The 140,777-nt window shown below is 36.5% G+C and overlaps 1 protein-coding gene across 2 annotated transcripts; it reads right to left on the minus strand.

Moving 5' to 3' along the window:
• Positions 1–16,888: 16,888 nt before the first annotated feature.
• Positions 16,889–94,574, minus strand: GABRG2 (gamma-aminobutyric acid type A receptor subunit gamma2). Of its 2 annotated transcripts, XM_068697752.1 has the most exons (10): positions 93,930–94,569; positions 64,914–65,062; positions 63,218–63,285; positions 62,003–62,223; positions 56,409–56,491; positions 55,599–55,736; positions 24,396–24,548; positions 22,169–22,374; positions 20,366–20,389; positions 16,889–18,889 (listed from the first exon to the last, which is right to left on the minus strand). In XM_068697752.1, the coding sequence occupies exons 1-10, from the start codon at positions 94,034–94,036 to the stop codon at positions 18,614–18,616; spliced, it is 1,425 nt and encodes a 474-aa protein (XP_068553853.1). In that variant the 5' UTR covers positions 94,037–94,569; the 3' UTR covers positions 16,889–18,613. The 2 variants fall into 2 exon arrangements, with proteins under 2 accessions (XP_068553853.1, XP_068553854.1); XM_068697753.1 differs by lacking the exon at positions 20,366–20,389 and having other exon boundaries at positions 93,930–94,574.
• Positions 94,575–140,777: the final 46,203 nt, after the last annotated feature.

Here is a 140,777-nt window from a genome sequence, read left to right on the forward strand (position 1 = left end):
ACATAATGTTGGTAGCTTGGAGAGAAAAAGGATAAATCAATTAAGTGAATTATCACTGTCTTTGTATATAGGTGTTCCATTCGTATCACCATCATGGAGTTTTCCTTGGGGACTTGTATGTTTAAATTACTGAATTGTTTCAGACTCCTAATGGCTACCACAGTTGGAGACTCAAAAAGGAGAAGCAGATAAAGAACAAACCACTAATCCTGCAAGCTGAGAGGTTAAAAAGATCCGCAGATTTCCATTTTCCAAAGAATAGAGCAGATTGCAGACTATGACAAGAACTTAGAAATTTATATGGTCTTTTAGTGTGACTCAAATAATCCCATTATAAACTTGAGATATCCAAGATAAAACTTCAGACTATTAGAAACTGCTGTGTGTGGAGGGTGAAGATTCAGGATACTACTCCAGCCAGAGACCTTGGGGTAGAAAGATATGTAGAGTCGAATCAAACTGTATTTAGCACTGTTAAATTACAATAGTGTGGAACAAATGTTATGACCTGCTGCTGATATTTTGTTCAACAGAAAAATGAAAACAAATGTCTGCTATGTTATAAAAGGATACCAAAACCTCAGGGAACAGCAGAATTATAAGAAAGATATGAAATGGCAAAAATACAGTATCAAAATGGGTTCAAAATGCTGCTTCATATTTCAGCAAGAAGAAACTGGCTGAAATAGTGGTGGGTGTTGTTAGGTTCTCCCAGTTGCTGGAGGTTGTCACCCCAAAAGGATAACTGCCACAGTGTAACATCTTGAGACAACTGTTTATGCTGTGTTGCTGCACTACACAACAGGGAATATTCTGCTGCATCTTCCAAGCTTCAAGATGGTTTTAAGTGGATAACAGATCAGGAATTTGGGCTGGTGAATACAAGACACAATGTGATCTGTTTACTATTAGCGAGACTTAATGACTCCATTCTGAGTCATGGGCTCAGTGGTAGATGTGAGGTTGGCATGCACCATCAGCAGGGCTGTTAAGAGGATAACTTGTGGTAGGAGTACAAACTTGTGGGGTTTCAGCCATTCTGGCAGTCTGCTGTTACAGTCCAACCTGTGTGGGAGCTCCTCATAGTTCAGTTGAGGTAAAAGCTATGTGTTGCATTGCATTTAAAATGCTTTCTCTACAAATTTGCTGGTTCAGACATTGGGTATTCTAGCACACATAGGTTCATAAAGTTTTGTTTACCCTTCCTCCCCCTCCCATGAGCTTTATTAAAGCTCTGCGTGAGTCTAATGTACCAAGAAAATGGAAATAAGCTTACACTGCCTAATTGATGTAATTGTGAATAGTTTTAGGACTGGCTTACTGTCTGTCTTCACCCCATGAGTAGTCCCAGGGGAAATCACAAAGGCTACAGTATCTATTAAAAACTGCTTGTTTATTCAGGAGAATATGCAGAAAATATTAAATATTCCTCTGTAAAGGATAACAAGATTTCTCACATTTTTAATTAAACTGAAAACTTGTGTTTGAACAATAGACTAGTTTACTTGCTTGGATGCATGCTCTTTTTAGTTATTTCTACTTATGCAAGAACCCTTTTCACACCTTCTATTTGCTCTCTCTAAGCAGTTTATTTTCAGTTTGATCATCACTGACAGTTTCTTTGCTGTGTTTTCTGTGCACAAAGAGTAAAACATACATTTCATACTCAATGACTTTCATTTTAGATTAGGAAAACTAAAATACAAAGTGAGAACAAATATAAAATCTTTATGAGAGAGAAATGAGCAATCTGTAAGATCTGCAGTTTAAAAACCTCTATAACACCTTTCATCTTTCATCTTCTTACAATGCTGTCACTGGGTGACAGTCAAGTGGAGAGATTTTTCATTTTGTGGCAAAGAAAGGACAGATTTGTGATTAAGGCATAGACTGAGTCTCAAAAGATTCTAGTTCAGTTTACATCTTCTGGTACAAGCTTTGCATATGTGTCAGTTTAGACTTCACCTTGCCTGTATCTTTTTTCTCTTTTCCTCTCCTCTGTAATATGCGGATCATAGCGTTTCTCAGTCGTCTTAGATGTTGTAATCTAAAAAATGCTCAGTTGCAATGGGACTTTGGGAACTTTGCTATGATCTGAAATTTAGGCCTGATAAGTGTTACACAATAACTTCAGTCAGGGATGCAGTTGTGCCTGGGCCTACTCCCTTTGGGATAGGTGGCTAAGATCATACTCAGTGTATGTTTCTATACTCTCACCTGAACTGTGGCTAAAGTTGGAAAACAAAGCATTTTTTTGAGATGAATTAAATGTGCCAAATATTTCTATTAGCAATATGAATTCTGCACAGCACAAAGAAAATGTTAAGCAAGTTTCAGTGATGTGAGAAGGATGAGGGTATGTTTATATTTGAGTGTGTTGTTATCTCTGATCTGTAAGCATAAAGGAATATTCATCTCTTTGGTGCTGCGCAGACAGCACTGGGTATTTCCAGTCCAATGTCAGCAACGTTTGAAATGCAGGTCAACACTGTGAAACACTCTCATTGGAAGCTCATGTTGTCTTACATAAAGACAACTTATTTTGATGCTGTTCACATTTAGTTGATGTTGTTTTATATCTTATCTGAATTTTACATTGTTAAACTCACAATGAAACCATGTTTCTTTTCAGTTAGGAGTAACATGCCTTTTTTAATTTTAACATTTTTTTGTTTGTTTATTATTTCTATGTTGGAAGTATACAAATAACAAAAAATTGTACACCAGGAAACAATGCAAGCACTCTCATTCAGCCTTTTAGACTTATAATATCAGTGAAGTGAAGATTTCTGTGCTAGTAAAAGAGTGAATTAATGATGGTTCTACAAAGAAAACTTTTTTTTTCCAAATGATGAAACTAGGAAGTTTTTTTTTTTTCCACATTAAGTGGAAATGGCTCGTTGAAAGCCTTCTGATATTACCTGCTGACAGTTTTAATATCTGTAGGAAAGGAGAGCTGTCTCAAGATGACTTTTTGCTTCACCCAGACTCTGCAAAATAGGCTCAAGAGAAAAGGAATTCACCAAGTGAATGGAGAAAAGGATTAAAAAAAGACTTGAACAAATGCCCATTGCATTTACCACTGGCCCCATGAGTAGTACCACCAGACATTATCTTGATAGGGAGAATTGCTTGGCAGGGTGAACCAATATACCTGCTTTTTACTTGCAGATCATGAAGTCTGTACAGTAAGAAAGCTCTGCACAGTTGTCCAAAAGTGCTGCAATTGCTGTCTGCTTGATTCTTTTGTCATTCTGTCCTAGAAAGTGTAGGAAATAAATCATTCTCCTACATTTTCAGGTGGGCTCCCTTTCACTTCTTTCTTCTCCTGTGAAAAATAGCTTTCAGAAATACATTTTCTGTTCATCATTGACTCCAAATGGGCATCTCAGTCTTAAAATGAGCCAGCCCAGGGGATGAGTAAAAACTTGCAGATCATCTATAAAGTATGCATCTCTGGTTTGTGGAGTAGAAAAAAGAATTTATCTGAAGAAAGCCTGTACAATGTAAATCAAGACACAATTTGTATTGCTAGCTGAGTGTGATTGCTTGAAGGAGGATTCATGTCTTAGCTATTGTTTCTTGAAACAGAAAATCTCTTTTTAGATTGAAAATAGAAGGAATAGTGTAGTCTGCATTTATAAATTACCTCCTAATCTGAAAAAATAAAAAAAAATAACAGACAAAATTAAGGCTGCTTCTCCAAATGATGGCATTTTCTATGTTTCTCTCCTTAATGGTGTTAGGCAGTTTGCTAGACAGTTTGAAAATGCAAAAGAATGCTTCACCTGCTCTCAGAACATAACCAGGCAGCATGATATCTCACAAAGAATGTTTAGATAATGTTTAAGAATCTCATAAAACAGATTAATTTATTGTTTACAATATTTGCTACAAAATATTTAGTACAATAAAACTGAAGGTATCTTAATAAGGTCATATACCCAAATGGATTTTTTTATTTTAAGTGGTAAAATAAACATATTGTTGCCTTTTAAAGCTTATTATTTAACTTTATATAAAAAAGTATGGCAAAAAGAAGATTGTATCGCTGAACTGATAATTGTCTAAATTCTGCATGTACCTGTCCAACAATCTGGGAAGAGGGAAAAATACTTATTAGTTTATAAGCAAGGATCTCATCGATATAAGATAGTTTGTGAGCAAGAAGCTCATTGATAAGATCAAAAGGAAGAGGAAGGTTTATGAAATGTGGAAAAAGGGCCTGTCCTTGTGGGAAGAGTATAAAGGTGTTGTCAGGGCCTGCAGGGACGTGACAAGGAAGGCCCACCTAGAGATGAGGCTTGCAAAAGAGATAAAAGATAATCCAATTTATTTATTTTTTTTTAAGTAAACAGTAAAAGGAAGACTAGGGATAATGGAGGTCCCTTGCTGAATGAGGGGAGTATCTGGGTAATGGGAGACACTGAGAAGACGGAGATACTGAATGCTTTCTTTGCTTCAGTCTTTGCTTCAAGGACTCCCCCCGGGACTCCTCAACCCTGGAGGGAGGAGAAAGAGTCTGGAAAGTGGAGATCTCCCCCCTTGTTGACAAGGGAGTGGTTCGGGAGCATCTGTGTGGGCTCAACACACAAAAATCCATGGGTCCTGATGGGATGCATCCACGTGTGCTAAGGGAGTTGGCTGAGGTGATTGCCAAACTGTTTTCTATCGTCTTTGAAAGGTCCTGGAGAACAGGAGAGGTGCCTGAAGACTGGAGAATAGCCAATGTCACTCCAGTCTTCAAGAAGGGCAAGGAGGAGGATCCGGAAAACTACAGGCCAGTCAGTCTCACCTCTGGCCCTGGAAAGGTGTTGGAACAGCTTGTTCTGGATGCCATCTCCAATTGGAAGAGAAGAAGGTTATGAGGAGTAGTCAGCATGGATTCACCAAGGGGAAGTCATGCTCAACCAACCTCGTTGCCTTCTATGATGGCATCACCAGCTGGGTAGATGAGGGAAGAGCAGTGGATGTCATCTACCTTGACTTTAGCAAGGCTTTCCATACTGTCTCTCATGACATCCTGCTAGCAAAGCTGAGAAAGTGTGGGATAGAGACAGTAAGGTGGGCTGAGAACTGGCTGACTGGCCGAGCTCAGAGGGTGGTGATCGGCAGCACAGAGTCTGTCTGGAGACCTGTGACTAGCGGTGCTCCCCAGGGGTCGGTGCTGGGTCCAGTCATGTTCAACATTTTCATTGACAACCTTGATGAGGGAATAGTGTCTGCCCTCAGCAAGTATGCTGATGACACAAAGCTGGGAGGAGTGGCTGACATTCCAGAAGGCTGTGCTAACATTCAGTGAGACCTGGACAGGCTGGAGAGATGGGCAGGAAGAAACCAAATGAGGTTTAACAAGAGCAAATGTAGAGTCCTGCACCTGGGAAGGAACAACCACACGTATCAGTACAGGCTGGGGGACAACCTGCTGGAGAGGAGCTCTGAGGAGAAGGACCTGGGGGTCCTGGTGGACGACAGCTTGACCATGAGCCAGCAGTGTGCCCTGGAGGCCAAGAGGGCCAATGGGATCCTGACATGCATTAAAAGGAGCGTGGCCAGCAGGTCAAGGGAGGTGATCCTCCCCCTCTAATCTGCCCTGGTCAGGCCTCACCTGGAGTACTGTGCCCAGTTCTGGGCTCCCCGGTGCAAAAAAGACAGGGATCTCCTGGAAAGAGTCCAGTGGAGGGCCACAAAGATGATACGGGGCCTAGAGCATCTTTCTTATGAGGAAAGTCTGAGAGACCAGGCTATTCAGCCTGGAGAAAAGAAGACTGAGAGGGGATCTCATCAATGTGTACAAATACCCGAGGTGCAGGAGAGGGATTTGGCCAACCTCTTTTCAGTGGTTTGCAGGGACAGGACAAGGGGTAATGGCCACAAGATAGAGCACAGGAAGTTCCGTACCAACGTGCAAAAGAATTTATTCATGATGAGGGTGACGGACCACTGGAGCAGGTTGCCCAGGGAGGCTGTGGAGTCTTCTTCTCTGGAGATATTCAAGGCCTGTCTGGACGCCTACTTGCGCAGCCTGCTCTGAGGAACCTGCTTTGGCAGGGGGTTGGACCCGATGATCTTTCGAGGTCCCTTCCAACCCCTTCAATTCTGTGATTCTATGATTATAAAAAAACCTTGTAATTCTATCTTGCATATCCCTTTTTATGCTAAGCTCTGCTTCCAACTACATACCTCCGTGAATTTTGGGATAGTCAATAAGATCCTTGACAAAATTCAGCAAGTCAAATCACAAAAGATGTTCCCATATCTCTAGGCTAAGACTGGTCACAATATTCTCTTGTGTACTTGTGTGCTAGACCTCAGTGAGGATTTCTCTGGTACACCCAAGATGGGCATGTAGGATATAGAGATAATTATAAAATGTTACTAGGTACTTTATTAAAGAACATTTCTTTTTCTGTTTTCCAATGTACAAGAAGTAAATATTCTTACTGTGTTAATGTTGTCTTGATAATGAATAACTTATATTTTTTATGTTTTGTAGAGATTTTTTTTTTCATAAAAATTAGTTGTTATAAACACATGTATACTTTTCTACACACCTGCCTGAAAGCTTCTGTTGAGATCTCCAGCATCCAAAATGTGTTAGAGCCATCCTGCTATTCATGGAAGGAGCTGGGAAGAGGTAGTAGATCTGTTACACGAGAAAGGACATGCCATAGCAGTGTAGGGTAGTAACCATGCTAAACAGTCTGCCCCTCAGAGTTTGACAGCTTCAGTGCTTTCTCTATAAGATTTCAAGAGGAAATGTGAAAATATGGATTCTGAAGTCCAGATAGATGACTAAGTCCTATGTTTTAAAGCATTCTGAGTTACCTGGTGTTTTCTCTTCATATGTTTTTTAAACATACTTTAATTAACAGATAAAATTAGATTCATTAAAAAAAAAATAGATTCATTAGATTCGTTAAAAAAAAAAAAAAGATATTTAAGGGAAGCTTCAGAAAGAGGATTGATAATCGTTTCTGAACAAGATAAAACTAAATTATAGATAGAGCAAAACACAGGTGCTTTGCTCTAAAACATTCAGGATGGGGATATATTTATTGATTATTTTAAGTGTTGGGCAACACTCCAATGTTTCAGATTTTTGAATAGCAATGTATTTCAAATTAAGGGAAAAGAAGAATGTAAACTTTGAAGGGTGCTAAATCTTAAAAAAAAAAAAAAAAAAAAAGTATCTAATGAGTTTTTAAACTTCTGGTTTGCATTACTTTGCTGTATTTTCAGATATATACTTCCTTTGTCTGGTTTCTTTTTATTTTCATTTCCTATTTAATTATTTTCATTCTTAACAGTAATAAATAGAGGAATTTATTTTAATTTTTAAACGCATATTATTCCTTCAAACTGATAGTAATTATTGAACATCTTTAAAGACTGGTTGTTGAGACTGTTAAGAATAAAATGCATTCTTCTACTATAATTTGTATGTTTTCTTTTTTTATTAGTATTTTGAATGATATTTTGCCTGTTACCTATGAATTAAACAGAATTAAATAAATTAATAAGACTTTTGTTACTAAAATTGAAAACTGGTACTCTCCCTTTCTGTTTAAAAATGTTCATTGTACTGATGTTCCAGGTAATATCAGAATGTCAATCCACTTACTGGAACTGTGACAAGTTATTTAGGCAGGATAAGATTATTTAATTGTACAATACTTGAGCTGACATAGGAACTAGCGTACTTCTCATAGGATTGGTCATAATGCTCTTAGTGTACTGAGATTTCTTTCCTGAATTACTAATTTCTTAATCTGCTGAAATTTTAATGAGGACAAATAACAGGAATTAGGCTTCCAATGCATTTTTCTTTCCTTACCTGGAAATGTTAATTGAGAGTTATTTTTATTTCATTTCATTTCATTTCATTTCATTGTTCATTTTTTTTTTTTTTTTGCATATTTACAAGTGTGCCCAAATAGCACTTCTCAGTTCTGTGGCTTTTTTTTTTTTTTTTTTTTTCTCCTAAAAATGGGGTGAAATAAGGGCCTTTATTGAAAAGGAGAATCTTCTTGCACTGTACTCTTCCTTCGCAGCACATATGAAAGGAGAAATCCTCCATGAGTTCAAGTCTACAGAGAGCTAGCACTTCCTGTGCCAAGGGGCCAGGCAGTGTGAGAGGGAAGATGGAAGGGGCAATAACATAATACTTAGTGTTTATTTGGCAAAATTCTCAAAAGAGTTTTTACAGTTATCTCAAATGTGCATGTGTTGTGAACTTCCACCTATTTACATAATCAACACCCATGTGTCTGCATTAATTGCTCATCTCTACAGAAGCATTATTGTTGCTTCTCCTTGTACAGATAGGAAAAACAAATTCTAGAGGGTAAATTATATGCTTGCACAATTAACTTGTTTCCAGCTTAACCCCTAGGAAATTTTACCATAACATATATCTTATTTCAGGCTTGGGATGAACTTCTGGACTTCTCAGAGAGGTCAGTGTTTTGTCCTTAAATTCCCTATAAAGGACAGAATCACAGACACACAAGTGTATTAACTGATTCTCAAATTCCAGAGCTCTGGAGCAGACCTATCCTGTTAATTATTGCTGGATGGGCTTCCTGTATTTCTGTTTACTTCAAAAGAGCTCTAAAATATGCAGTTACAGAAATATGCTTCCAGAAAGCTGCAGGATATTTAATGAGATTCTGAAATCTAAATTCCTTCATGTGTAGGGAAGAAGGCGCTGTGAAAGATTTTGGAAGGAAGTTGTTTTTGATTAAAACAATCTCCTAAACTGGGAGTTCTACACTGTTATTTGGGGCTTCAATTTGTTTCTTTGCACGCAAATGGTAGGATATGAGGTCAGCCAGAGCTGGAAGGGGGAATTACCCTACCTTTTCTTGAAAGTGAATGCTCTAAAGGACAGAAATCCCTAAAATGTTAATTTAATAATAAAAAAAAAAAAAACAGACTAATGTACTCAAACAAGATGACTCTTCAAATAGTCGAAGTTCTGGTTTAACTTCTTATTGCATATTAGGAGTTTTCAAGGTGGTTTCTTTCACACATTTTTACTTTCTACTCTAGAGATTTTGGATGGATCTGTAATTTGAGCTAATGCATTTTGCAATGTACCATTCTTATAGGGAAGCTGTCTGTCTATCCAAATGTTCTGTGTGACCTAGAGGAAAAACAGTCACTAATGCTCACTCAACTTCATAGCAAATTTTTACTTAGGATATCAGTACAGCAAATTTGGAAGTAAATTATTCTAACAAATCAAAACTAGAGCCATACTCGATATTCTGTGTATTTATTTACTATTTTTTTTTAATACAGATGATTTTTTGCTGTAGTATTTTCATAAAATAATTTATAGAAATAATGGGGGAGAAACACTTTAATAGCTCATTGGCCATTTCTTAAGGTGCTTTTTCAGTGTCATTCTGTTGAGTGCTTTTGTTCTGTAATGCTACTATTTCTTCCATATCCCAAGTGTTTAATCTGAACAACAAATATTTTGTCAATTCAGACATTATAAATTCAGGATTTAGTGAACTAACTTCTCTCAGTTGTCAAGGTCTTCTATCAAGGGGAGCTCACACTTAGGCAGTATCTGTGATTTCTTGACATTGAGAGTCCCCTGAGAGCCATGCAGAGTATGCTCAGCAAGTGTATATCATTCCAAAAGAGTTGCTGAAGACTCCTGAGAAGCCACCAAAGCTATTGGATACAGGGAAGGCAGCCAAAAAACGCTCCTGAATTGTTACTCAGGTTTTGAAGGAGTTCATGAAAGTTGTGGCTGCATAACCATTATTTTTGTTTGACAGAAATATTTGAGGAGCTAGGGCATCTGTAGAAGGCACCTTTGTGTACTTGACACCAGCAGGACTGCTGCTATACAGGAAGGGTACAGCTGTGGGGAGACTTAGGCTACAACTACATGTCACCAAGGTTTGCAGGCTGTGCAAAGAAGGGTGCTCTCCAGGGTACTAAAATTCAGCGTTGAGAGACTGGGTCTTATTGAGAGCTGGCATTGATTTGGCAAAACCAGGTAAAGTAAAGGCAAGCTTGAACTCAGCAGTTTGTCTGTCTTACCTCTTACTAGCTTCCTAGTTTTCAGTCCATTAGCTATACAGGTTCACTTGAAGTTTCTTTAAAATTTTTCAATTTACAGTAATTTTTCAGAATTAATCCAGAATCACAGAAATCTGGGTGAAACTGTGAGTACAGTGATTTGTGGGACAGAAGCATTATGCGCACAAGAAAGAGGAAGTGCTGCTAGACAAAGCAGGAAAGTTATCAAATTCATGTGGAAATTCAGAGAGTACAAAGGAATTGGAAAGAGCAAAAGGAAAATTCCTTTTTCTGTAAGAGATCTCACTGTAGTAGCATGTTAGGAAGCCCTGATATAAGTATGACAACTATCTCAGAAGCAGAATAACATATGAATCTGAATAGATGTGAAATTATAGAAGGGGAAATGCTATCTGTAATTGATGAAATTGTTGTTCTAGTCTTTTGCTCCTAGTTTGAAGGGAAACACTGAATTAAATTTTTAGAATCTATGAATGTGCATTGTCTTTTAAATACAAGCACACATATTTATTTAGCAAAAACATGAGATTTTTTTTTCTTTAATCCAACAGTCTTCAGATAGGCTACATTCCCTTTAGCATGTCTATTTAACTTTCAAACAATTTGTAACACAAGCTACAATTTTTATAGATATCATATAAAAATATTAACTGGAAAGGTGTCTCTGTGCTTGTGTCTCACTTTAGGAATTAAATGAGAAGTTTTTGTATGTGTGTGTTTTGGGTAAATTAAAGTTAAGGTTCTCAAAGCAAAATGATTGAACCCGTAGCTAGGCTTATAGCACATCAGAAAATTCTAAAGAAAAATAGTGATGTCAAAAAAAAGAAAACTTCTATCTCATCAGATAGAGATTTCAATACGCTAGTATCACAAAGCATGTGTCTGGGAAGATCAATATATCTAATGATTTTCATAATGTTTGAATTAAAGTTATATTAATGCTTCTTCATTTCTTATTTCCCCTTTTCTCATTTTGATGAAGGATATGAATTTTATGTAAGTTGAAATGAGAAAATCTTATCCATCTTATCATACCGTCCTTTTTATTTTTCCTATGACAGAAGTAAACTTTTTTAATATCTGTTTTTTCTGAACTAATTTACCATTCTGAAATGAATTGTTCAAGGGGGTTTGCTGGTGTGTAAGCAAAGCTTTTAGTTCATGTCTGTTATTCAACATCTTTTAAAGGTCATGAACTTTCTTTTACATATTCAACAGATATACTTTCCATTGTAAATCTTGAATTTAAAAGAAAAACATGCTAATGTGGAAGTAGCAAGTACAAATCTTCTAAAAAAGGAAGAAAGGCACATTGGCTTTTAATTTTTATAAATGAAACGATATATCTCTCATGGATATAATAAGCTGATTTACCTGTGAAGTTTTTCATAAGATTTAATTGAGTTCTGTTTACATAGCAATTGAATTTTTTTATGAAAGACAACACTTGCATTTAAAAATGCCACTTTTTCCCCTGGTTTTTAATTACGTTTCATCTAGACGGTTCCTTTATTTTTACATTTTCTTCCATGTATTCCTTAGTTTATAACAGGCTTTCTTCTTCCAGCTGCAGAAGCCTATGATCAGGCTTCACTCTTTACCTAATTCTTATCTTGGACATCCCTATTCATCTGTAAATAACATTAACCTTCTCTCATAGTATCACCAAATTCTGGTTCTTTATCCATGTAGATGAAACCTGACCCCTAAACATGCTCTAGTTGGTTCAGAGAACTGCAGCCTTCATTATTCTGGCTCTCACAATCACTCTGTCATTCTGTGGGTTGTATTGCCTCCTACCTTCTCTTCTTGGCTTGTTGCTTTGAGCAGCCCCTTTAGTCCCTTGGTGTACCTAATTCAGTAAATTATTTCTGTTGCTTCTCTAATTCAGTCCTCAGCTGCAGGCTTGATAGCTTAATATTAGCTCAATAACATTAGCTCAATATCAACCTTAGCTTTTGTGTCATATCATGCCTTAATTTCATTCCTCAACTACCATCTTCTCCCACAATGACTGCATTAGTTGGTTCTGCCTTTCCTCTGTTGCATGAGAAACACTCCAGCAAACTTGGAATTCTTTGTTTATCCTCTTTCAAATCCCACTTTACAGCTCTTCTTCATGATCCTACAAACCCCAGCTTTTGTGGTAAAACAGTTCTGTTTTTCCTCATTCTTTTAGTGGTTCCATGTACAATGATGCCAGCTACTAAAATCTGTGCAGTTAACAGAGCTTTCTTGTTCCATTACTTGTGTTATACATTTGCTGGAGTTTTTTGTAACTATTTTTTCTTTTTTCCTTTTTCTATGTTTTTAGACTGAAGGGCTTTGGGGCATAGTGCAAAGGAGGTCCAAATATTTGTACGTTCAGTGTATGCCAAATATTTGCTGCTATGGATGTGTCATTGTAACTGTTACACACAGAATATTTGACCAGTTCATTCAAGTTACATAGATTTATGTGGCTGTGGAAAAATGTGATAGAAATAAAATACTCATACATGGGGCAGGCAAGTGGATTGAAAAAGGAAACAAAACCACCTTGTGTGTGTGTTTGTATATCATGAGCTGGGAACAGTGCCTTGAGGAGGCGTTAGCACTTTGTACTGTACAGAATCAAAATTCTTTGATATTGACTAGTTAGAATATCATCTGTCATTTGTGGTTGCCACATTTTGATGACAGAACTGTTGCTGAGTTATGTTCTCTCTGAATATCAGCTTTTTATGTAGAATCATAGAATATCCTGAGTTGGAAGGGACCCTTAAGGATCATCAAGTCCAACTCTTGACACCGCACAGGTCTACCCAAAAGTTTAGACCATGTGACTAAGTGCACAGTCCAATCTCTTCTTAAATTCAGACAGGCTCGGTGCAGTGACCACTTCCCTGGGGAGCCTGTTCCAGTGTGCAACCACCCTCTCTGTGAAGAACCCCCTCCTGATGTCAAGCCTAAATTTCCCCTGCCTCAGCTTAACCCCGTTCCCACGGGTCCTGTCGCTGGTGTTAATGGAGAAAAGGTCTCCTGCCTCTCGACACCCCCTTACGAGGAAGTTGTAGACTGCGATGAGGTCTCCCCTCAGCCTCCTCTTCTCCAGGCTGAACAGGCCCAGTGCCCTCAGCCGTTCCTCGTACGTCTTCCCCTCCAGGCCTTTTACCATCTTCGTAGCCCTCCTCTGGACACTCTCCAACAGTTTCATGTCCTTTTTATACTGTGGTGCCCAGAACTGCACACAGTACTCGAGGTGGGGCTGCACCAGTGCAGAGTAGAGCGGGACAATCACCTCCCTTGACCTACTAGCGATGCCGTGCTTGATGCACCCCAGGACACGGTTGGCCCTCCTGGCTGCCAGGGCACACTGCTGGCTCATATTCAACTTGCTGTCTACCACAACCCCCAGATCCCTCTCTTCTAGGCTGCTCTCCAGCGTCTCGTCGCCCAGTCTGTACGTGCAGCCAGGGTTTCCCCGTCCCAGGTGCAGGACCCGGCACTTGCTCTTATTGAACTTCATGCGGTTGGTGATCGCCCAGCTCTCCACCCTATCCAGATCCCTCTGCAAGGCCTTTCCACCCTCAACAGAGTCCACAACTCCTCCAAGTTTGGTGTCATCAGCAAACTTGCTCAAAATACCTTCTATTCCTACATCCAGATCGTTTATAAAAATATTGAAAAGTACCGGCCCTAAAATGGAGCCTTGAGGGACCCCACTGGTGACCGCCCGCCAGCCTGACGCAGCCCCATTTACCATAACCCTTTGGGCCCTGCCCGTTAGCCAATTGCTCACGCATCGTATGATGTTTTTATTTAGCTGTATGGTGGACATTTTGTCCAGTAGGATCCTATGGGAAACCGTGTCAAAAGCCTTGCTGAAGTCCAAAAAAATCACATCATCTGGTTTCAATTGGTCCACCATACGGGTGATCTTATCATAAAAGGAAATCAGGTTAGTTAGGCAGGACCTACCCTTCACAAACCCATGCTGGCTGGGACCAATGACTGCTTTGTCCCCCAGGTGCGCCTCAATAAGTTCGAGAACCATCTTCTCCATGATTTTACCAGGCACTGACGTGAGACTGACAGGCCTGTAATTGCTAGGGTCTTCTTTCTGACCCTTCTTGAAAATCGGCACAACATTTGCCAGCTTCCAGTCTACCGGGACCTCTCCAGATTCCCAGGATCGTTGAAAAATAATTGAGAGAGGTTCCACGATGACATCCGCCAGCTCTTTCAGCACCCGGGGATGAATCCCATCCGGACCCATGGACTTGTAGGGATCCAGGTGGAGTAGCAAATCCCGCGCACGTTCAGGGTCGGTTGGGAGTTTGTCATCCCCACCGTCCCGGTCCTCCAGCTCAGGGCACCCTGGGTCCCGAAGCCCATCATCGGCATTGAAAACAGAGGCAAAGAAGGCGTTAAGCGTCTCTGCTTTGCCTATGTCATTGTCTGTGAGGAGACCTTCCCTATCAAGGAGCGGCCCTATGTGTTCTTTAGTTCTTCTTTTTCCATTCACATATCTAAAAAAACCCTTTTTATTTTCTCTCACAGACACAGCCAGCTTCAACTCTAGGTGTGCTTTAGCCACACGAATTTTCTCCCTACAAACACGAACAGCATCCCTGTATTCTTTCCATGACACCCAGCCCTCCTTCCAGTAGCGAAACACTCTCTGTTTCCGCCTAATCTCCATCAGAATGTTCCTGGTCAGCCACGCCGGCCTCCTTGCCCTGCCTGCCTGACTTGCGATATTTAGGAATTGCCTGATCTTGTGCTTCTAGGAGGCATCGCTTAAAGAATGACCAGCACTGGTGGACATCGAGGCCTTCAAGAGCAGCTTCCCAGGGGACCTTGCTGACTAGTTCCCTGAGCAGCCTGAAGTCCGCTTTCCCCATATCTAGGGATGAGGTTTTGGTGGCACTTTTCCTTCTGTCACCGTAAATTTTGAACTCAACCACTTCATGATCGCTATGACCGAGGCGGCCACCAATCACCACATCTCCCACCAGACCCTCTCTGTTTTCTAGCAACAGGTCTAGGAGGGCACCTTTCCTAGTTGGCTCCGTTAGCACCTGCACCAAGAAGTTATCATCTAGGTGCTTCATGAACCTCTTGGACTTGCTCGTGTCAGCCGTGTGGCACTCCCAGTTAACGTCTGGCAGGTTGAAGTCCCCCATAAGGACAAGGGGAGTTAATCTCGAGGCCAAGAAAACTTAGAAACTTAGGACTATATGTTTTTGAAGATTTATAAAAACTTTCAGGGTGTTCTCTGTTGATTTGTTATGTCATTATGTCATATATGATATAATCACTGGGATATGAATGCCCTGTCTTGGTTGGGACATCTACATACTCTTGGAACACAAATTATTTTGCCATTAGTGTATGCTTGACAAAACTCTTAATGACCATCTGAATATCCACAGACATATCCCAGAGCTGTAGTAGAAGTCTGCAGTGTGATGAACACATTTTAACAATTCTGCTGAGTGAGGACTTTCTTCCCTAGAATGCAGCTGGAATGGGTTAATGTGTATAATATATGAGTGCACATATATATATAAATATGTGTGAATGTCTTTATAGTTCAGTTTCTGAGCAGTTTTATCCTGAATAATAACCCTTATGGTATTTTATATAACCCAAATAGTATTTTTTATGTAACCCAAGTGGTATTTTTGCTTGCTGTTTAGTTGCTTTGAAGGCAGTCTAACTTTACAATACAAGGGTCATCTTTTGGTTCTGTGCTGAATAGCTAATGCAGTCTCTGTTCATAACACAAAACTTTTTGCTCAGAGAACATTGCATTGTGCTTTGGTGTCACATCCTTGCTGGTAATGACATGTTTCTCCATGAAATGTCTTTTTGAGTCTCATGTATCTGCCCCAAGAAGAAATTACAAATCACCTAAATCAAAGTGGTAGAAGCCACTGTGTTGGGTCATGAATGAGGAAGGGCTTATGTGCTCTACTTTGTCTAGTGATAGATGGTGATAAACGGTCACTCAAATTCTTAACTACAGGGGTGGCATTACTTTTCTGTAATTTTTAACTCATCTCCTTCCTTTCTGGAAGGAGGAGGCCACATTGATTGCTCTTTCCTCAGTACTACGCGCAATTCTGCCATGCCTCAGGCCTTCTACAGGCACATGCAGTCTGCTGGCTGAACTAGTGTAAAGAATTTTGAGTGACCGAATCCTTAGTTTCACTGGTCTTGACAGAAAAAAAAAATCTAAAAATGTTAACTGAAATACACTTGACCTCAGCAAATTAAAGGCCTGATTTAGGCTGATACTCATAGTGATCTGTATAAAAGCTATTTGATAACAAGAAAAAGATACAGGTAAAAATTGAATTCTTACATATTTAACATCAGCCACACTCATTAAATGTAAGGAACTAACAGAAAGCTGTTATGTCAATGACCACTGGAAAAAAATAATTATTTGTTGAACAGTCTGGCAGCAGCTGAAATGCACTTCCATGTGAAAGATGATTGAAACTTATTCAAGGAATAAGTGGAGAAGGAAAAAAGTTCTCTTTTTTTTTTTTTTTCTTGGGATGATTCCAACTCTTTTTATTTATTTATTTATTTATTTATTTATTTATTTTTAAGAATAAGATAATCTTAAAAATGCTTTCAAAGATTTAATCTCCAACCATGAAAGTTACATGAGTGAGCCATTTGACTACAAAATAAGACAACACGGAGGGTTATGAGGATTATAATCCTCATAATATAAGGATTATATTTAGGCAACTGATGAATCCAGCATCTTCAACATGTCTACTCCTTCAAGTATGATTTTAACAAACCAACTACAAGAAAACTGTGGAGTTGAGTGCAGCAGTTTTATTGGAAAAAGTCCACAGGTGTGTGCAATTCCTTTATTAAAAGGTTTTCAGATATATTGGACAAGGAGCAATTGATGTTCAGGTTATTCCTTTTTTATACATTTTTATTTCAAAACTATACAAACATTGGAAAACTTCCTTTTTTTTTTTCTTTCTTTTTTTTTTTTTTTCTCCATTTTAGCTATTAGTAATTCTGTAATGATAATTGAATATCTCCCATTTCAATTTGCAAACTCACATTTCTGGAGGTGACATTTTACATCTTTGACAATAATTAAAAAAGAAGTCAGTCATATTTACATGTGCTTAAGGTTGCATAATTGAGCATCATAGAGGTTCTGAAAACCAGTGGGTAAGTGGGTTTCAAGATTCAGCCAGGTGGGCTGAATTTTTTTAAATACACATAAACTGCGTAACTATGATTTAGTAGCCAAGACACTCTTTGTTCTCTTATTTTCAAGGCTATCTATAAACTGTGTGCTAGCTATGGTGTTAGGGTTTGTTTAGTAAAGGTACTCACAGAGTGAAAAGCATCACTAGCAACAACTATTGCTGATCAATGACATGAATGGGCAGAGAGTTGTATGCATATACATAATACAAAACCTAGTATTTCAAAATGAACTTGAAGTCCTTATGTAAAAATGTCTACAATAAAAGCTATTTCCTGACTGGATTGAAGAGGGGAAAAAAACAACCTTGTGTGAGGAAAATAGAGTTCAGAGAGTTCAACATGGGAAAAAACAATGGAAACACATGGATTAAATTTAGAAGCTGATCTTGCGATGTATAATTACTGGAAATTCAGTTGAAATATAGAAACATTATAAATGGAAAATGAAGGCTAAAACTGCAGAAGACGTATACTATGAGCTATTATATTGGCCATACAGATTTGTCTACATGTTATTTATTTGAATCCTTAAGGCTTCTCTAATGTCTTACATGAAAGTGCTGTCTGCTTGGGTCTTCCATGCATGAGGGAAAGGGGAAATTTTTCAAGGAAAAATGTTTTTAATCCACATTTAAATTACAATAGCACAGCCAGAGACACAAAATAAAAGACAATACTTTATGGTACCTTTGTTTCATTTATTTTGGCCCCCAGAAGATGCATGCACTAGACTTTATGTACTACAAGGTATTGAAATATTTACAGCATTGTACATGTGCTCTTAAAGGGATGGCAAAGGGAAAGGTCTATTTTTATTTTGGTGGGAGTAGAAGTTACTTTCCTAGCTTAATAATACCTATTCAAAGTGAGAGATGACTCTTCCAAAAAGAAAAGCCCACAGAGAATAAAGCTATAGCATAATTATAGCCAATGTTAACAAACTGTACAGTACTTTACCTGGGAATTCTCTCTGTCACTTCTGTTTGAAATGGCAGTGCCAACTTAAGTGATGTTGCCATGCTCCCCTTGCCCTGTCTGCTCTGTTTCTCTATTCCATCAGGTATAGCTGTATATTACCTATTTATAAGATTTTTATTTCAAATTATTTCAACATGTTGAACGGACATTTAATTCACAACAACCTGATGGTAATTTTTGGACAGATGATATGACTGATATTTACTGGGTAATGGTACTAAAGAATTCAGACCACTATAAAGCGCGTCATAAATACTTCAAGTGGACTTAGGAAACCATCTCTCTAAGAAATTCAGTGAGTAAGGCTCATATCACTGATTTCCTTTTGCATTTAAAGGTAAAGATATGATACCCAATACACCAGGTTAAACAAACAGAAGGCAGTTGGGAAGAAGATGCGGGCATAGGAGTCCATTTTGGCAATGCGGATATGTATTCTTCCGTGCCTCCATGCTCCTGTTCGACAATCCTCAAAGCAGCAAAAAAAACTAGCACAGTCCTTGCCATCAAGACACTCATACCCATATTCTTCATCCCTTTCTTGGAGGTGTGTAGCATTGTTCATTTGAATAGTAGCTGATCGAGGTCGGATGTCAATTGTAGGTGCCTAAGGTGAAGTGGCAAAAAAGAAAAAGATGGCAGGAGGGAGACACTCTGTTATTATCACCAGACCAACAGGGAGACAGACTAATGGGCAACATGTGAATGATGGTTCTGTGTGGGATACATGGCAAATTGCTAAGTTCTAATGGTAATATTACCTTGAACTTGTTAAAATCAGTTGTGTCATACATTTTAATTTTACAGGAAAGCAGCACAAATCAATATCAAGTTAACAGTTGTGGACGATTAACTTTAATGCCGAAGTACACAATAGAGGTTGAAGTAAACATTCAGGAACGTAATTGATGGTATTTTGAATGGATTTTGTTTTAGACTTTACATAGTTGCTTGGTACATGAAGGCAATTTGGGTGTTGCATGTGGACAGCACTGAAATAATCAATTGGAAATGCAGGATTATTTTTAATATAGGGCTGGTTCATGTTTAGACATGGGCAAATATATATATGGAAAAAAAAGGCAAAAAGTGAGTCTTTTGAATCAGGTTAGGAGAATCTTGAAAAGACTCTACAACAGTTTGAATACATGCAGTTCACCATCTACTAATGTTCACCAACTAGAAGATTCAGTGTGTTCCAGATATTATGTGGTAAGTATACATATACATATATTTGGAATGAATTGAGCAAATTAAACATTTAAAGTATGATTAAGCAGTTGGTGAACATTAGTATGAAAAGTCTTATAATTTCTTGGTGATAGATACTAGGGTAAAATTACAATAATTTGATTCCATGAGTATGTAAATTTCTTGGCTTTCATTTGATATGTTGGGTTGTGTTTTTTTTTTTTTTTTTTTTTTTTTAAGAAAATCTCTGCATTTCTGAATGAAGATAAGATTTAGATGTAGAACATAGATATATTTGCTTATTTGCTGAGAATGTGTTGATCCAGTGACAGCATTAATAAACATATGCATCTTAAACCCTTTCAAAACTCTGACTTTTAAAAAATTATTTATTTATTTATTTATTTTCTTAAGAAACAGCATTTGATGATGACAACGAATTTTGTTCAGGTCAATATCAGACCAGATTTGGTTCTATAATTTGAAGCTAAATAGCAAAGGTTAAACAGAATGATCAGAGCTGAGTTCTAAAAGGGTGTAGTGCAGGTTTCTGGTGTAGCTGGTGGCATTGGATCCCATGGGCAATTGAGTAAGAGACGAGCAGAAATGTTTTCAACACATTAAACTCTCTTAATTCATGCGATCCAATAATGTTGGTCACTCTTGAACTTAGGGTAAGTTCAAAACTATAGTGAATCAGTATTTGGGCTGCTGAATCAACTCTACATATTATTTAGAAATACGTAATCATTCTACTTAATTAGGAAGTTGCCTTGGGTAGAATGGATGTCTAATTAAAAACAAACAAACAAACAATAGCACTCTCATGTAAGCTCTAATAGTTAAATTCAGCAGTTGCATGCAGTGAATTTCCATTCCAAAAACTTTATACCTTGAAGGAAAACATCCGAAGAAGCTTTCATTTTGTAGACAGAAAAGAGAATCAGAGGATTTTGTTTTAAATTAAAGAAAGAAAGAAAAGAAAGAAAGAGAAAGAAATAATATAAATTAAGAATATGTTTCTAAAACATAGTCAAAAAGAACTAAATTTATAGAAAGGTTGGGGTAATAGCCATTTCAACAGGTATCTATGATATAAAACCACATATTTTTGTCTTGTAACTGGGTTGTAGCTACATCTGGGCCAAAGACAGAACATCAAACTTCATTTGATCTTTTCATATTCCTGGTAGATTTCATTCTTTTATGTTGAACTGTTTTAAAAGAGGAAACTGATCACAACTTATGAAAAAAATCTCTTTACCTGCAGACTGGGTGCTGAAGACTGTACTCTTAAGATTTCTAGACTCTGGGTTTAGGATTTGGGCATCCGTTATATTTCTGTTTGTCCCTGGATGGTCACTGATAAGTAAGGTAAAGAACAATCTCTAACTCAACTCATTTTGAGTCAATCTTTGCTCTTTTGCATATGGAAAACATAGGTGCACACAAAGAACCTGAGCCAGGCCAGAACGTGTCACCCTCCAGAAGTGTTTATTTCTTTTGACCAAAAGAGAGCCTATGATGAAATCCAAATTGAAAGTAAGGTGAAAATTCTTCCATTATGGATGCTTTGCTGGCTGTTTACTCACTACAGTGTACATCTGCTATTCTTTTTTTTTTAGTGACTTTCTCAAAAAACTTCTGATGGTGAAATTATAAAAATAATGTTTAATAAAAGGGACTTTAATACATTTTGTTGTATTTGTTTATATTTGCTATATATTAGAACTAAGAGAGAATATCTTAAGAAGTCCTTGAAGATTTTAGCAGAGCAATTTTTTTTCCTAGATGTCTGAAATGGATTTGAAAATATTCTTAATTAATATAAAACTATTGTGTCCTTCACGTTTTACAGAGGCATATTTGGCTTTTTTGAAGAAGATTGGGTTACTTTTTTCCATCTAGTATTTTACGCTAATTCTTTTCACCTCACAGGTTCTAGACAACACACTTTTTTGCCTTTTGCAGTGGGTTGAAGTTTGTCCTGGCCAAGACAAGCACATATTTCTACCTATCTGGGAAAGATACCAGACCTCTACTGAGAGCATTTCCAGGATTTTTTTTTTTTCACCGTGGCTATTGTATGGGTGCATGCTACACAATAATAATTAAAAACAAAACAAAACAAAAAAGTATAAGTAACATTGCAAACTGTTGCCAAGTCACCTTCAAAGAGAGAGAAATAGATGAAGGGAGAAAATACAAGAAAAAGAAGATAAGGAAACAATTAAAAGGAAACAGATGCTTAAGGGGGAATTAGAAAAAAAGCACAGTCCAAAGGTTGAATATAAAGGATTACATGTGGTCCTGATACTAATAAAAACAGAATCACATCAATAATACAGACATAAGTTAATGGCAGAGAGTATTACTAAAGTTAAAACAGAGAAACTGACAGTTCTTGCATAAAGGTCACAGCAAGAGCTCTTTCTATAACATGAATAAGGGTTTTGGTGGTAGTTGTGATTTGCAGAACAATTTGGCTAAAAGGGCCCTTATTCTAAGAAATTAGTTTCTCTGGCATCCATACAACTAATATATAAGCTTTTCATTATCAAGGTGAATGTTTTTATTCCTAGTAGTACAAAAGAAGAGTATATATGTAATAGAAAACTCTCAAATGAAAGTACAGGTTTGAGGAGGGATGTAAACCTAGTTGAATATTATACCTTGCTGGTAAAAAGATACATACTGGATTTTTCTTCTTTTTGTCTTTATCCTTGCTTGGCTTTCTGTTGCTGACAAAGTAGTGCAAAGTTCCATATTCCACCAGTGCAGAGAAAACAAAAATAAAGCAGACTGATACAAAGAGATCCATTGCTGTCACATAGGATACTTTTGGAAGAGATTTACGAGCAATTGTACTTAAGGTGGTCATTGTCAGGACAGTAGTAATGCCTGGCAAATAGACAAAATACAACAGAAATGTTATTACTTCCTGTAACAAAACAACTTTTCCAGTTGTCTCTGACTGTTTCTGAAGGATGGCTGGAGTTCTGACATACAGCAAAAATGTCAAACAGCACATCCCAAGCAGTGAAATGTGGATACAAGTGAAAGCTTCAAGGATTAACAGGGAGTGCAAATCATTTTTGCATAGTCACTGAGAGTGTTGCCCTGCAAAATATGTTCATCATTCTGGTTTTAAGAATTTCATTTATTTATTTATGTAGTTTAGGTTTTAGGCATCCTTAGTTTATTTTTAACTGAGAAATTGAGTTTTAGGGTTTGTGTACTTGTCTACTTAAACAGGGAGACGAGAACTTCTATCAGAGTGAGAAGTCATAGCAGAGAATAGAAATAGGTCTATTGCTTCAGTTTATTCTTCATTGTATTCTCAAGGCCCATCTAAAACTTTCCACGCTGTTAGGTTAAGTTTCATTTATTGAATTGATATGGGTAATGGTAACAGTGCCAGTAAGAAACACATTTACAGACATTATACGAGAGAGAAATTCATGAAAATTCTTAAGAAAGCTTGTAATGAAGATAAAAATTTAGGAGAGGTTGTGTATATATCTCCATGTGTGCCACATAAAGAAAGAAGACTCTTTCCTTTCTCCTCATTCAAATGCATTCTAAATGTACGCAAAAGATGCTAGCCCCAAATTCCCACACACATTCTTTGCTGCTGGTTATTTAAGTGATTTGTAAATAAAGCTGGATGGGAGAGTCTCTCAGGACTCTTTGTGGGGGCCATGCTGTGAGGTCAAATTTCTCACAGTGCCAGAGTGTTTCTTCTGGCCTTTGTAAGCAATTGTAGTCTATAACTGAGAGCTACTATGACATGCCTCACCTTCCTTTCTCCTTTCAGAACATTATTCCCTGTACTGCCATGTGAAGAACATTAAAAATACATTAGAACATTTAAAATCCATCACATTTTTTTAGGGCAAATTTCATAACCACTGACTTCACCCCCTCAGAGGTATGGATAGACTAGTTCTTAACAGTGGCCAATCTGTATTGTACATCTAAACAAACAAACAAAAAGAGCTGAATGCATTTATTAATTATCTACTTTTTTTAAAACCTGATTTTATGACCTTGTTTTAGTGTGAAAAGGCAATAAAACATTTAAAACATTTTTGTTATGGGGCCCACTGCTTCTCTACTCCTCAAGGAATATTCTTTCAAGGGAGCTCTTAAGCAAAATGCTGTCCTTTATTTTGTAATCCAGTGCTCTTTGCTGCATTTTTATGAAGAAATATAACTGCAAAATGAAAAACTAATGTTTTTTATTTGTGTGGCTTTAATTGAGAAGTAAAAAATTGAGTGTTTCTACCTGCCTCCACAATCAGGTTTCCACGTTATTAATTCTTACAGATCCAACTGATTTGTACAAGCAAGTGAATTTGGTATCTCTTAGTTTATTTGTGCAACAGCATGCTAACTGTGTAGAAATTGCTAATTTGGATTAATTACATGTCACATTTACATGCATAGGATTTTAGATGCCACCAAATTCAGTAGATTTTGTGGTCTGAAGGCTAGATTTGACTTTTGGTCCTTGAAGGTATTACACTCCTCCTTTTAACTGTCACACAGAGAGATTGTTTCATTCTTGGCATTTATTTCATTTGTATTGCTGACCACTATCATTTAGAAGTAGAACAAATAAAACTAATGCATTGTTGTGCCTAATCCAGAAGTGTTTTGGCGTTTATAAAATACTACTGTTATCAGAAAAGGGGCAAAAGCTTTTATTAGAGGCAATCTACAATACTCCTAGTCTGCCATAGTAAAATGGAAGAGAGAGAAATATGCTTTAAGTTGCTGTTCCTTGGAAATGATTACATCTTTCTAAATGATGAGAACTTGTGAAAAAATGTCTTTTCTCTTATATTTAGAAACCTCTATAGAGGTATTAACTGAACATCATAATGCTTGAACAAAAGCGGGAAGGTAAAACAACTCACCCAGTGATGTTCTGGCTGGAACTGCATCCTTGTTAATCCAGAAAGAGACCCAGGACAGCACAACAATAAGTGTGCAGGGAATGTAGGTCTGAATAGTGAAATAACCCATTCTCCTACTCAGGTTAAAGTAAACAGACATGACTACATAGTCTCCTGTAAAATAAAAACATATCGAGATAGGACAATATGTTTAAAAACAGGTCATAGAATTTCTAGGTGCTACTTAGGGCTTTCCTATTCTTTGTCTGAAGTTATGTAAGTCATACATGTAACTTCAATTTCAGATTGCAAAGGTAATCTTCCTTGCGTACATAGCACAGCAGGCTTCTTCCTTACCATGTCACTCATCATAACGTGGAGATGCCTGCATGGTCCTCTTGCAGCAACTGACTGACTGATGGTGGTCTGGCACACCTCCAGTCACCACCCCGTCCCTGTTAGCATACTCTCAGCTCTGCTCTCAAATAATGCATGCTTTCAGATGTACTTTCTAAATTATTCAAGTCTCAACTATTTTTCAGGGCAAGGTTGTCTCAGTAATTAATTTTCAATTAGCCTGCAGATCTTCTTGTATTATCTCCTCTAAGAGGATTGGAACCCATGTTTACCCAAAATGTACCCAAAAAAAGACTAGGCTATGTATTACTCTGGTATGCATACAACATAATTTGCATTCAAACATTCAATAGTTTTGTGATTCTATTCTCAGTTTCTTTTTCCCTGTAAAACTATTAAATAAGTTACATCTGGATTCAGGAATAAAGCAATGCTTCAGGGTTTTTATGTATTTCTTCTAAACTAAAAAACAGACAAGCAAAAAACAACAACAACAACAACAACAACAAAAAAAACAACTCTTAGATCTCATCTTTTCTTCAGATTACAGCACTCCTGGGAAATCTTCATTGCAAAAGAATTGCAAAACCCCAGGCTGCAAAAAAAAACTTCATTGCAATTCTGCGAAAAACAGTCCAGAGAGAAGTCTTGAAGTGAAACAGAATAGGATTTGCAAATCCAGAATAAGATACTTTTCCACAGATATCAAAGAGACTCTGTGGGTAATGTGTATTCTGCTTAGATCAGTACCATTACTTAACAGTGAGTTTTCTGTTTTCAGGCATAATTAAAATTTTAATTTCCCCAGAATAATCCCTTTAAATCTAGTCACAGAAGAAACTTCAGAGATTGTTTTCAGCTCGTGCTTTTTTTTTTTTTTTTTTTTCCCCAGAGTGAATGTCCCTGTCCCAGGGATTAACTGGTTTATAATTTGTCATTATTATAAGAAAATCAGAAACTTAAACAAGAAAATGGTGTATGTGTGATTTACAAGGCAGTCTGGTTGAATATAAGAAACCAGCTTTAACAATTAGGTGTTGCCTGATTATCCCCTTAATTCACAGATAATCTTGTGTTTGTCCTTCATGTACAATAAGCTTCAGCCATAAAACCAAAGCCAGACTCATTCTTCATCTCTGTAGATCATCTGTTAATTTCATAGAAAGTGAATATTTCATCAATTTGGGGAATTAAATTTTATTCATTCACCTTCATTTATGCAATTTTAATAATTGGTATTTCAAATTTGTATGGTATTATTTCTTCCAGGTATTTTATGGTAGAGAAAACTTAAAGCAGTAGTTGTATTACTTCAAAGCAAAGTTGAAAAAAAAAGGCTGTTTTCATGTGCAGTGTTGTTATATTACATTAATGAGACAAAGAAGTACCAGAAGAAAAATGTGAAATATAAACCCAAATATATATGAGAATGTAAAAAGTTACAAAAGATAAGATCAGCATTGAAATAAAATTTGGCTGCTTTCTCTCTGCTTTTACTTCTTTTTCTCAAGTTGTAAATGCTATAGACCATCTTGTGGAGTAGCTGAGCAGATATATTGGATCCTAGCTAACTACTTCTTTCCTATATTTTGTCCAGTTTTTTTTTGTCTTGTACTTGGACAGGTCTTTTTGTTGATTTTACCACTCTTGTAGGATCTTTTGCTCAAAAGAATAGAAAATATCAGGATCTATTACAGAAGCCAAAGCTGTCATGTTAGAGCCACATCCAAAACTCAGCTGAAACCTGTGCTGAAAAATTCAGCAGATAAATGCAGCTAACATAGACCAGGGTGTTCTGCCAAGGCTTATGTAGAGCCTCCGTGTTCAGTAACACTGTATGCAACTCCAGTCAAATGCTGCTGTGAATAACATACAAATACGCGTATGTATACAGAGAGAGAGAGTAGCTTCAGTCCTTCCATTTTATAGACCATTTTCACAAACTGTTTTACCGTGTTTTCTCTAGAAAACCTTATGCAGATTATCTTGGATCCATGGAGATTTTTTTTTGCATTTTTCCCTTAATAAAAGTAGTGTTTTTGCATAGTTAAGTTATCACAGTTATATTTTACAACTTTTTATATATTATTTAAAATATATATATATATATATCAAAATATAACAAGAACTTTAAAATATTAACTAACTTGTAAAGGCCTTGGTCCATTCTGCAGCAGTGAGACAATACTTTGAATTCTCTATTAGGTCAATGACATGCTTCCAATCCCTAATATTCTGTGATTCTGTGAGGACAATCTGTTTACACAGAGCAACAGCAGTATCCTGACAGAGCATTTGCTACTCAGATTGGAGACAGTCCAGGTGGAAGTGTTTTGCACATAAATGAACACAATTCCCACTGCTTTTTTATTTTTACTTTTTGTTTGTTTGGTTTTTAAACACTGGACTTCTTAACCAATTATGTTTAAAAATAGTATATCTCTATTAATATGTTCCAAAAGTTAAAAGTAATGCAATTGTTCTAGATTTTGTTCATTTCTCACTAATGTCATCGCAGTTACTTTTATGGAAGGTCTTTGTTTCCTAATGGATGCAAATATAAAACAAACAACAATAAGTACCCACCACCACAAAAAAACAAACAAACAAACAAAAGCAAACAAACAAACAAACAAAAACATCATCAAACCACTTCAGAATGATATCCACAGGAAATGTTTTTTATCAGCTCCTGGAAATTGCAGAGAAAGCCCACAGAATTATTCTTACAGACCTTATTTCTTATACCTTGTAGAATCTGGAACATTTTACTGAAAACTCAAGGAATCAAAAGAGTTCGTAAGTACTCTAATAGGCTTTAATATGTCTATGAATGGAGAAGTAAAATCAAAGGAACTCAGAACCTCAGTGTCCAGTATAACTTGCCAGGCAGTGTGGAGGTGACCAGTCTGAAGAAGCATTTAAGGATATGTAAATTCTTTTAAATTAAGTCTTGCTTTTTAATCTGAAAGCCTGCTGGAGCTGCAAACATTGTGTTGTGGAGTAAATTCTGATATTTCAGAGAATCTTACTAAAGAAAGGAATAATGTTAATACCACAGAGGAATTTTATTTATTCCTTTCCTTGCTTGGTTAGGATTTTGGGAAGTTGGATGTGCTGATGATTTTTCTCAATAATGAGCATGTGACAGGAAATGCCATGATGAGGCAATGCAATAATTCTTTAATGTACTGAATATCTCTTCTAGCCTTTAACTAATATTAAACTAATTGTAAATAAAGCAATAAGGAATACAGGAGTAAGTGGTGGGATGCTCCAGAGAATCATGGTGCTAGGTGTTGCCTAGTTTATACAGGTGATGTAATGGTATAACAGCAGGCCTTCTAGATGCTACACGGTTTTGAATAAGACAATTATTCTGGCAATAATAAAATATTTAACACTATAGAAGCACACAAATTAATTCAAGACCAAAGACATGCAGTTTATCACCTAATACCAGTTGTCATAGAACACACGGTAAAGTGTATTGAGTCCTCTGTGGAACATGGACTTGGCAGTACATTGCTTTAATCCCACTTGTCATGAGATAAAACCATTATCTCTTATAATGGAATCTTTCCCCAGCCCTGTTTTTATCCACCTTTTTTCTTTTCTGACTTTATTCATGGTCTTCTCTGCTCTTCACCTCCGACCAGTTTAAATGCTTGTTGTTATTTTCAGGTTATCTCTGTGCCTGAGGTCATTTTCACTCCTGGTGTGGTGCCTACATGAAGCTGTCAAGCTAAGACTCAATTTTAGTCAAAAATAACCAGAGTTGATACTTAGCACAGTATTTGCCACTAGCCCTCATTTGGTAAATTGATATATTTTTTTCATTATTACTTCATCCTCTTTCCCTGAGCTGTAGCTCTTGTTTATGCGTTGTTTTTTTTTTGTTTGTTTGTTTTGTTTTGTTTTGTTTTGTTTTTTCCACAGCAAGGGAGGTTCTCAGACTGTCAGATTGCTATTTGGAGGACTTATAAACTTTTGGACTTCTCTAGAAATGACTGATAATGCAACCTGACTGTATCTTGGTAACACAGCATAACCAAGATAACCAAGTACTCAAGTACTTAACATTTGGCACCATAATTAGAAAATTTTGGATTTAGATTTAGCCTTTCACTAGAGATCTTATCATCCTGCCCATTTCATGATGTATAGGCATCATTTTATAGGTCTAGAAAATAGCTAGTTTTTTGTTTGTTTTTTTGTTTTTGAGAAATACTCTATTGCCCTTGGAAAAAATAATCTTATGTTGAAGAGCATAACAAGTCATCCTTCATATATTTAGACATAGTTCCCCTACTCTGTACATGAATATGCATATATCCTCTATTCGTCTGTGTGAGTATATATATATAGATAGACATAGTCTGAAGGTATGATAATCAGTTGAGCAATTTCTTCAGTAACTTGTATTTGAATTTTTAAACCAGAATGCAGTCCCTTGGGAAGATGCTATTCAGATCATACTTATATGCATGTATAAATACTCATCAGATTTTCTACTAAATACATATTCCTGCTGATTATGTTCAGATCAGGAGATGCAGGGCAGGATTCTGACTTGAGGCACAGCCTCCTCATGCTGCTGTTCTGAATGGGAAGCTGAAGATTTCTCTTGGCAATAATCCTTGTTACATGTAGAGAAAGTGCATGGACCTTAAATCATATCTAGAGCAGGATATGGTTTGAAAGGGAGATGCATAACATTAGTATCCAGTGATTACGACATTAGTAAGCCCTTAAAAAAGGTTGTATTTCAAAGGGCCTTGTGCCATTCTAATTTATTTCTAATTTATGCAGTCTCAAAGCAGTCTGAGAACTTTAAGCTCTTCCATATACTTGTGCGATACAGTAATTTGAATACTTGATTCAGGCTCTGTTAGACATTAGGGGAAGTGAATTCATGATTTGAGGAACCATCTGTGCATATGTCCTGGCCTAAGTCCCAAAGGTTCAATAGAAGGGATTAGTCGTGCCAGGAAGCGTAGCTGGGGGGGTGTACGCTGCACTTGGCTGATTTAATCAGCACAGTGGGTGTGATCCTTCACTGCATCCTGGTTGTGGAATTGCTTACACCTGCGCAAAGCAAATGGGAAATTATACCTATTAGTACTCTCTTTATGCCTGTTTAAGTGACTGTGCAAAGTGTGAGGTACTGGGGAAACAACTCTCTAATTTGTGCTCACAAGTGATTTGGAAGCTAGTACAAATGGTAGAGAAGAGAACAGCTTTCTAATATCCCAGGAAATTGGTGCCTTAATTATAGTTCAGGTAGCAACACTTACAGCCCAGATCATCTCACCCTTACTATTATAAGATTCTGTTTTCTCTTGTTTAAAACACCACTAGTTTTATATTATACAAAAAAAAAATGCAGAAAAGCTTCAGAAGTTTTATATGTGTCAGTTCATTCTCATAGTCAGTTTTGGAGTGGAAAAAATTGAATTTCATATCTGTTAAACACATGGAGTTTGTAACAGAGAAATTCAATTAGGCAAAGTGCTGGGCTTTTATATGTTGGCATTTCTGTGAAAATGCTTCATGGCTAAGTTAACAGTTTGGAAAACAACAAATGTGTTCACAGACATAGGAAGTTCTTTGAGAAGTTATAACACTTAGTTTTGTCTAGCCCCATGCTACCTCTGTTTCATACCAGGCTACATGCTACCTTGAAGAGCACAACAAAAAAAGATGCATGCTCACACAATGAAGTGTCTCTTTCCTTCTTAAACCTTATTTGTTCCTTTAGACAGTCTAATACCTGAAATCTCCAGAAATTCTCTGAGTGCTGAAAGCATATAGAGCATGAGGTCCTTGCCTCATGCTGAATCTGCAGTAGAAGAGCTCTTCTCCCACAAAAACTGGAGGTATTCTATCCCAGGGTCTGAAAATGAGTTTCCTGGAGTATTTGACTACATTGAATATTTTTGCCTGCATATAATTTTATGAAAATATAACTGTGTTTTAGTAATTCTAATAATACTTGTAATTTAGCACATTTCATCCTTGCTTGAAATGTAAAAATCTGCGGAGAAAAAATGCTACCAAGTATAATGTCTCTTAAAAATTTGAACTCTTCCTCTTCTAGGTGCATTTTGAAACCATTTTTTTTTTTTAATAAAAAAAAGACAGAAAAGGCAGTGGTATTATGAGCCAAAATTTCTCATAATTTTTCATATAGACCATAATTTGTTCTTTAAGGTCTGATCAAATTACTGGCAACTGGGACTTAACATAAGTCACTGTTTATGTAGTAAGTAACAGGCACAATTTTGTTTGTGCAGCCAATAGCAGCCACATGGTGCATACAGACCCAGACTTCTACCAGCTGTCCAGATTCCTTTTTTTTTTTTTTTCTCTTATTAATTTAAATAGAAACCAAATAGAAAAGAGCAAGAACCTGTAAAAAAAAAAAAAAATTGTTTGGGAAACCATATGAAAATATAGATAGAAATGCAACCTTTTCTCAGTTAACTTATATAAATAAGTACATAAATACATGACTTGTTATATATGGAAAACCCTTTTTAGTTCATCTTTCTGGATGGACTGTATATAGGAAAAATGCAAACAAAAAAAATCGTGCCACAGGAGGGCACTGTCACCTCAGAATGGAAATGAGCAACGATTGTAAGTCTGCCAGTGGAAAACTGAATCTTAAAATTTTCTGATTATTCCTCTTATTGATTTATGTGGCCACTCGAATGGCCTGACTTCTATGGCTATATTAATACGGGAGCACTTACAAGAATATAACTAATTCTTGTATGATAGAAATATTAGCTAAGTAATATCACCTTTGTGCTACACATAATGAGTTTAAACTGCATAAATTGTTAATGAAGAACAACCATGGCAGCAGAATTTATTTTGTTTTGCTCATAAATAACTAATAGAAACATCACTGTTCTCTCTCTCTCTCTCTGTTAACATGGTCAAAGGTCTCATTTTCTGTTTGGTGGAGCTAACAGCTAACACTGTTTTTGTTTGATTTTGTTTGTTTAAGAAAGAACAGATAAAACATAGTTTAATGGAAAATACATGTTTTCTTGTTTATAGTCATGGTACATGGAAATATCATTTAAAAAGTAACAGTTCTATATATACCTCCTTTAAGCTAGGAGCTGTAGTTATAAACTTGTTGCCAGCAGCCTTCCAGGTAAGACCAATCTCAGTAAAAAAAAAAAAAAAAAAAAAAAAAAAAAACAAGGAGGGAAGGTCACTCATATTGTATTTGAAAGATCAATATTCAAACCCATGACAGACTGTGGGCTGTACAGAGCTCTAATCTTGGATGAAAAATCATGTAAATAGTTTAAGATTGGTGTACGCATTCTGATGCAAATTCACTGGGCTTTTGTCCTCATCTCCTTTCTTGCCTCCACAGAGCCTGTGTTTGGAATACTTTCTGGCATTTTTGTTTTGGTTGAGGGTAGCAAGTCAGCCTGAAACTGCAGTTCAATTATACGTCTTGCACTGTTACTGTGATATAAGGAAAACATAATATTCCTTTCTGAATACATAATTTTCTATGAGTATTCAGATTTAACCTACACAAATGACTCTCTTGTATAACATCTAAAATGATACATTTTGATGGTTTTTTTTTTTTCTTTCAACTGGATCAGGATGTTCTAAGGTCTGCCTAGTTCAGTACTAATGAAATAGAACTTCTAAAATTGGTCATTTGTCACATGAGGAGATGCTGACATTAGTTTCTCCTTGAGGTATGTTTTTACATATGTCATAGTAAAATCATTTGGTCAAAGTCTTTGATCACAGTGTCGCATAAGTGAATTTTCATTAAGATAAGACACATTTAATCACAGTGCTGACTGTAAGCTGATATTTATAAGTTTTATCAGTGTCCACAGCCAGAAAGAAGAGACTCTGGGGAAAAGGCACAATCAGATACTGTACCCTAGATACCTGACCATAACACCTTCTCATTATCTCATCCTTTGCCAGGTACCTTTTTCATTGTTACTTTAATTCAGTTTTTGTCCTTTCATTGACTCATTTTTGGACTGCATAAATGCATACGCTTCAGAAAATAATTAAGTCTCTTTTCAAAACTTTCTCTTTCCCTCTGAGGTTTAATAGTGAAATGCCAGTATTGTGTCATAGGAAGTCATGATGTGAAATAAAATACAGTGAATATTTAGCCTTTGGGGCAAAGAAAGAAAGAAAGAAAATCTGTCATGGCATTGTGTCTATTTGCTTGCAGTAGTCTTGAACTCAGAAGCAGTCTCATTCTCTACCTGACTGCTGGTGCTTGCTCTGCCTGGGTGTTATGTAAAGGACAAGGCAATTCATGGTCATCACTGATCCAACACGGCAGCTGTACTAAGTGACTTCCATCCCAATTCTAAATATCCATTTCTAAGCTACGATTATAGCTTGATTATGTAATGGGGTAAAACAACATTAAGACTTTCACAAAGCTTGTACTGTAGTCCATTTATATAAGATTATCTCTGGGATTCAGATAGCTGCAAGCCTGGTTTTCAATTTATATTCCAAAGGATAGATCCTAACTACATTGAACAGTAGGATGGAGGACAGGAGATCTACTTTTTTTTCTCTGTTTTTAAAGAGTAACTTGTATGTCTGTGAATGCATCTGACATCAAACACCTTGATTTCCTCTAGGACCAGGGGGAAAGGGAGCTGAAATTAGTTTGCATTTGTGCGAAATGGCAACCCCAGCTGATGAAACTCCTGTAAAATGAGATGAATCATTATAGCTATCAAAGCAAATGAAATTTCTTTGTGTATGACATGACTTTCTGCCCAGTAGTTCTGATTTTTTTTTGGTCCTTGGCCACTCATTCCACTTGAAGTGCTGTTTTCTCAGTTTATTTGACAGAATGTGTTCCACTTCTCATTAGTTTCTAATTATAGGAGGAAAGAATGTAATGATGCTAGACAGTAATTAAAATCTTTTATTGTTGTTCCTACCTTCCCTTTGAATTCACAGAGATAAGCCTCACCCTAAGATATTTTTATAGCTGAAAAATATCAATATGTGGAAATGTCTTGAGGGACTGAAGGTAAACTTAAGTGTATATGTTTCTAAGGCTCTCTCTGTGAATAGTTCAAATCTGAAAGAAAAATGAACTAAGCCTATTTTTATTTTTTTTCCTAGTTGACGTAATTACAAAAAAACGATCCTTTTTGTTTGTCTTTGAAGACAGCTAAACTACTACACTGACATTATCAAACACAGGAAGATTTTTAGTGTGCAGGATTAGTGTTTAGATGTGGCAGCAGCATGATGTAATAGGTTGCAGCTGCTGTGAAGGAGACATTATGCTCCAGTGTGTAAATAATCTGCAAATTAAAGAACTTTCTGCTCCTTTTCCTGCTCCCTTCTTCCCTAGGAAGCATCATCCCAGCAACCCATCTCTCAGCAGTTAGAAGTAGTTAGGTTTCTAAATAACTTATTTGATTTATTGTGGTACAAAACAGGATCAGATAGATGAGGAAATGTGAGGCTCACAGAAATCTCAGGGAAAATGAAAAAGCAAAGAGCGAGAATTTCCAGGTACCACAACCAGTTGGGATTCTGTTCTGTGCTGGCATCCTGTGTCCCTGGATCTTTTGAATGTCTGTTTTTTTTCTGAACAGCCAAGTAAAGGCTGTCCCCTTCAAAAAAACAAAACCAATAATAGAGGAGATATCTAGTTTGTTTCCATTCTTCTACGCATGAAGTACACCACAGACCTGGTATTCAGATCAGTCACACTATCAGGATTATGAAACTGCTTGAAATAAGAATTGTCAAAGTTATGTACATTTAATGTTAAAAGTTTCAGCAGTTTTTATCAAGGAAAAAAGTACAGGATGCTTTTTTGTTGTTGTTGTTGTTTTTTAACATTGGTGGTAATGCACAATATATACTCTGCCATGGGTCTATATTGGGACTTTCTAGACAACTGTGTGAAGGATTTGTGTGAAAATGGAGTGTGGGAAACTCCAGTGATGATAAGAATCATGTCAGATGTTTAAAAAAAAAAAAAGTAGAAATGAAGTTCAAGAAAATGGAGCTTTGATGCCTAGATTATTTAGGCTTTAACAATTGCTAACATTAAGTACCTGTGAGAACAAAGTTAGAAGTGAATGGTCAGTCAAGAGAGACAGAGAGATTCCAAAGGGAGTCAGATCTTAGGTGAGCTAATTCCTGTCATAGTGACGTCTCAGCTCAGCTGACGTTAGACTTTGGAGATCTGTTGTGGTCAAAGGATGAATCTATGGACAGAACCACTCCAGTTTCAACAGAAAGACCTACGTGCCATCATGCCACTTATGTGCCTACTGCAGACTTCCTGAAAGTCTTTTAGAAGTGGTTGAAAATTAGATATAATACATTCAATGAACTCCACAATAGAAGAAGAAAAATGATTTATTATGTCTAGTCTAAATAACATACTTACAGATGAGTTAGCAAACTCCCTGAAATTATCAGTATTTCACAAGCTTTGTGCATGTCCTGGTTGCTGAAGTGACTGCACAGGACTAATGCAGCTCATATAACAACGCTGCTTGGATTTGCTTTTACATCTTTCTAAATTGTCTTGTGGGGCAAAGGTCATCGTGGAATTCCTCTGAAGGCCTTTTGTTCTGAGAGAATACAAGAGGAATTTGAGGATACTGTACATTTAATCTTTGGTCTTAATGTTTCCAGTTATTTTCAGAGCCAAGAGACAGTATTACATAACCCGAGGCTGCAATAAAACTTGATGTTTTCTTCTACTTCCTCTCCAGAGGAGAAAAGGCATGACTGCATGGAGGCAAAGTTCAGCAGGAAAGCTATGGTTTTCACAGATTCGTTCTGTCTTAACCCCCCCTCAGTGAAAGAAATATTTATAAAAGAAAGTGCCACTTGAAAACCAGCATCCTGCTTCCACTGAATGCACAGGCAGATCACTAGAAAGACAGTACGATAAACAAAGAGCCCAAGGGATGCTGGGAGGAAAACAACATGCTTTACTGCTCAACTTTCAGCACTGTATTTATTTTAGGATCTTAATTTCATTTATTTTTGGCTTTCTTTAAATATTTTAGAAGGTTCCATCAGCACATATTTAGTTTTAACCCCCCAGGAAACAACTCTACGTAACCAAGAAAAGACTAAAATTCACCCGGGTGTGAGATACCGCAAGGCACAACATCAAGGAGCAAAAGTAGCCCAGATCAAAAGCAACTTTCTTCAGAGCTCAGTGTGATCAGCTACCAAATGTCAGGGGCTTCAGAGAGCTAGGGTAGCTCAGTAATAAAAGACTTTGAGCACAAGAAGCCAACACCGATACATATTAGAAAATAAATTGTCTTATTGAAAGACAACATAGCCCAAAAATATCTCAAGGAAGCAGGGTGGATTATTGGTTAGGACACTGAAGCATTAGGCAAGATATCTTAGGTCTAGTCTCAAGTCTTTCCATGAACAGCTGTAGGGCTGTAGGACAACTATTTATCTTCTCCCAGCTCATCTTTCCTGTCAAGGAGGTTTTGGAACATTTGTGCACTATGTACTTCAACATCTGACAGATTCTGCTCTGAACTTAAGTGAAAATATTTAATGGGAGTGGCTGAGGGAGAAAAATTATTATTTGATGTCATTGCATGATATATTATTTATATTTTTTGTCTATTTATGCCTATTATGTGATAATTTTTCTGTGCTTTTATACCCCAAATAAATTATTAATATATATATATATACATATTATTCTTGTCTTTCTGGTGACAATAAAGGTATCGGTATGCATAGGGTCATGCAAAGACACAAAATGAAATAAAATCAGAAATTCTGGCATTTAAAATACAAGCCAGTCAATTAATATTATTAGGATAGGTCTGATACTTTCTTCATTTCCCCGTTTGTTTTTTTTTTTTTATCATAGAAAGAAAAAATCAAACTTTTCAGTTTTGCCATGTTCATTTCAGAGCTGCCAAAAAGATCAAGTTGAAATGTTTTAAAAAAGGTATTTGTACAACATGAAAGCAAGGTAGCATCTACAGATGATAATGAAAATTCATGTAACAGAATTTTGGAAAAGAATATAGACCCTCATATACTAGTTCTTGCAAGAAATAAGAATATTAAAGATGATGCATGATAATTAAATTATTGCATTGTCATCTAGGACTCAATCCCTGAACCTTGTCTTGCCCATATTCAAGGTCTGAGTAACCACTAAATAATGTGACATCTGCAATGACTATGGTAATTCTGAACTTCCTGAAATTTCTGATTCTTACGCAGTACTCCTATAGGTGAATGGTAACCAAATCATACATTTGGAGGTTAATTAAAATTTAAGTAATTAAAATTTTGTATTAGAATTTCTCACTTTAAACTTCTATTTTTTTCCTCTGTTGAATATTGACATAATATATATATGTATATAGCAAAAAGATAACTATATTGCTTACAAACGTGTGGTTTTATCTTAGAGATTCAATGTTGAAAAACTTGCAGCGTTCTGCATGTAGTCCTCTCCATCAGCTTCCACTTCTACTTGTTGGCATATTAAATTCCTCAGTAACTGTTATTTACCCTCATATTCCAATAAAGGCAGGAAGAGAGGATGTTCACAGACCTTGTTATACTGTGTTCTAATGCTAACTTATTGTTGAAGATTTTCTAGTATGAGTGTGTAGGAATTCCAGTGCATATCTTAGTATTCATTTGCTTTAACAAGAAGTAGCTGAATCTGTTTCCTTGTTATATAAAAACAAAACAAAAACAAAACCAACCAAACAAACAAAAACAAAACAAAACAAACAAAAAAAAAAAAAAAAAGAAAAGTAAATTGTCAATCCTAGCATAGGCTTTTTAGCATTAGCCACGTATGAACAGTATGCTTTATGCAGACTGATCATCAGCAGAAAGTTAGCCCAAGCTCCCCCTGTTCAAAGGTTTGTCCAGTTTATCCTGGGCATGCCTGTGTATGTAAGGGGAATGGAAGAAGTGAGAATGAGTTTGTGGGTTTTGGTAGCTAGTTTTGAAATCAACTCATCAATGTTTTAAGAATTATAATAATGGTGTGCTATGGTATAATATTGCTCTTACTGCCCATATGCAGTAGTGTATGGTCTATTTGCATTCCAGGAAAGCAAACTTTGAGCTCTTACTGCTTATGCTGCATGACATCTTTCTCAGTCTGCAGCCAAATGTGATTATTGTCAGGGTTCCCAGTATTGGTACTACTCACTTGTGGGCTAGGTAATTTTTCTTTCATGTTTCTTTCCAGTGCCACGTTATTGTCTGTGAAAAGAATTACTATATTTTTGAGACGTGGACACTGGTAGAATGACCCTCAGAAACAGGTGACTGTAAGAAACACATTTCTTAGACTGTCCAGTACAAGGAAGCTTCCCAGCTATGTGTACAACCTACAGAGCTACTTCAGTTTTGAGTCACTCCCTCAGTGATGGTAGTGATAGGTTCCATATAGATTATTTTTGAGTCTTTTTTAAAGTCGCACAGAAGTGTATTTGGCTTTCTTCCTCCAAGGAAGCTAAGTTACATTTAACTCTTACAAGTAAATTGAGTTTGGTTGCATTTAACTTGTACAAATAAAATTAGAAATTAAAATTGGCCAATGGTTAGTCTATACTCTGAGAGTGGTCATTCTGAAGAGAATATATAATATATGCCAATATAGGCATATCTGCATATATGTATTTCAGCTTGCTTCAGAGCTCCCATCCAGAATATGGCTCATAAGACTTCATAACAAAGTAAACACTGGATTGGTTAGAGAGCACCTTCTGACTGAGAGAACAGGTGAGACTTGAAAGAAATCCATTACCTAAGCTGAAGCATAGGAATCATGAAAAATATGCTTCCTTTGGCTACTACAGAGATATACATTGCTCGGAAAATCAATACATTCTTCTTTATCTTGCATGGTCTGGGAATGGGAAAATGGGAATAATAGCGCACTCTGTCTCAGGGAATATAGACCTGTTGCCTATCTACTTTCTGAGTACATGCTGTCTCACACAAGTAGGTTCTCTCCCACAAGCTGTAATTTTGTGCATCCTTATATGCAAATGTGCTATACTGGGGCAGGTTACTCCCCCTAATGTACATGTTTCAGGAAGGTATGCAACTGTCTCAAAATATTTGGTGACTACTTGGATTTAGAACTCTAGACTTATTAAGTTCTGTTCATTACAAATTAGAAAATATTGTTTATTTCTGTTATATCCTTGATTTCTTAAAATCCTACTCAGATTCACAATGATTTTTATGAGAAGAATATGGATCTTTATTTAGGTTTACTTGTTAGGTTATTTAGGTTTACTTGTTGTTTGAGAGTAACTTTTTTATTGTGAACTTTTTGTAAACATCTTAACTTCCTTATAGCATCACTTAGAGCATCCAAGTAAACCATTTACCCCTGAAAACCATTTTTTCCAGTGAGAAATGCGGAAGAATTTGAGATGTTTTATTTCATATTCTTAAGTATATAAATCCATTATATTGCTGCAAGAGATTACTCCAAGTAATTTGGCTATTTGTTACTTCAGAGTTATATAACTATTAAAATAAGACATTCTGAATTGCATTTTTTATAACTACTTAGAACAATTCTTAAGTAAAAATATCACAAATACCCTTGTGTTCCTATTTGAGACAATCCTCTAGAAAATGCGATTGGGGACTAATGTTTGAGAGGTAAACAGAAGCATTGTCATTCTCCTGCTATCAATTTGCCTGAGCACAATGCCTGTTCTGCAAGCAGATTCCAAATTGTTTCTAGTTTCTTGAGTGTTTTGTCTCACAGAAACTGAGTGCAAACCTTCAGCAATGTGGAAATTAATCTTGTTCACAATCACAGCTAATGTCACAGCAGAAACATACACTGACAAAATGAGGTGTTGCAAATTAGTCCAAGGTGTGATTGGTGGGGACATGGAATAGAAACAACTAGCTCTAACAGAACAGTTATTTATATGCTAAGAAAGGCTATGGCAAATGTGTTTGGGTGTATTTTTAACTTATTGAGCTTTTTAGGGGGAAATTATTGGCATTAAGCAGAAAGCAAAATCTTTGGAGGAAAAAAAAAAAAACACAAAAAAACAAACAAACAAAAAAAAACCCTGTCAAACCCAGAATCTCTCCAGCTATCAGAACGAAAAAAAAAAAAAAAAAAAAAAGTATTTTAAAATCAGAGAAAAAGAAATGAAGGCACTGAAGCAGAAGGAACTAGGTTATGGTTAAAATAGTAAATAAGTGTAGAGTTTTAAAAAGTTAGTGTTAGAGATAGAGACAAACTATGAAAAAAGGGAAATGGTAAGATGATCTAAAATTACCCTTAATACCAAGTGCAAGAGTAAGGCCATAGATCTGCATGCAACAGGCCTGAAGAGAATAGGGATGAAGAGAATGTTTAGTTTGAAGATCATGCCTCAGAAAAAATAGCTATGAAACATGAATAATTTATAACTAGTATTGCCATTTGAAGTCAAACAGATCAAGCTTAGAATGTAAAAAAATAAAAATAAAAAAATCTTTAGAGACTACAGATACCATCTTGAAATTTCAGTTACCAGCTTTGCAGGAATAAAGGCAGAGCTTCTAGGTGTGTGTAATCACCCTAGTCCAAATCCTACAAGGTATTTAAATGACTCACCCTTTTCAAGAGGAAACCTTTGAGGATCCATTTATTTCTCAAATAGATATATTCAGGATAGTGTTCACAGCTACTACAAAACAGGTTCCTCTGGGATTCCATTCCACATCACAGTGTGAATACCATTATGTTGTATGTTTTCAGGCCATGAAGTGCAACCTCTTAATCTTTTTCAAAAATGTGGGGTTATAACACTGTGAATCCCATGAGTTATGTCTTTTTCAAACGTTGAAAGAGGGAAGTTTTAAAATGTTATGTCCCGCAAAGCTTTAAAAAATGACCTGGCAATATTGGATCTAAAACACTGTGTGGCATACAAAGAACGATGCATTTGGAGTGCCCCAGGACTGAGGTGTGGGAACTAGGGACTGAGAGTTGTCCTGTAGCCTGGACCATACCCTATGCATAAGTGATGAAGGTGCTGGAAACTAGCTTTCTGTAAGGTCTCCTAGACTGGTTTTTAGAGGAACAGAAAGAGCAGTCAGGCATTGGAATGGGTTGCCCAGTGAAGTGATGGCATCATCGCCCCTGGGGGTGTTCAAGGAAAGGTTGGACCTGGTGCTTAGGGACATGGTTTAATGGGTGATTTTGGTGGTAGGGTGATGGTTGGATGATCTTGAAGGTCTTTTCCAACCTTAATGATTCTATGATTCTATTCTATGATTCTATAAACATCTGCTGTGTTTGTAGCTCCATACAAACAAAGCAACGGCCGTGACAGGAGCTAGGCACCAAAAAAAATTAATATGGCCAAAATAACTACCTAATGGTTTTTGCATTTATCTTTCTATGAAGGCTGCTATCATAAAAGATAAAGAGTTGAGATGTGAGGCTGGATGCAGAATTGATACACTGGTTGTTGATATCTCTCATTATAGAGATTCTCCATGAGGCAAAGTTGATCATCAAATTACTTCAGATGCCTCAGATTCCACAAGAACAAAATAATGCAATTGCAAACAGTAACTCCTTACACTCAAGAAAATATTTGTTTTGAAAAGAGTTTGTTTCCTGGAAAGTGGGGCTGGCAGTGGTGGGGGACTGGAAATGGAAATGCCACCTAGTTTATCTCGAGAAGCTAACGTTCCCACCCGGCAAATACAGCACTTCTCTTCCCCAGTGCTGTATGCAGCAGTGGGGCTCCCTGTGTGTTCAGCTCTGCCTGCCCCATTCGCCAGCAACTTTGCCATTCATATCTGCATACAGCAGGTGGGAGAGAAAGAATAGCTGGTGCCAACAGAGCATTTAAAATACTTCAGTACAGTGACAATATATATATATACATATTAATGACTAGTTTTACCATGGAAATGACAGCAGTGTTGTTCCCAAACTACAAGTCAAAGGGTTCCCAGCCAGATTAATCTTAAACATTTTATTATTTCTAGTAGTAGTAGTTCAAAAGAAGATGACTGATGGTAGTTTTTGCAACCTGGTATATGAGGTAAGTTCCTTCCTGTTTCTTGATCCTAACATCAATATGTGAATAACTTTTTAGGCAAAGCAAAGTGAATGTTTGAAAATATGAACACAGCTGTAAACTAAGTTCTCAAAGCAGCTCTTGGTGTGGTAAAATTTGTTGTTTAGTTGTATTACCATGAGGTAGCAACACTGATTTTGGACTCCAATTTTACTATAAGAGAATTTATATCAAGAAGAAACAAAGCTTGTATCCCCCAAGTTTATTTTCCCAAGAATTACAGACCTGCCATATTAAAAATTATTAGCCCTCATTGCCCTTTTCTAAAAGGCTAATACTTCATTTCAATTTATTTTTATAGAGTGTCTTTTAAGTTTTGTGCTTGGGTGGTACCTGTGACACTCCATTCAGATAGGAAAATTAATTATTATCCTATATTTATCTTTGTTTTTGGCTAGTGAAGTTGGAATTTATTTGCCTTACTTAGTGAAGTGTAGACTCTCTACATGAAAAATCTTTAGCTTGTGCTGAATTTCCTCCTCTTAAGAGGTGCTAGAGTCAAATATTATTTTGAGAACTTTTGCTATGCATTATTTTTGTTCCCCCCTCAGGTGTACTAGAGGATCTTCATACACTTGTTCAGTGACTATTAGAAAATTACTATTTCTTTAATTCACACACCAAAGACAAATTGTTTATCTGAACTATACATAAGATGATTTCCATTTAAAAATATTAGGCTGAAAACTCGGTTTTCCAAAAGCCTCCCAGTAGTTTCCCGATTTCAGTTTAATTTCTAATGTTCTCATTGCAGTATTTTTGCTCATAGACCTTGAGTCCCATCTGGGGCCTGAAATTGCAATGGCTTGTGAAATTTAATTAAAAATGAAACAAATAACAAGTAGGGCTTTTTTTAGAGCTTCAAATCTGGTACTGATTAAGCTTTTGGTGAAATTTAGAGATGCATATTGCCTTTTATCTTGTTCCTGTAAGAGAAATCAAGGCTATATTATCTCAGAACCTCATTGTTTATAATTCTGAATGCACTGATCAATTGTAACTATCAAGACAGAAGTTGAAAAGTGTCAAAAAGACATGTAGAGGGATCAGAAAGACTGTCTTATAATGCCACAATGCTGTTTTCTGCAGCTGCTCCATACATTTCTCCTGCCAAGAAAGGGTAAGACAAGAATTTGGTCTTGTTAGACTCTAGAGAAACTGAGAGAGCACCTGTGAGGAATGCTTCAGCTGCTTAAAAAGCTTAAATTGGGATTTGCATGTCCATTAGGCAGTAGGGAATTCTGCCATGAGATACTAATCTGCAAGAAATTAGCCTCCTGCTCACAGAACTGTTCATTTTTCCTTTTTAATTCTTCCTAGACAAAATCTCCTATCACACTGTGAAACAAAAATCCATTTTAAACTTTTAAGAAGGTGACCATAAGAAAGAGTAGGGCCAGAAAGAAAAAAAGAAATTGAGATTTTTTTCTTCCCAGTTTATCAGCCTCATCAGCAAAGCATTATTTCCAAGGGGTATGGTTTATCCTGGAGCCACCTACTGAGGAAGGGGTGGACATTAAAGCTGGCAAACTCTGCAGGGGAATGTCTGCTTGTGGTCGCTTTTGTACTGAATTGTTTCAGAACTTAACCTCCAGGAGATGTGGTAACTAAATCATGAGGATACAATGATTCATCCCCCTGCACAGAACAGGCACTACCACCTCAAATGATGCACTGACCAGGCGATCTTAGATCAGCCAGCTGGTAGGAAGCTCAGGGACAGTCTTAGTCATTACCAAGCTCTGAAATAAGGCTACCATGACTGCTGAGACTATGTCCACACAGAAATTGCCCTGTTCTCTGGGGGATGGGAGGTTACCACCATGCCTTTTCTCTCTGGAGCGCTGGTGGGATTTGCTCTCCACATACAACATTCCACAAGTTGACAGAAATTTACTGTTTCTGTATTCCAGTATCCAGCATGTTGATGTTTTCCTTTTGCACTTTTCTTCATACTTATTTTTCTTCTCTGACTTAGTTTTCACTATTTGCTAGTAATACATTCTCCCCGGAAAGTTCTCTGCTTTTCTTATCAACAGGGATGCATGCTGTCTGCGAATTGACAGATATTGCAGATATCCTATACCCATACTTGAAAGACTTTTTTTCTGCATTATTGCTAAACCTACTGCTACTGTTTTCAACAATTCTGAGTTAAAAAAAAAAAAAAAAAGGCAAAAGAAAAATTTTTGCTTTTCTTCAAATTCAATAAATTTTTTTTTGTTTTTTTTTTGTTTGTTTGTTTGTTTGTTTGTTTTTTCCAGAAAGAAAACAAATGGTAACAGTTTTACAAGAACTCATTTCATAGAACAGATCCCTAGATACATAGCTGAAGTGTGACATTGTGTTCTCATAAATTACCCAAGTTATTTATGTTATTTTTTTAAGAAATTCAGTTCCAAGATGTTGGTGTTTTCAGTTACGATTTTTTTTACCTTTTTTTGATGATTTCTAGTAGCAGAACAGTAGTTTGCTGCAGTGATATACAAAAGGGCATTTTAGTAAAATACAAGAATGGTAGGAAGGATGTGGATTTATTTTGTTTTAATGAAAGTTACTAGATAACAGTAGAAAATAATCTAGGAAGTTGTTACTAATTATTTATTGACTATATGTTTTTGTCTTTTGATTACCTAGAGAAGGGACATTAAGAAAGGTCAAATAGTTACTTCTATGTGTAATTTGAATGGGCAAAGTGTAAACTCGTTAGGATTTTCTGAGCACTACAAAGTACAAGACTTTGTTGTTGATGTTTGTTTTTTTTTTTTGATATTTTTTTCTTGACCCATACAGTCACAGAAGATAAGCAACCCTATATGACTGTTACTAATAAAATACAACTCTTTAATTCCTTTTTATGCTCATATTCTCAAGGTTAAAAGAGAAGTGATGAGATTGAACCAACAAGAACACATTATTTGTAATAGTCAATTTTTTTGATCATTCCATCAATTCTTAGAACTATATACAAGAACAAACAGTAATTTGACAACTCGTTTCATGATCATTCCTGATAATTAACACTGAGACACACAAAAGGTTTATGCATAATGTCTTGAAAAATATTTAAGATTTTCCTATGTAGAGCATGATACAAGAAAGAATTATTACATAAATTTTATCCTGCAGCTCTTTGGCTTTAATTATGCAGTCTGAGAAAGTAGCAAAGAGCTTACTTAATAAACTGTATCGCTTGTAGAGATAAGTGTCATATTTATAGCTTCTGTAACGTGCATCAAAATGAGGACAATTATGTCTTGCTTAAAAAAAGGCAATACTGAAGCACACTATTTACAAGTAAGAATTTATTTTAACAATACAAATGAGGGGGTTAATGTTTATTAAACAAAATGATAATGACAAATATACGAACATTACAACCATCCTTAGTGCTATGCTACAATGTTCCTCTGTGAGAATGTGCTGTCAACATTATAAAATTGTTCTATGGAATTGCAGACCACATGTATCTAAAAATATAAGTAGAACACTTACGATCATAAAGTCCTGTGGAGAGTGTTATTTATTTCTACTTACTGCACATTTAACGCCGTGGTTTATTTTCTTTTTGTTTCTCCTCTTTTATTTAACATACCAAATTACAAATTGAAGCTTACTAGTATTGTCTTTAAACTTAGTGGTGTTATATTCGTTTCATTTGCTTTTTAAGTCAGATATTTGGCTGGATTTGAGAATTATTAGCTCCCATTACTGACATCTGACTCTGATAGTCCTGTTTCACTGTCTTGTGTATCCTTCTTCCAATCAGACTTACAACTTTATCTATTCAAATACAGTGATAACCTCCCTCAACAAAACAGCAATTTCGATAAATAGGTTGCTGAAAATGTAATGTAATGCTATGAGATTGAGAAGCTAGAAAGTGCGCTTGCAAACTGAAGGGATTTAGCTGCACAAGAACAGTCTTTGAAGCATATGTTTATTATTTAGGACATGCATGTGCCCCAGGCAAATCCAAACTTTTTTCAAATGAGCTATTCCTACACTCTACAAATTATGAACATTAAACTGTTATCACCTTCAAACATCCTTCCTGAATTTGTTTTTCTTCCCTGAGAGAACAGGAAGGTAATAAGGAAAGTGAGACTAAAGGAAAAAAAAATGAAAGAAATTATCTGAAAATCATTGTACTACAAACATATTTTCTGATCATAAAAAGGGTCTGGAAGTGAAGTACTGGTGAAAAAATCAAGCATCAGTGCTATGCTGACCAATTTACAGGTTACAAAGATTACTTCCTGACTTTATAGCTGAAAGGCTGAAGTGCTTGGGAAACCTCCAATTTATTACAGGATTGCTTAAAGTTTAATTATTCAAATAACACAATAAAATGTTTGTTTAAATCTATAATTGAAACATACCTATTCACTATGAAGAAAACTACTAAAAATGCTTAATAGTAATTTATTGTGATGCTAAAATAATTGTACATATATGTTTTTGACTGCTAAGCTATACAGTGATTTGTTATAATTAGATCTGGCATCAGTTGCAAAGAGTGGCATTACAGTGATTTTCTCTTGAGATATTGCAACAGTTTCTGTGAAAGTTAACCAGTGGATGAGGTATGATGATTTTATTACCAAACAATAATTAAAAAAGAGACCTTGGGTGTTAATATTATTTGTGTCTCAGAGTAATCAGTACCTATGTAAATATATTCACAGATATACTAGTGACATCACAGAAATTTGTGTACTAAGTTGCTTGTAGGAGATGCTTTAAGAACAAGGATTACTCTATTTACTGATTTTGTCATAAAATAAAATAAAATTAATAAAGTTTAAATAACATTAACAAAAAATTGATGTAATATTAGCAAAATAAAAATTAAATAATATTAATAACAAATATTAATAACTACACATTGTTTTTAGTTAATTTACTTTTTCCTAAAATATCAAATTATTTTCTTTCTCTCAAATAAACAAATATTTTTCTTAAATGTACTGTTGTATTATATCCCCTCAATTTTGTTCCTTAGAACAAAATTTCTTGCCTTTAGCATCTGAGCTTTTGCAATTGTCATGCATTTGGTTTAGTGGAAATGCTGATAGGGTTCCTTATTCTCTGGTTCCTTGCATTAATCCTTTTTATCCTTACCTAACCTTTCTAAAGCTCGGTTTACTTTGGAGCAAGCCATGCTTTCAGTATGGCAAATGTTCAGAAAGACAAACTTGCTTTCAGGAAGATAAATGACCCCCAGGAGTCTTTGTTCAATTGGGAAATCAAGAGGTTTCTGGCTCCAACAACCCTTTTCTTCAGGGACAGTCATGATTTCACTTTGCTGGGGTGACTCAATTGACATTACTAAGTCTAGGAAAACCAGGATTAAAAGAGCTGAATTACTGTCACTGGAATGTTAAGAAGGCTTTAAAACATTCTCAAAAGATAAAAAGCATCAAAGACGCTTTCAACTCTATTTATATTATTAGTTGGTGAACTTATATGATTAGCAGGTGAACTTGATTGCCTAAACCTGAAGCTATATAGATACAAGTCTGAAGAAAAAACTCAGATTCTTTCAGTCCATAGGAATTTAAAATATTCTGATTCCATAAGAATAGTCTTTGTTTGTTTTGTTTTTCCACCCATTAAACCTCAAAGATCTAACCTGTCACTGTAACAGCAATAACCAAGCTAAGTCCTGGTGCTCCAGATCCTTTTTTGCATTAACACCCAAGCCCTTCACTCTCAGTTGCTACTTCCATGGCTTGGCAGTTCTCAGTGCTTAACCATCATGCTCTTTCCAAAGGGTCCTACAGCAGCTAACAATTTTAGGAAAATGCATTTCAAATGGGTGCAACTACACTTGTTAAAGACATGGAAAAGTTCCTTTTTACTGTGGTCAAAACTGAACATAGAATAGAAAACAAGGCCAAAACTAGCTCTTAATAATAAGTATTACTTGAATCCAAAAGCTTGCTTGTTGGACATGTCATTTCCATTGAATTCTCTGCTCCCCTGCCTATACTGTTAAGGTGCCATGGGTTGTTTTGCTGTCACAAGGGTGGGTGTGTAGTCATTTCAAAAACTACATATCAGATGATGGAAAAAGTGGTGTTTGAATGGATAAAGGAAGTGGAAAGGCACCTGTTCAGATATTCTCAGGTCTCTAGAGGTGCTACCAAGAGCTGAAGTGGTTGGCATAGGAGAAGAGACATGAATGAAGTTGACTCGAATTCTTCACAGACATCCCAGGAGAGGACTCTGTCCCTCCTGCCCGTGCTCATTGCCCAGTTCCACAGAAAGCTTTCAGCTTGTCCCTGTCTTCTGGTCTGTCTCACAGCTGCGATATGGGGATAAATGGATCTAAGGGGTTGTGAGTTAGCAGTTCAGAAAAGGTGTGCGTGCATAGGTAGGTTTTGGTTGTCTACACAACAGGAAGGAACCAAAAAGCCTGCTTACCAAATGAGCTCATTTATGCAGTCATGTGAATTCATCTATGAATACTCATTTGCCACACAATTAACCAATTTGGATGAAAAAAAGTGGAGAACACAATAGGTATGGGAGAGAGGGACTTGTACTACATCTCTACGTTTTGAAGACATCATCCTGAGAGGTAGACTGTTTTCAGCAATCTTTTCAGCGTAACTTCAGCAAACATTCATTAATTGCTATAGTTTGATGAATGACTGAACAGACATGAGTATCTGGCGTATTTGAGAAATGTTTGTTATTTATATTTCTTATCCTTCATAAGTAATATGCAGGCATAGTTACCTTACCTGTTTTATTCCCTGACAGCAATATTAAACTTGTAAGTCACCACCAAAAATACTCCTCCTCCTCACAGATCATCTGTAAGTATTCATAATGGTGGTACATCAAAGTTAAATAACTGAGTTTATTCTGGATTTGTTTGTTTGTCTTTTTTCAAATAATGATACACTAGGTATGGCACTGTGAAATAGTGGTTCATATGAGTAGTTCTGCATTATTAAAACAAGGGAAAGTTTAAATGTCAAAAGAAAAAAGTAATTTACTCACTGGTGCTCTTTCCAGAGAGGTGACAAGAATATTTATATTAATAATAAAATCTTAACATTTGTGAAGGATATCTTAAGAATATTAAGGATATTAGCTTGAAGCTCTGGGTTTCCTTGGAAGCAGCAAGCATAAAAATAGGCCTTTCTGATTGTTGTGTCTGCCTGCTGCTTTAAATGTTTCACTCTTTTACAGAGAGTGTCAGAGAGCAAAAATGTGAAAGGTAATAATTTCATATAGCTTTTCAAAAAATTAGAATATTGAGATAAATACCCTCCAAAGCCATCAGGAGAACAACAAGGATACACAGGACAAGCTAAGACACTGTGGGCTGAGTTCTCTGACTTACAGCTTACATCATAGTTTTCTCTGCAAATTTAAACAAAGTATGTTTAAATTCCACCAAAATCCAAATGTGGGTATAGGTATCTTGTGCTTATTCACTAGGTCAATATCTTTAGACAGGGAACAGTTTTTGAAAGGCAATGCCACATGCTGTATTCAGCCTGTATTGGGCCCTGGAACAGTGTGTCGGGCTGGCAGAGACTTCTAAGCATGGTGGAAATCCGCCTATGGGCATGTTTTAATGCCAGGCCTATTTCCCAACGGGGGAAATATCTTCAAATTTTTTATGCACTTGTCTCATCATATTTTGACTTAATAAAGAAATATAAGACAAGGTTCCTATTTTTTTCAGAGTGCTATGCGACCTCTGGGGACTGCACGCCTGCCAACAGTTCAATTCATTATAATACAGCATTAAGATAAAATATAAAAGTGTACAAATATGTCCTCTTCCACAAAATAATAGCCTTGACCACATTTTCCTGATAAAGCAGAAACCTGACCCAGATGTATTTACATAGTTAAATCGATGTCTAACAAGATAAATATTTAATTACCAATTTGATGCTTTTTATCAATTATGAGCAATACACAATCTCTATTGCACAGCTCTGATTAGCTGTGCAAAATACAGAACTGAAAGAAAATAAAATGGAATTTACAAGTGTTGGCTCACCAGTCTCATGGATTCTGTTCGGCTTGTTAAATTGCTGTTTATTGATTATACTTATAATGCTGTGTATCTAACTAAAAATTCAGGACTGGCTCTGTGACTAAGGTATATGCAATATCTGGTTTAAGAAAGGAAATACCCAGTCACAGAAATGGACTTGGAATAGCAGAAGCTCCATCTCTCCTAAATAATTACACATTTAAAAACTTTGGCATAATACAGTATTCAGTAGCAGGATGTCCATTCAAAAACACTGAATAATCAGTAGAACTGCATGTTGTGCATTAATTTTATGAAATTTGTTGAAACTTATTGATTGAAAGAGTCCTTTCCTCTTGGTCTGAGGTAGGATCGCTATATTTCTAGCCTGTCTTGTATTTCATAAACCCTTTGATTTTAGCATTTCTACAATCTTCCTATGCGTCAGTGTAAATTATTATTATGGTTTTAAAAGAGTGTTTTACTCTCCTGCCTAAATCTTACTTGATGAAAAGCAGCTCATTATTTCTTCCCTAACCCTAAGTGAAGAACATGAGCATTAGCTCCTTGATCACCAGTTATTCTTTCTTCCAGGCTAGTCACATCCTTCCAAATGTTTGCATAGGTCATGTTCTCTAAACCCTTTACTTACTACCATCTCCTGCACTCCCCTCACTTTCTTATAAGGCTGCACTTAAAGTCAAACACTTTTTTGAATTAGGAACAACAACTTCACATCAGTTTTTCACCTAGTAGAACAGATATTTCACTCAAATTTATATACAGCACTTGGGGCCATGAATCCCAGAAAAAAAAGTAGTTTTTTTGCAACAGTATCACATTCTGTATCCTGGTGTATTTTTGGACTTTCTTTCTCTCTTGCTCTTTCTTGCTCTATCTTTCAGCAACTCCTGACTTTTTCATATTTGTGCATTTTATTATTTCCTTAATAGCATCTTTCACTCTTTATTTTAAGTAACAAATTTCAGATTTTTGAATTTTCCTATTTTATCTTTTTCACAAAGTGCTACATCTCCCTGTTTGATAACACTCACTTGTGCATTCTGTATTACAGATCTCGTACTTCTGCATCGCTTGTTGCATTGCAGTAATAATCAGAAAGATTAAAGCTTATCTTTCTTGTTAGTCAAATCAGAGGTGAGAGAGTTGCGTAGAAAAACTTCCTTGAAGTGCCTCCTAAGCTATAGACATTTTTATTCTCTTACGTGATTTTGGCTACACTCTATAATATTTTCATTTTGACATCCAAAGTGAAGAAAAGTGGTGGACTTGCTGCACTGTTTTCTAACCACATTTTTTCCCTGTTTTTAATCCATGGTGAATATGAAAGGTCAGAAATTGAATTTAAGATAGTTTTTAAAGCAAAGCCAAGAACTATCATTATTTGAATTACATGTGGTGTAATTTGAATTACATGTGGTGTGCAATACGAAAAGAAAATATTGAGGATGGGATGAGAATATTGAGGATAACTTGTGTTAGAGCTGTCATTTTTGTTTTTATCTTTATTATTATTGCTTGTTATATAATACAACTTGTTTTCTGTGTTAACTGTCCATTCTCTGCCACACTTATGTTTTAGATTTGTAACATGTAGAACACATATCTAATAGATCAGACACCTTTAAATAACCAAAGGCAATATCATGAACTCTGAACATGTAAAAGAAAAACAGCTAGGTGCCTCAGCATTAGGTTTGAGGTAGGATTTTGTAAAATACATAACAGATTGCTTTGTGAGGATTACTCATGAATGTATCCATCTAAACTTTGGAAAAAACAAACAAACAAAAAAAACACTACTTTTTTTGTCCCCAAGACTTTCCCATTAACTTGTTCATTTTTTATTGAAGAATCTCAGTACCATTCAGGGAACGGGACCTTACACTGTGAGCCAAAAGGTCACATGACAATTGATAGTTTCTGAGTAATTGATCCAAGATATGGATCAATTTATGAATAATATGAAAATATTATGAAAAATATGAATATATGAAAATATTATCAAAATATGAATCATTTGAGCAATGATTACGAATGCAATTCAATAATACAATAAATCTTAAAGCCATCTCAGTTTATGTCAGGTCAACTGTAATATTTTACATAACTCAAATAATATATTTTAACATTCATTTTATTCCAGAGAATCTAAGCTTAATCACTGCTGTTTACACAACATAGGTGGTAATGCAAAGGCAATAAATATATACTGGTAATATATTGTTAATTGTAGAGACTATCTAACAATTTCAATTAAAAGTTCATGGAGCAGTGACTTGAGAGTTACATTTTCTTAGTGGTTTCTCTTATTATGGACAGCAGATTCCATTAGCTAAGTCATGTCTTATTGCTTGGTCTGTGACTTTCACAGAACATTAGTCACATTGGGATGTTCCGTGTGGAAAACAACAAGCTGATGATTCTGAATGGCTCACTTCAGAGAGACAGACAGAATAGTTTGTCTTTTCCAGTTTGCCTTATTTTTCCACCTTTGTCTTATTCTAGCTCCTTTTTGCTGCTGTTATCAGGGTTTTCTAACTAATAGGGGGCTGAATTCCAACATCTGGCCCTTTCAGTTAGTCTTATATTTCTGCACTGGTTGCAAAGGAAGAGCTGCAGACAAATGTCACCTCAACAAGTTCATCAGATATTAAGGAGCTTACACTCATCGGTTCTTGCTTCCCTCTGCCCTTAACTCAGCCCAGATCTTGAACATTCAGCTATGACATGACAGAAACAGAATAGCAGGGAATTTTTAGTGACCAAGTCTCATCCATCCTTTCTGATTCTCTTCTCTGCTCCAGTCATTGGGACAGCATAGCCCTCAAGGACTTGGACGTGTTAGTAACTGGGAGACAATGAGAATCAAGAGTTTCTTTTAAAATGGAGTAAACATAGATATGGAAAGTTGACTCCAGTTTCAAATACCTTTACACTACCCCAGGCTCCTCCTGTTTTATAACTGTTCAGTCTCATACACTAACATCTTGTGTTCAGGTTTCACTGGGTTCTGTTGTCACCTAAATTTAGTCTGTGGAAGAGTTGAGGGAATTACAGTACAGTCCTCTTTCTGACATCTCCTTAATCTCCTCCACTGTGCCTAAGCTCATATCTCTTCCAAAGCATCATCAGTGGGACTGTCATTAGTTTGTACCTAAACTCCATTATCCACAGCACTGCAATTAGTTGCATAAAGCCTTGTGACTAATTTTGGCTATTTGGGTATTCAAACTCTTGTGTAATCAGGCTGTACATAGGTTGCAAGTAAATCTAATAGCTTGGATTATTTTTCTTTTCTTTTTGGGCAGCTCTGTATATGTCAGAGTAATTTTAGGTATTTTCTCAGCCCAATTTATTTTTTTTTTTACCTAAAAATAGAAATATTGTACTTAATATAGTTCCCAGCATGCCAATAAGGCATTTAGGTAAACAACAAACAGTTTTTGGGCCCTGCCAGCTTTATCACAATATTTGTAGGAGGTAGACCACATTCATGACAATCTCTTGTTTTATTCCCTTCACTTTCTCATTATTTAGATTCTGCACCTGGATCAAATTTTCTTGCATATCTGCAGTCATATAAACCAAAGAGTCAAGGAAAATCAAATTTAAGATAACCACAGGACAAGAAACATACACAGGATTGTTTTCCAAGTTTTTGTACTCAGATCTTTAGAGTAGGTCAGGATACTGAGTAGTTCTCATGAGCACTTCTTCTTAGGGGTTAAGGGATGTCTAGAGGGACTCTGCTTTAAAGGACACGCTAACTGCTAATCACTTATTTTTGTTTCAGCAAACTAAAAGGTATAGTGTATGTCATCATATTGAAAATTACTGGTACAACATGATTGATGGTAGTGCTACAAGCTTGAATTGTTGTTCCCTGAAAAAAAAAAAAAAAAGGCTTTCTTTGCATGGGAAACTATCTTTTTTTCTTTCTGTGCTTCTCTGCTTATTTCCCAGTATGTGCTCACTTCACATTAAGAGAACATTAGCGTGCTTTTGATTCACCACCATAAGATGTGGATATGAAGCTTGTAGTAGGTTAAGATTTTATTGCTTTGTATTTCTGGCCAAAATAAGTTTATCAGAGAATCGCTTAAACAAAAATAAATAAATAAATAAATAAATAATAAGAAAAGGAGCAAATAAGGAGAACTCAAGTTATGGCTGACATAAATCTAGTGATCAGCCAGTGCAGGATGAGATCTTAGACCACGCTTTAGTTTACTGGTGCCTTTTGCGCTGTGCCTGCTGCAGGGGCAGTCTGAGGTGTGATGCATTGCTGTTTATATTTTTGCTTTGAGATCAGCTCCACCATATCATGTGTAATGGTAGTTATTAGCAGCTATGGCTCCCATGCACACTGCTATCTTGTCCTCTTTTGCAACTGTATTTTTATTTCCCTGGGAAAATGAGAAAGGTCGAATGCTTTCTTGAATAATTGACTAAATATTTCCTTCAGATAAAATGCCAGAAGGGGTCACAAGGCAAATGTGGCTACTGCTTGGAGACTTCATTCTGTTTTTTCCCTGCTCCTAAGACCAAACATGTCATTGGTGCTTAATATCCAGTGATTCAGGAGGTAGAAGTTGAATTAATTCTCAAACTATTTGTTTGCATTCCAGTATAATGCACAGCAGGCTGCTCTCAGCTCTGGTGTTATCTCGCTCTCCTTTTGAATATAATAGTGATGCTGACCTTTTAGAAATAATTGTGTTATTCTTTCTAACAGATCGGGATATTTCTGTAGTCAAAATAAACACAAATGTCTGAATTTAAACCAATATATTTGCCAGAACAATAAAATAAGGTGAAAGTCAAAAGAAACCTGAAAAGAAAAACTGCTTTCATTAAAGTAAGAAATCAAAGACAAGGGATACCATGCATGTACAAGAATATTAATATGTAATTCTTCTTTGCATCCTTTCTCATATTCAATGATTTCCTTTCCACTGACAAATACAACAATATATGTCTAGAATAATGTATTTTCCTGCTTAGCTAGTAGGGTTAAAATTGCCATTTTTATTAAAATCTAAGTCCTTCCTCATTTATCATTTTAAATTCCATTACTTGTTTCCAAGGAGATAAAAATATGCAGGAAAATCATCTGAGACTCTGGCTTGCAAGACTGTTCTCTTTAATGAGAGCTGAATGTGCCCTGTTTTAAGGAGAAAAATACACTTGGAGCTGCTGTAGTAAAGAGGATAGGACTTTGAATTTCGTTTCTGTCCAAGCCTAACTTTCTGCTTCTAGGAGTTTGGAACAGAACTGTAAAATATTCAAACCAATATCAGATTATTACTTGGAGGCTGTGCTGTTTTCTATGCCGAAGCAGGCTAGGAAGTACTTCGCTCACTCACCTCTTGCAGCAGTAGCTTTATTCTGCCAGTTCTAAGCATTTCTTGGAGGACAATGCAAGAATGGACAATCGGCAACAACTTTTCTTTCTGTGAGTTTCTCTTCAGAAATACTAAACCCTATATCTTTTCTGTGAAGTGCTAATGCCAAGTTCCAAACAGTCAGAGATTTCCTTCTTTCTAATTCTTTTAATATAATTGTAAATAAATTGTATTTTTATTATTTATTATATTTTATATTTATATTTTATTATTTTTATTATAACTATTATTATTATTTACAATTGTAAATTGTAAATAAATGTGATAATAAATAAATTAGTTGTCTTACCTGATGTGGTCTTCACTACCTCAGTTGTATTTCTTAATCCCGTAAAGGAGAACTGGTAAAGCCTCCAGGACCTTGTGTCCCCCACCTCCACTGAGCTGCGCTTCCATTGGTATATAATCTCTTCTCTTGGGTAGCCATCTTATTGCGAAGGAAAATACAGAATGCTTTGTTTCATAGTCATTGCTAGGATTTTAATGTATTCTGGGGAGTAAAAATACTATTTTCTATTTCTGGAAAAAACTGGAGAAGCATATTGCAAGTAAATTATATATATGCGTGTTATTTCCCTCAAGTTATATAGTAGTGCCTTTTACTTAATGTCACATTTTAGTTATCATAAATTAAAATAGCATGTGAGGTAAAGTTTTCAAAAATGAGTTTTTCACTTGTTTGCCCCACCCTTTATTTATAGTCAAAAACTCTTCAGCTGGACACAGAATTCATTCAACATGAATGCAAAAAGCCAAACTCTTAACTCATACCATTGCAATAGTAGAGCAACCATGTGCAAAAAGAAAGTGTCAGGCCACAAGGCTTTGATGCTGGAAATAAAAATGTCTACTTTTATGCTAAGATATAAGCATAAATATTAATAGCAGGGGTCCCAGAAGTCACACGTGTTTTATATAACATTTTTTGTGAACATATGTGATCCATATACTTCAAAATAATGTCAAAATAAAACTGAAAACTATCACATTATGTCTAGCTAAGAATATAACCTATCTGGCACTAAGTATACAAATATAATTTTTTAATAAATAGTTCAACATTGGACAGGAAAGAGTTATCTTTAAGCATGTTACTTACAGCTTGAAAATTCCAGGGGGCAGGAATGGGCATCCATTGGGAAGTTGTGCAACTGTAGCTGACACTCGGCATCAATAGTCAGCCTGAGGAGAAAGAGATAAGGTTATACAGAACACACCTGAGAAGTTTGTACTGAAAGCTATGTCATGGCAAGTAAAACAAGGGTGGTTACTAGGGTGGAATCTGACTATGAAATATGCATATATATAATGAATATAGAAAGCAAAAGTAAATTATTGATACGGATATATTAATTTGGCTATTCCAAATATAGGAAGACATGCTTATTGATAAGCAGGTCTGTTGTTATTGTGTGTTTTTTTGTTTGTTTGTTTGGTTGGTTGGTTTTTAGTTATTTTGGTCCTTACCATCTACTGTACAGTACAATGAGATATTAAAAGTTCTGTTCCTATGCATCTGAAATGGCAGAATTACTCATGACTGGCAAGTCTTTGAGTGGATACACAGGTTTTCTCCTGAGCAGTGACAAGTCTCTGTGTCACAACATGCCATAATGCACTAGGGAAATGTATTTTACATATATATATATATATATATATATGTATATATATATATATATATATATATATGTATATATATATATATACTATTTCAGAAATGATGTGTAAGAGTCCAATTTTAGACATCTGCATCCAAGATAGCCATCTCAGCCATCTTTACATCCAGTGAAAAGAAAGGTGCTCTGGGGATATACTTCACTGCATTCCAAAATAGACATCTGAATTAAATTGGAAGAGGAATGCACCAGGAAGGTTTTTCTCTCCACTGACTATCATGAAAGTCTCAATTATAACTCAAGTGATGTAGGTGCTATAGATATTCATCACACAGACACATGTACTTTTGGAAATCCAAAATTAGATTAGATGTATGCCCTGCTAAAAGCTCCACAATTTTTCACCAAATCCCTTCCTTGCTTCTAGCTTACACGGATCCCAGTCCTGACATGAGCTGCATGATACATGGGCTGTAAGCAAATAACCCATAAGAAGAAAAGTCTGTGGACAGGAGGGAGGAGGTGGGGAGGGGAAGAAGTGATGTTTATTTGCTCCTTTTGTTCATATAAAAACTATATTTTTTGTTTGTTTGTAGTGTTTTTGTTGTTTTTGTTTTTGTTTTTTCCTCCTGGTTCCTCGGTGTCCAAATGAGCAACTCTGTGAGCTGAGTGTGCTTCCTGGTTCATGCACGTCAGTGCTGTATGCAGATGTCTCCCTGAATCTCCCACTGGGTGGATGTGTGTGTGTGTGTGTGGATATGTGTGTTATAGAGGAATGCTGTGGCTGCTAGTCAACAAGTTAATATAGTCAAAAGGAAACTTTTCTACATTAGGGATTTAGGAACAAAACTCATTTCTCTTGATACGAAGGGATAATGTGTTTGTGACACAAAAGGAGAGATAATTCTGTGTGCTAAGAACATTGTCCATTCTTTCTCTTCTCATTTCTATCATCTTCAGTTTCATTTGAAGATAATTATAATATGGAAAAAAAAAAAAGTTCTTCCTTTAAGTGTCTTTTCTCTGATAAACAAATTTATCATTGTTAATGGGATGGAATCAGATTATGCTACTGTTTGTTTGTTTGTTTGTTTGTTTTTTCCTTTTGTTTTCTCTTGTGGAATTGAGTAGATATTCTCTAGGACAAAGCACCACCAAGCTTTCAATATTGCCAAGCATGGAAACTTCACAACCTCACAACCGCGCTAGGCAACCTGTTTCATGGTGTGTCCACTTTCTCAGTAAGAAAGCTTCTTATGTTTAACCAGAATTTCCTGTATTTCCATTTGTGTTTTCCAGCTGGCTGGCACCCAGTCTGTTCTAATGCATAGGGTTATTCATCACCCAATACAGGGCTTTACATTTTCCTATGTTGAAGTCCATGAGATCCTTCTTGGCCCATTTCTCCAGTGTGTCGTGGTCCCTCTGAGTGTCAACACAACCCTATGATATACCAAACACTTCTCCCAGTTTTGTATTACCTACAGACTTGCTGAGGATGCACTCTGTCCTATTGTTCAGGTAATTAATGAAGACGCGAAGGTGTTAAACAGTATTGACTCAGCACCAAACTGGGGACTACACCTCTAGTGGCTTCTTTCCTTCTTTCATGACAGTGCTCACAACCCTTTGCACCTGGCAGCTCATGAAGTTATCCATCCACTTTGCTGTCTGGTATTTTAGCCTGTGCCTGGTTCTTCTCCACTGAGGGTATGCCTCCCTTGCTCCAGGCTTTCCCACTCATCTTGGAAACCTGGGATTGCTGGAGGTTTGTCTTACCAGTAAAGACTGCAAGGCAAAGGCAACCTTGTATTCCCAGGGAAGCTCATGGAGCAGATTATCTTGTGTATCACACGGCACTTACAGGGTAAGCAGGTGATCAGGCCCAGTCAGCATGGGTTTATGAAAGGCAGGGCCTGCATGACGAACCTGATCTCCTTCTATGACAAAGTGATGTGCTTGGTAGATGAGGGAAAGGCTGTGGATGTGGTCTACCTTGACTTCAGCAAGGCTTTTGACACTGTTTCCCAAAGCATTCTCCTCAAGAAACTGTCTGCTCATGGCTTGGACTGGCGCACGCTTCGTTGGGTTAGAAACTGGCTGGATAGCTGGGCCCAAAGAGTTGTGGTGAATGGAGTCAAGTCCAGTTGGAGGCTGGTCACTAGTGGCGTTCCCCAGGACTCAGAACTGGGGCCGGTCCTCTTTAGTATCTTCATTGATGATCTGGATGAGGGGATCGAGTGCACCCTTGGTAAGTTTGTAGATGACACCAAGTTAGGTGTGTGTGTCGATCTGCTCAAGAGTAGGAAGGTTCTGCACGAGGATCTGGATAGGCTGCACCAATGGGTTGAGGTCAACTGCATGAAGTTCAACAAGGCCAAGTGCCGGGTCCTGCACCTGGGGCACAATAACTCCAAGCAGAGCTACAGACTGCGAGATGAGTGGTTAGAAAGCTGCCTGGTAGAGAAGGACCTGGGAGTGATGGTTGATAGTCAGCTGAATATGAGCCAGCAGTGTGCTGAGGTGGCCAAGAAGGCCAAGAGCATCCTGGCTTGCATAAGAAGCAGTGTGGCCAGCAGAGCTAGGGAAGTGATTGTCCCCATGTACTCGGCTCTGGTGAGGCCGCACCTCAAGTACTGTGTTCAGTTTTGGGCCTCTCGCTACAAGAAGGACATGGAGGTGCTCGAGCGAGTCCAGAGAAGGGCGACAAAGCTGGTGAGAGGTCTGGAGAACAAGTCTTACGAGGAGCGTCTGAGGGAGCTGGGCTTGTTCAGCTTGGAGAAAAGGAGACTCAGGAGTGACCTTCTTTCCTTCCTCCCTTCCTCCTTTCATCCCTTCCTCCCTTCTTCCCTTCCTCCTTTCCCCTCTTCCTTCCCGCCTTCCTTCTTTCCTCCCTTTCCCCCTTCCTTTCCCCCTTTCTTTCCCCTCTCCCATTCCCTTCTTCCTTCCTCCCTTCCTTCTCCCCTTCCTTCCCCCCTTCCCCCCTTCCTCCCTGGGCTAAAGTTTCACCACGGGAGGTTTAGGTTGGATGTTAGGAAGAACTTCTTTACCAAAAAGTTTGTTAGTCATTGGAATGGGCTGCCCAGGGAAGTGGTTGAGTCACCATCCCTGGAGGTCTTTAAAAGATGTATAGATGTAGAGCTTAGTGATATGGTTTAGTGGAGGACTTGTTAGTGTTAGGTCAGAGGTAGGATTAGGTGATCTTGAAGGTCTCTTCCAACCTAGATGATTCTGTGATTCTGTGTGATATTCCTTGCCTTTTCTGTGTCCCTTGAGACCAGGTCTCCATTCCCATTTGGCAGCTCACCCACATTTTTCCTAGTCTTCCATTTGTTGCAGATGTATGTGAAGAAACTCTTCTTTATGCTTTTATGTCCCTTGCTGGATTCATTTTCAGATGAACTTTGACTTTCCTAACTCTGTCTCTGAGAGCTTGGACAGTGTTCTGGGTCACCTGTTCCAGCTTCTGCCTATTGTACATTTTCTTTCCACATTTGAATTTTGTCAGGAGCTTTGAGTTGACTCGTGAGACCTCCTTGCTTAATTTCCTGCTGGTCAGAATGGACTGCTCTTGAGCTTGGGGGAGCCAATAAAAAATCAGCCATCAGTCCTGGAGCCCTCTTCTCTTCAGCCAGGATTGCAGATTTGCAATGGTACTATCACATTTCATTTCTGGATGAATCCTAATTGGTGCTTGCTGTGACTCATCTAGACAACTAAACATACATAAATATTGGCTAACTGTTTCTAAGATCTATCAAATATATCTCTTTCTAATGAGGGAAACAGTGGTTTGAAGAAAAAGGTTCCAAGTCCAGAGAGATATTGGTATAGCAAAGTCCAATTTAACATTTCAAAAGTGAACCTGCGATATTCTTTATCAGGCTGACTTTGATTTGCACTGGATTTCAATTCCAATCACTCTCTTATATCTTCTGGTGATGCAATGTGTAATGAATGCAAAATAACTATGAAATAAGACTCCTTTTTGTAATTCAAACATTTACAGTATTAAAAGATTGTCTTAAGGAAAGATTCAAAACTATTAATTGAAATGCTAATGAATATACTGTCCTGAAACTTTCTTTTTTGCCACCCAGCAAAACAAAAGCAGAAAATCCATAACAATTTGAAAACGTAGTTTAAAATTCAGAAGGTCTTAAGCCTGATAATTTTGACTGTACTTTTATTTTAAATTATAAGGTCTCTTGAACAGACACCTCCTTTATCTACATTTTACATACAGCCAAATATTACACCACATTAGAAAAAAAAAATGCACCTAGACTTTCCACATTTAGGAAATATATTATGATAATTGGGAATGTGTTTTTTAAATTAGTAAATGTTGCATATGCAATATTTAGAAGTAGGCATGCATATAACAATTATTTACAAGACTTATAAGGAAAATCTGTCTCAAAAGAAAAACTATTCAGGCAAGTGAGAAATCTGGAGATGAGCATACCAAGTTTAGTTTGTTAGGTATTGACCTAAGTCATAAATAATCAATCTTAAAAAGAGAATCATTATTTTCATTAGATATTTGAGGAATGAAATATTTTCTCAGGTAGAACTTCATCTAGCTAAGCACTAATCAATTCAGAATATGAGGCTTCTGGTGTTTGCAGTACCTCATTTCTAACATCTATTTGATTCAAGGATATTTTGAATTTTTTAGTTTAACCTAATAAAGAGGTAAAAGACAGTATGGACCAAACTACTGGTAAACAATAGTACATACATGAAAATGAAGATGAATTACTATAACCATGCTTATATTCTTTTAGTATAGAAATGTAACTATTTGTGAAGGAAGACAGAAAAATCTATAGGTAGAAATGAAACCATTTTACTTTATCAATATCAAATATATCGCATTAAAAATAAATAAATAATAAAAAAAAAAAAAAAACAAAAAAAAACAAACTTTTTTTCCTTTTTCAGGGTTGTCCACATAAGTAACAGGAAACAACTCTGTTTTTTCCTTTGGATTAAGGTCAAGTGACTTTAATTCACAGGAGCCTTTTCTTTGGTTTTCCCTTGAGAAGTTGAAATTAAAGTCAGATGTAAATACCTCAGTGTGTACAACACTCTGCCGTCATTCCAGATCCTGAGCATCCTATTAGGAGTTGTTATCCAATGAGCATCAGCTTTCTTGGAATTTCGGAAAAATGTATCCGGTATCCAGATCTTCCCAACCATGTTGCTGTTTAATCTGAGCACTTTTATAGTGCTGTTGAACTTCAGACGTCTGTCATACCACGTTTGGGCGAAAAATATATCAATTGTATATTCCTGTTGTGTTAACCAGAAATACTGATGAAAACATAGCACTCAGCATTTCACATTACTCCTGATATGCTTTCCTTAACTTCATAAGAAAACAAACAAACAGATGTGAAATAGAGAAAATACTAGAAATGATAAAAAAATTTTTTTTGTGTGTGTATGATTTTTTGAGGAGATTCTTTACCAAAGACTGTTGTTAAACAAAACAAAACAAGATCATTTTTTGTTTGTTTTTGTTTCATTGTTTTCCTGCTGACAGGTTGACCTAAAATAAAATAGAGTTATATTTGTATTTACCTTTCTGATTCCGTGTCCCCACACCTTAACCCACACCTGATCAGGTTAGAGAACAATTTACTTATTCCCTTGGATCTAGGACAGGTAAGATTTGAAGTGATTTGGCTAACCCAGTTGCCTGTGACCCTCCCCAGTTAATGTCAGAAGTGCTGTAGTCTTACTTTCCCTGGTAGCCAGTCAGCAGCCAGAAACAGCAAAAGAAATTGTAGAATGAAAAAGAGCGATGTAAAATTTCTTGCTACGCTTGAAAACTATTAGAATGAAGAACACATTGTGGTGCTAAGGCTAAATCACTTTCCATCAGCTATATGAAGATAGAATTAAAGTTTTCTTTATGGAACTTTGCTTTTAGGATCTGAGCTTTTTCCTTTTATCTCTTGGTGGCAGGAGTAGCAATATCACCGGTGAATGCCTTTGCTTGATTTGTAGCAATTTGGAAGGTCAGTCCTGTAAGAGCTAAACTATCAGAAAGCACTGCAGAATACGGCACATGGATGTGCAAAGAGATGTTAAAACTGTTATTATTCACAGCTCAGTTTTGCTGTTTCATATAGACTCATAGTTCATGCAGTCCTTACATCTATAGTAACAATAAGCTTTTAAATAATATAGGTATAACACAACATTAAAATTAATGGAAACCTTGTAATGCCAAAAATTCAACCTTGAACATTGTAGGAAAATGTGGCAATCATTTACCTACCATATTAATAGCATTCACTGGCCCAATGCTATTTACATACATGTCAGTGTGAATTACTGTTGGTTTAACTGTAAGAGAAACGACAAAAATCACTACCATGAATGAAGGTCAAAACCAACTGCAAGAGAATGAAACAAATTAAAAAGATTGTTTTAATACCTCTGTTATATGGCTATGGTTGCCTCACATTTAAATGTGCATATCCAATAGATAAATAGATAAATTTACAGAAATTTCTCCAGCTTGAAATTAGTTGATCACACTTTGAGACAAATTCTTATACAATATATTCTATCAGAACATATTTACTTATGATATGAGAACAAATACTGAAACTAGCGTCATTACTTTAGTGAGTCATATCTCAGTGAATATGTATATTTTGTGTCAAATCGCAGCAACACATCTGACAAAACACTATCAACGGAAGGAAATTTATTCCTCTTACAATTTGTTGCATCACCCATTTAACATTATAATGCTGAATGCAATGTGACTGCTGTTGTCTGCAGAGATGCCTGTAGATAAGTAACAATTTCATGAACCCAAAGTAATATTAATACTCACAGCTCTAAAGCAGGAACAAAAACAGTTGCTAGATTAATTTATTTTGAAATTACTGTAGCTTTATTGTTCTCAAATACCCTGACTAAAACATATTTTTTTCCTAGATGTTTTTTTATAAATGCTTACTTTTTCTCTGCTCTTTGATGTCGTGAATTCAAAGAGTAAGGCACAGTCCTCTGTTCTTTAGACTACTCGCATATGATGAAGGTTAAACATTCACATTTTCACTCATCATGAAATGTCCTTGGTTTATAAGCCTCTATAAACTTGTTAGAAACAGTTTCTTTCATTAACCTTGCTGTTCTATGCATTCCTCTGCCTGCCTGCTTCATCTGTGAATTCTCTTTGTGTTTTCCTATAATCTTACGTCTGTATCCTCTTCCACAGAGGTATTGTCTTGCTGTTCTGTACACACATAGGGCCTTCTATCTACTCAGGAACCCTCATCTCTCAGGTTCCTCAGTAATCAATAGAGAGGTATATCCTTGCAAAAGTTTTTTTTTTGTTTGTTTGTTTTGTGTTTTTTTTTTTTTTTTTTTTTTTTTTTTTTTTTTTTTTCCCCAGTTAAATAAGACTTCTGTTATGAGTCTGAGCTTGGGTGTATAGACTTTTATAAGTTGTGGGGGAAATCTATGGAAATCAAGTCAATCTGCTTGATTGCAGTTATCCTTTGTGAACCCTTCTTTCTCACTGTCTCATTTCCCAGTCACTTCTTGACCTGCTGAGCAGAGACCCAAGGGGACAGATTGGAGCTGGGACAGGGAGGGTCAGGCTCAGTGTTAGGAAAAGGTTCTGCACCGAGATTGTTGTCAGTCACTGGGACAGGCTCCCCAGGACAGTGGTCACGGCCCCAAGTATGACAGGGTTAACCTGCAAGGTTACAAGTGTCCTGATTCAGCAAATCATGATGGTTTTGTTAGGTGTCTTAGGCTAGATTTAGCAACCTTAACAATTTATGTCAGGTTCCAAAATCATGGGTACTTTTTGTGCCAGTGATGTTTTACTACATCTTACTTTGTTTTCATAGCAACTTTCAATGGATTCTGCTACCTGTGTAGTATATATAATATGGTATGAAAAAGCTTTCTCTTCACCACTCAAAGTTGGACTAAAAAGAAAACCAACATACCTCCTATGTCAGGTCTCAACTTGTTGTCATATCCTTCTAGCAAGCCGTTTAAAATAAGAGTGACATCACTCTCATGAACTTTGGGAGTCAAAACCCAAGTCTTATTTGAAGTATAATCTTCATAATCATCATCTCCCTTTTGGGTGGAACTGTAAAAACAAATAAAAACAAAGAAATGCAAAGCCTTGAAAAAGATGAATTTACAGGCAACCTCTTTGGACATGGACAATACACATATAATTCTGGTTTTAGTAGTACTGTACAAAGCATTGAAAAGTAGCCTGCTTTATAAAAGGAGACTCACAGTAAAGATGTCACATAATAGTTGAGGTTACAGTTCACTTTAGCAAAGTTTCCTTTTAATACAATTGAGATCACACTGTCTATTTGAAGAAGCTTCAGTGCTTCTTACCTTTGGCATGTCTATTTTTTCTCTCACTGACTCAGGTTGGACCTCTTATAAAACAAATCTATTTGTCATTGTTATGTAACTCTCCACCAAAATATCCCTTAGTATGTACACAGTGTTGTTGCATTAGTTTCCTTTGGGAGAACAATTTGATGGAACACATTACTGACAAGGCCAATAATTAGATTCATTCAAACATACTGTCATACAGCTTTTCTCCATTCTGATGAACTTGAGCTTATTGTTCATTTGGGAAGTTCAGCATAAGTTTTTGCTGGTGTTTTTGTTTTCACTTTTGCTAAGCAGAACCCAGAGAATAAAAATAGTCTACTTCTTTTTTTTTTTTTCCTCACATTTTATTTTATTTTATTTTATTTTATTTTATTTTATTTTATTTTATTTTATTTTATTTTATTTTATTTTATTTTATTTATTTTATTTTATTTATTTTATTTTATTTTAATCTTCTGCTACTGAGCAGTATGGCAACAGATCTAGTAAAATTCAACCATCTTAGTGTGGTAAAAGGGCAAGTTAGGCATCAGAAATGTGTAGACTAGCCTTAATGGATGTTTTACTTTCTTGAAATGTGCCTCCAGTTTCCTGAGGAAAACATAGAATCTAATTTACTATATGGCATCAACAGAAATTTTCATTTGAGAACGTCGGTGGTAATCAAAGCTGAATGGTGCTAGGCAAATGTGAGGTTTTTATTTTATTTATTTATTTGCATAATATGCTAGTGCCCTCCTTTCCTGACCTGCTTCTATGACAAAGTTTAAACACTGCTGGATATTGAAATTCTTAGTGATATTACAAATGTATTAAGCAAGACAGTGGGTTTGGGTATGAGTAGGTTAAAAGCAGAAATTTTCATTAATATTCCTGTGTCAGCCTGAATCTCTACAGTCTCTCCTGTACAGCACAGAAGTGGGAAAGAGTGCAGAGAAGCAGATTTTATGGGGTCTGGAGCTCATGCTTGACACGTGATTGAAAACAGACATAGCAGACCATGCTTATGAGTGTGATAGAAAAGGAACAAGTAGTCCCAGATGCTAAGAGAACCATTCTGCTAATACAGACCTTCTCTCAGTCGAGGTCTTGCATGTTCCTACCTACAGCACTATACTGATGCATCCTGATCAGACCTACCCAGCATGGGTGGCCAGAGGGCTTTCCTGTGCTGAGCGTTCGGAAGCTGTAAGCCAACTGCATAAATACAGCTTAATAAGGAAAGAGGCTTTTGTTTCTGTCTTCCCTATGAACCTAGCTTGACAGAAAAGAGCCACAGCACCTCTTCATATAAAGCTCTTTTTCCTAGGAGGTGCTGAAGGCACAGAGAACTTGGAAGCAGCATTGCACTGTGCATAAGACACTAGCAAGTAGGAATTAACAACATGCACGAGAGAGCAAGTCTTGCATTACGTTGAGTTGAGCTTGCTAGTGAAGCTAGATCGATTTATGCCCTCAATGTTCGTACCAAGTACCACTGACTGCAGCCTCCAGGCATCACCTAACCCATCCTGCATCAGCATTAACATCTTGGAGCTTCAGCTTTCCAGATCAAACAATAGGCAACCCAGCCTTCTGTCTTTGGCTGTACAGACTGAACCTGTAATGTATTACGGGCAATCAAAGGCTGAGTTTTAACAGGCAATGTGCTATATAGTATTCGGCTGGTACTAACAAATGGACCGGGATAATTAAATCAGTGAGGGAAATGTGTTTATTCAGCTGTCCGGGGTTCAGAGATCTACCTGCAATTCAAAGGAACATAACTGAAGCAGAGTTCTCCCTCCTGAAGGAAAGGAAATCCTTCTAAATAGAGTCATTGCAAACAGAAGGCATTAGATTATATGTTTTTAGTCTGCAGAGTAAATAAATAAATAAACAAAACCTTTATGTAGAAAACCTTTACACCATACTCCTGTTGTAAAACCAGTTAAACATGCCTTCTCCAAGAAGAAATGTTTTTCTAAGTGGAAAAGAAAAAAAAAACAAAACAAAAACAAATCAAATACCTCCTTTCACAGAAACAATGAGTCTGTGAATATGAAGGTGCTGAAAAAACATCAAAAGCTAAGCAGCTAGTTAGTAGAGTCTGGTATACTGCACAGTGTGAAATCAGAAGATGGAAAACCTTGTGCTTGTCTGGGACACTTCTCAAATCTACAACAACCTTATTAAATAGCAGCTTGAAGGCACTAAAACTTGCATTTCCCTTTCGTAATGATTTGTAGGAAAGAAATAGCTATCTGTTTGCTCATCTGCCATCCCAAGCCATTTTGGCACTCTATATCTCAAAACACAGCAAATGTTTTATGAGATTAGTGTGAAAGAGAGGGAAGGGAACAAGGCCAATGCAACTAGGGAAAAAGGCCACTGAATTCCAAGTGGATCATAAGTCAACATGGATATCCAGTTGCATAAATGTCTGTGTCTATAAAATTGAATACCAGCAAGAGCAATCAGAGGTGCATCTATATCCAGATGGGCAGGGCTTTAGTTGTGCAAGTGCCATTAATACTGATGAAAATATAAGGATAAAGCCCTTTTCATCTCCTTAAGACTTTCAGATCAGTCTTTCTCATTATATGACCTAAATATTGCAAGTGCTTTTGATGTCCAGAAAAAAAAAAAAAAAAAAAAAAAAAGATAATGCCCAGATTACACTTAAATATGTACTGAAATGTATTTTTATTTTTGACTGCTAGACATTTTCAGGTCTACCAATAGAGGTAAGCAAAACCACATCCGTTTACCTATTTGCAGATTATAGTACATTTTTTGAAAGTTAGCGTTTCAGACGCTGATGCAAAATCTCATTCTGAGATACTCCCACTTCTCACATTAGTGTTGTAACAAGATGTGTGCAAACCAATCTGCTGATATCCAGTTTTCCTATTTGTAAAACATGATTCAAGGGTGTCAGAATATGAACTTGAGACTTCAAATAGTAAAGAAATTAAAGGTTAGAAGGTACTTTTAAATTTAGAAGGTGCTTCTGAAGGTCATCTGGTCCAGTCCCTTCTCAGTTTGCAATATGGGCATGCAAGAACCTTTCATTGTAATTACTTATATAAAACCACGATAATACCTGAAATTCAGGGGAGTTATTTGAATGTGTCAAATTACTTGAAACATATCATCACAAAGCAGATAGAGGGCAGAAAAAATGTTATTAAGTATTTATTGGTGCATTAGTTTTTATTTTTAGTATTTATTATTGCATTAGTATTAATTAGTGCATTAGTTTGGACCATGGGAAACTTTGTGGATGGATGACAGCACAAGACTGAGTTGCTTGTTTCATTCATTTTGTGATAAAATGCATAAGATCTATAAACCAGTAAATCACTATAATTGCATACAAATGTCATTCTGCCAGTAAGGTTTTTGCAATGGCAGTATCTAACAAGTTTTATCTCATGTTTTTTATCTTTCTCACTATATTAGTCCTAATTCTACATTAAATTAATTGTTCCTTGACTTCTATCATTTAAATAGCTCTTTGGAGTCCTCATTGGTAAGACATAACTTTAGCACAAACTGGGATTACACCAGCTAAATGTTCAGGACCAGATTCTCCATATCTTTGCTAATGCACATCATCCATACTTTTTTTTTTTTTTTTTTTCAATACCATCTGGGCTACATTTGGTCATCATTCATGCAGAAATTGTCATCTCTGGGCAGAGATACCTACTGTAGCTTGGAATGGGTTCTCCTACCAAGGAGTGAAAAACTATAGAGATGCTCTATTTGATTGGCATAGTCTCTTTTACAGAATCCTCAGCATTAAAGACATTATTTCTATACTGGAAATATGCTAAAACAGTAGCAGATTAATTCAGTCAGTCTGAGAAGGTCTCTGCTGTAAAATCACTGATACCTTAGGGAAAAAACAAGTTGTTTTTTGTTTGTTTGTTTGTTTGTTTTTTCCCCTTATCTTCTTTTCTGAATCAGAAGACAGAGCAAAGCCTGCCAGTCAAAGGTTTCATTAATGTGTTGATATACTCTTCTCTTAGCAGTCCAAAACCGTGCGCGTCCATGTAACAGTTTGAAATCTATTCCTCATCTCAGTAGGATCAATATGATTTCTTTTCGTTTTTGCTTTCATTTCCCTGATGGTAAGATTTAGACCAATGCAAAAATAATCACCTTTTTAGTAAAATTCAGCAAACACATATATTAATGGTACTTAGCTGTCTTAAATGATTATCCTTTGGAGTCATTTGATCTAAATTCTTTAGTTCAAAATTCAAACTAGAGAATGGATTATCTTTTTCAAAACTACCATGTTTGCTAACTTAAAGTCAGAATTATAACTGTTGGTGATCTCTGCTGTTCCACAATATTTCTACATCAAATACATTCTTATATAACTTTCAGAAGAACCATATGTAGCATTGGAAAGACAACGCCATTTGTCAGTAAAAATGCACTTCTGATTGTTTAAAATTACTGCCAGCAGCAATAATTTTTTTCTCTAAACTGAGGGAAAGATTGGGCACATCTTGTTTCATTAGTGAGCAATCACCCACAAAGGATATTCCTCCAAAATAGGGTGAATATTAATCTATAGGAATATGATTTTCACAACTGGTTGCTTCATAACTTGGATAATGACATAAGTAGTAGAAGGGAAAAGATGCTTTTCTCTGAAGCAGAAACCTATCGTGATTGCTCAGTCTTTCAATACTCAGATGTGAGCTCATGTATTCTGTTGGTCTAAATCTCTAAAATTCCAGTGACTTCAACCAAGATATGGTGATTTATACCTGCTGTGGTTCTGTCCTTTAATTTTCTAAATTTAGAAAATGAATTTTAACCATTTCCAGGTGTTCTGTTATGAAACTTCACACAAGAGTCAATTATCCCTGCTGGAATCTGCTGGCTACTGCACTGCTGTTTGCAAGCAGAATCACAGTGGTCACAGTGCCTAAAGAAAAAGAATTTTAGCAGTACTGAATAGCCAACTCCAACTAAACTTTAACTCCAACTAAAATGTATCTGTCAAAAAAAAAAAATCTGAATGATTTTATCTTTTATGCTAAGTAGGCTATAGAAGCTACAGAGCCCACAGGAAAGATTTAATAAATTACTCGTGCATACAGTAAATCTCCACTTATAGCACAAATGCTTTCTACCTCTGAGTGAAGGGCTGAAACAAAGCTTGCTGCTTTACTTAACAGAACTGTTTAACTTAATGAACAGTCAAACTACATTTATTCTCTGCTGTACATAAAAAATTACTGTACTCTATGTTATACATTATTCATGATGATAATACTGTCACTGGGAGGGAAGGACATATTCCACGTTCTCACTGCAGATACAAAGATGCTCTATGCATACAAGACATGTGTAGTGAATAGCACATTTTCAGGAGATTACAGTGTCTGTGGAAATCTAACTGTATCTATTCTCTCTCATTTTGACTACTGATCATATTTTAAGTAAAAATATCTCATTTAAAACAGATTTATTTATTTTTCTCATGAAGCACTATGCTTGGTTTTCTCTCCCTGCTCACATCTGTTCTGTCTGTTTGTAGTGTTTAAGCCCAAAAGTTGTGCTCAGGACCAGGCCTCCCATAGAATCACAGAATCATGTAGGTTGGAAAAGACCTTTAAAATCATCAAGTCTGACCATCAACCTAACACCTCCAAGTCCATGTCCCTAAGCGCCACATCTTCACGTCTCTTAAATATCTCCAGGAATGACAACTCCACCACTTCCCTGAGCAACCTTTTCCACTACTCTTGGCCACCCTTTCTGTGAAGAAATTCTTCCTGATACCCAAACCTGCCCTGGAGAAACTTGAGGCTGTTTTCTTGCATCCTAACACTTGTTACCTGAGAAAAGAGACTGACATTGACCTCACTACAGTGGTACTTATTTCTGTTTTACTATTAAGTGTTCACTACAATACCCAACCATGTTTTTTTTTCATCATTGTAGATCATGTAAATGTGAAGATTATTCTCTTCCCAAGTAACATACTCATGAGTTCCCACGTCTGAGACAGAAACTGAAGATAATGCTTTGATTAGAGTAGAAGATAGAAAATCCAGTTAGCCATCTGAAGTTCCATAACAGGAAATGGAAACTGCATTGGAAGATTTGGGCTTAAAAATCAGAGAAAAGTGTTTACTTGTCCTGCTCCCTCCTCTTAGACCTCTGGCACCAGTGAGACCATGATTCTCTTATCTGGATGGAGTCTTATTCCAGAAGGACTAGACCGAACCATGAAATGCTGAGTCAGATTGTTTCCAGAAAACCTTGTTTCAGACTCAGCCTTTAGAGTTTATTAACTGTATTTTGGCCAGTTGAGTTAGTCATGGGGTGAAGGAGGCTAAAGAAGTTCACAACAGGGAGAAAGAAAATGGTTCTTACCCCTACTTAATGGTTTGGGTAGATTTTAGGTAGGTCACCTGTGGTTCACAGTTTATTTCCTATGCTACTGGTGCAGTTATCATTCCATGAAGTATTCTAATCATTTAAAATATTCAGAAACTGCTCACAAAATGATCAGACTAAAGTCTTGGAAGGCTAGTGTAACAGCAAATGCTGGTAGCAGCAGTAAATGGCACAGATCTGTGTAGTCCCATTCACAGCCAGGAGTACTGCTTCAATTTTTTTATCCTTCCTAAGTCACAGAGGTACTGAGGCATACAAGGAAAAGTGATTTAAATAATACTACAGTTTTCACAAATAAATTGCTATAACCAAAACAAAATTGAGTAGGGACTGAGTACGCAGGTCTCAGAGGGAGTATTTAGGAACCAATATCTCTAGAACAGGACAGATGAGTGCTCCCAGCAGATGACTTTTCAGTATGTGAAGACCCTAGATTGCCAGCAAGCAAACAAGCATTTCTGAAAATTATGCCTACTTCAAGATTTAAAGGCTGGCTGAATACTTTTAATTATTTACTTTGTTTTCTACTGAATAAGATGATACCATAAAACATAACACCTAAGTATCATAAATGGAGCAGATTATCTTGCGTGTCATCACACGGCACTTACAGGGCAAGCAGGTGATCAGGCCCAGTCAGCATGGGTTTATGAAAGGCAGGGCCTGCATGACGAACCTGATCTCCTTCTATGACAAAGTGATGTGCTTGGTAGATGAGGGAAAGGCTGTGGATGTGGTCTACCTTGACTTCAGCAAGGCTTTTGACACTGTTTCCCAAAGCATTCTCCTCAAGAAACTGTCTGCTCATGGCTTGGACTGGCGCACGCTTCGTTGGGTTAGAAACTGGCTGGATAGCTGGGCCCAAAGAGTTGTGGTGAATGGAGTCAAGTCCAGTTGGAGGCTGGTCACTAGTGGCGTTCCCCAGGACTCAGAACTGGGGCCGGTCCTCTTTAGTATCTTCATTGATGATCTGGATGAGGAGATCGAGTGCACCCTTGGTAAGTTTGTAGATGACACCAAGTTAGGTGTGTGTGTCGATCTGCTCAAGAGTAGGAAGGTTCTGCACGAGGATCTGGATAGGCTGCACCAATGGGTTGAGGTCAACTGCATGAAGTTCAACAAGGCCAAGTGCCGGGTCCTGAACCTGGGGCACAATAACTCCAAGCAGAGCTACAGACTGCGAGATGAGTGGTTAGAAAGCTGCCTGGTAGAGAAGGACCTGGGAGTGATGGTTGATAGTCAGCTGAATATGAGCCAGCAGTGTGCTGAGGTGGCCAAGAAGGCCAGGAGCATCCTGGCTTGCATAAGAAGCAGTGTGGCCAGCAGAGCTAGGGAAGTGATTGTCCCCATGTACTCAGCTCTGGTGAGGCCGCACCTCAAGTACTGTGTTCAGTTTTGGGCCTCTCGCTACAAGAAGGACATGGAGGTGCTCGAGCGAGTCCAGAGAAGGGCGACGAAGCTGGTGAGAGGTCTGGAGAACAAGTCTTACGAGGAGCGTCTGAGGGAGCTGGGCTTGTTCAGCTTGGAGAAAAGGAGACTCAGGGGCGACCTTATTGCTCTCTATAGGTACTTTAAAGGAGGCTGTAGCGAGGTGAGGGTTGGTCTGTTCTCCCACATGCCTGGTGACAGGACAAGGGGGAATGGGCTTAAGTTGCACCAGGGGAGTTTTAGGTTGGATGTTAGGAAGAACTTCTTTACTGAAAGGGTTGTTAGGCATTGGAACGGGCTGCCCAGGGAAGTGGTGGAGTCACCATCCCTGGAGGTCTTTAAAAGACGTTTAGCTGTAGAGCTTAATGATATGGTTTAGTGGAGGACTTGTTAGTGTTAGGTCAGAGGTTGGACTCGATGATCTTGAGATCTCTTCCAACCTAGAAATTCTGTGATTCTGTGATCATGACGTGTATTTTACACACCTTCTTCTAATCATTCAGCAACTCATATCATCCTTGTTGGCACTTGTCATCCATTTTGAGTAAAGCAATCCTATTCTTAAACCCTTTCACTGACGTCTTAAATATTACATGGCAATGAAGCTTTTTTAATAGTCACTGTAAAACTATCAATTATAGCAGACCAGTTTATCTCACAGTTGTTCTGTATCTGCCCCAAGATGTGCACTCATTTTAGCTACTGCACCTGATCACATCATAAAGTTTAGCTTTTGGTAGTTATATTTAAAGCATCTATTTTCCATATTTACAGTTTCTGTAGAATTTGGCTATAGCTAGTGTGTACAGAGAAAGGTTGAAAATGAAAATTAATCTTAGTTTAAATTTTATTTGCTGCTTATAAGTTTTTGAAAATTATTATTTTTTTAATTTTTATTTTTTTTAATTTTTTCGAAGAAAACTTTGGGGTCCATTTATTGAGAGTGTTATACGTAAAAATTTTGGCTTATAGTATTTACTGTGTTTTCTAGTTTGCTCTACTGAAAAATTGCATTGTAATTTTGTAAATTACAATGTAATTTTGTAAATTACAATTAAACATTGTAAATGTAGAGGTATGAAACAAACTTTTATAACCAGTAAGAAAAAAGAGCGATAATTATAAAACCAAGCTCATATAATTCATTTTGAATGGCCTGAGCTAGAAGAGCAGCATTTATACTTGTAAGAACTCAGATGATTCAGATAAAGTTCTGTAATTTAAGATGATCATTTCAAATATTTTTTTAATTATTTTTTTGAGCTGAATTTTTTTATAAATATGTTTTATTTTGTTTACACGAGGTTATATAATCTACCCATCTCTCTTTTTACTGTAGTTATGGCTACACATTTAAGTGGCAAGTGAAGGACAAAATTAGGTAGAAATGAACAGAAACTGAGAAATAATTTCAGTATTTTTCTGCATCATAATCTTAGCTTGAATTTAGCTTTGACTTTATTTGAAATTATCTAGGCATATCTAATTGTAGAAAGCATAACCTTGGACTTATTTGAATCTCAGAAGGTTTATTTTTTGGTTTACCTCCCTCTTTCTCCCCCCTGCCCCTACCCCCCCCCCCGTCCCCCTCCCCATTATTTTTTTTTAATTTCTTTTAAAACTGTTTTATGCATCTCTGCATGTGAAATCTGAGGCTCATGGGGTATGATTGTTGCCTATTGCTATTACTCAGCTCCTGTAGATTTGTGCTATAGCTGGGAGAGCTCAAGAAATTAAGTTAACAACCATTACTGAAATGTGATCTGAATAGGTATTGTTTAGTGTGAGTTCTCACCATTTGTTCTGGCTGCATTTTTTTTGTATCTAATTTCGTCTGTTACTATTATACATAATTTCTCTTCTCAAATAAGCTACTTTTTTTTTTTTTTTTTTTTCCAGAAAAGATTACTTTAAAATCTCATTGTAAATTAATAGGAGGAGCATGGAACTTAATGCTATTCTCAGTAAAATTAGGAAAACATGAATGCCCTGCAGCCGCCTATTTAAACAATATTATCTCAAAAAAAAAAAAAAAGTTATTGCTCAATTAGGTTTGAAAAATGGAAGAATAAAGATTATTGTTCTGTAATACCTTGTAAGGTATATTCATAGTCTGTCATGATACTTGCACATTTTTTCTGTATTTTGCCATCATGATACTTTCACTTCTGGAATCAATCATTCATGATGCAGTCATATTTATATCATTATCTGTCACTATTTAGAAACAAACATGTAAAATGCTGGTAATTTCAGCATTTTTTTCTTACCGAATAACCCGGCATATTAGATATCATATTATATATGAATATAATATTATATGAATATAATATATATGAATATATCATATTATATATGAATATTAGACTGAAATGCATCAGGGAACGTTTTCATCTTCTATGTCTAAATACACAACAAAACACTGTAGAGTGGTGTTCCCCATGTTGGGCTGGGAGTCAGAAACATTGGATGCTAATCCCACTTAAAGGACTAGTGTGCTTCTTGCCCTACTGAGTCAACTCATTTAAGAAATACTTAGCTAATAATATTCCACTGTATAGGGCACTTTCTGATTTGTGTCTGACAGCACTGTGATGAATATTATTAGAACGGCAAAGCTGTAAGCAATTATAACAACAGAAAAAAAAAAAAAATAATAATAAAATAATAAAATAATAATAAAAAAAAATATTGCCATGCTTCACCCAGTTTTAGAATGGATTGCTTAGCTAAGATGAGGAAACAAATACCTCAAGCACAGCCTCCTCACCTTTGGAAAAAAAAGCTTTTGTTGGACACACTTGTTTTTGTAATTAATGAATGGGAAAACCTGTTTATATGTGAAAACTAAACTTTTAATGTCATTCTTTCTTTCTTTCTTTGTGCGTGGTCTTAACAAGGTAACAATAAAAAAAAGAGTTTGACATGGAGATTATCACCACATCAGTGCTACGTAATACCAAACTCTGAATAGCATATAATACTCTGCATATAAAACTCTGAATAGCATATAATCCAGACAGAAATGACAGTGCAATTTGAACATAAAGAAACAGATCTTGAAAAGCTCTGCACAGGTCACATAGTAATAATAATAATAATAATAATAATAATAATAATAATAATAATAATAATAATAATAAAGATTACAGTTCTCATTTTCTTACAAGGCTGAACTAGGGTGTTTCTATTATGGCTTAAGTGCAGGAAAGTGAGAAGGAACTTATTTTACACAAGGAAAACATTTACTGGTGTTAAACTTATGTAAGCATGCATGGTTGAAGCATTTCTGTAGCCAAGGATATTACAGGTAATACTTGTTACTAGGAGCCCTCTTGTCCAAATCAATGTCCCTCATTATAAGCTTTTACACTAGACCAGGTTTCTGACTAGGTTACTTTTTAAATCTGGGGGCATCCTGATCTTGTGTGAGAGCAATGGTGTTGGAGGATCTGGATTTTAGAATGTCGAAGACCTAAATGAACAGTTCATTTAGACATAGATACATGGAAATGAAATAAGTTTTCTAACAATCCATGGTGTCAATATTTTTCTTTTCTTCCTTTTAATGTGCAATTCATCAGTCGAGCTTAAGATATCAGTCAGAATTAAGGAATTCTATCCTGGTTCCTAGAATAGGCATTTGAATTCTGACAAGTTCTGTCCTCAGATTTGCTTATGCCAAATTGAATATTTTCTATGGCTTTCTCAGCAGAGTTCCTGCTAAAGCAAACTCTTTAGGTTTTCTGCAATTTCCGCTTCTGCAAAATGATTAATTTAGCTAATTGAATCATCTTATTCAGATATGTTAACACAGTATTGTTGAATTCAAATTTGTTTCTGTCACCTGGAGAAACCTTTGGACTACATCTTCTACATGAATCTTGGAACCTAATTGCCTAGGAACCAAATGATTTTCTTAATGTAAATGTGTTTTTTTTCTGAAAGGTGTTGAGGAAGTTCTGTCAACTGTTCTTGTAAGCGTATATTATGTTTACAAAATAAATACTCACATAAATGTACATAGTTATTTGTGTTTGGTGAAGACTAGGCATTATTGTAAATGGCCTTATTATGAAGGAATAAGCAATCATTATCTGTGTCTTACTGGAAATAAGGCTGCATTGCTGGGAATCACACTTCCATTGCTCTTAGCAGCCACATTATAGCCCGTATCTTTGTTACGTCAGATGTGTCAGTTAACCTTAGAATGATTGGGGAACCAGGCAACAATACATTTTAAAACAATATGGGTTTATTTATTCATTCAGAATATATTCTCAATTCTTGCTTCTTTAAGATCATGGAAGTATCATTACGGACATGTTTGTCAGATAGAAAATGTGTCTTGAAGAGAGAGCTGAATGAACAGCAAGTAGTTGCTTGATACACGGCTCTTTAACTTACTTATCATGAAGCTAACTCATTCGCAAAATGAGTATAAGCAAATAGTGAATATTAAACTTCTAGTTTTTAGCAATGCTTTTGATTTTACTTCAGTTTTAATGCACAGTAACCAGTTGTAACCCATGCAATCCCACTTAAACCAGCTTATACATGTATCATGCAAGACGCTGTTTGCACTCATACTCAAAAAACAGGCTGTGCAGGGGTGGATGTGGAGTTTAGTCCTGATCACAGGTTAGATGTGTGATACATTAAGAATGTAAGTGGCAAGCTAATGTCTTTATGTCATCTGCATAGAATAGTCAACAAGTGTGCCTGATTTTTTCCCTATGGAATGCATTAATTTCAATAAAAGGACTATATTGGTTTTGTTATGAAATTACGATAGAACCAGCCACCAAGGAAAGTCCATCAGGATGGCTCAAGTCAGGGTCTCTTTAATTTTGTAGAATGTATGAACATACTAGCTTCTGGATAAGGATTATTAGCACTTCTGCTGTCATATGCACCTAGACAGGTATATATAACTTTTAGACCTGTCAAGTGGCACCTGATTTTACAAATCTCTTCCTTCGTATTGGAGCTGGAATAAATTTTTACACTCCCCTCCCCCTAGTCCCCGCCAAAAAAAAGAAAGAAAGGTGGGGAGGGGCGGTCAGAGTGTAATACTATAATATGGTTAGAACTATATTTCAATCTCTTATTAATAAATAAGAAATAGGCTGTCCCACTCAGAGGGAATGGCTGGTTGTGTTGCTTCACATCACTGAAGGCAACAAAAACTTCTGTTTCCAGTGCCATGTGAGAAGAGAAACGTAACCTTTTCCGATTGTATAAGATGTCCAATGCTATTTTGCAGTGAAGACCTGGTACATTCTTCATATATTTTAAACATAAATTATTCAATGAAATAATAAAGAAGAAAAACTTGTAAAAATGTTGTTTCTTAAGCCCTTCTAGTTTTAAATCACTTTACAGAAGAAAATCATATCCACAAGCATTCACAGATCAATCTTCGGTATATATCAGAAGAAAGAGTGATTATCATTGCAGATCTGCAGCAGTGAGAGATGTAAACTAATTTTCTATTAGTGACTGTGAGCAAACAGTCACAAACAGAGAAAAAAAAAAGAGAGAAAAAAAAAAAGAGGAAAAAAAAAAGGGGGGGGAGTGGTTCTGGACTCATGTTCAAGCCTGTAGCTATTACTGCAGGGACTGGTTTTCAGAGAAATTTCAAAGCAGCCAGGTTTCATTGAGTAGGATCTGACACATATACAGCTGTGCAGAATTCCTTTCCCTCTTTGCACAGGAAGAAATTATTATGAACCCAAATTTCATTTCTGCAGGACTGCAGTTCAAAGCAAAGATACAAAGAATCCCTTGGTGAATCCCAAAGTGTCCCTTTGTCTTTTGGACAAACTCAAACTCAAACCAAGTGCAAGGAAAGACATTTGGTTCAAGGGTTTAGAACAGTTGTTCCTTGACTTAAACAACAGAGAACTTCTGAAGGCAAAACTTTCTGGAGACCGTCCTAGTGATCTCACCCTGACACTGAAGAAATGAAGAAATAATCTAAGGCTATCTCAGGCAGTCTCACTTTCATTAAAGGTCCTTTAAAGCTGTAATATGAAAGAATGAGTATTCACTAGAGCCATCAAATTATCCAGACTCCATGGGCATGGGAATAATCATTCTGTTGTGCTCAAAATTTTGTTTGTGGGCAAAAAGGAAACACACCTTACGTAACAAGCCAAGAATTTATTGTGTTTATAATAGGAATCTGAACAGTCTGTCAAGAATTTTTAGTAGTCCACATGTAATTATGTAGAGAAATATGTTTTTGCAGAAGATTCAATAATAATGATACAGTTAAAGTTGTTATATACCCAGTTTTTAGTTTCTATGCCACTTCCTGATGTTAGGCTCACCCTTTTCCTGCTCCTGAGGTTGGTGGTTTCATAATGGTGGTGGTGAGGTCTTACAGTGAGTTGCCACCATCTTTTGCTGGAAGAATGGTCATGTTGGTAGTTTCCTTCTTCTCACCCCAAGATCCACTTGGGATCATTTTTCTTTCTTTCCTAACATGTTTTTAAGTCTTTGTTCTTCCTTCACTGGCATGCAGCTCCACATTATATCCAAGCGTACTATATAAATTGACCTTGTTAAATACTATTTCATGATTCTTTTTATGACCTTGAAACCATATTTATCCTACTCTGGGGCTCTAAGGCCTGTTGTTAGCAATGCCAGGGTACAGAAAAAGATGTAAAACATGTACTTTGGATATCTGTTACATTGAAAAAATCTTGCCATCAATTATATTCAGCTTTTTATGCAAGATTTTTTTTTTTTTCTGAAAAAAATGCTGAACTGTTGATGATAACTAACAACAATAAGATGACTCAGCACTTTATTTTAATGAGAAGAAACTAAGTATGGATTCACTTAGCTGTTGTCTTATTTCTTTCTTCTTGTTTCTTCTATCAGTCTCCAATAAACAAAATGTAAGGCACATAATATGCAATTTTTACCTATCTCTCAAGTTTTTGACATTTGAGTGGGCTGGGTGTAATGATCATTGCAAAGCCTATCTTCCCATCCCTTATGTTTAAATGTGACTATTATCACTAGTCAAAACACCAGGAAAATAGGAGAAATTTCTATTTCACACACATACAAACATATACTTCACAGACCTTTTCCTTCCTTCCTTCCTTCCTTCCATCCTTCCTTCCTTCCTTCTTTCTTTCATTTCTTTCTTTCTTTCTTTCTCTCTCTCTCTCTTCCTCTCTTCCTCTATTTCTCTTTCTTTCTCTCTTTCTCTTTCTCCCTCCCTCCCTCCCTCCCTGCCTGCCTGCCTGCCTTCCTTCTTTCCTTCCTTCCTTCCTTCCTTCCTTCTTTTTTTCCAGAAATATTTTGATACATCTTTTTTCACTCCTTGACATCAATCAGCTTGGAGAAAAGGAGACTCAGGGGCGACCTTATTGCTCTCTACAGGTGCATTAAAGGAGGCTGTAGCGAGGTGGGGATCGGTCTATTCTCCATGTGCCTGCTGATAGGATGAGGGGGAACGGGCTAAAGTTGTGCCACAGGAGGTTTAGGTTGGATGTTAGTAAAAACTTCCTTACCCAAAGGGTTATTAGGCACTGCAATGCATTGCCCGGGGAAGTGGTTGAGTCACCATCCCTGGAGGTCTTTAAAAGACATTTAGCTGTAGAGCTTAGTAATATGGTTTAGTGGAGGACTTTTTAGTGTTAGGTCAGAGGTAGGATTAGGTGATCTTGAAGGTCTCTTCCAACCTAGACAATTCTGTGATTCTGTGATAAAGTAGGATTTTATTTTATAAATTCTCATTGCACCGATTATGATCAAGGAAGTCTCTCTTTGTAAAAAGGAATTAAATTTTTTAAAGGGAAAGCTGCTAGGAGCTTATTTTAGAGTTAGAAGATAGGCATAGGTGGATGCCTCATAATTCAAAAACAGGGCAGGAATCGGTACAATAACTGAGTATGAGCAGAAGCTCAGAAAGTTGTCTGAGTGAGTTTGATTAATGTGTGGAACTGGCTATGAGGGTCAGAAATAGCAGTAGATGTAACCATGACAATATTCCAAAAACATACTTAGGAAAAACTGTGTTGGGAACAAAGATGATAGGGTATAACTATTACTGATATATTTCTGAAATTCGTATAAGAGATAAAAACACATTAAGGTCTCAGAGATGCAGACTCGGGTAAATAGACTTTCAAAATATTTTTAGCAATAGAAAGGTACAGAGTGCAGAAGATATAGCAGAGAATGATGCTAAGTGGAGAAAGACCTACAGAAGTGAAAATGTATTCTTCAGTTTGAAAGATTACATAAGAGGATATATATATATTTTTCTTCACTGTAGCTCTGTATTGTGGCTAAATCAAAAGATCCACTAAATGTGCTGCAGAGCATTTTTCACACATAAACCCAAACATCCATATGTTCAAGGCCACAAGTTCTAGCACCCAAACAGGTTTCCCTGGTTCTTTCTAAGAGCCCTGTGGAGTGTTCACTGTGGCCATGACAGTGACAAGTTTTAAAACGGAACAGATACAAAACCTAGCAGTGGAAGGCAACTGCTATCTAATTTTGCTGGCTCATTTTAAACTAGTCCATTCCCAGCTGTGAGGTCTCCATTTAAGAGCAGCAGATACAAATGGTGGCACTTATGGGCGATGTACTATTTGTGAGCACCTAAGCTAAGTCCGTGGAGATAATTAGGGTATCAGCACAAGCATCATATTTTCTAAGAATAAGATGCAGATGGGTTTAAGAACCCATTTTCTATGGGTGCAGAGAAGGCTCTTCAGTAAAAAAATGTAGAACACCTGACAACACGATGGTGCTTCAGAGATTATGTGTGTACTTTTCAAACTGCATGATCAAGATCTATTTAAAAACAGGAAGTCTTTTAGTGGCTTGAGCAGAAGCCAGATGGGACCATCAGGTGAGGATGGAGACCTGAAAACCTGGAAAGAAGGGAAATCCCTAAAATTACCAGAACATGAGCAGAAACTAAGGAGGGATGGAGATGTTTTACTAATTATAGCATATTTTCCACATGGCTAAATTCACATTCACTTTTACTTGGTAAAGTTCCAACAGCTTTTTAAGAACTATGGATTTTCGCAGAATATCTGATAGGGTACTGAGAAGAAATTTCACTGGAAGCCAGCAAAACAAGACTTTTACATGCAGTTTGTTCTCCTGAATTCCTAGGGAATTTGGCAAATACACCTCAAAATATTTTCTTAAATGAAGAACAGGTGCTGTTCCAAGACTTAAAGTTTTCCAGGAGACATAACTGGAATACGTTTAACTGGCAACACTGGCATTTTTACATATCTCTGTCAGATTTCCTGGGATTATGCTCTTCATCCTGGTTAGTATTCTGGTTCCTGTTCAGAAAACCATATCCAGAAATACATAGGTAACAGCCACTGTTTCCTGAAGTGTCATTGGCAGACACAACATCTCCCTTAAAATAATATATTCTTCACATGCTCTTTAGAGTTTTTGCAGATAAACTAAAATAAGAAGTCCTATTTAAAATATGTACTATTGATTATTTGTATTATTGATTATTAAGCTTCCATTTCTTTAATTAAATCTTTTTGATACTGTTTTATTGAGGAGCTCAGAGCATTGTGTGTTCAGGTAACAATTGCAGATAACAAATGTTTCTCATTCTTTAATCTGAATACATATTGTAATGAATTTAATCACCTCTGCTGCTAATCTACTATAGTGAGAATAAAGAAATACTGCTATGGGTACCACAACACAAGAATTGATTTTACAGATGCAGTAGGTTTCCTTTCTTTTTTTTTTCCTTCCTTAACAAATGTTGTAATTAAAGCTGCAAATTATTTTCAGTTCTAATACTCTCTGAAGCTCTTCATACACTCAGAACATTTTCAAAGTTCTCATGTGAGCTACAATTCTTGGTTTCTGGCCGATGAATAATTGTTTTGCAAAATGTAAAATAAAATCCACTTTTTGAAATCTGTAAGACTAAAATTATTCCTATTCCCTTTTAAAATCATATCCATATAGGGCTTTTTTTTTTTTCACACATATAATCCCTAGATGACTGAGTAGTGAATTATGGAACTCAAAAAAGTAACCATTATGGAGACAGAGTAAAGGGTTAAAAGTGGTTCAATATAAACAGCAAACAGTAACTTGGAAATGCTTCATTTTAGTATTGAGAAATTATATCTCTCTAGAAGCCATGTCAGCATAGAATCACAGCATGGCTGAGGTTGGAAGGGACCTCTGAAGTCCAACCCCTCTGCTGAGCAGGACCACCTAGAGCACATTGCCATGTTGAAAGACAAAAGGAACGCTGTCCTCACTGTGGGAAATAGACGTATCTTAGCCTTACAAACTTTTTGACATCCAGGAGGCAGAATTGCGGATCTGTATCATGATAATCGGTAGAAGAAAAGAATATTTTCATGTTGCTAATTGTGGGATCTTAAAAATTGTGCTCAGAGCCTGATTAGTTATGCTGGACCTGGAAGTTAAGAATTTTCTCCTAAAGATTTGTGGTGACTTAATCTCATGTGCTGCATTAGAGATTTAGTAAGGTTTTAAGTCATTTTAAGTACATAATTTAAGTCTTTAAAGCTGCTTACTAAGGTTTTTGAGCTTTTACTATGGAAACAAGGGAGAGAAAATGAAAAAAGATATTAATGATGTAATGCTGTCTTTGCCCCAAAGAGTTTACAAATATCAATATAGGTTTATTTACTATAATGCACTCTTTGACATTAGTTAATTATTTTGGCCCAATAAAAGAGCAACAGTATTTGTGATTGTCCTCTAAGGACAATCCTCAAAGCATTTTACTACTGGCAAACTTCCCCTCTTCCAAATCCTCCCCTTCCAAGAAAATGGTGATACTTTTACTAACTTATGAAATGAAAGCGTAGCACACAAAGAGATTTGGGTTCACAAGCCTCACTGGCTGTAGAAGCAAAATGCATCATTTCAGTTATTTATATGAAAGCAAAAAGGTGTCTTTTCAGTCTTCAGGTTCACCTACTAAGACTGTTCCTGGCAATATAAATATTATTACACAGATAACATGTCTCATATCTTCCAAACCCTCTAATCACATCACCACTTCTTCAGCTAAAGTTGCTTACTGTGGTAATGGATTTGCTTTGCTTCTTTCTCCTTTTCCTGCATAACTGTGAGCTACCATCAACTTTCCCATTTGTTCTTATTCCACAGTGGCATGCTCCCTTCCCTCTAAAATATACTTACTAAAGGTATACACAGCCTAATTTCACTTAATAGAGAAGGTTGCCCTGCATTTTGTCTGTTAATTTGATCATAATAACTCACCCTTCTGAGTCCTTGCACTGGTTTCCTATCTGCAGTAATGCCAGTCTTGTCAGTATGTTCAAAACACAGTCTAATTCCAGCCTTCATTTCCATATACCCTTCAGTTCTGCCTCCTATTCACAACAGTCTTTCTGGGCTGATGCTAATGCCCTTATTCTCAGTAGCAAGTCCCTTTAAGAGCTATCAGTGTTTCATCACAGAGATTCAAACTGACTGTAAATTGAATTGTATATCAATTATTTGGTGGTATTCTTCATACACTGACATCTGTCTGTTTGTTTGCCTTTAGTGTGGTATCTTTCTGGGCAATGGTTTCTCAGCTGTTTTGAAAATATTGGTCTTTAGTACAGATCAGCATGAGCCAATGATCTACATATATACCTATATTATTGATTTTTATTTATTTACTTATTTTGGTCAGGGGATTATCTTTCTTCACATGGAGGCAGTTTGAGTGCCTAAATTTAGGTAGAATGGCTCTTTGGCCTATAAAAGCAGAAATCAGGATAGCAAAAGAGGAAAGATGATCAACCTTTATGAACCTAATGAACCTTAATTAACTGTGCTCCCTTGACTCCATCACTATTTGCTGTATACCCAGTTGAAGTTTTTTAACTGTTAATCTACTGTGTGAGGTCTTTTGTGCCTTCATCACTTCATCAGTGGAAAAAAAAAGAAGAGTATGTCCTATACCTCCCTTTTACAGGTTGCATGAGAAATGACTAAGTGACCAATCTCATAACTGACTTTTTTGGCTTTCTCTGTCTTTACCAACCATATGCATGGATCACTGAGGGCCAGAAGTGCACCTAATAACATATTGAATAGTATATTGATTAGTTTAATAAGGTTTTCTAACAAACATTACCTCATTAATATTAATTGTTCTTAACTGTTTTTATCATTCTTCCTCTTTCTGTCTCTTTTTCCCTCTGCTCTTGAAAAATAATGAAATATTTTTATTTTTTTTTTTACAAGATGAATTAAGCAAAAGTGCAATTCAGTAGGTAATCCTCAATCTGTTGAAGCAGGCAGATTTCTGTTTCTATCTGAAGATATCTTACTACAGATTAACAAAGGCTTCATCTGACCAGAACATGCTATTTGTGTTACACAATACAGCACTGAATCACTATTGAAGGAAAGCATTTTCTGATGTCACCCAGTGTTTTCCAGGGAATTCTGTCAGAGAGTTATTCTAGGTATGCATGAGAACCTTTTTAAGACACATTTCAGTGTATAGAACCATAACTATTTTTCTGAAAAAAATAAAAAAAAAAAAGGAGAGTTAAAAAATTTAATATGATAAATGGCTCAGAGAACAGCTAGACTTTCATCTCAAGATTTCACACCAAAGTCCAAGATGGCATTCAGTGAAAAATACAATTTCATATTTCATGATTACCTGCATCATTTGGAATAAGCTAATGCAAACACAAAAAGTAGATATCTTCTCTTTCCTTCCCTTAAAATGTTCATTGTTAGCCTTCATTCCTTTGAGACACTTTTCTTTCCATATATTGATGTTTTATTTATGGTAATAATCTGTATATGTTGGTTTAGGTTGTGTAAAAGTGCTTTTTCTTTAATATTTTGCTGTCTGTCTGTGAACAGATGAAAGTTATGTCTCGTAAGAGTAATATTTAGTTTCATATACAATGGCCAGATTTCACAGTTAGGCCTACACATTGTGTTGTACATCACTGATTATGTGTGAAAATGTCCTTCAACTAAATCTGAAAAAATATAACTGAGCCTGTAGGTAAGAAAATATGACTTACACTTAAGTGAATTTCTTTATTAAAGATAACCATTTGTTGCATTGGGATTCTTGTATAAATTAATTAAGTTCTACTACCTGCCACTGCTTTGGATATATAAGAGGTTAAACTAATGATTATTCTGGGTCTGATCAGCTATATATCATGCCAGGTCTTTTGCATCTGACATGCCACTAGCAGAAACTAAGAGCAAAATATTGGGGCAAGAATATAGCAATGCTTTTCTGGTAAAATCTCTGCTTCCAGAAACATGCAGCTGGAGATTTCCTGTAACAAAATCTTGCCACTGAGTTCAATGCTCCTTGATGTACTTCTCTTGGTTTTGAACCTCTGTAAAACTTTAGTCTCTGCAGTTACCTCACTGGCTAGAAAAGTAAACTTTCCTTATTTTTTCACATAGCTAATGATAATTTATTCAGGCTCTTTATAGGAGAAAACAAATAATGCTTCTGTAGTGAACTTCCTTCTGGTTGCTTAGGACATCATATGAAAATGCATTATGCTGTTGAAGTAGTCATTTATATGGGAAGGTGTTTGCTAAATTTCTCTTCTGCTTATGCAGTCACTGAATTATTTCTCCTGATGGCTTTCAGCAGCATTAAAGCCTCCCATTTTTGAGAGTAGTTGTGTTAAAAATATTATCCAGTTATATAAATAAGAGGATATCACTGTGTGTCAGACTGAATACCCAACATTCAGTCCCATGAGACTCACATATTAATTTCCTGGCACAACTGTACAAATAACCCAGAATCACATTCAATGATTATCACCCTCAATAGCTGCCTTCAGTTTACCACCTTCAGCCCTCTTTTACCTCAGTTTGTCTCAGCAAACTGGTAGGTGCTGGGACTTGTGAAAATATGTACCCACTATCTCCCTCTTCCAACTCTTCTATGAAAAAAGATGGAAAAAATGATAGTTTTTATATAAATTTCTCACATTGAAGTAGATGATTACACATATGTTATAAATGAATTTCTAACCATATGACAAATTTAAATGTAAATATTATTTTCTTGTTTCCAAAGATAAAATTAAATGATATTTTCTCCACCTCCTGGCTTATAGCAAACCTTAATTTCCTCTTAATTGGAAAGGTCAAAATTGCAGGTTACTTCTGAACATAACAGAAGAAAAGATGGACTCAATTCAAACAACAACAAAGCTCCTACTGACTGCACTGGAGCTCTTCCGAGCTAGGAGCTCACCTAAATACCTGTAAAGATAATATGTCTCTCTAGGTATATACGCTTGGAGGATTCAGACTCTCATGGCCTGGTTTTGTTAACATTATAATGATCTGGGCTATAATCCAGAATCAAATGGAGGAATGTAATATATACATTAAGTTTTAAGTCTTTAGAAGTCACTAATCATGTTGAGTCTAAAGTCTAAAATCAGTGAATTTAGAATGGACCATTTAAGCTGTTCCTTTTTCATATCACTTTTATCCTTCAGCTAAAATAGCTCTTCACCTTTTCACCTGTTTTTTTTTGTGTTTGTTTGTTTGTTTATTTCTTCATGCTATGGATATATTCACTATGATTAATCATATTCCCTAAATTCATTAGTGCTCAGCAAGTTTAGTTTTAGTCTCAGTTAGTCTCAGTGAGTTTAGTCTCTTGAAATAGGCTCTTCCTTACCTCATAATAATAATAATAGTTTTCTGACTATGGCAATGGATTTCTTTTTCCTGCAATTTGTGGTTCTTTCCTGTTACTTTCTGCAGGAATTTAGTCTTTTATGAAATGGACGTTACTTGTTCTAAATAAACATCCTCCACCTTTGCACACAGAAGCATCTCTCTACTTGCAGTAAAGTTACTTGGACATCTATTTCTATCATTAATTGTTAGATCTATTCCAAAAAGAGATAAATATACATGCATCTTGGTCTTTTAGTGCCGCACAGTCTCCCTAGCTCTTGTGCAGAACAAGAAAACAGGTTCTGCTCTTCAACAAAGAATATTGTTTATATCCAGAGGGTCAGGACATAGGTTTCTATGTGAGACTTAAGATCAATGTATGCTATAGTTTGTTGGCTGAAATGGCATGTTAAGTTTAAGCTGATCTTCAATACAGAATGAATTTCACCCTGGCAGACAAACAGAAAACAACAACAACAAACTGTTTATAGCTATTGTAAATCAGTTAGCTGGAATGTAGATTGAGAGCTTTCTGCAGAGTAAAAGCATTATACAGTGTAAGAAATACTTCTTGAAGATTCTTCTGGAGTTATAATTTAACTGGGCTATTTCCCAGTTCTTAGCTCTAAACACATTACATATAAGAATTCATACTCTGTAGGTCCTGGTTTTTCTCTCAGCAAGAGACTGACTTCATCTGGTCAAGCGTTAGTGAGAAGATTAAACTGGGTCCATGATATGAGGAGATTCCTAAGACTGCAGAGATGTTCAGCATTAGCTGCAGGATAGGATGTTGATATCTCAGTAGACATCACAGGGAAAATGCAAAATCAAGCCTTACCATCCGTGTCAAAGGGAATTTATAGTGCAATAAATGTCCATAAGGAAAGTGCAACACTAGATAAACTATGAAGCATCAAAACTAAAAAGAAACTTTACTTCTAAAATCTTTGTGTGTGTGTGTGTGTGTATACCAAGCCCAAATCCATATTAAGTGAGCCTTCAGCTAGCAATGTACTCTCCCCTGCCATTCTGACATAACCTACCTGTTCTGTACAAGACTGAGTGGGGCTGCAGGTGCAGTAGTTTGTAAAGCAGCAGTTCAGACTGCATCGATGATGCCAACAACCACAGTACACTCTAGGTGTTCTGTTGCATGTTTTCAAAGAACTAATGAACTATTACTTTAATACAAAGTCTATATCTGTGAATGTATAAACATTTTATAGTTAGAGTGGCTGAACAAAACCGGGGAAAGGTATAGGGTGCTGAGCTAACTTAAAATGGGTTAGTGCATCTCCAAGTTGCAGGAAAGTGCCATTTGGGAGTCTGGACCTGGGTCCTTAGGATGCCTCTTCTTTGGAGATTGCTTTTTATATGTTTTATCTAATCTTCTAATAACTCATGTTTTCAAGTCATGATTCAGTGCTTTTTTGGAGCAAGTGGTGGTCATTACTGAGGTACAAAAGTGTTTAAGCATAGTGGGATGGAGACCTGCAATGAGTTTCCTGTGACCAGATATGTACTTCCTTTGCCTTCATACATTCACTCCTGTCAATCTTCTTTCCTTTTAAATTTTTGGACAATGTTACGGAGTTTCTTGACTTGTAAAAACTGAACAAATATATAACAGGAAAACAACATGATCACAATTCAAATCAACAAGATATTTTTTTTCCAGATAGCATTGAACTAGAACAGTTTAAATTCATGACCAAAGACATGGTTTAGATGGCCACTGAGAAGACACATAACGTGAATTGCATGGTGATTATTACAATTAAAGATTAGATTCATTTCTAAAGCTGCTGTTAGTTTGTTTATTTATTTATTTACTATTAACAAGTTTGATTTCTCAGATTTTCAAGGATTCAAACTTTTTGAAAGGCTTTCTAATATCACTTTGCATATTCATCAGAGTAATTTGGAATACATGAATATTAGTATGCAAGTTATGGTTACGTGGAATAGCCAAAAAAACAGAAGTTAGTTAAAGGGTTTAATACACATTTCCAAACCATTATATACTTGAAAGTAGGGAGAAAATATCTACAATATTTTATGCTCCATTAAAATTACTAGATAGTGAGAATGTTATTTACTTGTTCTAGTCTGCTTTATAACATTGCTTTTTGCAGTCTTTTTATTAGAATCATAGCTGTTCCAAATTCCTTCTCTGAATCAGTTTGAATGTATTACCATTACAGCTGATAACTGATAAAAGTCAGGAATGCAGTATGGCTATGAAAAACTCAAGACAATCTCACTCTCCTTGCTACCCCTGAATTTTTCAAGTAGAGTGAAGGTCCTGTGTCCATGCAGTCTCAGCTCTGCTGAAATACACGGTGGTATATAGGCCAGTCAGCACTAAATCTGCAATTTCATTGTACCATAGACAAGGATAAAGTCATCATTTAACAGCATTTGTATTCACAACTTCTGTTGTGGTGCTTCTTTACAAGGGACTATTCCTTGTTGAGAAATTGTCTCTTGCTGAGCAACATCATACTCCAGTAATGCTCCAGGTGACTTCCACAGGACCTCTGACTTTACAGAAGTGCTATGCACTGCATGAAAGAATTGGAAGTTAGTATATGAATAACTACATCTGCAAGGTTGATTCCAAACTGATGTTAACAACCTTTACAGTAATTCTAAATGACTGTTCAGCTCAGGGATATTCATGCCCCTCTTAATCATTGTTATTATATCATGTACCACACGGTGCAAGAAACCAGCTGATACTGCTAGTGCTTTACAGGAACAAAACAATTTTATTCATTTCCATGCTGTGTAATTTGCTAAGAAAAATATGCTCGTTCATATATGCACCAAGGTATTTTAGAGTTAAAATGATTGTCTTGTGCTTTTTTTTTTTTTTTTTTTTTTTTTTCCTGATCATTCTTGACAGTTTTCAATTTAAGTTATTTAGTTGTAGCATAGAAACATTGTAGAAACGTTGTCATTCCAATACTTGGGCACTTCCAAGGAAAAAAAAAAAAAAAGTAGCCACTGTCCCAGCATTACTCTGCACTGTGTTCATGTGATTTTTGTTGTCAATGTGTTAGAGCTAAGGACTGGACAAAAATAACAAATAAAACCCATATGTAAACAGTACATAGGGTATAGCTTTCAATCTATCTGAAACTTTGCTGGTAAGTGAGCTTTAATAAATGCAATATGCATTAATTACTTATGTAGTATACAATAAGTTTAATCAAATATTATTTCCAATTAAACCCCATACTGATATGTGCAAATATTAAAGTATTCTATGTACATTTTAAAAATATTGTCTCAAACCCAGTATTATGGTGCACAGACATTTGGAATTTGGTTTGACTCATTTTCTATGAGTGTTTCAGTCAAAAGGGTGGGTTGCACAGTGCTGTTACACTGGTTTGAGTGATAGGATAATGGAGGAACTTAACTTTATGCAGTATTTGCAGCACAGTTAGGAACTTATGAAATTTTGAAAGAAACGCTTCCTAAAACTTTAGTGTGCAGAGTTGTAAAGATGTACTGTGTGAATGTTATGAAACTAATGATATAAAATCACTGTAAAGGTAATGTACTGCTGTGCTATAATGTGACATTTATTCTGAATTGATTCAAATCATGGTTTGTTGCTTTCAGTGATACCTGAATTGTACCTTAATTTTCTTCTTCTTTCTCTGATCTTCCAAACTATCAACAATTGTGAAACAACTAATTTCTCCAGAGAATAGCTTTTTTTTTTATATTGAAATAGGAAAAACCTCTGCACAAAATTAACAACCAATTTATGTTCAACTACTTTGATAAGATTCTGCAAATAGTTAAACATCTGTGTGTACTGACTGTTTTCAACACATTTATTTACACACATAACATGGAGCACATGTTAGTGATCAGTTACATTGCCCTATAAGAATTTCAATGTCCAAGACAAGTGACACATAATACAATTATATTGCCCTCTATCTGATCTGTTTGATGAGTTTCTAAGAAAGAAAAGTTTTCATTGTGGCTATAAATAGACACTAAGTTCAACTTTCCTAACTCTCTCTTGGTCCATGTCTTCCCAAAGCTAACACTAATTTTTCTTCCACAACAGGAAGAGAAAGGTGTCTTGATTATTAGAAATAAAATCATGTTTTCATGTTGACTCGTTGAAAATATTTTTGTAAAGCACTAAAAAGAATTTTCCTCTTTAATTGTAACTCCTTAATATTACTTCTCTGTCTGTTTTTCCTTAAAATATGATGTCAGGAAAGTTTCAGAGCAAACCATCTTGGCTATCAGATGATTATGAACAGAAAACAGAACACTTTGCTGAGCTAAAAGTTTAATTTCTACTATGAAGAGTTTCTTTTAAAGCTAATGAAATAATTTTGGCAAAATTCTGTAGCTGAAAAGTGAGTGAAAAGAAGCAAATTAAACTAACTATCAGGGATCATTTTAGTGGAAGTTTTACAGTAAAATAATCTGAGACTGTGTCTGTGTAAAGTGAGCACTTTCCAGTGGGAAAGAAGGAAGAATTACACAGAGCAATACAAACACAGGTACAGTCACCTCAGCTGAAGTCCTTAGGTGAACTGCTTTCTTGAAATCCAATAAAAGCTCATTTTCCATTGCTTTCTATTCACTTAGTAATCACAAAGAATTCTTACAAAATCAGACATGCCTTATGCTTGTCTGGCTTCTGACAAGGTCTCTTTTCTGGTAGGCTCACTAAGTTTTATTTCACTTTCTACTTCATTTTCAGCCATTTTACATTTAATTTTAGGGGAATTCTTCACAAAGTTATTTGTTTGTGATGAAAGCTACTGTAAAATCCAGCAACTTTTAATTTCCTTGGTCAGTAATTTTTGTCTTTTGTTTTGCTTGGAACTAAAGTCCTACATCTGCAGCTACAAAGTTCAGTTTAAAAAAAAAAAAAAAAAAAATTAAGCCACTTTTTTGTATGGCAGTGTCTAAGGAAAAGGAAGGGAGCAGAAAGAAGGTAAATCTGAATGAGAAGCCTGTATGACTACAGCATTAATAAGAGAAAAAGAGAGAAAAAGGAGTTGGTACTAACTTCTGTAGTGTATAAATGTCAACAAGGCTTGTGCAGCTGTGAGGAAAAGTCTATTAGGACTTGAAAGACCAAGTACTTTACAATGCAATGCTACTTGCTCATCTAAACTGTTAAATGTACAGTCCAGAAACCTTTGTAAGAATGCCTGGTTCAGCATATTGCTTGGCACTGCAGTAGTACTTACTCTCCCCCTCCACTTTCTGCACATCCATATACAAACTCCTTCTTCCTCTGCTATTAAGATTTTTACCTCTTTACATTTATGTGTACAATACACACATGCAGCATGCTTGCACATGTTGTCTTCAAACAGTACATGTGTAAGCACGTGGGGGTAAATGTTACTGTAAATATTTGTCTAATCTGACCGGCTATGTGATTTGCACACTCTATTACATCCCACTGCTTGTTTCATCAGCATTAAACACATCTCAGTAACCAGCAAATGCAGGCAGCAGCTCACTACCTGCCTTCGGAGGTTTTGCAGAGATCTGCATCCCTGTCCTTGGTCCTAGATCCTTGCACTGGCTCCTTACAGAACAAATATACAGCGCTTCAGAGCCCAAAGCCCAGGCACGGCCATGATGCAGCTGCTTAGGTGGAAACAAGCGTGAAGGCATGGATGTTCTACCCACAAAACACAGCTGCATTATAACTCCATGCACTCTAGCAAACAATAATTCAGAGGGAGAAGGCTTCATTAATATGGCACCAAATTCCATGAAACACCCGGCATGTACCACCATCACACACACCCGCTGCTCACACTCCCTGTCCATTTCAGAGCAACCACAATTGTAAGAGAAATGAAACATTATAAGATCTCATCTGCTAGGAGATAGATGAACGTAATGTCGCTATCTAAACCTCCAGCATTCTCACGACAGCTCTGCGAATTTGCAAACAGCGTCTTCACCCCCAGCCCTCCTCCCCCCCACCCCCCCAACAAACAGAATCAGAAAGCACATCTTACCACTGGATGAGAGAGAGGAACACAAGTGCCCACACCATCATTTTGAGAGAAAATGCAGGATTCAAGAGTGCAGTGCTCCCCAGGCTTGTTGGATTTGGAGGAATCATCTCTTTCTCTCCCCCCCCCCCCAGCCCTGTTTTTTCCCCTTTTCTCTCGGTTGCAGATGGATCCGTCCCCTTCTTTTTTTTTTTTTTTTTTTGGTAGTGGTTCTTCTCCCCCTCCCTACCAGGTCCCGTCAGTGGGATGATACATTGCACCCAGCTGCGGGAATTAATATGCGGGGGGGGGGGGGGGGGGGGGGGGGGCAGAAATTAGATCTGCACAAGCCCTTTGCAGATATAATCAAAAAACGTCAGCTCAGGCAGCAAGCAGCAGCTTCCAGATCTAGGGCAATAATATAATTGGGAGAAAAGAAAAGAAAAACTGCACATACACAAACACTCGCAGAATAAAAACAGTCAAGGGAAGGAGAAACACATACACATGCACACATTTACAGAACCACTCACATACATGCAACAATCCGATACAGCAGTGGAAAGGGTAGATGAGAGAAAAGAAAGAAGAGAAAAAAAAAAAGGAAAAAAAAAAAAAAGAATGAATAAAGCAATGGAGCTTCTGCCTGAATGCAGATTAACTCCGAGGTCAAAGTGGAAATGATGCACTCTGCTGCAGCAGCACAGATTAACACATGCGTGGTGTCAGCCGTGGTGCTTTTTAACCTTTGATTACACATATGCAGGCAGCCTGGATTTTTGCTTTGGAGGCAAGAAAGATTTGGCAGGCATAAAAAGGGAGGTTGGAAGGAAAAGCTTGCCCTATGCTGCTGAGGATCCTCATTTTTCTAAACAGCTTGGAAATCGTGATTGCACAGGGGAAAAAATAAAAGGATGGATCAGGGGAGTGGAAAAGGGAGGGATGGTTGTTGCTAAGTAACTCAGGAAATGGGGAAAGCAGCATTGGTGGAGTCAGTATCAATGAGGTGATTCAGTGTGTGATAGGATTAGGGAGAATATGCAAGGTCTTCATCTCCCCTCCCCCTAATAAAATCTGGCTAGACCAACACAGGAAATGCTTCCTGGACAAAGGGGAAATGCTAGATGGCTATAAAAGCTGGATCTGGCCAAGTTTTGGAACCAGAATCCCAGGTTCCATTGTACAAACATGAATTTTAGCTGCTATTAGGGCCAAAAACCAAAAAACAAAACAAAAAACTAACAATAAAACAACAACAACAAAAACAAACAAACAAACAAACAGAGAATCTCGTGATTTCCCAGAGGCAGAGCACCTCACTCTAAAACAGACAGTTGGACCATGATCCACAGTAACAAATTTTTGACCCCCCCCCCTTTTTTTTTTCTGCCTAAAAGCAAGGCAAATATAGACAGCATTAAGCTTCCTCAAACCTGCTTACAAACCAGAGCTTGGTGTGCAGATATAATCATCGGAAATGGCAGCTGCAACCTGATACTGTTTCAGTTCAAAACCTACCCCTGTGAAGCTCTAAGGAGAAAAAAAAAAAATTCTTTTAAGGAGTGCTCAAATGGAGAGCAAGTGAAATGCTTCTCACAAAATAAAGGTAGCAACATTTCCATCTGTTCTGAGAGTAGCCTGAACCAAATTTGACACTTGGATCCTGCTCAGACCTGCCAATACTTGGGCTAATCTGGTAACTCCCAATGTCCAAATGCAGAATGTAATTTATCCATCAAAAACATATAGGTACACTAGTTGCTTTCCTGGAATCTCAAAAAAAACAAATATCCAGCCTCCAGCCATCACATTTAACTACAACAATAAAAAGGCAATCAATGTTATTAGTTGAAATAAATGCATTTTGGAAATGGCTGTTATCTTCTGTGATAATCTGGAGCCCATATCTAACACATTCACTGCATGTTTATCAGTGGTTCCAAGCAAAATATCAAGTTATGAACCTGTTTCTTAATATTTCCAGTCAGTGACCTTATTCTTAATTCAGTCATTTCACCAATCTATGAAATACAGCTACTTCAAAGATAAAAAGCTATAAAGTATTCCCAATGGTCTCCACGTATCTCTCTGTGTATATATGTATGTTTGCATATTTAAATATTAATAGCTCATAGTTCATTTCATTACCTGTGAACATGCCACCTTTGTGTGGTGTGCTGTAGTCTCTCTCATCAGTAATCAAAACATCCCTGTGAAGGTTAACAATGTTGTGTGTGTTTTGATTAGGGAGTTAAAATTGCTTATAGCTGATCTAAGCATCTGAAGCATGCAAATGTTATTGTCTTAGCTATAGCACCTCTGTCTCATGTAACATAGGAAATATCAACTTTACAGTACAATTTACTTACTGAAATTTGTCTCATATCAAAATGTTTCACACCCATTCTGTCTGAAAACTCCCTACAAAATTGTTCTGCAGATTTACTCCAGAGGTCCAGCTCATTACGCTCCTCTAGAGAGGCAAAGAGCCTGCAAATGAAGAAAAGTCTTCTTTTATTTTATTTTATTTTATTGGGGGGGGGGGGGGGGGGGGGGTCAGGTTTGTTTGTTTGTTTTCCCTGGGCTTCCCATCACATGTAGGTTATCTCAAAAAGAGTTAGTGTTATATTAATCCTCCACTGCTTGGAGTTCATTAAGATGTACAGAAAAATAGCCCACTGATAATATTATTCTAGTAGGTATGTTATTATTACATATTATCTGTACCTTTCTATTTACATTATTAATTGTAAATCAGTGGTCTTTCATGTATCATATTACGATCTATTGTTCACCTCACTTTTATTTTCAGATGTATGCCGTTGGCCTTTGGGCATCAACTTAGATAGTGGGAATTAGGGTCTTTGGCATCTTGTACAATCAGCAGACTATACAAAGGCCAAGTCACATTTTTCAGTGCTCCTTGATAGTAGATACAGAACTAACATAATTTCAGTACCAAAATATTTGACCATGAGTCCTAAAAATTACCCACCAATAATCAAGGAATAGACAATTTGTTTGCAACGCCAAATACAAAATCATCCTGCAGTTCTTTTCAGTCTTGGCTTGGAGGAAGAGAAAGCAAAAACAGATTTTACCCTTAATACATTTCAATATTATAATCTCTGGTTATGATGATATCCCGTGCAGGGAAAAATATTGTTTATCTATAGCAGATGTAACTGCTCCAAAAAACAAAAATCTTGTTGCTGTGTTCTATTTGAACATGTGGTCTTTGAAGCACAGGCTTCTGCTTTTTGTGTCTACAAACTCAAATCAGACAGCAATCTTTTGGAACTCCATCATAATAAATTATCACAAAGGACCAAATTTACATGAGGACACTGCCTAGTGTCAAATGTTTCTCCGACGCTTTGTGTGTGATAAATCAATCCCACGTATTAACTTATCCCTGAGCACAAATGTGGCATGTTCATAGCAAATTACTTAAAGGTTTTGTATGGAAAAAATATAATGAAAAATAATTAAACAAAGAAGTGATTATTCCAAAAACATACTTTCTGTACAAGACTAGAGCAATACTCACAAGAGAATCCTATTGTACTTTGTCAGACATGTTGTTCATTTACAAACAGGCTCCCAGCTCCCATAGTTTTCCTGAACACTCTGTATCGTTAAGCCCAAAGAAAATCTGTCTCTTCCTTACCACTAAAATGACTTTTCCTGTGTATCAAATATTGCATCATACGTTACCAAAGAAGACAAAAGGGTATATGAGAAAAAGCAAATTAAATATATATATATATATTAATGAACTCACGTCAACCCATCTACTCATTCACTGCTCCCAAAGTAGTTTCTTCCATGGCTGAAAGCACCCCCTTTGGCTTTTGGAAAGTATTGGGATGGGATGGGATGGGATGGGATGGGATGGGATGGGATGGGATAGGATAGGATGGGATAGGATAGGATAGGATAGGATAGGATAGGATAGGATAGGATAGGATAGGATAGGATAGGATAGGATAGGATAGGATAGGATAGGATAGGATAGAACAGGTAAAATACACTGCCAATGTAAATAGATTGCCAAGTTATCCACAGAAAAGATAACATACATCATTTTCCTATCTGGAAGTCCTTTCTGTTTCAGCTTGTCATTCTTTGTGTTACATTAGACAAGAAAGAAAGAAATATATATATATATATATATAAATATAAAATGTTCTTAAACTTTATTTTTTACCTTTCAGGTGGCTGATAAAATCTGAGTAAGAGATTGGCTTTTATAGGTCATGTTAAAGATGGTTTCTCAAAGGCAAAATAAAAAACAAAATAAAACAAAAAAATCAAAACTTCTTTGTAGCTAAGCTGCCTAGTGATGATTTAGGAGACACGGTTAATTTCATGTTACCTAATCTTATGATTCTTAGATAAATATATGGAATGTTTCAAGTTGTTTTTATCCAAAAATAAAATACCTGAGTTACAAAGATCAAGAACAAAGTAAAACAAACAAACAAACAACAACAACAAAAAAAAGCCATTTGAACACTGCATGAATATAAAACTTAAAAAAAAAAAAAAAAAAAAAAAAAAAGACTTCCTTAAAGCTAAATAGAAATTTCATGGTATTTCATGGTATTAATAGTAACAAAAAATTTTGGTTTCTTCCAAGATTCTCCTAGCATAGTGAAGTCAATAAAAAGTGTTCCTTAGATGACATTCTAGGCTTTGATACAATTGCTGACTTTTCCCAAGGCCCACCTTCTAAAACATTTTCTGTTTACTAATAAGTATATACATTTTTATTAAAAAATGGAAACAACTAGAAATCAAATGAATCTTGCAGAACAAATTCATCTCTTAGAAGAAAGATAGCTCGTGGTTTAAGTGGCTATAACTGTATGTATGTCTGTGATGGTGTGTGTATTCCTGATAGGTTATTATCTCACTGATAAAGAAAATTCTCTACTAGAGGAACTGCTAGGTCTGACTACTTACTGCCAAGTCAAGGGACTGTGGATGGAGATTTCTAGAACTAGAAGACCTAGTGAACTAGGTTTAGTTCTAGTTCTAGTTCTAGTCTAGTCTAGTCTAGTTCTAGACTAGTTCTAGGTCTAGTTCGCTTTTAATTCTTTTGCACAAAATATTCCTAGATATTTTGTGAAGAAGTTGTATGTACATGAACTGAAGAGAAACTACGCTTTTTAGTGACAGACTGAAATCATAGATTAGGAACGTTTATTTATTAATGGAGAGGAAATTTTGGCCATTTAAAACATTTTTGTTTGTTTGTTTGTTTGTTTTTGGTTTTGTTTCAATCAAGTCTAACTAAACATTACTGCAATTAATACATTCATACCAAGGCTAAGTAGATGAACTCAAAACTACAGTGCTTCACGTATATACAGTCCTCTATATTTTGGCAAATGTAACTTAAATCTAATTATTTATTGTGATATAACTAATAATAATCACTTTGTAATATTAAATCTCACTACTACTTTCTCCTGGTAAATACTGAATGTAGTTAGACAGATTGCATATCATTGTGTAGAAGATGGATATTCTAGATTGGCAAAGTAGAACTCCAGATGGATTTAATTTTTTAACTGAGAAAGTAGAATTTAAACATTATTTCAGTGTTATTTTTTACAATTAAGATGATTCACTTAAGCTGCTAGAGTAAAAGAAAACTGAGATGAAAATGGCAAAAATAATAATTCTTTCAAGAAAGCAATCAAGCTGGGGTCAACTTTCAGGGTATTCAACCAATCAATTTTATTAAAAAAAAAAAAAAAAAGATTTTATGCTACTAGGGAAATGATTATCTATGTGTTTTTAGAATTATTTAAGAGGTTAGCAATAAAGGTTCTATTTTCTAAAATATGTACATAGTAGTATTTCATCTTTTTATGCAAATCGATTTTTTTTTCAGAAATATTTAAGCTGTTTCACCAGGTTTCTATTCTGAGCAATTGCTTTTTGAGTATCTGACTTACAAGAAAAAATGCTGGTAGCCCAAATGTACTGAAAACACAATCCCAAAATACCGTGTTTGTTTATGTGCTTTGATCTTGTGTTTAAACATTAAAGAAAATATATTTTTTTGGCTAAGAGTTCTCTTACTGTACTTAGATTCACAAGCTCCTGCCAGGAAAAGCCTTAACAAACATTATTTTTTACTATAAATATCCAGCATTCTTTTATCACAAAACTCTTTCAGTAGACTGCATTCCCCTTGTCCCTTTGACAGTGACCCTGTCAAAGTTTTCTTCTCAACCTGTAATATACCCTTGAAGACCTAGTTCCATTACACTAACTCCTATGTGAAAAAATCACCATATCAAGAAACTTTGTAAGGAACACAATAATGGTTTTCTAAACAGCACCATTAATGCCTAAGAGAAATCTCAACTCCACAAGAGTTTCAGAAAAGCATTATTATCAGGAGCTGTGTATTGTTACATATTCAAATGTGTATTAGTCTTTAGCAAGGTTTCTTGCATGTAGTGTGTTTTGAGTGTTTTTGTACTGTATAATGAATGAGCTTAGGTCAAAACCCTGTGTTCAAACTCTAGCTTTCTCCCTGTACCTTGTGCTAAATGTCTAAGATAAAGACCAATTATTTTTTTTTATATTTTTTTTTTATGGTGGTTTCTGCTTCTTGTTGTCAAGCACTATACTGAAGGGGAAAGGAGAATGTTAGAGATGTCATCCTCTCATTTCTGAAAGAGCGAGGTGTAACAGCCAGGTAATGCTGCTGTTGCCTCTGGGATTATACTAGAGCCTGTTTCCAGAGAAACAGTATACTTTCAGTGGGATGAGTTCTATTCAATCATTTCCAGTACAGTTGTGATCAGTGATCTTTCAACCTACTTGTGTACTTTTTGGGGAAGTTATCTTTCAGTATCTGTATGGGATAAACAAATTTATAACTGCATGTATTCTGTACTTAGCAATGAGAGAAGGAAGAAATGCAACATATACATAAGAAACACTGAATAGCACGGGGAAAGACGTAAAAATGTGGGAAGAACATTTTGAAAGGGTACTTTTAGTAACTGTTTTCTGATATGCATATGTGAATATTGGAGTGAAACCAAACAGGTGTTTAAATCATCTAAGAAGCAGCACATTTGCTAGACCAATTTGACTGGGGGACTATGAAGAAAATGAGGGGTCTGGAGAATCTGTCATACAAGGAGAGGCTGTGAAATCTGGGCCTGTTTAGCCTGGAGAAGAGAAGGCTGAGAGGAGATCTTAGGGAGGTGATCGTCCCCCTGTACTCAGCTCTGGTGAGGCCGCACCTCGAGTACTGTGTTCAGTTTTGGGCCCCTCGCTACAAGAAGGACATCGAGGTGCTTGAGCGGGTCCAAAGAAGGGCGACGAAGCTGGTGAGGGGCCTGGAGAACAAGTCCTACGAAGAGCGGCTGAAGGAGCTGGGCTTGTTCAACCTGGAGAAGAGGAGGCTCAGGGGCGACCTTATCGCTCTCTACAGATACCTTAAAGGAGGCTGTAGTGAGGTGGGGGTTAGCCTGTTCTCCCACGTACCTGGTGACAGGATGAGGGGGAATGGGCTTAAGTTGCGCCAGGGGAGTTTTAGGTTGGATGTTAGGAAGAACTTCTTTACCGAAAGGGTTGTTAGACACTGGAACAGGCTGCCCAGGGAAGTGGTGTAGTCACCATCCCTGGAAGTCTTCAAAAGACGTTTAGATGTAGAGCTTAGGGATATGGTTTAGTGGGGACTGTTAGTGTTAGGTCAGAGGTTGGACTTGATGATCTTGAGGTCTCTTCCAACCTAGAAATTCTGTGATTCTGTGAAATGCAGGGAGGGTGTCAATAAGATGGGGCCAGATTCTTTTACAGTGGAGCTCAGTGTCAGGAGAAGAGGCAATGGGCACAAACTGAAATACAAACTTCCATGTGAATATGAGAAAATTCTTCTTTACTGTGAAGGTGACAGAGTGCTGGAACAGGTTGCCCAGAGAGGCTGAGGAGTCTCCTTCTCTGGAGATATTCAAAACCCACCTGGATGTGACCCTGTGCAAAGTGCTCTGAGTGACCTGGCATGGCAGGGGCTTGGATTAGATGATCTCCAGAGGCCCCTTTCAACCTCAACTCCTCTATGATTCTGTGATATTTTCTTTAGTAGTTCAACCCAATCTTTTTTTATTTTCTTTGTAGGCTGTGATTATTATACCTTTTGAAAATTTAAGATTTTTTTTTCTGATTTACTGTTACAAAAAATAAAAAAATAAAAAATAAAACAACACTTGAGTATCCTAAATTCAGTTCATTTAAACTGTGCACACATACAATATTATTTTTATTCCCAGATGAAGAATGAATCATGTTTCATTCATTTATTGGATTCCCCTAGTCTATAGAACAGCAGCAACACCAAACACTTGGTTTCTGCACAAGAAAGAGAAAATAACTGACCTCAGCTATCTGAAGACTTCTTTCAGAAGTATTTTATCAGTTTTTCTGCAAATACCTATATTTTGTGGGGAAGAGTAAAGTCTGCAAATTCCTGACAAGTAGCTACTACAAAAAGCAGCTAGAAATACATGCTTATAAATAAAGCCCAAGTTTAAGTCTCACAACTTTGATGAGCATTAAGAGCATGTCTAACTGCTGTCTCTGACATCATCATCTAAGTCCATGTCTTTGCACAGGGAGGTGTAGCCTTTTCTTTTTCATTAATTCAACAAAAGGCCACTACTTTATGGAAAACACTTCAGCCTCAACTAATGTCAATTTTTAGAACTTTAATCACTGTTTTCTCATTAAAATGTCAGCATTTTGTAGGATCACATTCCATAAAGTGGATGCAAGTACACACTGGAAAACAAATGCTACCTAATAACAATACATATGTGTTCGGAGGAAAGGAGTGCACGTTTTAATTCTTTAGACATTGTGTATGATGTTCTCATGAACAAACTAAGGATATATGATTTAGTTCTAGAAATCTTTTCTGGAAAGGTTATTTTCAATGTATTTCTTTTAAATTGGAGGTAGGTACTCAGTAGGATTTGTCATGTTTATTTTGGAGTCGATTTCTAAACATTTTCATCAATGAACTAGATGATAGTATAAATAATATCATATTCAGTAAGGATGACAACCTGGAGCTGGATGGGATTGGGTACTGTAGGGAACAGGCTTAGAAATCAAGAAGACCTTCAAAAATTTGATTAAAAAAAAATAATAATTTACGATGAATTTCAGAAAGCTCAGAAGGAACAGACAGAAGTCCTTAAAAATGGTTTTGACAGAGAAAATAACAAAAACAACAACAAAAGTGTTTTAATGCATTTTTTTTTCTGAGAGCAATTCTGCCAAATTTCCTAATCTGTACTTGTGGAATGAGGAGGGGAATAGCTGGTATTTCTGTCTCATTGTATGATAGAGATTTGTCACAGCTTCTTAGGTTAATTATCTTTGGAGAAAACAGGAAAAAAAAAAATAAAAATCATATGGGAGGAGTTTCAGAACACGGAAGGAGCTTGCTTAAGTCAAATATGTATATAAAGTCTTTTCAGTGTTTTTTTCCCATGACTGATACAAATGTTCTGTGTATAAGTTGTAGCTGAAGGCTTACATTAAAAAATGGTCTGAAGTTAAACAAATAATTTCTCAGATAAGCTTTTAAACATAAATGTAAAAAGTCAATATCCTACATTTCTTTGTAAGAATTGATAGAAATTCATTCATTTAATAGGTTGAAGGGCATTGAAAACATTTGAAGCCACTAAAAAAAAAAAAAAAAAAAAGCATTTTCACAATTTAGCTGAGAAAAAAAATAATGAGGAAAATGACACATATTAAAGGTAATGAGAAATTAGGCATATGAAATAAAAAGCAAATGGAGAAAAAATAACAGGAAATTGGAAGTATTGCTTACAAGATTACAAGAAAATCAGGAAAAAAAGTGTTTTCCTATGATGTTTTGTAAAGCCTATAGCCTTTTTTCATCTCTGCCTCTCAAGTTCTGTTTTCTGATGTGAAAGCCTATTGCTAAGTAATGATTTTCAGGAACACATTCCTCACATAAACGTTAACCTTACTATGTTTCACGTTATTTTGTCTTGCACTACTTACAATGTACTCAGAACTGTAACTGCATCTCCTCAAATTGCTGGGGCTGCAAAAGACTTAGAATCCTTTTATTCCCCTTTTCTTTTTCAGTCTACTTTTTTTTAATTATTATTATTCTCTTTTACTGTCCTCTTTTGCACCTATAAATGACATGAATAATAACATAAATAACAGGATCATATATTAATAAAATAGAAATGAGATTGGAATTAGCCCTTTTCCATTGAAGTGTGGGTTTTGAAGTGTGGGTTGTGTGATGACCTGAGTTGCAGTTTAGATTTGAGCCTTTACCTATATTAGCAGATTTCTGTTTCAATGTTTCTCTCTGTTCCAGGTGTTTAATAAAACTAATGCTCCAAAACAGTTCTATATCATCCACAGATGTCACTTAGTAAGTCAAATGTAAACAGAAAGAAATGTCTCCCCTACTACCTACTACTTTTTATTTTCTCAGATTAAATGAGGCTTGAGGAACTGCTATGAGTTCCTACAGTGACAGGAAGTACAGAAATTATAAGGAATCAGGAATTTACTCTCTTCAGCACTACAAAGCTCTCAGAATTGGGACTGATTTCTCTGAAGACCTGTCATATAAAGATGTAATTCAGCATCAGGCTGAAAGCTGAGGTCTGGGTACACTGCTGGGATGTACTCAGACTCAGGTGGGAAAGGACCACATGGGTCTCTCATCAGAAGCAGTATCAGCACAAATTCAAACCAGGTTTTGTCTGGCTGGGTCTAGAAAAGCTCCAAGGACAGAGATTTGACAAACTCTCTGGGCAATTCATTCCAATCCCTAATAGTGAATTATTATTTGACCTGTTTGGATTAATGACCCCTTTCTTCAGTGCTGCCTTGTCAGCTACCTTGCTGAAGGTCCTGGAAAGCTGCTCCATGTGCCCAAACCTTCCCTTCCTTTGGCTACATTCATGGCCCTCTGGAGACCCACTCAAGTTTATTTAAAAATTTCTGTCTCTGGTGCCCTAAAAATGATTCAATGCTCCAGATGTGGTCTAATGAGTGCCAGGTAAAGGGGAATGAAAACTGTTAATACTTGGACCCTTTATCATTTCCAGGGCATGCTCTTGACTCCCATTTCTTCCTGCTCTTCTGCCCATCAGTTCCCAACCCTTGGCTGGCAGATCCCATGTGCAGCATTTTGTATTTGTTCTTGTTGAATTTCACAACATTCCTGTTTTGTCATTTCTTCATTTTACTGAGGTCTCTGTGAATGGCAACACATTGACAGCATGCCCTAGTGTGGTGTTGTCCACTAATTTGATGAGGGTGTATCCAATCTCCTCTAGTACTGAATTTTATTAAAAATAAATTGTGAAATGTGAAACTTCTAGATAAAAACAGCCTGAGAAAAACTATAATCAATATTTCTTTTATGTTAAAGGAAATTATTTTTGGGTGCCCACTTTGTATGCTGTGTGATCTGTACAACTTCCCCCGGTGGAAGGAAAAAAAAAAAAAAAAAAAAGATAATTGTAAACTGCTTTCTATTTCAGAAGTAGCTAGTTCTGTTTTCCAGTTCTCTTATTGTAAAGGCTGTATAATCAGAGGGCCTGATTTTTATTAGAATTAATGAGTTCATGTATCAACACAATCCCATTAAAACTTCAGTAAATTAAATTGATTTTAGAGCAAAAAAATAATTGTAAAAATATTTAAGTTCAAATAAATTTAAACATATAAAACACTCTAATGTCAAGTCAGGTTAAGGTAATTATTATTAGCAATGGTAATTATTAAATAATTGTGCTATTAAAATTGATAACATCATAACCACAATTAGGCAGCATTGCCTACTTTGAAGTCTGAAGGCCTTGAGATGTGTTATTGCAGGGACTTGGACTAAAGCAAATATTAATTTTTAGATTTAAAAAAAAAAAAGGCAAAACAAGAAAAATGAAATAAATGTGTCCACTTGAAAATAAACTGTTCTGTCCTCTGACATAGTACTGATGTGCTAGTGAATTGATATTGCAAGAAACCATTAGGAGGAAGCTTTCAAGTACTTTTTAATTATTGGGTTAATTTTACACTCTCCTCTTACTTTAGAAAAATGATGCAGAAGATAAAAAGGATTTATTTCCTTAAAACATTTGATTATTTTCATTCAGAAAATATTGGTTTATTTTTTTGTATTTTTCCCAAAGAAAAAGCCAAGAAACTAATGGACTGTACACTTTCATCTTTGTCAGATGATGTCAAAAACAGTGATCTCAAAATGAATCCAGGAATAAAGGGCAATCTGCTGTTTTTATATCTGTCTAGCAGCAGTCACCAGCATCTTTTAAAACTAGGAATTCAAAATAAAATGATGTGGCTGGTTGTTTTTTGTTTGTTTGTTTGTTTGTTTTTTCAGAGATGCTTTTTAATTAAGATCCGTACAATTTCAGAGCAAACCCCTCAGCAACAGAAGCAACTTGTTGTGCCTCTGAGGTAGCTATTTCCATAACCACCAGCAGAACGTTATTTATTTTTATATATTTATTTCTTAATAATTCATCAGGGTCTATGAAACAGACTAAGAAAAACAGAGAGAGGTGTGGCAAAGCTCACAAGTTCAGATCCAAAATTGAAATTTCACAGACATCGGTGGAGATGTGGGTAATCAAAAATTCAGAAATTTTGACAATTTTGACTTGCATTAAAGCTAATTAGCCTACTGTCCCTGACACCATTACTTTGGTTGTTGTTTTTTGTTTGTTTGTTTGTTTGTTTGTTACATCTGAAATTTATTTCTTTCCAGTCTTGAAATAGATAAACTTACCCTATTGCCCAGAGTTTGTCTTTGAAATACCAGGCAGGGAAACAGGCACCATCACTTGCACCATCACTTCTTGGACACCTTTCTCCCTGAATGATGTGAAGGGCAAGGCTGTGCCCCTTTCTGCTAGCTCCCATGTATCTCCACTAAAGCTTCACTGGTAGGAGGGAAGAACAAAAAGTGGCATTTTTGCAGGCAGACTGTGTTGTTGAGATATGAAGGGTTTTAATTAAATGCCACAGTTCATGGTGCATTGAAAGATGCACTCTTCATGAGCGTAGTTTTCCTTCTGAAGGTAAGACCATTCTTACTCTTGGTTAAACAAACATTGTTATTTGAAAATACTCCACTCAGTTATGTTTCCTAGGTGTTCATTCCTGTCTGCTGCTGCAGAGTGGATATAGAATATGTGGACAGCTTTTCCAGTGAGGAAAAAAACGACTTAACACTGTTTGAAAGAGACAACAGATGGGGAGACTATTTCTCAAAATAATCCTCCCTAATGGACATTGCAGTCACAATCCTGCAGAAAAAAAGAGGGAGAAAAAATCTCTTCACAGCATCTGTGAAAGGCAATCCTGGGAAAACAAATAAATTAGGCTCTTTTAAACAGACAGATGACCACACATGACCCAGAGTTGTTTATACATGTTTGCTTATTTATATCCTTTCATTTTATTTATGGATGGTTTAACTGAATTTTCAGATGTGTTTTGTCACATCACATTCCCAACCCTGATTCTTTTACACTGTTCAAAGTAGGGACAGAAAATTTGCTTAATCAGCTGAATTCTTGGCATCTGGATCCCAAAGATGCTGGCCAAGTTTAGGCCAGCCATTTTGCCAGTTATTCTTGTCTTTGTCCCCAACATAGAAAGCAAAAGGTTAAAATAGAAAAATCTTTTTTTTCTTTTTTTTTCTTTTTTTTTTTTTCTTGAAATGCTATCCATATATGCAAATATTTCTCATTACTTCTGTTCTCTTTCTCCTCTTGGAAGTGAATAAACTATTAATCTGTAAAACTTCAGAGAGTTCTAGCTCTGTCCCCATTCATTTTTACTGTAATTAAATAATTTTTTCTTTATTCTATTTATTGATCTGGGCAGTGTCTCATATATTCCTTTTTAGTGTTTAGAGGCTAATTATAATACTCATTCTGCACTGTAACATCTCTGTATTTATAAGTAGACCTTTCTTTCTTTCTTTTTTTTTTATTTTTCTCACAACTCTCTTTTTCAAAACTCTTGCATATTCAAAATTGCATATTCATTGTTTGATTGTGTGTGTTAAATTGTATGGAAATAAACATGGATTTTCCCTGTAGCAAAATGTCACAGAATGAGCTTCATTACTGCTAAAATGAGTTAAACTAAGGGAATGCAACAACATCAGAAAAAGTATGCTGAAAATAGGAATAAGAACAGATGGCCTAAGTTAGCATTTTTAGATATATTACATAAAATGGTAGGAGGAAAACTAAAAAGGTAAATTTCAAGCTTTTTAATAGTAGAAATATTCTGTGGATATTCTCTTTTCCAAGCTCATCTACAGTAATAAAGTGAATAGATGGCTTTAATAAATGGCAGTTATTTTCTCTGTCCTGTGTGGAAACTGTAAATCTCAGTGCTAAATACTACCAGTTTCAAGTGGTTAATCAGTTAAACTGGAATTGCAAGGATACTCACAACGAGTATCTACTTTTTGTGGCATTTTAAGACTTTTGCATGTATTTGAAAGAAAATATTAAGCAATTATTTTACACGATCAGATCTGCACTATTCATTTGCAAATCAAATTCACAGTAATAACCATCAGAGATACTCTGCCACAATGTGTCTCCAAAGCAAAAAGAAGTGTCTCTAGTTCCTGGCTTGAAGCTGTTTACCGCAATTCATGCTTAATTTCTTCAATATCAAACTGTTTATTTAGGAGCACAGCTACAACACAAAATTTTGTAACATTGCCAAGAAACTGCCAGTTGTATTCAGGCAGCGCTTCTTACTTTACTGTGAGAAAAGAAAAACAGAGTAGAATCAGTTGCATAATCTACACAGTAAAAAGTTGTTCAACATAGTGGCTGTGACTAGACAAAAGCTTTGCCTTTTTTAAGTCGCGTACAATGGAAACTGGACAGATCCTCAGAAGATTGTTAAATTGTCATTGGCACTGTATTTAAACAGAGCTATACATTTAAAATTCAAAAATACAGATCATGTTCAAAATGTAGAAGATATACAACGATGGTGAAAATGGTCTAGGTAATGTTTTGGTAGTGGTTAATAGTCTGCTGGACAAATTTCCAGTGAAATATTTTAGTTGCCAGCATAAACGGGATCTTTGGATGTATAACCTGGGGCAATTTCTTACTCATAAAACACTTTGGAAAGATACTGAGTTACTGGAAAAGATATGAAACAGAGGTCATGGGAATGATCTGAAGACAAAGTAACTCGTCCTAGAGTATGTCCTAGACATACTAAAAATCTCTTCTGTTTTATCCAAAACAGTTAAGAAGGGGAACTATATGAGAATCTAAAAATGTTTGGAAGAAGGAGAAATTTCTGATAGTGGAGGCTTTTAAATTAAGCACATTAAAGACTCAGAGGTAAGAAGCTGAAGCTACGGTACATTCCTACTAAAAGCAAAAAAGATATTACTAAGATCTCACCTGTTTTTTATTTTGCTAAATTACAAAAATGTATACAATCCCTTACAATGCCTTATTGAAGAAGTATTTACTTAATCCATGATTTTTATGTACTTCAGTGGTAGTAGAAGGTGCCTCAGAGAAAAACTGGAAAAATTTTGCAAAATAATCTGATAATAAATGAATGTCTTCCTAAATCCTAGAAATTGGTCATGAACTGAGATGAGACATGTTTGTGGTTTTGTTCTAGAGGATAAAAGACAGAGTTATTGATCATTTTATTGCTCAGGTCTGAGCTACTTTGAATCCTGCTCATAGATCTGAATCCTACACGTAATTTAAAATTATTTTCTCAAAATTGTGTGGAAAGGTTTATGGCTGCCAGTTCTTGTATTTTAGCTGATGAATTTGTAGGTACCTTTTTAATTTTCATAAGTACGGAAGAATTAAACACATGAAGCACTTTGGTGCTTCAGAGTTGGGAAGGAGAGCTGTTTGTTAACAAGCAACAGCGTTAATAAAAATTGAACCTTCCATCACAGCAGAAGCCTCACTAGCAACAACCAACAGTGTTCTGGAAGCTGTGCTCTTTATGGGGAAATAACATGTCACCTACAGCCCTCTTCCACTAGTCAGTCACAACATTTCAAGTGAGCATCAGTTCTGTATGCTATGTCCTGGCTGGGCTGCATTTCTCATCTTTGTGAACTTTCCTCCTTTCTGAGTGTCTGAGGATGTTTCCTTCTCTGCAGGAAGGTGAGGATTCACCAGCCAGTGATTCACCACTTTCCCTAACACCTCTTGATTTGCCCCCAGCCTCCAACCTCTTCCCCACCAAGGTGACGGGCCCTTTGCACAAAGCTGTGCAGGAAGATAACTCTTACACATATCTCCTTTTGCTCACTCTGAGCCCTAGCTGTATCATTCCTGAGCACTCCAGCATTCATTGCTTTTATAACCATTTCTTTCACCACTTTCCAAAGAGAAGAGCTTAGGGCTGTGTAATAGGAGCAGGACAGCAGGACAGAGTTGGAGCTGTCCTGCTGCCCCCATCCTACCCTGCTGCCTGGGTGGGGCTGGGGCGGCCATGACTGCGAGGCCCTGCCCTGCCTGCCCAGGTCCCAGAGGTGCCCTGACAGACTTTGTGAGCAGTTACAAGTGGCAGTGAAATCCCCAGATGAAAGTGGTTTTATTCATTTTCTGACTTCACCTCATTTGTACTATGAGGAACAATTATCACACAAGATACCAGTTAAAAATTTGCTTGTTGGAGATCCGTGTATTTGTTTAATTTTTTAATATTTCATTTAATGGGGATAAGTACTGAATGAGGTGAAGATTATTTTACATATCAATACACATTCTGCATTTTAGGGATTTCTCTTAGATCTGTTAGTGCATGTTTGCAGCAGTAAATCAATTAAGAATGAAATTGTGCTTGATATGAGATTTTGATTTGTCAGAACACTCTTACATATTATTTACATGCCCAAAACATTTACGAGCCTCATCAGCTAGGATGAGACTCATAGTAGAATGCAAATTGTAGTAGTGTTGCTGATGCTTAGGAAGACTAGGTGCAAAACTGGTCACCATGGTCAAAACAGGTACCAGGCAAAAACACAATCAAGAGCATCAGGAGCATCCTGACAGCATCCTGACAGCACTTGTATTGCGTCAAGGTCACACAGGAGCTGAATGATTGTGTCAGGAGTCACACGTCTCAAAACATAGGTGCCCTCACCTAAAATTACAGTTCACTTTAGGCCTTCCAATCCTTTTCTGGAAATGGCCAAACACACTGAAAATATAAATAAAAACAAAGGATGAAGAAAGGGGAAATTAAATATATATATAATTTCTGAAATATGCATTTACCTACTAAAAATGGAAATACCTACCAAAACAACAAAAAAAAGGAGCATTTTAATATATCTACTGTGCCCCAGAACACAACGAGTCTTAAGGTAAAATTTAGTACTAGTATCAGATGACCTTCACTCATTTATTAACTAAGAAATTTTTCATTTAAGACATGCTTTCTCTCTATTCCTGTCTAAAGCAATTTTTTATATAAGTATTAAACATATTTCAATGAGCCATTTAGTTTGGCTACAATGCATCTTTTCAATTAGAAAAGATCCACGCAGCTGTTCAGAATATATCCATAAACCTCTTTATGGCTATGCCTACCTCATATATCTGGAAAATCAGATATTTTCATTATATTCACAACTTTGAGCAGTGAATATAATGTAAGGTGCTCCCTTACATTGTAAGTAGTCATTTTCCTTTACCTGTTGATGTTGTTGGCTTCCAAAAAATAAAAAAAATAAAAAAAGTTTTTATTATTTGTTTACAAAATATTTTTTATTTGTTTTTAATATTTTATTTGTTTTTTATTTGTTTTTATTATTTGTTTACAAAAAACTAGTCAAAATGTCATAGGAATAACATACCTTTCATGAGCAACTATGGTTCATCTATGCAAAGAGTAATGAATGCTTATTTTATTCTTGATATAGGTTTATGACACTAGAACTATATCATAATTATGACAAAAATATATATTTGATTATTCTTTTATATACAGATGTTCACCTCTATCTCATGGAAGACTGATAGCATAAATCTTTCATTTCCAAGAAGGATAATTTTATTTTTTCACAAAACATTTCTTATTTAGGGCAGTGGTGGAGAGGAAAAACTGAACTAAAGAGTCAATCAGAAATTTCCCCATTGTAATTGAACCACCTGGAAATAAGATTATCTGTTAAATATCACGGTTTGTGGTAGAAATGTTCCCATAAGCTCCTCTTCTGACCCAGCAATGTATGTCAACCATATCAGAGGGAGACAGTCTCTTGTGGAAACACCATAAACAGGCCTCAAGGTGAGGTGAAGAGTTGTATCATTGTTGTAATCATTGTATTTCTACATTCTATAATGTAGAATCAGGTCTGAGTGGAAGAAAGCCTTTTTAATGGTCAGTTATCATCCATACAGCAACTGCCTAAATTATGTTAGCTGTTGTAGTTGTAACTTCCTTTCTGAGAAGAGTGCTGCATTGTAATAGAACATTCATTTCATGATACAAAAATAATATCCAATGATCTTTTACACACTGTCTCATAGCTTAGGAAGTTAATTCCTAAATTTACGACAATTTAAATTAAGATTATCCCTATTAACTGAGCAGATATTACAGGAAAACTGGTGAAATAAAACTAGACAAAAATCATGCCATGAAGATTTTCTGCACTGAGCATTTTCTGTATCTGTGTTTCTGGAAACTTTTCAACCATTTTGCTGTATACATATGCATCAAGTATCTGCTACAGTCAGGAAAATCTCTGCTGCCAAATCAATTAGTTTTTTCTTTTCCTGTTGGTTTGCACTGATTTGAGGTAAATCGTACTGCTGTAAATATTTAAGGGTTTATAAACACAGTGACAGTAAATATGCATAGCTCTCAATTCATTGACAATTAGACTGTCTACTCTGAGGAGAAGAGGGGAGAGTAACAGACTCTTTGCGTATTCTTGATTATTGCCTGCATACCACTGGTACAATTTTCCTTTTCCAGCTGCCTTTTGACTTCCTAACTGCTGTTTAGCTTTACTTTCACTCTCATCTTTTATATTTTCCCTTGGTGATAATACAGTTTCATTAGAAATACATAATTTGCCACTATTTTGAAAATAAGGTTCAATAATGCGTACAAACAAGACATGTATCAACTACGAGGATATTTAATTTGGGGATAGAATAATGAAGCTTAGCAATATAGAGATTTTTTCCCATAATTAGTTACCATTCTCACTTGGACTTCATTAGAAATTATGTTGCAAATGGCTGGTATTAGGCTGGAGGCAAAGAATGGAAATTTTGGCAATATTTCAAAATACCCTTCAAGAATCACAAATAAAAATTATTAGTAATATAATAAACTTTTATTTTATGTGCATTGGGAATAGAAATTAGATACAGCAATTTTCATGACAAGTCACATGCTTAAAAAATATATATATTGGTACGCATTCAATTTTATTTGTGTATGTTCAATTATAGGAATAAAAATACTTTATGAATCAACTTTAAATCAATGTGCACATGAAACATTCACAATGAATACAAAGGACTATATGAGTTGACATAAATACATTCATCTGTTAAGTTGTTTATGGTACTTTTTCTGTTAATTTCTTCACTTTCTCACAGAAGGATTATATTTTACTTTCTAATTGCATTTATTCTTTTAAACTTGTTATTATTTATTTATTTTTTTTTCAGCAATGAATGGAGAAACTTTTGTATACAGCTTTTATTCATAAAACTGTTTCAGGGATGGTCTCAATTCAGTTATCTAACAAAAAATAAATTTCAAATTAGAATTAAAGCAATTAAAATCTTCATATAACTTGAGAGTTTGTTTTTTTTTTTTGTTTTTTTGTTTTTGTTTTTGTTTTTTTAATATTATTATTATTATCAAATGCTTGAAGAAATAGCATAAGCAGGGAAGAGTCAGATTCACAAGTTGACAAAAGCATGGGGAAGATCCTTTCTGTTCAGGAAAAAAGAAAGAAAAAAAAAAAAAAAGAGGGAGGGAAGGAAGGATGGCAGGCAGGCTTTTAAAACTGTCATTTATCCAGCATTTTCTAGCACCTTGGTTTATTTCCTTCTGCTTCATGAGGATATCTGAATGTAGAGCACCTACAAAAACCTTCTAACCAGTGCTTTATGGGGTACCATGGGCTAAGGTGCTCACTCATCATTTGCCTTGTGTGATGCTATTAAATGTCATGAACTCTTTAAAACAGTTACTAAGCTGAAAATCTGTAGTGTTGCTATCAGGATGGTCTCATTGTTTCTAATCCCATACCTGAACCAAATAAAATGAGAAAAATAATTAGGGCTTAGATCACTTACATTCTGTGGAAGGATCTTTACCATTTTTTCCTGGTAAATATCAGCTTATTATATAACTTATTTCTGAGGGTAGCTGGTCAAGAAGGAAGTAAATCCGGACAAAGATGTTCTGCTTCTAGTCTTGATCCAAGAGTGACACATAAAGTAGAAAACATACAAGTAGGTGAGACATGACATGCTTTCAGGTAATTTGGGTCCTACCTCTTCCGGCACAGATTTTGTGCCTCATTTCCCCATCTATAAAACACAGTTAAAAAGGATGCTTCTCTATCCCTTCAAAGTATATTATAAGGTCTCTGAGGAAATAAACAGTTCATGATATGTTCATGAAATACGTATGCCAGTTCTGTTCTCAGGTGTGAGAGCACTATTACAATGCAGATAAATTAACTACCAAGAACTAAGATTAGGTTTCTGAGTGCTAGAGAAGTCAACTGTCTACATTTTTCCTCTTGTGCGTAGGACCATAGTGGCTCTCTCTTTAGCTCAAAATCAAGCCAGATCCTCTTAATAAACCTATGACATCATGACAGGAGTTACTGTATGCAGATTTGCCACTTGTAATCAAATCATCATTTCCTCTATCAGTTTGGTAGCATTATTAAGTAACACTTACAAGTAATCTTGATGATTAAATGAGCTGTTCTTCACAACAAGCACATAATTTTCTGATTTCCATGAAGAATACAAATCAAGACATAATGACATAAGTTCTGTATTTGGCACTTTTATACTAGTCATAATAACATTGGTTCAGAGTTTTACTTCCTTTTTTGCCCATTTCTTAAATGTTCCTATTTCTTCTAGTATATTTTCTTTAGCCTGTTTATTTGATTTTGAGGAATTATTTTGCCACTAGTGGCAAGCCTGACAATGATCATGAATAAGTATACTTGCTAGTAGAATAGGAAAAAAGGATGGCAAACATGCTGATTCAATTAGTCCTATTGGTTTCTTTCAGAGTTGTCAACCTTCATTGTGATATCAGATGGTATCTCTCTCTCTCTCTTTTTTTTTTTTTAATTTATTCAACAAGCATTATCTGAGCAAATGGAAAAATTGTTCTTTTCACTCAGGCAGGCCTCACACTCATATGTTATCCACACTATGTCTAAATGTTGTTTGGAACAAGGAAAGTCTCTCATTACCCTTCGTTGAAGATGTTAACAAAACATGAGAGGTATTTGCTGTTATACCATCTATAATAAATCACAATCCCAATATGACTAATTTTCATTGAAAACAGAATAGATGGTCTCTTAACCCATTTACTTGTAATTATATATATGAAATGACAACTCAGTGTATGATGGACTTTTCAAATATGTCTTTGTTGGTTTTCCTTTGATGCACAAGTGTTGAATTTTATTGTCTGCAAATAAAGGGTTTTAGCTGCTACAGTGATGCATTCTATTTATTAGCTTGGCAAGTAAGACTCAATCACAGATGGAAGAAACCTAGACACATTTTGTCAGCAGGTAAGCACATTCATATCTTCATCCAAATATATGTTTTATGATCATTGAGAGCTAAATTCCTTATTTGTAGATGTTTATGCATTTTGTTGTTGTTGCTGTTAGAAAAGATAGAATTTTTGTTTTTAAAAAGAAAATGATTTCAAATTGATTTCTCAATCAGATTTGAGAACTGATTCCTATCACATAAGGGTCATATACCTACAAAAATGCTAGGAAGCTGTTTGTTCTAGATTTTCTGAACTATATATCCTAAATGTTCATGCCTGTAGCAATAACATTTGCAACATTTATAAATTCAAGTTTGTTTTTGTCATTCAGTATTTATATTAAAATAAGACTCTCATGTTTACACAATATACTTTCTAATAAACAAACCAACAACAAAAAAAAAATACAATTTTGACCTTGTCTGATTTCATTTATTGCCCCTTTTCTAGAAATGAACCAGTCATATGTTACAAGAACATTTACAAAGGTAATTGTGACAGTGCTCACTTCCAGTATTTGCAAGTAGTAACCACATAGTTGAAAGTACATGACATTGTGCATCCTTCAGAGATTAATAACACGCCTCATGTTTAGTTGGCAGTAGTGAAATTATTAAGTAGATAAGCAGAGGACTAGCAGTCTGAATGGAGCTCTCCTAATCCAGAAGTACAATAAGAACTTTAGCTTTACTAGCTCAGAGGACTGCATACAAGAGAACAATTCAGCCACCTTTATTAACAATTAAAAAAAAAAACTGTAAAATTCTGTACATTTATAGTTTGATGAATTTAATGAAACAAATCATGCATTTTATTTATCAGTGAGATTTTTCTTTTATATCATATAAACCTAAATTACCCTATTAATCCTATTATCCATTATAATCTGTATAATCCTATTCATCTGAACACCTTTACACCTGTTTGCAGATTTCAATAACAGCATGTTTCTTTTCCTTTTGCTTGCTTAATCCTTGTTGCTTTTTCCTAAGATTCTTTTTTTTTTTTTTTTTCCATAATGTATTAACACATTCAATAGTATATTTTGAGCTTTTGAAAAACTCAAGAAATGATGGAAGGAATTTCCAAAGTGTCCTGTCTTACTCAACAAAGAAAACTTTTTTCAATTCTAAATGCTTTATTAAATCTATGAGTTCAAGACTACTCAATTACTAATATCATCAGTTCTTTTAAAAAATAAAGATACATATATATATTGTATTCTGGTGGCTGGGAAAATAGTATTATTGTTCAAACATCTACAATATGTTACCTGATTGTTCTTTTTGTAGCTCAAATTCAATTTTGGATTATGCTTAAAATTGTCTGCTGTATTCTTGGTATCAACTGCCAAACAAATGATATTCAGGAAAACTGAAACTGCTAAGTCTCTCATGCAGATATTTGTTCTAAATGTTATCCCTAATTTTAGCACTGTTAACATTGTAATCTTGCAATTATACAGGGGCATATACAGCATGACCTGCAACTAATGTATCTGCAAACGGTTTTCCCTCCTACAGGCTTCTATTTCAAATGCTTCATGAAATCAGAAGGTATGTAGAAGTTATTCTAAGCTGGTAGCCCACCTACAACATGTCACTGTGGATTGCTGAAAAGTGCTATTAAAAATGGATTTAAGGTGAAGAGTATAGGAATCCTTATTACCTTTGTTGTGACGGAATTTGTAAGCTGTTCAGCTTTGTGAGTCAGTTAAAAACAAAAGAGATAAAGACTGTAATATGTCAATCCACAGCTTCAACAAAATAATTTCATGAGTTAGTATTTTGCCAAGTGCCAGATGGTCGTTGGCTTATCTGAGGGCTTAGATAATTTATTGAAAATCACATTTATTTGTTTCTATCAAATTCTAATTTATGAAAAAATTGAGGTCTTTCTGTCTTCCTGTGCAGTGAATCATAGAATCGTAGAATGCTTTGAGTTGGAAGTGACCTTGAAGATCACCTGGTTCCAACTCTCCTGCCTTGGGCAGAGACACTTCCCATCACGCCCGGTTGCCCAAGGCCCCATCCAACCTGGCCTTGAGCTCTTCCATGGATAGGCCATCCACAGCTTCTCTGGGCAGCTTGGGCCAGTGCCTCACCACCCTCATAGTGAAGAATTTCTTCCTAATATCTAATCTCAATCTACCTCTTTTAGTTTAAAACCATTCCCCCTTGTGCTATCCCTCCACTCCCTGACAAAAAGTCCCTTCACAGCTTTCCTGTAGGCCTCTTTTAGGTAGGCCTCCATAAGGCCTCCCTGCAGTTTTCTCTTCCACAGGCTGAACAATCCCAACTCCCTGTAGTGGGTTTACGTGGCAAGGTTTTGGTAGCAGGGAGCCACAGGGGTGGTTTCTGTGAGAAAGATCTAGAAGCCGCCCCATGTTTGGGAAGGGCCCCATTGTTTTCCAGATCTGAGCCAATAAGCGATGTTGTTTTGTGCCTCTGTGAGAGCATATTTAAGACAGGGAAAAAAACGCTGTGCCACACAGCAGCCAGGAGAGTCAAGGGAGTGAGAAACAGCCTTGCAGGTGCCAAGGTCAGTGTAGAAGGAGGGGGAGAGGTGCTCCAGGTGCCGGAGCAGAAGTCCCCTGTGGCCTGTGGTGAGGCCCATGGTGAAGCAGGATGTCCCCCTGCAGCCCATGGAGTACCACGGTGGAGCAGGGTTCCACGCTGCAGCCTGTGGAGGAGACTACGGTGGAGCAGGTGGCCCTGCATGGACGGAGGCTGCCGCCTGTGGAAGACCCCTGCCGGAGCAGATTCCAGGCCGAACCTGTAGCCTGTGGAGAGGAGACCACGCAGGAGCAGGTGACCTGGCAGGAGCTGCTGCCCGTAGGGGAGCCAGGTTGGAGCAGTTTTCTCCTGAGGGATGGACCCCGTGGTACGGACCCATATCTGGAGCAGTTCTGGAAGAGCTGCTGCCTGTGGGAAGCCCACGCCGGATCAGTTCATCAAGGACTGTATCCCGTGGGTGGGACCCCACAGCACAGGGGACGAGAGTGACCGAGAAGGAGCAGCAGAGAAGAAGTGCTGTAGACTGACCATAACCCCTATTCCCCCGTTCCCCTGCGCCGCTTGGGGGGAGGAAGTGGAAGAAGGTGGATGGGGGGGAAGGTGCTTTTGGTTTCTTTCCTTTGTTTCTCACTTCTCTAGCTTGTTAGTAATGAGCAATAAATCTTACTATCTATCTTCTTATGCTGAGTCTGTTTTGCCCGTTACAATAATTATTGCGTGATTTTCTCATCCTTATCTCAATCCTTGAGTCCTTTTCACATATTTTCTCCCCATTCCTCTTTGAGGAGGGGGAGTGAGAGAGCGGCTGTGGTGGAGCTCGGCTGCCCACTCGAGCGGAACCACGACACTCCCTCAGCCTGTCTAACAAATAAATGAAGTGAACAAACAAATGAAGAGACTTTACAGTGTCTTTGGCAGCTTTGCTCAGTACTTGGGCAGGAATTCTTGGGGTAGTTGAACTTGATGGTAGGACAGGATATGTTGAATGCATAATGACTTTCCAGTTCTGAATGCTTAGAACTCTAGCTGAGAGTAAGAAAAATTGTTGAGCTGGGCCTGACTGATACAAAATTCAATAGCATATCATTCTGCAGACCTTGACAAGACCAGAATTTCTGAGTTCAATAAAGAAAACATCCTTCCTTGCAAGGACAATTACAGTATTCCAAATGGTGATGCAGGTAACTGTGCAAAGGATGGAAGGGACAAAGAGGCTCCATCTGACCTTTCTTTTGCCACCCCAACAGCTCCCTCTATTTTTTTGTTTTATTTTGTTTGCTTTGATTTTTTTTTTTTTTGATTTGTTTTTGTTTTTTAGTTTCTAAACTCTTGTTGCTACAAAGTGGGTTGATTTCTTAGAAGCAAGGGAATAGCACTATTAATTGTCACAGATGCTAGAGGTGTGATAAAATTACATGGTAAAAAGCGGCAGTTCAGAAAGCTTAAGTATCTGAAAATTAAAGTTCTGGACCCAGGATAAACTTTCAAGAATTGAGTGCAGCTACGGAAGTTATTGGTGAGACTCATTAACTTCTATTGCTTCAGAGTTTATTTCTGAGCTCATTCTTAAGAGTCCCATTGTATAATAATGAACATTAATGGGGTTTTCTAGATGTGATTTTCTCTAACTAGGGGATTTGAAAGAGAAATAGAAATGATTTTCACAATGGTCTGAAACAAATCCAACCCACAGAAAGTGTAATTTCATTATATCCTGTAACTGTTCTAATTGTTCTAACTGTTGTTCTCTCTCCCAACAATGCCCTTGTTGCTTGGCTGTTTGCCCAGGTGAACTGTGCTCAGATAATCTTCAGTTTTGCTTGAGAGGTGACGTGCAAGGAAGGAAAGTATTGGGTTCGGTAATTAATTACTCTATTTAAATTGCAGGTAACTTCTCTTAACTGTTGGTTCTTTGGTACCACTGGGTAAATAACACCTTTATGTCTCATTAAGATGAAGCCAAAAAAATAATAATAATCAGCATACAAAAACAAACAAACAAACAAACAACAACAACAATCACATAATGAAATATGAAGGGAGATTGAATAGATAAGAAAAAAGGCATATTATTGAAGGTGAGCCTGATGTGAATTTAGAGCCAGTATTTAGGGCTGGCAAGAAAGATAAATTAGAAACATAATCTATTTGTATTTCATAGCATAATAAACAACAAAGTAATGCATTGGGAGTTACTTAGGAAATCTAAGAACTTGAGGTATTTAAAGCTACCTTAATGTTTAGTAAAAGTACTTCAGGCTATGATATCTCTCTGTTAAGGCAGAATCTGTCTTTTGGTGTGTACTTTCACTGCTTTTGATTTGGGATTAAGATTTTACTTTATCTCCCAGGCACTAACATAGGATGGAAAAATAATATTACATAGAGCACTATGAGAACTAGGAAAGTAACTGCTTCTAACATTGGGGCTCCAATACTCTATTAAATTGTATTTGCAGATGGAATGTGCTGTCTGTCACAGGAAACCCATGACATTTTTAATCTTAGCTCCATATTCACAAAGATACTATCATCTAATAGTATATTGATCTGCTGAAATCAACATGACATAGATTGCAAACTAATATTGGGTATTTGGAACAAGGATCTCTCCTTTGGTCACTGGGAAGTCAACAGCAGAGAATGTAGTTGAAATCAGACTCCTCAAGGCCTAAACTAAAAACGTGACTGCTGGCCTTTTCCTTTGAAGTCTGAACAGCAAAACTGCAGTCAAGAAATCTTAGCTTGAGAGAAAAACATTGAATATAAGTAGTGGGGACAGACAGACTCTAAATCTTTGTAGGAATCAGGTCTGGTAGCTTTATTTATGTTAGAGCATGTTACTTATTTTACTGTCATTGTCAGTCCCTAGTACTGTTGTTGGGCTTGGACATACGGTCATAAGTGCAAGAAACCTACTAATGTTTTCAAAAATTAAATACTGCACTTACCACAATAGACTACTGAATGAAAAGAGGAAGAGTTGAATTAGATCGAATTAGACTCCACTGAATGTCTTATAGCAAAAAATAAAATTAACTGGAAAAAAACAAAACAAAAAAAAAGTAACCCAAACCCCACAGTCTTAGATCTAATAAAGAGAGAGGAACTGAAAAAATGTGCTAGCTCTAAAATTAATTATTCTAAAGGGCAGGGACCCTAAATGGAAACTGTAGGGCTTTCCATAGTAATATCATAACCTTCATGACAGTACTGTGCCCAAGGGTAACAGGAGGTAACATTCATTATATTATATACATGATTAATGGAAACATTGATAAACCCAAATAATCTATCATATATTAAAAATAATAATAATAAAAAACATTATCAAAGACAAGAGAGAAAAATAAGTAAAAAAATCTGAAAAATCTTAGAATGATGTATTACTTTACCGTTCTGTTGAATATGTACATGTATTCTGGTACTGGTTTTAGAAGAAGCACTGTGTGCCAGTTTGGGGTATTTAGTGTGATATTTAATTTAAAGCTGTGATTGACTTCTGGAAAATCTAACAAGCATTTAGTTTCATTTATTAACATCTAAAGATGCAGTATTCATCATCAGTGGTTTTAATTAACGTTCCCCTTCAGTAATGATATACAACAGTTAGGTGACCTTGACAAGAGAACATTCCACACTATTAAATAATAGACATCCAAAAGATTATTTTGATTTCTGTTTCTGCCTGATTCATTCCTTTCACAAAACTTGTTCTTAGTAGAATAAAGCCACGCATGCAATAAGGTAATTCTTTGAATTTTAATCCATTTTGCTTTAACTTTTAAATTGAAGTTTAGCTTCCTTTGAGGGGGTTTATTACTAGATATTACTTCCTGATAAATTGTTTTTGTCCGCTGATTGCTTGTGCTCTGGAATTTTTCTCATGTTTTCCACATAATTCTTGTAAAACACAGACCATAAGTTACTAACATTAGTAACTAAATAGTACCTATTTATAAGACAAGCTGTGTAAGTACTTCTCTTCAGTAGTTTAGAGGAAATTATTCACTGAATTTAATCAAGAGACTAAAGGGAAAAATACACTTGTCTGCCACTTAACAGAGAAATGATACAAAGGTAGAAAAATATTCTGTAAGGTAGAGAAACATTCAAGGAAAATATTTTTATTGTTAAGGATTTGATTTGACAAGTAGTGTTTAATTCAGAACTTCTAGGAGAGATAAAGGTTAAGTATTACAACAAGAGAACATTTTGTCTTAAAATTTTATTCTTTAAAGTATATAATTTCAGAATTTTAGTCTATGATCAGTGCCAGTTATGAACAGTATGGGACTAATTCATCGTAGAGTTATTATTTCTGTGCTAGTCACATGGAATGGAGAAACCTCATTCTGGACACAAACGAATTGGTCATAATTTTCTTCTTACAGTGGATTTTTTTTTCTGCATCTGGGTACATTGAAAGGCTTGCAATAAAAACATGATGAATAAGGAGACACAGCACTGGATCCACTGCGTTGAAAATAAATTTCAAGCCTTCCACGTTCAACTTGCTCATCACCTGCTAAAATAAAATGTATTAAAGATTTTAGACCAAGATTTGCTGTTAGTTATATCAGGATTTGCTTTTACCACATTTCCCAGGAAGCTATTTCTGAATTCACGTAGGTTTTGCTCTATTTACAGTTCTTATTTATCTATTTATTTAGTGGTAATGTGTAAACAGTAAACAAATATCAGTGATAGCATTCACTTAATATCAGAATGTACTCTGTCCTCAGATTGTTCCTCATGTTCTTTCACTAGTGGAAAATTTAACTTTTTCTTAGATTAGCTGTAGAAGTACTATGAGGTTGCTTATTCTAACAAAGTTGATAGAAGCCATCTCCTCTTATTCTCTCCTCCTCTGGGGTGAGGACGGTATTTTGGAAATTGCACCCCTAAATACTCTTGAAACTCAACCCTGGAGTTGGAGTTGGAGTTGGAGGAGGAGTTGGAGGTAAGCGTTGTAAATGTAATGTGGGTCTTTAGAGAATTTGTCTGCAGAGGCGATTAAAAGGAAGTAAATGATCAAATTTCAGTTGTCATCCTGTTAGTTGCCATGTAATGGATAAAACTATAATAACAATCTTTTTGTTGACATGTTTTACTTATGTTATTCCTCAGGTAACCTAAAGGTAGCATACAAGCCTATCTTCTTTATATCGAGTGGAACTTCTGATCATGACTAGTTTCTTTATAAAAATATGTATTTACATTCATAGGTTTGTCAAGACCTTGTTTTTCTTTTTAAAGTAAAAAGCCTAATTTAGTGTGATTTCTTAAAGAATGTTCAGTAATAATACACCTCTGGGGGAAAAAAAGTAGCAGAATTACTTTGTGTGTAATAATTTACACAGTAGCTTTTAACCTTGTTTTGAGAAATGAGCATAGTATGAGTAAGGTAGATTTTTCTGTGGATCTGAAGTTATCTATGCATATTTGAGCAGTTTCTAGCCTGTTGAGCCGAAATGATTGTATTGTGTCAATAGAGTTGCATGTTGAAAAGGCTGATAACACATGCATTCAGAACACATGCTGACATGGTAGTTCAGTATTAGTTGAAAGTCTATAGGTAGTTGAAGCAAAACTCACATATTTTTATAGTGAAACCACTTCTAGTAAAGAAAGCTGAAACAGTTATTGTATCTACTGAAGGTCCATGAAAAACTCTCTAAAATGATACCTTTCAAATATCTCTAATCTCTTTTAATTTACATTACTGTCTCTAATCTACTGTGACTTCTTATGCTCCTTGGATCTCATAGAGAGGCAATCAAAATATAACTGAATGTTTAGTGCTTTTTGCTCTTGTGAGATGAGGGCCAAGTGAAGGCTACTCTTTTGATCCACAACGAGTAAGCAGAATATCTCACTTTTTGTGGCTGTTAAACTTACAGTAACAGCTAAAACATTCCTCAGTGTGACCAGTAATTAACACCCACTCATAGTATTAAATAAAAACCAAATAAAAATGATGCAGTCACTAAAAAACACATCACATGGTCTGTTCTTGCTAGGTTGTTTAGCCGCAGCCTTTATGTGTAATCAAGCAGTCAAAAGACTGACCTGTGGTGGTGGATTAACCTCGACCAGCAGCCAGGTGCTCACCCCCCTTATTATCTGGATTGGAGGAAATAGGATTCAAAAAACATGGTGGGAGAGACTGTTTATGTTACTGTCACAAAGAAAGCAGACTCAACTTGGGGAAAACTTAATTTATTGCCAATTTAAGTGGGCAATGAGAAATAAAGGCAAAAACAAAACAAAACAAAACAAAACAAAACAAAACAAAACAAAAAAAAAAAAAAAACAACAACAACAACAAAATAAAAACGCATTTTCCCTGAAAATCTGCTCCAGTGGGTTTTTTCTGTGGGTTGTAGTTTCTCTCTGGAGAAGCTATTCCCACACACAAATCCTCCACAGGCTGTTTCTGTCAGGAAAGCTTGCTCAAATGTGGGCTCCCCATGGGCCTGCAGTTCTGTCAGAAACTTTCACCTAGGCTCCAGTTTGGCTATCTGCTCTATTGCTGCCTCTTCCTTGGGCTGCAGGGTTGTCTGGGTGTGGGCACCTGGAAGCAGTTCCGCAGCTTTGCTGCTTGGGTCAGTCAGAGCCAGGTGCGGCCTGTGTGGCACAGTCCCAGCCTCTCCTCCCCTGCAGACACCCCATTGCTGAAACATTGGCATCTACACCCAGTACACCTTCTGGCTTTGTAAATAATGCTAGTCAGTTTGAGACAATGAGATAAGACATCCTTTTTTTCTTTTTCTATTTTTTTTTTTTTAATCAGGTAATAGGGTAAGTAATTCTCAGTAGTTGAGTTCAAGATACTTTTTTTTATAACAAGCCTGTTTGCCCATGAACGAACATCCAATTCAATAGCAACTCCATCTTGTAATTTGCTTTAATTGTTCTTAATATTATAAATTTTAAAAAGTAGAATAGACCCGCGGGAACGGGGTTAAGCTGAGGCAGGGGAAGTTTAGGCTTGACATCAGGAGGGGGTTCTTCACAGAGAGAGTGGTTGCACACTGGAACAGGCTCCCCAGGGAAGTGGTCACTGCACCGAGCCTGACTGAATTTGAGATTGGACTGTGCACTTAGTCACATGGTCTGAACTTTTGGGTAGACCTGTGCGGTGTCAAGAGTTGGACTTGATGATCCTTAAGGGTCCCTTCCAACTCAGGATATTCTATGATTCTATGATTCTATAAATATTACTAGCTATATAGTAAGTCAAAACCAAACTATTATCTTTGGATTATCTTTCTGCAACTGATGGTTTAAAAGCAGGATGGCAGGCATATTTCATAAAGAGAGTGGAAATGGGTAAATATGATGCAAACATATAAATTAGGTGTGTAATATTAGTTTGAGAATTTGGTAGCACCATTTAAAAAAAAAAAAAAGTGAAATTTAACTTCTGGATTTCGTGGTGATTGATTTACTATGGTTTATTTGAAATATTATGATCTGTCTATAAAAATAATGATTTGTACACTTATCTGTCTTTCCAGACTTTTATGGGGAAGCAGGGGAGCAGGTCATCTGTTGATTTAGAAACTGCTTGAACTCTGATATCTCTGCAGAGTCTGTCCAGCACAAGCACTGTAACTGTTACGCTGCCTGAAGCTATCCAAATGTCCAATTGAAGGAACTCAATAATTTTGCTGTAACTTTTGTAAATACTATCGATGAAACTTAGTTAAAGCAGCACCCTTTCTACTCCCATTCTATTTTTGCACTCATTTTCAAGTGTAACTTAATTGAGAGTAGGTATCTTGACAAATTATTTCTAAATGCCTGAAGTTTTCATTGTAACAAGTTTTAAGTATGATGTTTGAATTATATGCATGAAATTGTATTCAAATGTGTTAAAGAACAATGCAATAGATGTTCAGCAGCATTACTGGAGTTTGCTTCCTGGAGGACTGGCTAGCATTTGAGGTATGGGATTAAGATCAATGTGTTCAGGTTTAGCTCCCATTCAAACTCACTTGCTAGCTTTAATAAACCAGTGTGCTGCTTTAGTTTAGTTATCTGTCGAGTAGGCATGACAGCATCCATCTTAACAGGTCTTTCTGTGGCCTCATGAAAAGAATATCTTTTTCTTCTTATTTATTTTAAAGATGTACAGCAGCAATGTGGTCCAGCAGCATTACAATAATTTAATAGATACAACGTAGGAGGGAATTCTGTATCTAAGTGGCCTGACAAATATACTTTGCAATGTAGATCTGAAGGAAGAAACTTCAAAACTTAGTATTTCTACTGAAATAATATCTGATAATGACTGGGACAGGAATGTCCTAATTATTAACAGTTTTAGGAGGATTTGATTAAATATTAGATCTCTTTATGCATTCATGTAAATAATGTGGCATATTCACAGAATCACAGAATTTCTAGGTTGGAAGAGACCTCAAGATCATCAAGTCCAACCTCTGATCTAACGCTAACAGTCCCCACTAAACCATATCCCTAAGCTCTACATCTAAACGTCTTTTAAAGACTTCCAGGGATGGTGACTCCACCACCTCCCTGGGCAGCCTGTTCCAGTGTCTAACAACCCTTTCGGTAAAGAAGTTCTTCCTAACATCTAACCTAAAACTCCCCTGGTGCAACTTAAGCCCATTCCCCCTCGTCTTGTCACCAGGCATGTGGGAGAACAGGCCAACCCCCACCTCACTACAGCCTCCTTTAAGGTATCTGTAAAGAGCAATAAGGTCGCCCCTGAGCCTCCTCTTCTCCAGGCTGAACAAGCCCAGCTCCCTCAGCCACTCCTCGTAGGACTTGTTCTCCAGGCCCCTCACCAGCTTCGTCGCCCTTCTCTGGACCCGCTCAAGCACCTCGATGTCCTTCTTGTAGCGAGGGGCCCAAAACTGAACACAGTACTCGAGGTGCGGCCTCACCAGAGCCGAGTACAGGGGGACAATCACCTCCCTAGCCCTGCTGGTCACACTGTTTCTGATACAAGCCAGGATGCCGTTGGCCTTCTTGGCCACCTGAGCACACTGCTGGCTCATATTCAGCCGACTGTCCACCATCACTCCCAGGTCCTTCTCTGCCTGGCAGCTCTCCAAACACTCATCTCCCAGCCTGTAGCTCTGCTTGGGGTTATTGCGCCCCAGGTGCAGGACCCGGCACTTGGCCTTGTTGAACTTCATGCAGTTGACCTCAGCCCATTGGTGCAGCCTATCCAGATCCTCCTGCAGAGCTTTCCTACCCTCGAGCAGATCGACACACGCGCCTAGCTTGGTGTCATCTGCGAACTTCCTGAGGGTGCACTCAATGCCCTCATCCAGATCATTGATGAAGATATTAAAGAGGACCGGCCCCAGCACCGAGCCCTGGGGGACGCCACTAGTGACTGGCCTCCAACTCGACTTGACTCCATTTACCACGACTCTTTGGGCCCAGCTATCCAGCCAGTTTCTAACCCAACGAAGCATGCGCCAGTCCAAGTCAAGAGCAGCCATTTTCTTGAGGAGAATGCTGTGGGAGATGGTGTCAAAAGCCTTGCTGAAGTCAAGGTAGACCACATCCACAGCCTTGCCCTCATCCACTGAGCACGTCACTTTGTCATAGAAGGAGATCAGGTTCGTCAAGCAGGATCTGCCTTCCATAAACCCATGCTGACTGGGCCTGATCGCCTGCTTGCCCTGCAAGTGCCGCATGATGACTCTCAAATTCCTAATAATAATAATAAAAATAATAATTCCTAATTATTTTAGATTCAAAATTCTGTTTTTTTAAAGAACTGAAAAATACATGATATATTCTCTATCCTATCTTTGGCAGTTAGGCAGGAAAAGTAACTTGCTGCACAAGACAAACTAACCATTTTATTAAAAAGCATCTGTGGAAAAAGACAATAGAAAACTTAGAATTTACTATTTAAGGGATAATTTTTGAAACTTTAAATGATACCCGTACATGTATATGTAAAGCTTAAAATATCGAACACTATATTCAGTATTCTGAAACATGATTCATTTATGATGGTCTTAAAACTCTGTGTAGCTGTGTCTATTTTATTTTTGATTATGTTATGCAAGTGGCTGTGCCATAACTGTATTTTTTCTTGGAAAGCATATTGTCATTACTGGACTCTGCAGTAAGATTTTTGTAAAGAAAAAAACATTTTCTATCCAATGGTTTTAAATCTAGTGTGTATGCAAGCTGGTCAGTGTGATACAGAGCAGTTATAGAGTTACACATTCTAAATCCTTGCAAGTTTACAAACACGGTCAAGTTCAGGATGATGAAAATTTGAAACAATTTTATAGTCACTGCCAGAGAATACATATTGATCTATCACTCATGTCTAGGGATCATGACCATTGGTGATCATGATCATCAGCTATACCTGATCTGATACCATTCATATTATTTGGTTTTATAAAGGATTATATCCAGCCATTAGAATTAACAGTGTTATTGCAGAATCATCTCAATACCTGAGCAAGTCTATATTCATTTTCGGCAATCTTCTTTTGACTTTAATCTTCCATCACTCACTTCCTCAGCATTTTTTTCATGTACTTGTATATTCTCCTAAACATTTTTGCTTTTATTTTTGTAGCTCCGTGGCATATATCCGGAGGTTCTTTTCTGCAAACTCTTTTCAACCTGCTTCTAGAATGGCAGTCTGACATAACTTCACTGCCTTAATGTGAAATCACAGCAAGTTTTCTTGACTTGTCCTTGCAGTGACTCTACTGCCTCTTTAGGCAAAAACACATAAGATAGCCTTATACTGTCTTCTTTCTCAAAAAGTACAGCTCTTTCATCTGCATCCCGTGCTTCGGTTTTTGTTCCTATTTTCATATATGCACAATTCTTCAAACTTTTTCAGAGGCAGTTTTCTGTCAAATGTGGATTTTTAAATTTTACCAAACCAGCTACAGAGTACAGTAACAATTGTAGAGGAAAAAATGTCAAGGTTAAATATCCTTAATTATATCACAAAATGGTTAACAAAATTTAGGGTGGTTATCTAAAATGCTGTCATTACTGATGACCTTGCTGGCTAATACTATCCTATTGTTAGTTTGTGTCTTCAAGGCATTTCAGATTCAGAACCCATGAAATATGAAGCAATGATATGTAAACATATTTTGAACTGAGTTTGAAACGTCATCTGTAACTGTCTTTATCGCTGCTCATTGAGACAGTCACTGAGTAGTGCAAATAATTCCAGTACGTCACTAAGCTGTATTATATCTAAGCCTGTGTAGGTTCTCAGGATGCTATATTTTATCGTTCTCTGTCAAAAGCTTTCAGTTTTCAAGAAGTAGCAAGGTAATGCTGTCCTCTTCATTTTGGAGGGTGTTTGCTAAATCCAAACATTATAATTATTCTAGTGATCCTGTGACTGGACCTTTTACTTCCATAGTACCTGATGTTTGACAACGACACTATATAAATCTAATTGGAGAAGAGCCCTGATTAAAGAAAGGACTGGGCTATTCTTTTAACTTGTCTCTTAAGATGCAATCTCTCATTAGAGCTGTCTTTGTGAAACATTTATTTAATTAATGAAAATACAGGGTCTGAAAATATTATCAAGCATAAAATTAGCCTGAACTTCCAAAGGAGTAGTAGTGAATCAAGGAGGAAAAATAGCACCTGGGCAATTCACATTCTTCATAACTTGTCATGCAAGAAATGATGTTCACATCAAGTCGAATTACATGAATTATTTATAATGACTAACCAAGTATTTGTATTTTTTAAAATGAATGGGGTACCTAAAAGTAATTAAGATTGTTGTTTATATATACCAGACCCCCTTAAAAAAAAAAAAAATCATTAAGAATTTACTATGAACTAACAAATACAAATAAATTCAGTTGCAGAGCTAGAACTTAACTCATTCTTTCTGTCTTTGCCAGCCTAGTAGCTGAAGCACTTTAAAAAGGATTTGCTTTACTACTGACTTTAAAAAACAACAACAACAAAAAGTCCAGCAGGATATATATGATTTATGGATATTTATCTAATATGACCATTCTTGTATTTGAAATTAGACCTTAAAGTATTGCAAACTGTGTTCTTAACTGTCTTGCTGTGTCACTTCCTCCTCATTCTATAGAAGGTAACAGCACATTATAAGTGTTTCTTCGTAAAAAAGTGTTTCTTCACAAAAAGTATATACTAAATAAAAAAGTAACTTATCAGATAGTCAGGTGTTTTTTTTTTTTGTTTGTTTGTTTGTTTTGTTTTGTTTTTTTGTTTTTCCTAGAGTTGGATATTATAGCAACTTAAAGGCTGCTTCAAGTGTCTTCAAACAAGAAACTTTGAAAGTTGCTGTCTTATTGGATGTTTTAATCAGACTGGGCATGTTTTATGATGTGCTTATCCTTTTCCAAAAAGTACAGTAAATGCTGTTTTAGTGAAAAAGCTAATGGTGCATGACTGCCAAGTGGAGTTTAAATAAAAAGAAGCATTGTGCAAATCAACATGCAATTGAACATAACTGGCAAGTTATGTTCATAACTGTTCATAATTGAACATACCTGCTGAATAATAAAGACTACCCAAGTTGGTAGTATTGAATTCTGTTTTGGTCCTGAATGTTGTCTCATCACTGTATCCAATGTACAGTGATCTTGTGTGCAGGAACTAGGCTTTATTCAGCTGTTTCTGTGTTTTCTTTAGAAATGAATTCAATTTCTTTCAGGATACATCTCCCAGAAGTACCTTTATATTAAACTTTGCTATTTCTATGCCATTGAGGCATATAATAGAGTTAGGAAGCTTAATGGGTGTCAGACTAATACTCTAGTATTTACTGTCATGCCAGGATGTGCCTTTATTTATTTATTTATTTGTGGAAAATATTTTATTACTGTGGTAACACAAAGGATATGGCTCATGACTGACTGCCTATGTCCTATAATTTAACATTTTTATGTTTTCAGCATATGCTTGTGATGCTTTTTTTAGGGCTGGTGTGTTGTGGGCAAGTCTGAAAGTATTCCCTTAGCCAACAAATGCCAGCACTACTATTAAAGCAGTTCTGTTGCTTTTCACTTTCTGTTTTTCTGAGAGTGATGCTAATGAAAGTTGTAAGGTTCAAGTCACACATCTTCAAATGTTGTCACTCTGACTTTTAAAGCCATATCCCTTTTTAGTGGGTAACTAGTTTGAATATAACTAGCTAAAACAGAATCTGATATAGGCCAAATACTGCAAGAGCTCCTCCTAATGGAGCTAACATCGTGTCAAAAAAAAAAAACAAAAAAAAAAGGGGGGGGGGAGGGGCGTGGGAGGGAGTAGAGGGGAACTTCCCTGCATTGTTACTTTATTTCCTAATCTGAATCATCTCATCATGTAACTGAAAAAAATTGGTGTGTATTTATTTGAACAAACTTAGGAATATTTCACAAAAAAAAAATATATATATATATATTTTAATATATATATATATATATTTAATATATATATATATATATTGTAAACGATTTTAGAGTGAAATCCATATTTGTATACCTGGAGAAAAGCATTCAAAAGGTTTCTGAGGTGTGCGTGTGTAAATTGGTGCAGTTTTCCTTTGAAAAAGTCTTGCTGGAAAGATTGAGTGACATACCAAGCTTATCACAAATGCTTCTTCTTTCTGACTATATTAGTATGCAGGAAATTAAGTGCAAAGCTATTCTTTTTGCAAAGACACTCTGTATGCAATGAGCAATGGAAAAATGGCTGGACTAAATTCAATATTTGGCTCACAATACAGTTTTATAAATTCCAGTCCCATTTCACCTCTTGAGCTGAATGACAACAGATGACCATGTTTTAATTCAAATACTCAGCAATAAAAGAATGGGCTCACTGGGTACAGCAGGCTGTGGCAGGTTGATAGGGAGAGACTTTTTATTTTTGTTGTATTTTTCTTTCATTTTAATATAGGGCAAAGTCACCTTGAAACAAATCTGAAATCACAGCTTGTTCAAGTAAACTCTCATTGCAATCTAATGAATTGTCATTAAATGATATCTATGGGCTGTGAGTAAAGACTTTGATACTTTGAAAGAACTATGGTAAGCTTTAGGGGCCATTTGAATTAGTGGCACTCTGTGCTTGGCAAAGAAACAGCAGTTATGGCAAAAAAAGAGTTCTATTACAAAGTTACTGCTGGGCACTTCAATGACAGGTGTAAATGATAGCTCCCTGGAGACTGGTGTTTCACATCCAGCTGCAGTGATCTCAGAGGAGCTGTTTTCACAGGTGGACATCATCACAAAGTTACCCCTCTTCTGTGCTGAAGGCTGTCAATAGAAGTATGCATGACTTCACGATGACATTATCTACCCCTTCTCAAATCCTGTGACATAAATTATTATTCAGATAATGGCTATATTTAATTTGTGCAGTTAGAGCCATGTGAGATAAAAAGCAGATGTAACACAAGCCAAGTCTGTTCTGTAACTCTTTCCATGGGTATTTTTAACTGCTTGGCCAAAATGTATGCATATGGTTCTTGCGTGTTCCAGAATGGTAGCTGTGATAAATAAAAATGGCATATGTAGCTAACATCAAAATTTCAAAACAGCTGGTAATTTTCAGCTAAGGCACAGTAGGCCCAATTCTATTTTTTTCTTTCTTTGAGACCCAGAGAACTGCCTGAGCTATGGCAGTATATGAGGGTCTGGTTAGCTCTCCAATGGTTTAATAGTTAAAAAAAAAAAAAAAAATGTGAAGGAAGGACAAAACTCAGATCAGGAAGATGACACCATTCCATCAGCAAATGGCTTTCAGCAACACAGCCCTGGAACCTAGAGAAGTAATGATAATATTCTTTAACATCTGAGTAAGAAAATCATTAAAGGGTAGTCATGATGTATAGTTTTGCTAGCATTGAACGAGGGATCAGCACAGCTAATACGCATTTCTTTAATATTTGTTCATAGAAAGTTTTAGTCCTTACAACTTGCCAGATCTCCTGAAGTGAAAGCTTCTCCATTCATGAAGAGTGACTTACAGTGGAGTTGATTTATTTTATTTAAATTATTCAAGCCTGAAAGGCAAATAAGCTGCCTCTCAAATTGTTTTGGGAGAAGGCTGTTTCTAACAGAATTAGGTAAGCTTTTGTGATCTTAAGAGTCGATATATTCAAGGTGTCTAGATGAACTTAAATTTAACACTTAATTCTTAGTCTAATTAACCTACATAAACCATTCACTTAATAATTTAAAATAAGCAAATTTGTATAGCTTAAAGGTAAGTTCAATTAATTCATCTATTAAATTAATTTAAAAGAATGAGTTAAGTGAATATTTGCTGCAATTAACTTTTCCAGTTCTAATAGTGAAATGGGTCACTTCAAGCTGTTCTAGAATGAGACAGTACATGATTTACTTCCACATCAAAAAATAATAGCGAGACCTACCAACTACAAACTTTCACCAGTATTTAATTATCATGTATTTCTCATGGGCCAGTTCATTCTATAACAAACTTAGTATCTTCTACTGAGCAGTGTGATTAGGCAGGATGAAAAAATAGGGGTATATCTCTTTTTTCATTTTCTATTAAGACAGTTTCCTTTTTGTCTTTTCTCCACTTGGACTAAGGTCACTTTCCTAGTCTGTCTTTTTGACTTGATCTTTGTTATTCCTCTGCCACCTTTCTATTCATCAAATATCAATCATTTCTTCCCATCTTCTAAGCCTTCTAAGCATTTGAATAACTTGCTGTTAGACCACAATATTGTGGGGAAAGTTTTTCTCAAATGTTATTGCAGACTTTGAATTCAGAAATGCACGGTTATGAGAAAATATGGCTGTTGATTGCTATTCCAACAATAATTATCATTTTGTACATAGAATATTTTCCTTTTGTGGTGTTTCATATAAGTGATGGTATCTTCCCTCAAATAACATCCTGACTGCAGAGACTGGCTTTAGGCCAGTCAAAAATAAATAATAATAATAATAATCCAATTCGCACAGGCAGTGTTAAGGTATATGCTTCCAGCATCGCTTCCTGCATGCCAATAAGTGACATTTAGACCTTAAAAGTTCCTATATCACTCTTTTGTAGTGATACAGGTGTCCTAATAATAGTGTACTAAATGGAGATAGCCACTGTTTCAGCTCTGAATGTGGTAGAAATAAAGCTGCAGCCTTTGACTCTAAATATTCCAGACAAAACCTTTTGCAGAAAGTGTTCTGTGTAGTGTGATTTCTACTGAACATCTCTTCTTCATTAAACTTAGTAGAAATGTGTGCAGTAAAATGTGGTGGGCTTGGCTCAAAAAGGGCAATGCAATACATTAGACATATGAGCTAAGAGCAAATTGTCTGATTCTCCAAAAAAGCATGAGCTGATTAATAACACTGCAAGTTTTATATCCATAGAAGCACTTAAAATAATTGTGCCATTAGCTTGACAAAAGCAGTGAACCTCTAAAGGCTCCAAGTCTACATCATTTTTTCCCACAAGTCTACAGTTTGCCACCTACTCCCAATGTGATTGTTTACACTTTTATTTCATCTTTTTTTCTACTTCTGTCACTTTCATAGATAATGATACCCCCCCCCCCCCCCCCCAAGCCCACTTCAAAGGAGTCCTGCTTTATCCAGTGCATCCAAATATTAAATCTACAGGACAGAAATTTGATTTAACTGTCAGCTGAACATTTTTCTTTCTGTCCATGGCAGATAGTGTCAGGAATATAGGACTGAGAGCATGCTGGAAAGCTGCTGAATTTGTTGCTTGATTCACCCTGACCCAGACTTTGGAGTTTTATTTGTTTGTTGTTGTTTTTTGTTTGTTTTTATTATGGTGTAAGAGGCAACCTAGTTTAAGAGCAGTGAATGAGGAGTAAGGCACCATGCAGTATAGTATTACTTCTCACTTCATCTGCTGTGAGACCTGTACAGGCCACCAAGTTTTCTCTTCATCTATTTATGCACTATGTTTTTCTCACACTTATTTGGACAGTCTAAAGCTGGATGTCTGTGTGGTGTATAGGCTTCAAAGCTGAGTTTTATCAGAGCACTGACAAAAGTTTTGGAAACACAATTTGGTGAGGTATGATACAAGTAAGGCAAACCTCCCATAGATTTGTCCATTATATCTTTTAAGTAAATCTTCAGAGTTGCACTCAGGATAGTGAGCTAGTGGCTTTGTTGGTTAAAACAAATTCTGACAGTCTCTTTTTGGGTCCTTAGTTAAACTCTATTCCACTAAAGACAGGTCATGTACTCAATTCTTTCTTGAATTCTGTTTTCCAACTGGGGCCTTTTTTCTACTTGCTGGGCCATTTTTCTAATTCATTGTGAAAGCTGAAATAGTGATCAGAAAGTTAAATGCCATGAAGCTGGTTCTGTACCCATTCTATAACTTGAAGGGAAACTGATTCTTGATTGTAATGTTGCCAGTTTTTCATGAGTAGAGCAGGAATTTGTGATTGAACAACAAGTACAGCTGAAGTAATGTCAAGATACAGACTCCATAGCACCTTGCACAAAACCTGGGGTTAGTTCATTGAAAAAAAAATTGTTGTTTGATTATGGATTGGGATATTTTTAAAATATCTAAGAAGAAAACCAATAAATTGCAAAGCAAGGCTTTATACCAAGTATTACTGAACATTAGGTAAAACTGTCAGATGATGTTGTCATTTTGAAACAAATTATCCTCATCTGTGTCTTGACTTAGTTTTTGGGCATTCCCAACAGCTCTGCAATGCTGCTGGCCAGGTCGAACCTGGTTTTGATGTTGATCCAAGTTTGCAGCTCAAATGTGACTGAGCAGATGCATCTGTTTGGGGAAAAAATACATGTACTTATGGTCAAATTTGATTAGTTTAGCCCTTCTCAGAGTATCTCCTCTGGTTTTTGAAACAGGCTTATAAAAGAAACAAGCATATAGAAGTGTTCTGTGTGTGGCTTTTTCAGGTTTTTAAACTATAGCAATAGTTACTTCTGCAGCGCCACACTGTAAGATTTTTGGTTTTATCTGCAGATTTGGAGGGGGAAGGCACTCCAAAGAAGAGAAGCATTTTTGAATCTCATCTGTTCTTTGGCAGTTCATCATAATGTCAGGAAATTATAACTTGTTACAAAGTAAAAACTTCCTCTTCCTGCCAAGTTCTGTATCTTTGTCAGGTCAGATCCAGCTTCCATTTTATGATGCAAAGGGAGGTAATCCAGTCTTATTTTAAGACTGAAGTTCGAGACTGCATTTAGCAAAACAAGATGCTAGTTTTTGGTGTTGTGAATACTCTGACAAATCAGGATTACAGCGAGAGTGGTGTGTGTGTGCTTACTGGCTGGCTGATGGTGATAGTTACTAGCCCAATTACAGTAAGCTGGAGTTCTCTGGAAGGCTGCAAAATACCTGGGGACAATTCTGCACCAAGCAGTGTCAAAGGTAGTAGGCAACCATCTCCACTGCCACGTGCTGGGGGAGGGAGCAGATACTGTCTGTGCAGAGCGATGAAACAGTCACATGGAGGTGACTATCACATCTTTTTAAACCCACAAAATAAGGATTAGTCACTTATTTTTTTTCAGCACAGCTCATTCTCTGCACCGTCTATGAGATGACAGCTGTTTGGTATTAGAGAGAAGTCATCATGTTTCTAGTAGATGCCTGAGAACATGTTCTATGAATAATGATTTCTCATCACGAGCAACATGCCAACACCTCTCTACATAGGGATACTCCAGCTCAGATATCTTTCTCATCTTTACTTTGACTTCATCACAATCACTGCTGGCTGCTGAAAGATCAGTGAACTGATCTATAGGAGTCTTAAAGGTATTCAGTGTCACGAGTAGGCAGAAATATTTGATTTGGCTGCTAAATGGGGTTAGACTACTAAAACAAAGCTGGCAGAAATACAGTAACTGTATGAAGATACATATTGGCTAGAAAAGCCTCCACATACATCCAAAAGAAAGGAAAAAAGAATTAAGTGAAAAAATGGTACTGTGTATTTTTATGGAAACAGCTGCACAATGAAATGCTACTTAAAACAGTTTTCATTACTTACTCTTCTGTTCTTTTTCAACTTATTTTACTGGACCTTATTCAGGATGTTTCTTTTATACGTTGCAAAACTCAGTGTAACTTTTCTTGAGAGAAGGAGTTGGGAAAGCTGTAAATCACTTCTGAAGATAAAAGGTAGATGGAACTACTAACAGAAGAGAATTAAGCTGATGTGTAAAATTCTGAACGCTGAGGAACTGATCCTCCAGAAATGCTATATGTAGAAAACGTTACTGCACAAACACAGGATGCAAATCAGGGACACTAAGAGGTTAGATAATTAACCTTCAACTAACCTAGCTTGGGAATGTGATAGTATTGTAATATTCTTGGTCTTTCTATATGCATGGGAGTGTTTGGTTGTGTGGCTTTTGGTAGTTACTTTCTTTAATCCAATCATTGAAGATTCTGAAGAAAAACTGGAGGTTCTAAAAAAAAAAAAAAAAAAGTGCTTGAGGTTAGCTATAGGGCCTTACTGAAATATTTTTGTTTTACATAAAGCCAAACCTGAAGGTCATGATAGTCCCACTGTCCTCTGAAGTCATTTATTTGTGCTCACTCATTTAGCTTTCCTACAATTAAAATCGGAAGGACTTTTAAGAGACATTCATAGAATCACAGAATATCCCGAGTTGGAAGGGACCCATAACAATTATCAAGTCTAACTCCTGGCACTGCACAGGTCTGCCCAAAAGTTTAGACCATGTGACTAAATGCACAGTCCAATTGCTTCTTAAATTCAGACAGGCTTGGTGCAGTGACTACGTCCCTTGGGAGCCTGTTCAGTGTGCGACCAGTTCTCAGTGAAGAACCTCTTCCTGATGTCCAGCCTAAACTTCCCCTGCCTCAGCTTAACACCGTTTCCACGGGTCCTATCACTTGTGATTACAGAGAATAGGTCACCTGCCTCTCCACTCCCCCTCGCGAGGAAGTTGTAGGCCGCGATGAGGTCCCCCCTCAGGCTCCTCTTCTCCAGGCTGAACAGGCCCTGTGACCTCAGCCACTCCTCATACATCTTCCCCTCTAGGCCCTTCACCATCTTTGTCGCCCTCCTCTGGACACTCTCCAACAGTTCAATGTCCTTTTTGTGCTGTGGTGCCCAGAACTGCACACAGTACTCGAGGTGAGGCCGCACCAGTGCAGAGTAGAGCAGGGCAATCACCTCTCTTGACCGCCTAGCGATGCTGTTGCTTGATGCATCCCAGGATATGGTTGGCCCTCCTGGCTGCCAGGGCACACAGCTGGCTCATATTCAACTTGCTGTCAACCACAGCCCCCAGATTCCTCTCTGTGAGGCTGCTCTCCAGCGTCTCATCGCCCAGTCTGTACATATAGTCAGGGTTGCCCCGCTCCAGGTGCAGGGCCTGGCACTTGCCTTTGTTAGACTTCATGTAGTTGGTGATTGCCCAGCTCTCCAATCTGTCCAGATATCTCTGCAAGGCCTTTCCACCCTCACCCGAGTCCACAACTCCTCCAAGTTTGGTGTCATCAGCAAATTTGCTCAAAACATCTTCTAGTCCTACATCCAACAGTCCTACATTGCTTGCTAACCAAACATTTCAACTAGGAAAACAGATCAAGAGAAATCCACCACAGAACCGGACAGCACTAAAAATCCTAATTTATCATACATGCCTATTTCTAAATTTTTTTTTTGGCTGATCAAAGATGGGAATAGTAAACTATGTAACTGTACCTTGAAACTCTGATTTGTGGCATAACGAGATGGTGCCAAATGGGGTTGTTATTGCTGGTTGCTTCTTTCTTACGAATGGCAATAATTTCCCATTACAAGCTGGAAAGCTTTGAAAAGTACACACGCACACAGAAATCCATCCTTTACTTTATAACACTAGCAGCTGGCTGCCATGTGAGTGCTTGGCTCGTTTCTTTAAAAATGTGATTTATTTGGAGATTTTTCTGTGCCACTTGGTTCTGCCTCAGGCTATCTCTGAGTTCATAGCACTGGAGATGGTGGTTAATGAAGACAGATGACATTCCCAGATCCCCAGCTACTGTTTTAATTTCTCAATACTAGTCTTTGCATCTGGGAGTGTAAAGCGGCTGAGACGTTCTCTGCCAACAGCAGGGTCTTTTTTTCTTTCCCAAGGGTCTTCCTTAATGGTAGTGGGGGGAGGGGGTGAGGGGCGGGGGGTGGGAGTTTATGTTATAGGAAATTTCAAGGACACTTTCAAGGACAGTATTAGTTATAAATGTAGTATGGAACATGGCAACATTCAGCCTAATAAATGAACATGAGCATGCCATTTCTTCCTTTCTTTTATAGCTCCTATCGTTACTCGATATACAGTGGTGCTAACAGTGGATAAAACTTGACTGGGTAATTTGGTTTCAAAATAACTTTTAATAAGCTATTCAGATGGATATTTTTTTTTTTCTTATGTGAATCCTGTTAAAATATTTTATTTTTCCAAGAGGGAGGCAGACAGTGTGTTTACACAGCAAATATCACAAGAAGGGTTTGTGACTCAAGTGAACGGCTGGGATTTGGTTTGGAGATTAATCAACTTTTCAGGATCTCACTGTTGGTCACTTAATTAGGTCACCTGGCTCTCTCACAATGCATATCCCATTGGTTACTCAGTTTGGCTTAGATAAAGTTGTAGAATTTATTTTAAAAACAAAGTGGATTTCTATGAAGAGGCATAATTAAATTCATTTGCACTTGTCTCATTTGTCAACATGGAGAGAAGGGATGCCATCCAGAGGGATCTTTACAGGCTTGAATGGTGGGCCTATACAGACCTTAATGATCAACAATATCAAGTGCGAAGTCCTGCACCTGGGTCGGTGTAATCTGAAGCACAGATAGAGATCTGGGAATAACTGGATTCAGAGTAGCACTGAGAAGAAGGGCTTGGGGATGTTGCTGCATAAAAAAAATGAATGAGGTGCCCTTGTTGCTCTCTGCAACTCCCTGAGGAGGAGAAGAGCAGAGGGGATGCCAGCCTCTTCTCCCTGGGAACCGATGGCATGGCACAGGGAACAACACTGAGGGGGAGGGTCAGACTAGACATCAGGGAAAATATCTGTACCCACAGGGTGGTCAAACACTGCAACAGGCTTCTTAGAGAGGTGACTGATGCCCTCTGTCTGATGTTAGGGCCTCTTCTGGAGGCATTTGGATAATGACTTCAATAATATGATTTAACTTGGTTGGCCCTAAAATGTTCAAGCAGTTGGACTTGATTTTTGTAGGTCCTTTCCAACTGAACTATTCTAATCTAAATCGATCCAACTACAAATACAGGGATATAGTTGTGGTTCCCTTTTGGTTAGGGAAAACATGAATTGTTGTTTGTACAGATGTTTGTATTTGACTGTGGTTTCATGACCTCATCTTTATTATTAGTCCATAATATTCGTATTCATATTGTAAATAGTATCAGGAAAACTGCACAAGGCTTAATTGTTAGAATATTAATGAGAA

The sequence above is a fragment of the Anas acuta genome, chromosome 14, assembly GCF_963932015.1.
Source record: "Anas acuta chromosome 14, bAnaAcu1.1, whole genome shotgun sequence".
In the NCBI taxonomy this organism is placed as follows: Eukaryota; Metazoa; Chordata; class Aves; order Anseriformes; family Anatidae; genus Anas; species Anas acuta.

Bases quoted from the DNA above. Each gene is read 5' to 3' on its own strand.
- GABRG2 (XM_068697752.1), bottom strand. From the start codon at position 94,036: ATGATTCCTCCAAATCCAACAAGCCTGGGGAGCACTGCACTCTTGAAT. The intron at 56,492-62,002 runs GTATTTACATCT...CTTTCTCCTCAG, and splicing joins AGAGTGTTGTACACACTGAG to GCTGACTATTGATGCCGAGT. The intron at 22,375-24,395 runs GTGAGTTGTTTT...TCTATTTGCCAG, and splicing joins TCCAGCCAGAACATCACTGG to GCATTACTACTGTCCTGACA.